The following is a 144,179-nucleotide window of genomic DNA, read 5'->3' as shown; positions in this document are numbered from 1 at the left end:
GGCAAGGAGGCTCATAAAACCATGTGGGACCTTCCTACTAATTTCACTTAATGAAGCCAAAGGTAGTGGCCCATCTCCTTGCAATAACCAACTAAAGGATGAGAATATATATGTTTACATGTTGTCTGTTATGTGTGTTGTCTGTGAATACATATATGAGAATATGTATGTTTACATGTTGTCCGTTATGTGTGTTGTCTGTTCCTTCTGTCTCTGGCAGACTGCCTTTCTTAAGTGTGCATGGTTTAAAATGCAAGCTTGCTTCAAAATTTAAATCTAAGGAAACCATGCTGGACCTTAGCAGTCCTAAATAAGACAAAAAAATGAGAATGAAGTGTGCAAATATTTGTTATTTGAGAGGGGCTCCAAAAGAGAGTTTTCCTCCCAAGTGGTAAAACCTAATGTTTCTGCTGCAAAAGCCTAGTTGAGCCAACTGCTCTCAAGCTAAAATGCAGTGTATGTATTTCATTAAGCATATGCCTATGAAAGTATGGTGTTCCTTCTAATAAAATTATGTCAGTCCAGTTTTAACTTTGATTTGCTTATTGTGAGAGTTATTGTAAGGCTCCTGATATCAGTAGTCTCTATAAGACGTCCTGGCCTCTTTTCTTAGAAAATGCCCCCCCCTTGTTTCATTCTGTCTCTTTCAGGGTTTTTCCCCCCTTCTCCTTCTTATTCTGTGCCAGGTAAATTTACTCCCGAGTAAGCTTCCTTTAAAGGAAACTGCAAGGGGGGGGCATAGATTAGGCTTACTATTCCCCTGCAAGTTCAGGAAAATTGTCACTTTTGTCTTCCTTTTAAATCAAATCTATGGCTGTTTTAATTATTTGTGAGTGGTTATATCAATTGAATTAACTTTGCTTTATAAAAGATCCTCTCCCTATCTTAGGAAAAATGTTAACTTCAATCTTCCTTTAAAGATAATTTCTATAGGTATGTGTGTGTTTCTGGTAGTACAAATCTTGCTATGAACCCTGTATTTTAGGGTTGGACTAGATGACCCCAGGTCCCTTTCAACTTTCCCAATTTGTGGCTGATGAGTTGAAATTCAGCCCAGGTTGGCTCTTTGTTTTTTAAAAGGTGTGATGAGAGGTGAAAGCCATGATGTTTGAAGCAGAACTGGTGATATCAAGCATTTAAGTGATTACAGTGTTTATCATTTTGTCTATTATTTACAAAAATCAGACTTAAAAGTCTACTCAAAGTTTAAGCACATACAAATGGATAATCAAGTAGAATTAGCCTTGACCAATCCATTTGTCTGCAAATGGTAAGGCCGAAATGACTGAGAATGTTTAAAAAAAAAATTCCTATGAATTCTAACTCTCTGGCCATTTTTACTCATAAATAAGAGAGCGGTTGATTGTTCCGCGAATGGCCAGAGGGATATTAGCCCTTTCCTGTACATAAAGGAAGCAGTCTCGTTTGCTTGGGCCGAAATCGCTAGCTTTGGTAAATACTTAAATTGCTGAGTTTCTCTTTTTTGTTTAAAATCAAACCCTGTTTTCAAAATCTACTCCATACCCTTCCCTTCCCTTATTCAAATGTTAATTTAGCCAAAGGATGCAACATTTTCAATAGTACAAAAGGTTTGCTGAGACATGAACTCTGCACATGCACAGAGGCTAGATCAGCTAAAGAAGAGAGAGAGAGAGGACGGGGGGGGGGGGACTGTAAGGAGGGAGAGGAGGTTTCTTCCAAATGTAAAAGAAAAGTCAGAACCATTGAGGGAAATCACCCTTAATCTGTCTTTGCCCCAGGGGCTACTTAAGACAAAAGGCTACAAAAAAAAAAAAACAACTAGCCCATCAAAAGTCAAGAGCTTTCCAAAAGCATTCCCCCCTCAATGGGAATTTTAGGAACAGCATTTCCTGACAGGCTTCTCACATGAAATAATTTTCCCTTTTAACAGGATATGTGAACCCCGATAACAAAGTGTTTGTCCCTTTTCCTCCCACAGCAACTTTCTTTCTGTTCTGTGAAACAAGTCTGAATCCCTGCTATATTAGTGACTTTCATCTCTTTGTGGCTTTGACACTCTTTTAAGTTACAAATAATCTGTTTCATTTATTTAATCCGTTTCTCCATGATGTCTATGAAGTTAATCGAAGCACAACCAAACATTGTTTGTGGAATGGTACTTGTTTACCTTCGGCCTGAGCATTTCTTATTAATTCTGTCATTTTGGCTAGTGCAAGGTACCCACACAACTTTAAATTGCCATTCATTTTCTTGGTATTAACTCATTTCCCAGTATTCCGCTATTAACATTACAGCTGATGTTGTCACGTCATTTGGGATGTTAGAATGCCAAAACAGATTACTTCAGGTTACTTCAAGTTTCGTATTAATTGTGTGTCTTAGCATTTATTTATTTTTGGTTCCTCATAGGTCATTTTGTGTGTGTGTGTTCTACTTTGGGGACATGTTCATCACATGTTGAAAGTCAGTTTCATGAAGTTCTTTTATCAGATAGCACATGGTGAATTTAAAGTTTTCCCCCCATGGTTTTCCCTTTCCCCCCCCCAGTCTAGTAGTAATCTGTGTGGTTTTGATAATATATTTAATAATAATTCTTTTCTAAATCTGATGTCTTTGTGTCAAGTTTGTTTTCATCTGACTGGTAATCTAATTTTTTACTTTCTTTTGTATTTTTTTAACCTTTGTATTTTTTCAGTTCTCTTTCTATACATGTGGAGTAATTTTTATTTTATAATATGAAAAGAACAACAACAACAAAAACTAAGTGAAGGAAAGCAAACAAACTTAGCAGATAATAACAGTAATTATATGGAAATGTGATAATAAATAATACTAAATAGTAAATTTTATTTCTATCCTGCCCTCCCCAGCCGAAGCTGGGCTCAGGGCGGCTAACAACAATCAAAATAGTCCAATAATGATAATGAATAAAATGTTTAATCCACTAAGATTGTTATTATTTGCAGCTTCCCATGGAAACTGGAGGACATCCCTTTTACCTTTTGCCCTTTCCTTGTCTAACTGTGTTTTTAAGTCACCCCAAAACCCTGCCCCCTTACAGGATATCACTTCTACAGATGTGCAATGATGAAAAGCAGCAACAACCCCTCAACTCAGTACTTCGCCATCGCAAGACCAGCAACAACAGACAACAGAGACTGCTTGGGGAGTGGGCCTGACAAAGGGGGGTGGAGTTGACTTACAAGGACATCTTTTCACTTGAACCTCAAGCCTCTGTGCTCCAGGATTCAAAAGATACATGCGTAAAAGATCACAATTGTGTCAAGATATGCAACTGATACTTAATTAGTTTGTTTGTATTACGTGTTATTACGTAGGAATGTTGAAATGTGTCTGACAGTGTGTTATTTGTGGGGGGGCTATTTTGTGTGTAATTGTTTTTATGTTTAATGTCTTATTCCTTACACCCCAGTGAAGGATTCTCATACATTTTATGCTTTTAATAGGTCAGGCTATTATGTAGTCCAATGTTTAGAATTAGATAAATTTATAACCACATTTCGTTGTTCCACCTGGCACTCTGCCAACTTCCCAACTTCCCTACCCATTTTTAAAATGTGCTAAAACTCGCTTTACCAAAGAGAAGCTGATAAGATACATGAAGGTGCATATGCTTTCGTTTAGCAGGAATGATTCCTTATAGACTTAAATTGACTTATTTGGACAACTGCCCTTGTTAAGAATGGTTTTCTTTTAACAGATTGGTTTGAAGAGTTGAGAACCATGGGGCAAGATAAATTCAAATTGGACTCAGTTTGAATTGGGCACGTGTATCCAGGCTGCAATTAGCCTTTTGGTCCTTTAAGTGCAAGTGAGCAACCCCATGCGTGCAAAACCACAGCCTATAATAAAATCCCATAGCTAAAGGCCAAGGCGAAGACATCTCCCTCAGAGATGCCCAAACCTGTGCCAGCTATGGTGAATGCCAGGCGACATGGTTAAATGAAAGCCCTGAGGGGATTCAACAGACAGGATGTGTTGCTGTAGCACTATGTCAGTGTGAGACCACAGAAGAGCTAGCTTGACACCTGAGAAATACACAAAAATGGCGAAGGACAAAACACCAACTGCATTTTTCAGTCAATTAGACCTTCCTGCTAGGTGTAAAGCATAAAACACTACTGAGAATGCCACAAGTAATTTAGCAACAAAATACAAGAGGTGTTCTTTATATAATACCCTATATGCAGCTACCTGCACTGATATACTTGCAAATGACCGTAAGAGGCATGGCTTGCAAGTCCCTTTCAGGTTTGCATAAAGCCACACATCCCATTCACCGAGATTTAGGGTGCGGAGAAAAGATTTGCAAGTTCTTACAGAACTTTAATGCAAATCTATCTCCGAATGGGGGACTGATACGGAACGGGGGGGGGCAATGTCTTCTTCACTACAATATATTTGCTCAATTTCTCTAGGACTCCATCACCCCTCCCCTGTCCTCCATAATCTCTCAAGTAATACTGTCAAAATCCTGTCACAATGTATCCACTCTGTTTCTGCTTTTGCTCTCTAGTACAGAGTGGCTTAGAAATCACTGAAATCTTCAAAAATTGATATAAAATCAGCCGTGGTTCTGATCTGCTCGTTCTCGGTGCCATTCAACTCAGTTCCCCTTGGACTCCATGATGCTGTCCCTACTTCCATAATCCCCAAAGCGGCAAGTCACGTACGCAGGAACTTCTTAATCCTGTCAGATAGTTTTGCAAATCCTTCCTTCGGGCAATACTAGGTGACAGACGATGTATATTCCTGGCCCATTGTCTTGCCACCACCAGTACTCAATAAATGTGTATCTATGTATATTTCCCGCTCCGCATATCCCCCCTCCCTCATCCGAAAATGCTAATTAATGTAATCCCACCTTTTCATAATGTATTCATGACGTGTAAAGTATATTCATGATGTAACTTGTGAAACCCAACCTTCCCATAATGTATTCATGACGTTTCATGCACTGTATTCTGGGACATGGAGGGAAAACTCAAAAGTTCATGTCACCCCTTTCTCACTGTTCAATCTCGCCTTGAACCTGTTGCGCAATAAACTTGGATCTTCTGCAGTTTGCTCCTGCGTCCGGCTGAGCTCATTTTCTTCCACAGGGACCCACGGACTTAGTCCGATGAGCTGGGTGGCAGAGTAACCCCGCACCCAGATTTTTTCCGTAACAGGCTCGGTGGCATATTTTCTGGATTTTTACCTTTTGAAATATGGCAACCTTAGATTTAAGCCATCTGTTAAGCAGAGAATATTGGGGAATGCATTACTGAAGTACACTGTGTAGACCAGGAACCGTATGTGGCAACCTCAGGCTTTAAGAAGAAACCTCCCTCCTTCAGAAAGAAGCTCTTTCCCCAACCTTTTCTGGTTCATCTTCCTGTTAGGGGGAGGGCCATAGCTCACGCATAGAGCATCTCCCTTGGGTGCAAAATATCCCAGTTAGGCCTGCGAATATATCCCCCATCTGGAATCCTGGGACTCGGCTAGACTGGAAAAGAAAAAGTGATTTATATGTCTTGTCTATGTGAGTGGCTCTGTGGTCTAAAGCACAGAGCCTAGGGCTTGCCAATCAGAAGGTTGGCGGTTTGAATCCCCGCAGCGGGGTGAGGGCCCGTTGCCCTGTCCCAGCTCCTGCCAACCTAGCAGTTCGAAAGCACGTCAAAGTGCAAGTAGATAAATAGGTACCGCTCTGGCGGGAAGGTAAACAGTGTTTCCATGTGCTGCTCTGGTTCACAAGAAGCGGCTGAGTCATGCTGGCCACATGACCCGGAAGCTGTACGCCGTCTCCCTCGGCCAATAAAGCGAGATGAGCACCGCAACCGCAGAGTCGTCCGCGACTGGACCTAACAGTCAGGGGTCCCTTTACCTTTATATGCGATATAACACTGTGCCGCCAGATGGTGCTGCAGAGTCCTGTTTTTCCCCCTACTGGATTTCTCTGTTTAAATTTACACCAAGTTTAAGTGAAACGCTTCTTTGATGTGTCTAGATCCAGCCCTGGAGGGGTGCTGAAAATCAGTGCCAATAATCCTGAGCAGATACAGTATTGGTCTTTATAAGGTCCGTATGCTTAAAGCTATGGTTTTCCCAGTAGTGATGTATGGAAGCGAGAGCTGGACCATAAAGAAGGCTGATCGCCGAAGAATTGGTGCTTTTGAATTATGGTGCTGGAGGAGACTCTTGAGAGTCCCATGGACTGCAAGAAGATCAAACCTCTCCATTCTGAAGGAAATCAGCCCTGAGTGCTCACTGGAAGGACAGATCCTGAAGCTGAGGCTCCAATACTTTGGCCACCTCATGAGAAGAGAAGAGAAGAGAAAGATGGAGAGCACAAGGAGAAGGGGACGATGGAGGACGAGATGGTGGGACAGTGTTCTCAAAGCTATGAACATGAGTTTGACCAAACTGTGGGAGGCAGTGGAAGACAGGAATGCCTGGCATGCTCTGGTCCAGGGGGTCACGAAGAGTCGGACACGACTAAACGACTAAACAATAACAACAAAGGCAGTTTATGAAAGTTCACTATGCTTCTTTGCTTCCTCCCCCCCCCCCCGCAAGTAAACAAAATCCCATAATATTCCTTCCCCCACCCCTTTGGCTCACTAGAAGAGCTACTCTCAAGAGGTTTCTCCTGTGATGGGGCTGAAGAAGCCTTGCAGGAGCAAGACGTGAATGTTTCTCTGATCTGCCTGGCTGAGCATCTCACGTCTTTTCTGCTGAGTCATTTCTTAAAGCAGCTCAAGATGGGATTTCCTACATTCCTCAATAACATCAGAGCGGAAAAAGACTGGGAGAGAGACCGCCCTGCCTCAAGGCCTCCAGAAAAATAACTGGTACTTGGGATCTTTGCAGAGCCCTCTCCAAATTTTCAGCTGCCCAGAGTGGCTGGGGAAACCCAGCCAGTTGGGCGGGGTATAAATATATTATTATTATTATTATTATTATTATTATTATTATTATTATTATTAGCAAAAAAAAAAAATCCCCAGTTGAACAGCCTTGTGCAAAATTCCTTAAGCACTTCACAGTGAACAGCTACACTGTCAGAGCTGAGCCCTACGCCAGATGAAGGCCAGGGGAGAGACGTAGCTCTGTGGCAGAACATCTGCTTGGCTTGCAGATGGTCTCAGACTCAATAGCAAACATCTCTTGCCTAAAACCCTGGAGATCTCAAGGCGGTTCACAGCAACAAAATTCAAGATAAAGGGCAATGGGGTCATGGTATTGTGCAATCTGGCAAACAGTGTTAGTGGAAAAAACGGTTGCAAAACTGAAAAGTAGCAAGAGGCCAAAAGAAACACAACCATTTTAATGCAGTTTGGTGTGATTTTATTGATCATAACGGTAAAAAGGTAAAGGACCCCTGGACGGTTAAGTCCAGTCAAAGGTGACTATGGAGTTGCGGCGCTCATCTCGCTTTCAGGCTGAGGGAGCCGGTGTTTGTCCACAGACGGCTTTCCAGGTCATGTGGCCAGCAGGACTAAACCGCTTCTGGCACAACAGAACCCCGTGACAGAAGCCAGAGCACACAGAAACGCTGTTTACCTTCCCGCCACAGCGGTACCTATTTGTCTACTTGCACTGGTGTGCTTTCGAACTGCTAGGCTGGCAGGAGCTGGGACTGAGCAACGGGAGCTCACCCCGTCACGGGGATTCAAACCACCGACCTTCTGATTGGCAAGCCAAAGAGGCTCAGTGGCTTAGACCATAGCACCCCCATAGTCACCTTTGACTGGACTTTAAAATTCAGGGGTCCTTTACCTTATTGGTTATACAAATAATGTGGCATACGGTGGAACAGGACCTATAATTCACAGGACAGTTTGGCATGCGTGAAGTATAGGTTTTCATTTTTCATTTTCTCCCTTGCTCCCTATAGATTAAAATTGTTATTGATACAAAAGACCTTTTACTAATGGTTAGCAATCTGAGCATACACCTTCTTATCATTTCATATCCCCAATAGCTATGATATATAAACTTTAACACGACTTTGTTAATATCTTCAGAAACACTTATCTGAGCGTAAAGTGTTGATTTATTTTAACTCTCATTTTGTGTAATTTTTGCATGCTGTATGTCTGAATGTCATGAATGAAAGTATATTTTAAAAGAATGGCCGAAATATTGGGAAATTCTGGAACAAGAGGGAGATAGATTGAAACTGCAGAGTTTTGAGAAACTAAAAAACAAAGTGTGAGATTGGCTTCATTATTATCGGATAATGGAGGCATACAATTTGGACAAGAAAATTGGCTTCCAGGTGGAAAAATCAAAATTAGAAATAGAAATGTTAGAACCCAAAACTAAGATTTTGTCAAAGATGTATAACTTGCTGTTGAAATGGAATACTCAGGATGAAACGGTGAAATCTGCTATGATTAAATGGGCACAAGATGTTGGACATAACATAATGATGGCTGACTGGGAACAGTTATGGACCACAGGTATGAAGTTTACGGCATGTAATGCCTTAAGAGAGAATATTATGAAAATGATATACAGGTGGTACATGACACCAGTCAAGCTTGCAAAAATTTATCATTTGCCCGATAATAAATGTTGGAAATGCAAAGAAACTGAAGGTACATTCTTTCACCTTTGGTGGACATGCCCAAGGATTAAGGCTTTCTGGGAGATGATCTATAACGAAATGAAAAAGGTATATAAATATACCTTCCTGAAGAAACCAGAGGCCTTTCTCCTGGGCATGGTCGGCCAATTGGTGCCAAAGAAGGACAGAACTTTCTTTATGTATGCCACAACAGCAGCAAGAATACTTATTGCAAAGTATTGGAAGACACAAGATTTACCCACTCTGGAAGAATGGCAGATGAAGGTGATAGACTATATGGAACTGGCGGAAATGACTGGCAGAATCCGAGACCAGGGAGAAGAGTCGGTGGAAGAAGATTGGAAGAAATTTAAAGACTACTTACAGAAATACTGCAAAATTAATGAATGTTAGAATGATGTCAGAATGAAGTTAAGTGGTTTTAGCAGTAATGTTATAAAGGTGTATGTAAAAATGGATTGTTAACAGGTGAAAATCCAAAGTTATAATATATTAAGTTAAAGGATTAAGACAAAAACAAAGAGGGAAAGGAATTGCTCAATTAACTAACAGAACTGGAATACAAAAAAGGGAGGTGTGAGGAGGTCAGGGAAGTAAGGAAATGAAATGTAAGGCATGGAAAGATTGATGTGTTTTTAAAGTGCTTTTTATCTTTTTTCTGTATTTTTTTCCTTTTTATTTCTTTTTCTTTTCCCCCTCTTTTTATTTATGTAATCTTTTCTTTGAAACTTTAATAAATATTATTTTTTAAAAAAGAAAGAAAGTATATTTTAAAAAATAATAATAAAGGGGGGGAAATGCAAGGCAAAAGCAGAGGTTAAGCCCAGCTGGAGCAGGGGATGGGAAATATCTCTGCGCAAGTCCCCAAAGAGCTGCTGCCATGTAGTCCTTTGCTAGAGAGATGCTAAGAGGCAGTATCTTGTGTTTAAAGAGGAAAGTGTAGTGGGCAAGGAACCTGCTGCACCCCATCATGGCCAGCAGGTGGCAACAGGGCTCTGGGATGGATCCTGCGCTCTCCAGACAGCCATCTCTTGAGTTGCATGCATGACACCAGCTTCTTACATAAGTGTAATGCCCGTCTCCCCACCCACTCGCCATCACTTTTTCACAAGTCGGATCGGTTACATTATGTAACAGATAAATTCAAGTGTTTCACGTTGCAGATAGCAAGGGGGGGTAGGTCAGACTGGCTTAGGTAACCGAGAGAAATGAATTAAGGGAGGGGGACAGAGAAAGGGGTTGCTGGATACCTTGCCTCTGAGGTTGCCAACTTTCCCCCCTGGCAGGGCTCCTGCACTTTTAACAGCTGCCCTTCAGGTGCAAAACGCCTGTCTACAACTTCATTAACATCCATCTACAACTTTACTAGCATCAGTGAACAACACCGAACTTGTTAATATTTCCATGAACTTACCTAAAAAGATAAAGAAAACAAAAGACTGAGTTAAGCACTTGAAAAAATCTATTGAAATCAGACATTATAAGTTCATCTTAGGTTGGGTAGTTCGTAAGTCTCTGTGGCTTTGCGTAAAGTTTTGTATTTTTCTCAGAAGATTGATAAAGAATGTATAATCATTTTTGTAATTATTGTGTGTATATTAGTCGCCAATGTGTTGCATGAGTCGTACTACTATGTGGAGCAGCTGCTGTTAAGCAGCACTGGAGCCCTTCTGGGAAGAAAAAGTTGGCAACCCTCCTCAAGCCTTCAGCCTCCAACATTTCTTTATTTACTTGCTTGCTCGTTTAGTTTGCCCTGGGATCTTTCGCAGGGAGAAGCTCTTTGCTCCTATCCTGCGCTCAGGACAGGCGAAGAGGCTGGGCAATCCAGTCTTGGCATCCAATGAACTGTGGGGCACATTCAAGGGGGCACATTCCGAAGAACAGGAAGAGCAATGAAATATACTCGGAGTGGAGTGTGGAGTTCATGCTCTTTATTCAGCTCAGAGTAGTGAGGAGGAATGGAAGTTCCCCCGAAATGTCTGCTTTATATACATCCTTTATACAATGGGCCCCACGTGATTGGCTAATTCTGGGGTTCTCCTGTAGGCCAATCAGGTTGCGGATTCACTTCCATCCGGAGTTGGATTGGGTGGCTCCTGCGGACCAATCAGATGGCTGCATTCTAGAGCCTATTGTTCTAGGACCAATCAGATTGCTGCATTCTGAATCCTATTGTTCTAGGACCAATCAGACTGCTGCATTTTGGATCCTATTCAACTCAGTACATAACAAGCAAACTATCTCTCGAGGACTGTGGATGTTTGACAGGGCCGGCGCAAGCAGAGGGCAGAGGGAGGCGACTGCCTCAGGCGGCCGTTGCAGCAGAGCATCTTTGAAGGGCAGAAGCAGACAGCGCTGTTGCTTATTTTGGCAATGCTACATTGACAGCTTTGGGTGCGTCCTATCTGATCTTCTCCGGGCGAGGAACCCAAATTAGCAAGCTTCATGGCCAAGGTGGGATTTGAACCCTGGCCTCCCAGGTCCCCATGCAACACTCTAACCACTACACCACTCTGCCTCTGTGATCTCCACTGAGCTTTCCCCCTCCCTAGATGGAGGCACCTTTCCTCATTCCGTCGCTTGGCTTCGCAGTCAGGAGTTGGCAGCCCCTGTGCCATCTATCGGCGAAAGCCTGGGTGAGTGCTCAAACGCAGCTTGCCTTCGCGTCGCTCCTCGCTCCTCTGCCAGCTCCCAGCAGAACAGCGGAAGAAAGCACGTAACCTGCAGCACGTCGACGCCCTTATTATATAATGGCCTTGAATTTCAACCAAGAACCAACCAAGCTACTGTTGGAGTCTTGCCATTCGCAAGCAGATCAGCTGGGGTTTTAAAAGAGTGTTAACAAGACTGATGGGAGGCAGGGCTGCCGGTGCCTGCTAGTCGTCGCGTTCGAAAATAGAGCCTCCATTTCCAAAACCAGTGTACCTCGTGGGGACCAGATACCGGGGAGCCAAACAACAAGAGGTTGAGAAACACTCATATTTCTTTCTCAATAAGATCTGTACTGTTTTAACTTCAAGATTATTATTATTAATCATAATAATACTCCGCCCATCTGGCTGCGTTTCCACTCTGGGCGACTCCCAACAGAATATTAAAAACACAAGAAAATATCAAACATTAAAAACTTCCCTAAACAGGGCTGCCTTCAGATAATAATAATAATAATAATAATAATAATAATAATAATAATAATAATAATTTATTGTTTATACCCCGCACACCTGGCTGTGTTTCCCCAGCCACTCTGGGTGGCTTCCAACAAAATATTAAAATAGTCCTTCAAATATTAAAAGCTTCTCTGAACAGATGTCTTTTAAAAATCAGATAGCTGTTTATTTCCTTTACATCTGATGGGAGGGCATTCCACAGGGCAGGTGCCACCACCGAGAAGGCCCTCTGCCTGGTTCCCTGTAACCTCACTTCTCACAGGGAGGGAACCGCCAGAAGGCCCTTGGAGCTGGACCTCAGTGTCCGAGTTGAACGATGGGGGTAGAGACACTCCTTCAGGTATACTGGGCCAAGGCCATTTAGGGCTTTAAACGTCAGCACCAACACTTTGCATTATGCTCAGAAATGTCCTGGGGGCCAATGAAGGTCCTTCAGGACGGGTGTTATGTGGTCCCGGCGGCCACTCCCAGTCACCAGTCTAGCTGCCGCATTCTGGGTTAGTTGTAGTTTCTGGGTCACCTTCAAAGGTAGACCCACCTAGAGCGCATTGCAGTAGTCCAAACGGGAGATAACCAGAGCATGCACCACTCTGGCCAGACAGTCTGCAGAACATGTACAAACAGTGGTACATAGCCAACCCAGTTACAGAATTCCTGCATAAATCATGATTCTATAAAAATATGTGAATTGCTTTGTTTTGAGTGCCCTTGCAGTGCTTGACCTCTCCATGTCCCATCATACGAAGACGGTGGGGTGAGAGAGTGATCCCCTTTATTTACATGATCTACACATAAACAAACCTATCCATTCTGACGGAAATCAGCCCTGAGTGCTCACTGGAAAGACAGATCCTGAAGCTGAGACTCCAATACTTTGGCCACCTCATGAGAAGAGAAGACTCCCTGGAAAAGACCCTGATGTTGAGAAAGATGGAGGGCAAAAGGCGAAGGGGACGACAGAGGACAAGATAGTTGGATAGTGTTCTCGAAGCTACCAGCATGAGTTTGACCAAACTGCGGGAGGCAGTGGAAGACAGGAGAGCCTGGCGTGCTCTAGTCCATGGGGTCACGAAGAGTTGGACACGACTAAACGACTAAACAACAACACACATAAACCACAAATTTATATTTTCCCAGTCCTTAATGACCTGGGCTCCCACACAACTCTCTAACCAACCAACCTGGAAATGGGAGCGGTTATTTCTCCCAGCGGTGAACCCGCCTGGTGCTATCAAGCCTTTGTTACTTCACTTTGCTTCCCCGCAATGTGACGCCAGATCCACGTGGATTATGTAATGCATTCATCCTCTCGAAAGGGAATTGGGAAATGTCAGAGGTGATTCCGCGAGGAGATACGGAGCTCTTTGGTGGTGGAAATTCTTCTCTGCAGAGCTGAAAAAAACGCCACGCCTGTTGCAAGGCAGAACAGTTTGGGCCCAGGATGGAATGTGCTGATGGACAGCATGTCTGAACTTGTGCTGAGTCAGACAAAGAGGCTTGCACACGCATTCGGTTTTGGTTTCTGCTGTTGCATAAAACTGACACTTGTTTTCCGGGTTTATTTGCAACCGGTTATATGGAAATGTTGGATACTTTCCTTTTTGAATGGGGAACCCGTGGGCAGCGGAGTTCCACTGACACATTGGTGCACCAATCCACTCACCAACCATAGAATAAAACCATAGCTTACTCCCGATTGAAGTGCAGAGTGCTTGAGGACCGGGACATTCGCAGGAAACCAAAATGCTTGTTTACAAAGCTATTGTACTACCAACCTTACTGTATGCTTGTGAAACATTTACCACTTATAAACACCATCTATGAGAGTCAGTGTGGTGTAGTGGTTAAGAGTGGTGGACTCGTAATCTGGTGAACAGGGTTCGATTCTCCGCTCCTCCACATGCAGCTGCTGGGTGACCTTGGGCTAGTCACACTTCTCTGAAGTCTCTCAGCCTCACTTACCTCACAGAGTGTTTGTTGTGGGGGAGGAAGGGAAAGGAGAATGTTAGCCACTTTGAGACTCCTTCGGGTAGTGATAAAGCGGGATATCAAATCCAAACTCTTCTTCTTCTTCTTCAACTCCTCGAAAGATTCCATCAACGGTGTCTCCGAAAAATATTACACATCATTTGGGAAGACAAGCGATCTAATATCAGTGTACTGGAAGAGGCAAAGATCACCAGTGTTGAAGCAATGATTCTTCAACATCAACTTCCCTGGACTGGTCATGTTGCGCAGATGCCTGATTATCGTCTTCCAAAGCAAGTACTCTGTTCTGAACTGGAAAGTGTAATGCTGGTGGTCAACAAAAGAGGTTTAAAGACTGTCTCAATGCACATTTTTTAAAATGTAGTATAAGCACCTACAATTGGGAAACGTTTGCGAGTGCTCCAGTTGGGGAACAGCCTTTACCAAAAGTGTCATGGACTTTGAAGACACTTGAACTCAGGACGCAAGGGAGAGGAAGGCACGCTTGGCGAACCCTCACCGTGATTAACTCCCACCCGGGAACCAATGTCCCCACTGTGGAAGGACGTGTGGATCCAGAACTGACCTCCACAGTCACTTACAGACTCACTGTTAAGACCGTGTTCATGGAAGACAATCTTATTTGGCTACGAGTGATCGGCAAAGAAGAAGAAGAAGAGAATCATAGAGTTCAAAGGGGTCCCTAGGGTCATCTAGCCCAACCCCCGCAATGCAGGAATCTCAGCTAAAGCATCCAGGACAGATGACCATCCAATCTCTGCTTTGCCATCCCAGCTATGTTCCTGCCTCTTTGACGTTCTGGCCTTCCTGATCATTTTTCCTGGCTTCTTAAAAGTACGTTCTCCCATCTTTGTGTGTAGTTTCAGAACTAATCCAGGGGCGGCATTGTATTGAATAAAAAGTTTCTGTTTCCATCAGCAGGATTTTAATCTAACTTGTAATGTAACAAACGCTACGGACCATATGGACAGATAACAAAATACAGACTATGAAATAATATGCCGTTGAAAATATTGACGATAGGACCCATGGAGTGGGAGGGAAGTCTCAAGATTCAGAGAAATCTCTGTATTCGGTATTGTTATAAATTTGTATTTGTAAAATCAAATAAAAACTATTTTTAAAAAAGATATCCCTACCAAGCAAAAACAAGTTTCTATTTAAACATCAAGCAATAAATGTTTATTATTGATTTATGTTTAAATAAAAACTTTTTTTTCCTGGTTGGGTGGTTTGGGGAAAATTAGGCCCCTCCTACACATACAGAGTAGGCCAGCATTCATTCTGACTTGCCTGTAGGATGCTTACACACTTTCCTGTTAATCTTTCTTTCATTCAGGACTTTTCAATGCACTCCCTCGTCACTTTACTTGGGAAAACTCTGCTTCTTGGAAAACGGGTTGGTTTTGCCAGGGTGACAGAGCTTTGCACTTCGACTTAATTGTGCAAACCTAAATTTCCTGGTGTGCTCTCGCACATGCAAAATACTGACAGTCTGCATGGGTGCCACAAATCTCTTTGGTTTTGCCTCAGCAGATGCTAAGCACTAATTGGCTCTGTGTGCATCACTTCAGATTTTTCTTTTTGTGGCAGTTTAACCCACATTCATAACACTGCTGTAATTTTGAAATATAGAAGAATATGACTGTAATGAAAGCTCTTTAAATACACTGATATGTGGCTTGGGGGGGCGTTGGGGGGCAATCTACTACTGAATATATCGAACGGAAGGGACACAGATGGCGCTGTGGGTTGAACCACAGAGCCTAGGACTTGCCGATCAGAAGGTCGGCAGTTCGAATCCCCGTGATGGGGTGAGCTCCCGTTGCTCGGTCCCTGCTCCTGCCAACCTAGCAGATTGAAAGCACGTCAAAGTGCAAGTGGATAAATAGGCGGGAAGGTAAGCGGCGTTTCCGTGCTCTGCTCTGGTTCGCCAGAAGCGGCTTAGTCATGCTGGCCACATGACCCGGAAGCTGTACGCCGGCTCCCTCGGCCAGTAAAGCGAGATGAGCACCGCAACCCCAGAGTCGGTCACAACTGGACCTAATGGTCAGGGGTCCCATTACCTTTATCTTTACTAGTGAATATATCCAACGGAGGGCTGTAAAGTCTGCTGAGAATCCAAAACAAATGCTGATCAATGAACAGGCTCTCCAGCAGGGTTTACAGGGTCCAAGTCAGGTGTTAAACCCCACACAAACACACCATTATCCTTATGAAAGAAACCTCCACACACTCACCCCTGATGCACTTATATCTCTGCAGTGATGGCTGTGGTTCTTAACTGTCCTATGCAGCTGTTATGAGTTAACTTAATAATCAGTAAATATCAAAGTGGTGGGCACACACCTACACGTGTGTGTGTGTGTGTGTGTGTGTGTGTGTGTGTGTGTGTGTGATGTATACACATCACATACAGTATAAACATTAAGCTGCAAGGAAGGTTCTGGGCTCATCCTCTGTTTGCTTACGCGGAGAATTCTTATTCAAATGACTTGCCCAGAGTTATTCCAGTTGACCCTCCGGGGCGTTTTTCCACGGCAGCACTGGCAACCAAATCGGAAGCCGTCCAGCCTGCAGCTGAGAAACAGGCATGAGTTGAGCCGAAAGGAATTCCACAGTGAGACAAAGACCATATGCCCCTGGAAAGTAGGGGGGAGGTGCAACATCTTGTCTGCAATGGCTCCCAGCTTAAAGCATTCCGTCCTCCTTAGGAGCAATCATCTCCAGATGTTGCTCCTTCTGATTGCTGCTCATAAATGATCTAGTGCCAGTGAGACCCAACAGGGATTGCTTGTTCTTTCCCAGAACCCAGCCTGATGAAGGATGGATTCCAGGCTGCTGTTTCCTGAGTGTTTGCCACCAGGCAAAGTTAAAGAGAATGCCCTGGATGTATTCTCAAAGAAGACCCCCTTTTCCCATCAGAGGTGCATATGGGCTCATCTGTACTACCTGTGACTATTAAGTTTCCTGTGCATCTATTAATTTTCTACTGTCTTCCATGCAGTGCATTGTGGGTGGCATTGTGGTCTAAACCACTGAGCTTGCCGATCAGAAGGTCGTGGTTTGAATCCCCGCGACGAAGTGACCTCCCGTTCCTCGGTCCCAGCTCCTGCCAACCTAGCATTTTGGAAGCACACCAGTGCAAGTAGATAAATAGGTGGCAGGAAAGTAAAATGCATTTCTGTGCGCTTTGGTTTCCATCATGGTGTCCTGTTGCTCCAGAAACGGTTTAGTCCTGCAGACCACATGACCCGGAAAGCTGTAGACAAACGCCAACTCCTTAGGCCTGAAAGCGAGATGAGAACTGCAGCCCCATAGTCTCCTTTGACTCGACTTAACCATCCAAGGGTCCCTTACCTTTTCCCCTATAGTTAAACTATGGAACTCATGTCCACATGAGGCAGTGATGGCCACCAACTTGACATTCTCAAATCTTCTCCTTTTTGTAATATCCCTGGCATGACAAAATCCAGACTGGAGGAGGGGGAAGTGTGAGAGCTGAGTGGAGGTTGGGGACCAAAGATGGACAATCTACCCAGACGGAACATGACGTGTCTCCCACCAGCAGTACTGCCCCCCCCCAACACACCATATATCCCAACAACACTCTTTTAGGCTCCATAAATTGCCACAGTCATGGGTCAAAAGTACTCTGCATAGCTTAAATGTCAAGTCCTATGCTTGAAACAATCTGCGAGAGCAACGGTATCTCTCTTTTGCATCATTTATTGTTGTGATAGAAAAACGAGGTTTATTTGTTTCATGACCTGCCAGTTACATCATAGGGTTTCAGGTTCCTCCTGCAAAAATGGATTAGAGATTTGGGGGGTGGGGATCCTTTTCAATGCTATGACCTTTTGCTCCCACTCCAGCCGTGATAATATTGAAGCCTGTTCTTATCTGAAGAGGCAGGATGACAAAATAATGAGGCAAGAAACTTTTCATCCACAATTTGCACACCTTATGGGCCACCTTTAAAGAAGGGCTGGTTGCCAAATCTAAATTTATTTAGCTGCTTACCCTCTAGAAAGAAATAGCATCTATCAGAATTACCATATTGTACAGACCTTCACTGTATTTCTAGTATTTTGGGATAGAGTCTGCCTTAATTGGTTGGCTCCATAAAAAGGGAAAGAGACCCCTGACAGTTAAGTCCAGTTGTGAACGACTCTGGGGTTGCGATGCTCATCTCGCTTTACTGGCCGAAGGAGCCAGCATTTGTCTGCAGACAGTTTTTTGGGGTCTGTGGCCAGCAGGACTAAGCCGCTTCTGGCAAACCAAAGCAGCGCACAGAAATGCCATTTACCTTCCCACCGGAGCGGTACCTATTTATCTACTTGCACTTTGACGTGCTTTTGAACTGCTAGGTGGGCAGGAGCAGGGACAGGGCAATGGGAGCTCACCCCGTCATGGGGATTCAAACTGCTGACCTTCTGATTGGCAAGCCCTAGGCTCAGTGGTTTAGACCACAGCGCCACCTGCGTCCCTTGGCTCCATAATGCAGTCTAATATTTTGTATCCCCCAGAGACCTGTTAAGATAAGATTTCTTCACTCAAGCCTGTTCAGGTGCAAATATACCATAAGCGTTCCCAAAGGTTTTTGCCATGTGGCCAAAACTTACAGGTGTGGGGGAGGTGAGGAATTGGTCTCTGAGGCCCATCTGATTCTTGCAGCCGATCTGGGGGAAGGGCCACAGTTCAGTGTGAGAGCATCTGTTTTGCATGCAGAAAATCTCAGATTCAATTCCTGACAGCAATTTCAAGCAGGAATGAGAGACAGCCCTGTCTGAATTCCTGGAGGACTACTGTTTGTCAGTGAAGACAGTGTTGGCAATGGAGCACACCTCCAAACCAGCGGAGAATCACAGCACCTGTTGTGGCTGCAGAGACCAGTAACTCGTAACTGCTGCTTCCCATGTTGTTTCTGCACCAAAGTGACCTCTCCATTTACTTTACTTTCATGGCCCCGTGATCACTGCAGATGGTGACAGCAGTCACGAAATTAAAAGACGCCTGCTCCTTGGGAGAAAGGCGATGGCAAACCTAGACAGCATCTTAAAAAGCAGAGACATCACCTTGCCAACAAAGGTCCGTATAGTTAAAGCCATGGTTTTCCCAGTAGTGATGTATGGAAGTGAGAGCTGGACCATCAAGAAGGCTGATCGCCGAAGAATGGATGCTTTTGAATTCTGGTGCTGGAGGAGACTCTTGAGAGTCCCATGGACTGCAAGAAGATCAGACCTCTCCATTCTGAAGGAAATCAGCCCTGAGTCCTCACTGGAAGGACAGATTGTGAAGCTGAGGCTCCAATACTTTGGCCACCTCATGCGATGAGAAGACTCCCTGGAAAAGACCCTGATGTTGGGAAAGATGGAGGACACAAGGAGAAGGGGACGACAGAGGACGAGATGGTTGGACAGTGTTCTCGAAGCTACGAACATGAGTCTGACCAAACTGCGGGAGACAGTGGAAGACAGGAGTGCCTGGCGTGCTCTGGTCCATGGGGTCACGAAGAGTCGGACACGACTAAACAACAACAAGACCTCTCTGTGGCGCCAGCCTGGGCAGCGTGAATGGAGGTCCTGGGCTGCCCAGACAACAAGACCCCCCTCTTAGTCTGGCTGAGGTGGTCCAAAGGAAAGTAGAGCAATATGTTTGGCACCAGCTTGGCTGCAGGAGTTGCCAGAAGGAGGGGTAAAGATGTCCTAACTGGTTGAAGAGAATACCATGCAACAATTGCAATTAATAATAATAATAAATTGTTTATACCCTGCCCTCCCCATTCAGAGTCGGGGTCAGGGCAGCTAACACCGGTAAAATTATAATAAAACAGACTTTTTTCCTCCAGGCCACACTTTCTGAATAGAAAATTGCTCACACCACATCAATTTTTTAAAAATGGATAACAAATACATTGGAAAAGGAAAAGAAACAACTTGATTTATAACATGGAAGACAGTATAGAACAGCGCAGCTACATAAGAACACAAGTCACCCCCAAAATATTTTTTAAAACGGCAACTAGGATTGTCCACAGTTTCACTTGATGCTCTTCATCTCATTTCTAAAAGATATTCAGCAAATCAACGTATTATTTTTATACTATACGATAGTGACATGTTTAGATTTTTCTTTGGCTGTCCTTGAATCAATCGGCCACACTTGCCTTCCTCTCCTGGCGCACCACAAACTTTGAGAACCACTGGGTTGGGTTGTTGAATATTAGGATCTGGTTTCAAATCCTCACTCAGCCAGGCAGCTCGCTGGGTGACCTTGGGCCCCCTCACTCACTCTCAGCCTTACCTACAGCGTTGTTGTGTGGATTAAATGAGAGGGAGGACCAAGCATGCCACCTTGAGCTAGAAAGGTGTGCTACAAATGCAATCAGTGAAATGAAACAAACATTTCAGCCTTGATTGTTATCATTCCTTATTCATATTGGCCACACCTCTCTCCACAATGCAATGAATGAATGCATGAATGAATGAGAGATGCTTCTTTGGCCTTTTGATGAATGGCAGGGATACAGCCAACCTCTCTTGAGGGAAAGGGAGACATCACGGAGGAAGGTCAAGTACACCTGGGGCAGTTGCAGAATGAATCACCGCAAGTACGGTGCAGCCACGTCACTGCGTTTTGACTGCAGTCACCGGGAAAATCCATGTGTCACCCTTTGCGCCAATTAGTCACCGAGATCTGGAGTCCATTCCCAGGATATCAAATATGGCAATTAGCCTCCAGTTCAGGAATTTTGCAACATTCTTCTGTGTGTATTTTTTTTAAAAAAACTTTGGCTAGGAGGGGAAAGGAAATCTTTTTAAAGGACACGATGTTCTGAGTCGGACAGAAGGTTGTTGTGTTTCTTTTCTGTTTTATTTGCCGGGGCTTGGGCTTCCCGGAGGCATCCACCTACTGGCCCTTTGTTTATTTGCAAGCACTAATAGGGAAAGTCTTGCTCTTGGCTAGGACACTCTTTTAAAAAATAATAATAATGACAACTTGGAGGGGGGAAGAGAACAAAAGGAAATAATTCAAATACATAATAATCGAAAGCAAGTTTCTAACCACATCGATGCAGAAGCAATTTCTAATGAGTGCACTCTAAGGTAAGCAGGGTTAAGGCTTGTGGCTTAACTTACGGAACTCCCTGCCACAAGATGTGGCGAGCACTGCCAGCTTAGAGCAGGACTAGATGTTCCTATCATTCATTTCACATAAAGACAGTGCAGTGGTTAGCGTATTGGACACTGGCTCCCAGTACGTTTCCGAGCACAATTCAAAGTGTTGGTGCTGACCTTGAAAGCCCCAAACGGCCTTGGCCCAGTATACCTGAAGAAGCGTCTCCACCCCCATCATTCAGCCCGGACACTGAGGTCCAGCTCCAAGGGCCTTCTGGCGGTTCCCTCATTGCGAGAAGCGAAGTTACAGGGAACCAGGCAGAGGGCCTTCTCGGTGGTGGCGCCCGCCCCGTGGAATGCCCTCCCACCAGATGTCAAAGAGAAGAACAACTACCAGACTTTTAGAAGACATCTTAAGGCAGCCCTGTTCAGGGAAGTTTTTATTTTAGTGTATTTTTGGTTTCTATGGAAGCCGCCCAGAGTGGCTGGGGAAACCCAGCCAGATGGGCGGAGTACAAATAATAAATTATTATTATTATTATTATTATTATTATTATTATTATTATTATTATTACTTATGTCCAACATCTCTTGCCCAATCTATCATCACAGATTTAACTTGTTCATCCTTTGTATGCCACTCCAACAATAAAGGATGGTTCCAGATCTCAAGGTGAGCCTAGTTTATCAGCCACATGCCTCATCAGCTCGCTTCCTCATTATTCCTCTCTCCTCCCCATGACTAATACAGGGAACACCATTCATGCCGATAAATCATCTGCTCCCTGCAAGATTTTCCAGAATTAACTAGACTCCCTTCCTTCACAGATTCCATTGGTGCAATGTCTCTGAAGAAATTTAGGCATGCCAACCGCAACGCAGGGTTGCCAAACTGCCCGATCGGCCGGGTTTCGGCTAGAATCTGACTACGCTGCATTCTTTCTTATGGCCCTATGCTTACATTCATTCTTCTTCTTAATCATCGGCACATTCGTTTGGTTCCCTCTTCCTTGGAATGAAGTGTGTCGGTTGTTCGGCATGCAAATAGGTCTGAGAAGAGGCTAGGGATTGGGTGTGTGGCTGCTGGCATCACAGTGACCCAAATGTTTCACAGACCACTGCGCTTCTCCTCTGCAGTCCCCTGAAAGGGGAACACATGAAACTGCTGGATAACGGATCAGGCCAATGCTCCATGTAACTCAGTTTGGTAGTGGCTTTTCTGGGTCTCCTGTGGAGGTCTCACTCATCAACTGCTGCTTGAACCCTTAACTGGAGATTCTGGGGTGAGCTCCAAGCATCCCAAATGTCAATGTCACCCATTGCCTACCCTTCCCTCTCAGATTTCACTCAACAACAACTCTGCAAGGTAGGTTAGGCCAAGAGACAGTGACTGTCCCAGGGAACTTTGTTTCTGAGTGGGGACTTGAACCCAGCGTCCCCAGGTCCTAGTCCATAATAATAATAATAATAATAATAATAATAATAATAATAATAATTTATTATTTATACCCAGCGGATCTGGCTGGGTTTCCCCAGCCACTCTGGGTGGCTTCCAACAGAACATCAAAATACAATAACCTATTAAACATTAAAAGCTTCCCTAAACAGGGCTAGAGTTCCACAGGGCAGGCGCCACTACCGGGAAGGCCCTCTGCCTGGTTCCCTGTAGCTTTGCTTCTCGCAGTGAGGGAACTGCCAGAAGGCCCTCACCGCTGGACCTCAGCGTCCGGGCAGAATGATGGGGGTGGAGACGCTCCTTCAGGTATACTGGGCCGAGGCCGTTTAGGGCTTTAAAGGTCAATACCAGCACTTTGAATTGTGCTCGGAAACGTACTGGGAGCCAATGTAGGTCTTTCAAGACCGGTGTTATGTGGTCTTGGCGGCCAAATATAATGTTTGAAGACTGGGAAAGGTTGTGGAGGAAAGGGGTCAAATTCACTGCATGTTGTTGTTTAGTCGTTTAGTCGTGTCCGACTCTTCGTGAACCCAGACTCATGCTGGTAGCTTCGAGAACACTGTTCAACCATCTCATCCTCTGTCGTCCCCTTCTCCTTGTGCCCTCCATCTTTCCCAACATCAGAGTCTTTTCCAGGGAGTCTTCTCTTCCCATGAGGTGGCCAAAGTCTTGGAGCCTCAGCTTCAGGATCTGTCCTTCCAGTGAGCACTCAGGGCTGATTTCCTTCAGAATGGATAGGTTGGATCTTCAGGCCGTCCATGGGACTCTCAAGAGTCTCCTCCAGCACCATAATTCAAAAGCATCAATTCTTCGGTGATCAGCCTTCTTTATGGTCCAGCTCTCACTTCCATACATCACTACTGGGAAAACCATGGCTTTAACTATACGGACCTTTGTTGGCAAGTTGATGTCTCTGCTTTTCTGCATGTACGGTGTTAAAGGAAAATGTTATGAAAATGATATATAGATGGTACTTAACCCCTGTAAAATTAGCAAAGATTTACCATAAGAGTGATAATCTATGTTGAAAATGCAAAGAAGAAGAAGGTACCTTTTATCATATGTGGTGGACCTGTCCCAAAGTGAAAGACTTCTGGGAAAAGATTTATAATGAATTGAAAAAAAATGTTGAAATATACATTTATCAAGAAACCAGAAGCTTTTCTACTTGGAATAACAGGTTTGGAATTGCCCAAGAAAGATATCAGATTGTTTTTGTATGCCAGAACTGCAGCTAGAATTTTGTTGGCCAAAAATTGGAAATTACAAGAAGTACCAACAGCGGAGGAATGGCAGATGAAGATGATGGACTGACTGGAAGAGTCCGTGACCAGAAGGGGGAGGAGTACCAAAAGGAATGGAAGAAATTGAAAGACTATTTAGCTAAATATGTTAAGATAACTTACACACATTTCCCCTTCATTTTTGGAGGGGGAAAAGTGCGTCCTATAGGGCGAAAAATACGGTAATTGGAATTACTTGCTAGTATCAGATTGGCCTAGGATTTAAATATGGGATGTTATAGAATAATATGTTTAAAGTTAAAATGAAAGGAAAGAAAGAGGTTAATTGGCTAAGTAAATTTTATGTGGAAATAGTTTTGGAAAACTGCTACAATGATACATATGGAAACTCAGCCAGGGGGATTCAAGGAAGTCATCTAACAATGTAAACAAAAGTGGAACTATTACAGTTAAGATCTATATAAAAAATTCCTTCCAGTAGCACCTTAAAGACCAACTAAGTTAGTTCTTGGTATGAGCTTTCGTGTGCATGCACACTTCTTCAGATACACTGAAACAAAAGTTGCCAGATCCTTCTATATAGTGAGAAGGTGGGGAGGGGTATTACTCAGAAGGGTGGTGGGAATGGGAGATTGGCAGGTAGCTGAGATGAGCCTGTTGATGACTCTTAATGACTGCAATAGGTCTTACCTTCTCACTATATAGAAGGATCTGGCAACTACCCTTCTGAGTAATACCCCTCCCCACCTTCTCACTATATAGAAGGATCTGGCAACTTCTGTTTCAGTGTATCTGAAGAAGTGTAACCATAGTCCAAGGCTCATTTCCTCGTCACTTGACAACCATTCTCTCGCTCTCATTCATGAAATCAGGAAGGGGTAAACATTTGTGCCTCCCTCAGATGAGCCAATGTTGTCCAGGTCAACCTGAGCAAAGACCCAGGGCATCACCATTGCGAAAATTCCACAAGCACCATCAGGGTGGGTCCTGTTTCTGTTCAATTGCCTGGATTAGTGCCTTTGGGCAACAATCCAGCCAAATGGCGCATGAGAATATAATTAATTGTCAAAAGTCTAAGCATGCTTGGTTTGCTCTTTGGGGGGGTGGGATTATAGTCCAGACCTCCTGAGAAGCATAGCAAAGATTAACCACCGCTGTACAGTGGCGTAGCATGGGTTACCTGTGTCCGGGGCATTCACGTCATCCAGGAGATTACAGCCACCGAGATAAGAAAAGGAGAGTCATTCCGTTTTCTGGAGAGGTTACTTCCTGGTTCGCATGGAGAAGTCATTTTCAATGCAGCCCAGCTACGGAAGCACTGGGTGTTGAAATTTTGTACCCCTAACAATTTTGCGCCAGGGGCACCTGCCCCTGTGCCCACTGCCCCAACGCTACGCCACTGTGGAAGCAGCTCACCTGACACTTTGAGCAACTATGCCACAGACACGATAGGCAAAGTATCTCCCCAAAATACCCCAAAGAAGGGCATGATGCACCACAACAGAGAACAGTTTGATGTTTTATAAAATGTCACCCTTCTAATTGTTGGGAGTCTTGGAAGGCCGTTAAAAACCTGTAGTGGGTGGATCTAGCCCATGGGTCTAGGTTCTAGAGCAGGAGGAGGGAGCAGCCAGACCACAGGCCAATCTTTTCCCACTAGGCCATTTCCCCCAAACTGCACTCGCCCACCCATCTGCTGACATCACTGGAGCTACTTCTAGTAGGTTGTTGCAAAGGGTTTAAGAGTGTGGGGGCTGTTTTAAAGTATTTTGCAAGCTTTCCCCCTCCCCCTTTAAGTCCTTGATTTTGGAAGCTTAAAGGGGAAATACAGGCAGTCTTTGGGGGAGAGTGTGAAATCCTCTAAAATCAGAATTCAACTTAAAATTTACCTTTCCAGTAATTATTATTATAAATTATTCAATTTATATACCACCCTTTATCAAAAGATCCCAGGGCAGTGTACAACAATAAAAGCACATTACAGAACAACAGTGGTAAAAACATAATAAAAAGCAGACTGACAGACAGCCTAATAATAAAATAGTCAGCATAATAACAAATATCATTCAAATATCATTCCAAAAACAGTTGACTGGCCAGCCCCAGTCCAAAGTGGTTTGTGTTTTTCAATAGAATCTGCTATACATATATATTTGTTCATTCTTCCAAGATGTGCTCGAGGCTTTTCACCTTCGTGGTATTCTAATGCCTCCTAAGAAAATTTAATTATTTGTGCAAGGCAATGACTACAAAACCCATGATGCAGTGAGTGAACAACACGGGAGCAAAGGAGCGATTTGCAAACAACTGATTAAAGCAAAATGATTAATGGCAACTGAACCAGATTGGGTTCAAAAGTCCTAACAGATTTCCCCAGAGAAGTCTGCTGCTTAGCATCAAGATTTTCTATTTCAAAAAAGTAGAATTTATCTTGTGGTTTCGGCCCAGCCACCAGATCTGTCATTTCAATATGGAGGCCAAATGGCCGAAATATTGGGAAATTTTGGAACAAGATGGAGACAGAATAAAATTGCAGAGCTTTGAAAAATTGAAAAACAAAGTGCGAGATTGGCTCCATTATTACCAAATAATGGAGGCATACAATTTGGACAAAAAAGTTGGTTTCCAGGTGGAAAAATCAAAATTGAAAACAGAATTGTTAGATCCAAAAATCAAGAATTTGTCAAGAATGTATAACTTGCTGTTGAAATGGAACACTCAGGATGAAATGGTAAAATCAGCTATGATTAAATGGGCACAAGATGTTGGACATAATATAATGATGGTTGACTGGGAACAGTTATGGACCACAGGCATGAAATTCATGGCATGTAATGCCCTAAGAGAAAATTTAATGAAAATGATTTATAGGTGGTACATGACACCAGTCAAGCTTGCAAAAATTTACCATTTGCCCGATAATAAATGTTGGAAATGTAATGAGACTGAAGGTACATTCTTTCACCTTTGGTGGACATGCCCAAGGATTAAGACATTCTGGGAGATGATTTATAACGAAATGAAAAGGTATTCAAATATACCTTCCTGAAGAAACCAGAGGCCTTTCTCCTGGGCATGGTCGGCCAATTGGTGCCAAAGAAGGATAGAACTTTCTTTACGTATGCAACAAAAGCAGCAAGAATACTCATCGCGAAGTATTGGAAGACGCAAGATTTACCCACCCGGGAAGAATGGCAGATGAAGTTGATGGACTATATGGAACTGGCGGAAATGACTGGCAGAATCCGAGACCAGGGAGAAGAGTCAGTGGAAGAAGACTGGAAAAAGTTTAAAGACTATTTACAGAAATACTGTAAAATTAATGAATGTTAGAACAATGTTGGAATGAAGTTATATGGCTTTAGCTGAAATGTTATAAGGAATTAAGTATAAATAGATTAATAGAGTGTTAAAGGAAAAAATAAGGTTAGAATGTGTTAAAATAATTATAGGATAGAAAACAGAGGAAGATGGAAAGGAATTGCTGAAACAATTAATAGAAGTGGAATACAAAAAGGGAGGTGTGAGGAGGTCGTGGAAATAAGTGAATGGAAGATAAGATATTGAAATTATTTGATGTGTTTCAAACTGTTTTTGTTTTGTTTTGTTAGTTTAATGTGTTAGTGTTATGTGTTAGTGTTAGTGTTATGTAGTGTCTTTGCATTGTATTGTATTGTCCATATTTTTTCTTTTTTTATTGTTTAAATTGTTGGAAAAGCAATAAATATTATTTAAAAAAAAACAGATCTGTCATTTCAGTCGATCTTCTTATTTTCTTAATCGTCCTTGTTAGGTTAACATGTTTGCACACTAGTCACATTTGGGTTAAGAATGGATTATGTGAGGTCTTTCAGTTCCTTTTTTAAAAAAGAAGAATCACGACCTACAGGATATGTTTACACAAGCTAGGATGGCTTATTTGTTTTGCCTGATTTATGTGCTTTAGGGAATCCGGGCCTATTAGCCAAATACATGAGGAGCTTTGTTAATACTCCAGTGCTTATTACATCACTCACGGTCACCTCTTTCAAAAGTACCCATTCATCCAGGGCAAAGGACTTCCCCTTCGAACAAAAACAAACTGCGGACATGACCCACAGGCTCACTCTTTAGGTCAGAGTGGAAGGAAGTAGTCACACATCCTTCTTCTTTTCTCTCGGCCATTGAGATATTAATAGCCTTCCATAGTTTTTCAATGTTGCCACAAAGGGAGCATTGAGCATAGTAACATATTCAGGTCATAGAGCGCAGGTCTCTCTCAAGAAGCACGAGCCTTGGCCGGCAGCTTGGGAATTAGCAAAAGATGCTGGCTTGATTCAGGCTCGAAATTTGGGAAAGCAGAGATTATAGGGGGATTCCTTGGTCCTGAATGGGGTAACTGTGCCCCTGAAGGACCAGGTGCGCAGCCTGGGAGTCATTTTGGGCTCACAGCTGTCCATGGAGGCACAGGTTAATTCTGTGTCCAGGGCAGCTGTCTACCAGCTCCATCTAAGACCCTCCCTGCCCGCGGACTGTCTGGCCAAAGTGCTGCATGCTCTAGTTATCTCCCGCTTGGACTACTGCAACGCGCTCTATGTGGGGCTACCTTTGAAGGTGACCCGGAAACTGCAATTAATCCAGAACGCGGCAGCTAGACTGGTGACTGGGAGTGGCCGCCGAGACCACATAACACCGGTTCTGAGAGATCTGCATTGGCTCCCAGTACGTTTCCGAGCACAATCCAAAGTGTTGGTGCTGACCTTTAAAGCCCTAAACGTCCTCAGCCCAGTATATCTGAAGGAATGTCTCCATCCCCATCGTTCAGCCCGGACACTGAGGTCCAGCGCCGAGGGTCTTCTGGCGGTTCCCTCACTGCGAGAAGCCAAGTTACAGGGAACCAGGCAGAGGGCCTTCTCGGTAGTGGCGCCCTCCCTGTGGAACACTCTCCCTTCAGATGTGAAGGAAATAAGCAGCTATCCTATATTTAAAAGACATCTGAAAGCAGCCCTGTTCATGGAAGTTTTTAATATTTAATGCTGTATTGTTTTTAACACTTGATTGGGAGCCACCCAGAGTGGCTTGGGAAACTCAGCCAGATGGGCAGGGTATAAATAAATTATTATTATTATTATTATTATTATTATTATTATTATTATTATTATTATTATGTCATCGGCTGTAAATTCCGCAGTCAGAATTACAGAACCATCCAACTCACACATATTTTTGGACAGGTTGTGCAGTTTGCATGCTTTGTTCTGACGGGTGTGGGCAACAGATTGATCATGCAGATATTTACGGGCCTGCCTACCAGATACATTAAATCTGTAGAAGCATTGAAGCATTAGCACATTATTGTTTTAAGTAACATATTCAGGAAAAGGCCACACAATGTCAAGGATACATGGAGCAGGGAGACAACTTTTCTCCGTGTGCTGCAGTGCCCCATGTGCCTTGGTGGTTAGAGTATCAGACTAGGACCTGGGAGGCCAGGGTTCAAATCCCCACTCGGCCACGAAGCTCACTGGGTGACCTTGGGCCACTCACTTGCTCTCAGCCTAACCTACCTCATGTTTTGGAAGTGACACTACTGACAGGAAAAGTACATCTGGAGTTTGCTACATGTACAATCAGGGTCTTTTTGATTGGTCATGCAAGAAGCAAACAACAGTTAGCTTAAGTACTTGTGAAGCTGAACTGAATGCACTGTCTTATTCACTTAAAGATTGTGAATGGTTGTTACAATTGTGCAAAGACATGAAAATTCCTGTCAAATGTCCAATCCAGGTTTATCAGGACAACAAAGCATGTTTAGCTTTGCTGAATTCTGAAGGTTGTAAGCAAAGCACGAAGCATTTGCAATTGAAACGGCAACATGCTAGGGAATGTGTTCAGAAGGGACTTGTAACGGTGTCCTATATGCCAGGTAATGAAATTCCTGCTGATGTATTGTCCAAGATTGTATCAAGGGATCAACACTGTACCTATGTGCAGAAGTTGGTTTTGTACTGATATTGTACGAACACGCTGCCCATTGATGTTCACAGAAAGGGGGAGGATGTTGGCTTCTATTTCCCTCACTGAGCAGTAACTGCAGTCACAAGACATTGTTTTGCATTCCACAGTCAGAGTTACTGTTGGATTCCCACGGGAATGGGAGACTGGATGTGATGTACACTGGTTTCCTGTGTTTCACTGTTCTCTTGGTTTCTTTGTTAGAGAGACAGTTGCTTCTCTGCTCTCACAGAGGCAAGATGCATGTTTGTATTCTCTCAGCATAGAGAGGTAATAAAAATTAAGAATGTAGCACATACTGCTTATCCTTCTGCTGTGTGACGACGCTCTGCTTGGGCTCAAGATAAGACGAGCCTGTATCAGCTTCAGATGGGCCGAAGCTGGTCAAAATCTCACACCTCACAGGGTTGTTGTGGGGATTAAATGAGGAGTAAGGGAGAGTCATGCATGCCACCTTGAGCTCTTTGGAGAAAAAGTTGGGGTGTAAATTCAATCAATCAATCAATCATAAACATTTTCTAAGCCACTGCCAAAATTGCAATTTGCTGGAGCGGGGTAAACAACATATTTTTCCTCACAGTAAACAGCTGCTTCTGGGAGTGGGGGGATGTCAACAGGACTGTGGCATGGACAGCAAGGGTTAAATAAACCTCCCTATGTGCCACAGTCCAAATCAGTCCCCCTCCTAATGCTGTTTCTTTTTTAACAATTAATTGTTTGACCACAAATTTAATTTGATGTATAGTTTTGTCATAGTTTCCTGTTTTGGTTCTAATGAAAAGCCCATTAGGACACGATAAGGTAAGTTGGTTATTGCAACACCACGGAGAGATCCAAGTTAGCATCTTTCAGCACCACGGAGAGATGCAAGATAGCATCCTTCAGCACCACGGAGAGCTCCAGGTTGCGCCCACCTCTCCTGCACTCCTTTGCTAGACAGCTGCAGATGCTTATGAGGGCCAACATTTTGGCTTGAAGATAGCTGCTGCTCCTTTCCTCCCTGACCTCCCTGCATTGTTGAACTGCTGAGGTAGTGTCAGAGGCTCCCGATTTCTCAGGTTTAGGGTCCTGGACTCTGGTACTACAAGCTGAGACCTGAGAGATGGGAGTTCTGGTCCCCATCCAGTCCTGAAGCTCCCCAGGTGAACTTGAGCCAGTCCTTGTCTCTCGGCATAACCTACCTCGCAGTGTTGTGAGAATAAAACGGGCAGAGAGAGAATTGCATATGCCAACCTGAGTTCCATGAAGGAAAGTGGGATATGCAAGGAATAAATGAAGGAATAAATAAAATACTATAGTGCATCACGTCCCCCGACTCAAACTAGTTCATGAAGAAAATCCCCAAACTCGGTTCCATGGGTGAGTCTGGGTCATATCTATGTGGTAGCTTATCTTAAAGTTTTAAGTGTCTATATGCTTATCACATTTATAAATTTTAAATCTATTGTTGTACATTGTTGTAACTGTTTGTTTTCTTTCTGGGATTGTATCCCCAAGTGTGTTTTATAAGCTGGTCTCCGACCGTAATAAGTTATCTATCATCTATCTATCATCTATCTATCTATCTATCTATCTATCTATCTATCTATCTATCTACTATAGTGCATGGCAGTTCTCCTGTTGTATTGCTATGTATACAAGCACACTCTCTTTTTGAAGGACTGTCCAGTCCAAGTAGGCTTTGAAGATAAAATAACCCCAAGAAGGGACACGTCATAATCTATATGCACTATCACATACATTCAGCTGAATGGATACTCCCTGGTCAAAGGCAGTCTACCTCTGAATACCAGGTGCTGGTGATAGACAACAGGGGAGGGTGTAGCTTTCACACCCTGCTCATGGGCTGATCGCCCTTGGAAATTTTGAGTTAGATCCCAACTTAAAGTTAAAGGTAAAGGGACCCCTGACCATTAGGTCCAGTTGTGGCTGACTCTGGGGTTGCGGCACTCATCTCACTTTACTGGCCAAGGGAGCCAGCGTACAGCTTCCGGGTCATGTGGTGAACGAGAGCAGCGCACGGAAATGCCGTTTACCTTCCCGCCAGAGTGGTACCTATTTATCTACTTGCACTTTAACATGTTTTCAAACTGCTAGGTTGGCAGGAGCTGGGACCGAGCAACGGGAGCTCACCCCATCACGGGGATTTGAACCGCCGACCTTCTGATCAGCAAGTCCTAGGCTCTGTGGTTTAACCCACAGCTCCACCCACGTCCCTAGATCCCAACTTAGTCATGCTTAAAGTAGATGTATTGAAATGCCAGTGCATCCACATTTACTTTGGCACAGGTCCCACTGAATTCAATAGGACTTGCTTCCAAGTAACGATGCATAGAATCACTGTTGAATTTATCTTCACACTTTCAGAGTTTTCAGTTGTATACAATTATTTTTCATATATTCAATAAACGTTTTCCAATCTTCTTTAAACGTATGCTCTTCTTGTTCTCTTATTCTGTATGTTAAGTCCACACGTTGTGCATATTCTGTCAACTTAAGTTGCCATTCTTCTTTGGTTGGGACCTCCATTCAACAGTGTGAATAAGTTTTGATGGATGCAATAATGGAAAACTGATTGGTAAAGTTTTTGTAAAATATTTAGGGACAGTGCTTTCTTCTGGGGGTATGCAGAGGTACACATACTCCTAAACATTTTTGTGAATCTAAGTTTGGCCTCATTGAGGGCCAGTATTTCAATTAGTAGGAAAATGAGAGTGCCCCTAAACAATTTTTTCCCAGGAAAAAAAAGCACTGTGCAGGGATATAAGATATGTAAAATGAAGCATTGAAAGAGAAGAAGGGAAGTCATTGATATTGTAAGTATGTAAAATGTTTATTTGAAATTGTAAAACAGAAAATTTAATTAAAAATTTATTTATTTATTTATTTATTTATTTATTTATTTATTTATTTATTTATTTATTTTAAAAAAAACAATGCATAGGATCACTACCAGTGCCGGATTTATGTATAAGCTAAGCAAGCTATAGCTTTGGGCCCCACTCTCTTGGGGCTCCCAGAAAAATTTAAAGGAAAAAAAACCTGGATGTACATTTCCAAAATATAAGATACAAAACAAATAAAATAAAACCTACAAACAGCAACAGTGTTTTGGTTTGTGTAGGCTCCTATGATGTCAGTAATGGGCCTCGCCTGCTAGCCTGCACCCTAAAATATCACTGGTTTGCTCATTTCTATATATAGGGTGCCTACGTTCTGCATGGACTGGTTGCATGGCAACACGTAGCATGCAGCTGCAGACTGCAGTGCAGCACAGTTGAATGTAGGTCAAGCTGTTGTACCTGTTATCTAATATTAAAGAGTGCTTGTAGACTGATAACATATTTTGTTATGTGCAAATGGCTTTAGATACCTATTAGGTCCATAAATTACCATATAGCAGGGGTAGACAACCTAAGGCCTGTGGGCCGGATGCGGCCCAATTGCCTTCTCAAACTGGCCAGCAAACAGTCCAGGAATCAGCCTGTTTACATGAGTAGAATGTGTGCTTTTATTTAAAATGCATCTCTGGGTTATTTGTGGGGCATATGAATTTGTTCATTTCCCCCCCAAAAAAATAATATAGTCCGGCCCACCACATGGTGTGAGGGACGGTGGACCGGCCCACGGCTGAAAAAGGTTGCTGACCCCTGCCATATACCATATATTCAACACAAAAACCAGCAACAGTTTGTTGTTGATAAAGGACAGCTGGACATATAAGGGGCCCCATTACCTTCAGTAGCTTCAAAGGTAAAAGTAAAGGGACCCCTGACCATTAGGTCCAGTCATGGCCGACTCTGGGGTTGCGGTGCTCATCTCGCTTTATTGGCCGAGGGAGCCGGCGTGCAGCTTCCGGGTCATGTGGCCAGCATGACTCAGCCACTTCTGGCGAACCAGAGCAGCGCACAGAAACACCGTTTACCTTCCCGCCGGAGTGGTACCTATTTATTTACTTGCACTTCATGCTTTCGAACTGCTAGGTTGGCAGGAGCAGAGACTGAACAACGGGAGCTCACCCCGTCACGGGGATTCGAACCACCGACCTTCTGATCGGCGAGCCTTAGGCTCTGTGGTTTAACCCACAGCACCACCCTTAGTAGCTTAGGGTCTCATCAAACCTAAATCCAGCCCTGATAACTACGCTAGTGTGGCCACTTGCCGAAATTCTCATGGTTAAATCCAGGATATGCTGTTTCCACGCACCCAGCCACTTTTGAGTTTCAGCCCATAAGCCCCCCACAAAGCGCTCTGTCGGCAATGCAGTCCCACTTCCCATGAGGCAAACCCACAGCCCATCGCTGATGCTGCTTCTGCATCAACCAGATTAGCTCTACTGACGCCAAGCACAGGGAGGTTGGTTTAAGTGGATTGCGGATTACGGTGGGAGTCAGACTCTTCCTGCACTTCTTCAGCCTAGCAGGATATGAAGATGAACCACCAGTGATCCTGGCAAGTCAGAAAATGGGTGGGAAGACTGTTGAAATGATCCGTTCTGCTGAAAGGCAGGATTAAGAGGGTGACAGGTTAAACACAGGCGCAGCAGAAGCTAATTAAAGCAATCTGACTCACTGCCAAGCACCAGAAATTACAGATCAGCTTGGGTTTGGGTGAGCTGGACTTCTCCACTCAAGCAGGGACCTGCAAATCCATCTACTGAAACCAGAGAGAACTATTCCTGGCACCGGAGGGGTCAGCCAAAGTTCTGCATATTTTGTCATCCCATACAAGGGCAAACGACTTTCAGGGGGTCTCCGGTTTCATGCTCAATCATTCACAAACACGGTCGCCTGGAAGAGCCTCTGGTCACCAGAGACGACTATGTTTGTGGAGCTTAGATCATCCCGGGAAAGAGTGACAAGTGTTGTTGTTCAAGGTCTTCATAAACGACTTGGATGTAGGAATTGAGGAGATGCTCATCAAATTTGCACATGACGCCTAACTGGGAGGGGTAGAAGACAGAATCAGAATTGAAACATGATTGTTAAAAGGATTGTTAAATTAGGAATTGTAGGTATTGATATTCCAAAGGAGCAGAAAAGACTTTTTATGTATGTGATGACAGCAGCACAGATGCTACTAGCCCAGAGATGGAAAAAAGACAAAGTCCCTACCAGAGAAGAATGGCAAACTAAGATTCTGGACTATGCCAAAATGGCAAAACTGACTAGAAAGCTCAGGAACCAAGAAGACCAAAACTTTTAATAAGGAATGGGAAAAATTTACCCGTAAGCAGATGAAAACATTAGCACGGTTATAACAGCACTTGTAATGTAGCAAATATTATGGACAAAACGGAGTGAGATAAATTGTGGATTACTGAATCATATGCAGTTGAAAAGGTGAACAATAGGACCCACGGAGGTGGAAAGTCTAGAGATTCAGAGTAATCTCTAAATATGGATATGTATTTGGTATTGTTATAATTTTATACTTGTAAAATCAAATAAAAATTATTTCAAAAAAAGAAAAGAAAAGCAGCCTCTAAAACAGATCTGGCACAGATTTGGCTGTCCTGTTCGAAAAGAGAATGGGAGAATAAACAGGCACTGCTTTTCTGATATGCCCTCCTTAGGAAAACAAATCTATTAAAAATACAGATAATAACAACAATAGAATTCCTTATGCAGATAGGAAAGGTAGCTTTTGTACAGCCATGATGCCCATCACGTTTTGTTTTGTTTTGTTTTCCAGAGTTTGAGCACCGTCTGTGTCTGTGCAAGATTAGCTCAGTCTTCTTCTTCTCCCCCCGAATTGGATATATGGAGAGCAAGAATGCAAGAGGAGGTGATGCCTAGATAACAGGCTGGCTTGTTAGGACATCCATTGCAGACTGATTGCTGTCAGCCTCAGTGGAATCAATGCCATTAGTCACTTCGTTTTCCCAGAGCAAACTGATCTATTGACATTCTGCCACCAAAAATAGTTCAGCAAAAATGCCGGCCCTGCAAAACACCCCTCCGGCATGCTGATCACATCCACATGGAGACAGAATCATAGAGCAGTGAGATCTTGGAAGAACCTTAAACAGGAGGACTGGTAGACAGAAAATAGAGACAAATGGCTGTTCACTAGGGCTGGGTGATAACTGGATTTCAGTATCGTGATATATCACCAGCTAAATGCCACAATGTCTCAATATATCATGATATCTGAAATAAGGAAGGAACTACACAGAGCCAAACAGAACAGTGACCTGGGAACTGTTACTACTTAAGGTTCTAAAAACTGATAACTGATGATATTATCAATCATCTCATGGTCACTTTTGTAGGGATGATTATGGAGTGGGGAGTGGGGTCTGGAGGGAGCACCCCCCTCCCAGACAAGCCACAGCTGTCTGAACATCGTTCCCTCTGTGTAACCTTTTGCGATCTCAGTAGTCTGCGGTGCCCTGTCTGTAACCTTTGTCTCTGAGACTTTTTGTCTCCTTCGTCATACACTGTGCAAGGGGAAAATGACGCTGTGGAACAGGTGCCAAAATAACTTTGTACCACCCCACGATCTCGGGACCAGAAGATGTGTAAAGGTCACAGCCCAAAATGTATCCGCCTGGTTTGCATATTTGTCTCAATAAAAGGAGGCTCCACAGGACTGACCGGCAGCTCGCTTCAGCCCACCTGTGCGCAGCTCACCTGCTTTATCAACTCCTGCCTCACTTCACACTTTCAGTAGCTGTCCCAGATTATTTGTCATTTATTATTTTGGACCCCTAAGTAGTAGCAGCTGCCAGGACGTTGTCCTGTTCGCCTCTGTATAGTTCCATCCTTATTTCAGACATCGTGGTGAGTTGCAATGTTTAGCTGCTGATAACACTGCAACGTTTAGCTGGTGAGCTATCACGATATTTAGCTGGTGAGTTATTGTGATGTTGAAAACCAGATATCGCCTAGCCCTTACATACATTGTGATTCACGATATATTGCCAGCTCAAATATTATGAACCAATTATCACAACGTGAACTTCAAACTGGTTTTGGATGATACATTCGTACCTCAGAAGTTGAACGGAATCCATTCCGGAAGTCCGTTCGACTTCCAAAACATTTGGAAACCAAAGTGCAGCTTCTGATTGGCCGCAGGAAGCTCCTGCAGCCAACCAGAAGCAGAGAAAGCCCCCTCGCCATCCAAAAATAGTTCGCAAACTGGAACATTCACTTCTGGGTTTGCAGCATTCGAGAGCCAAAACGTTCAAGAACTAAGCTGTTCGAAAACCAAGGCACAACTGTATATTGATATACCACCCAGTCCTACTGCTAGCTATAGACTCAAGAGCTCCAGCTGTTGGCTAAGCTGCTGTGATGTCATGGAAAGTTTGCCAACGTCCTTACTGCCTAGCGATGGAGCGCAGACAAAGGGCACAGCGTCAGCAACAGGAACGAAAGGTCAGTATGTCTTGGATGCAGCTCACGTTTGGTTTTGACACAGAAAGTCCACAAAAAGGCCATGCTTTTTTCAGGAAAGGAGGACAGCGGGAGAAAGATGAGGGCTGAGAAGCTATTGGGAAGTGCTGGGCAGTAAAAGACTTAAAACTAAGGGCCCAGAGATTGGAAAAATTGTGGTTTGTTTCCCCACCTGCCCCACTCCTGGGAAGCTTCATAAAGGAGCAGACCCTCCAACTGTCCCAATTTTCCAGGGACAGTCCTGGAATCACAGAAGCCATCCCAGTTACTGATTTGATCCTGACTGTCCCGCTTTTCCTTTTTCCTCCCCTCCACATATTGGAGAACCATTAAAAGTGTGTGGATGCAAAAACGGAGTCCTGTTTCTATGGAAAATAAAATTCCTGCACCAAATGAAGCAAACTGTGAAGCTGGCATACAAAGCCCTTCCTATAATTTTGAAGGAAAAGGTCACCAATCCACTTTAAATTCTTTAATCGCAATGCTTCCGCGACCAGCCCCTTCTTAGGAAAATGCAGGGAGTGTTGATTCCTTTGCTGTAGACAAAGCCTTATGTATGTCTACTCAGAAGTAAGTTCCACTGTATTCAAGGTAACTGGGTAAAGACTGTGCAGCCTTACACTGCAATCCTAAGCGTTTTTACTCAGAGCTAAGTCCCACTGTTCAATAGGATTTACTGTCTGGTATGTTCATGATCTTAAAAAGCAGAGACATCACCTTGCCAACAAAGGTCCGTATAGTTAAAGCCATGGTTAAAGCCATGGAGCTGAGGCTCCAATACTTTGGCCACCTCATGAGAAGAGAAGACTCCCTGGAAAAGACCCTGATGTTGGGAAAGATGGAGGGCACAGGAGAAGGGGACGACAGAGGGCGAGATGGTTGGACAGTGTTCTTGAAGCTACCATGTCTGACCAAACTGCGGGAGGCAGGGGAAGACAGGAGTGCCTGGTGTCCTCTGGTCCATGGGTTCATGAAGAGTTGGACACGACTAAACGACTAAACAAGAAGAAGAGAAGAAGAGTTTGGATTTGATATCCCGGCTTTCACTCCCCTTCGGGAGCCTCAAAGCGCTAACATTCTCCTTTCCCTTCCTCCCCCACAACAAACACTCTGTGAGGTGAGTGAGGCTGAGAGACTTCAGAGAAGTGTGACTAGCCCAAGGTCACCCAGCAGCTGCAGGAGGAGGAGCGGAGACCCGAACCCGGTTCCCCAGATTAGGAGACTACCGCTCTTAACCACTACACCACACTGGCCCCCTACACCACAACAACATGTTCATGATCATTCTCACAGTTTCCATCATCATCATCAAAAACAACAACAACAACATCTCCTGCCTTTTTCCCTGGCAGGGACTCAGGGCAACTTACAGCTGCAATTTTATTTCATTCCATTTATCTGTCGAAGGTGTTGCCCTTCCCTCACATATTTTTTCTTTGCGACAACCCTGCGAGGTAGATGGGGCGGAGAGGTTGCAATTGGCTCAAAGTGACCGACGTCGATGTTTACATGACATCTATGCGTGTGGCGAGAGATCAAACGTGGGAGCAGCTTCCTGATGTGGAATAGGACGTCGCTATTTTCATCGGAGAAATCCTGGAGGCTATGCAATAGTTTGGCTTCTGTGCTCGCTACGAAGCAACAAAGGAACAGCATGCTCCTACAGAACACATTGTCCTCGGTGGGCTGCGTCAGCAATCTGGCCCATTCTGTCACCGCAAATATATGTGGAAAGGCCGATAGCAACACCACAGGCAAGAGACGTCCTCCTGCCTGTAGCTCGGGGGCCCCCCACACTGCTGACTCCGTCCCCTGAAATATCACATGTGGAGAGAGGCCAGAGCAAGAGCAGCCGACGATCTTTTGGGCTATAGCATAAGAACTAAAGCCCCCACTCCATGCACTTCGATTAAGGGTGCAGAGTAGGGAATATCAGCTGGTGCAGCCCTCCTGAAGGACGGGACGTGTTGGTCCTCTGTCCAGATGTTGGGCCATGGAAAGTCCATTGGAATGTGTTCTGCGAGACCCAACATCAAACTGACTGTCGGGTCTCACAGACCACTGCAGAAGGTGCTTTGTTGTTAGGGACCGTGCTGAGGAGGGCTGCACTGAGGAGGAATGGTGGGAGCCACAGTATAGATTTGGAACAGTGGTTTGCAGAGGGACATAGTTCAGAAATGCAGAAGCTGGGAAATACTGGATTGGGAATAGCTAGGAGAAGAAACACTGGAAGAGAGAGGGTTAGCAGATTCACAGTCTCTTGGCAGCATTCTCCAAGGCCACGGAGAGCTCAGAAAGTGGCAGGAGAGAAAGCACAGAGGGTACAACAGGCATAGGCAAACTCTGGCCCTCCAGATGTTTGGGACTACAATTCCCATCATCCCTAGCTAACAGGGCCAGTGGTCAGAGATGATGGGAATTGTAGTCCCAAACATCTGGAGGGCCAGAGTTTGCTTATGCCTGAGGTACAAGCTCAGATTACAAGAAGTAGTAGGGACGTAGATTAATAGGGGGGGAAGGGGGTGGAATCCTTAGTTGGGAGCACCGCCATTACTAGAAAATGTGTTCTTTGTTCTCTCGCTGTGATTATTAAAGTTTCTAACTGGTAAGAAGACTCCTTTTCCTTTGTTCTGCTTATCTACTGCCACAGGGGAGGAAGCCAATTCCCTGAAGTCCGACATTTGTGGGTTCGATGCATTTGACAACTTGGTTTTGTTTCAAACCACATGGGCAAAAATGAACCGTGCTACATTGGACGTGGGGGACCTGTGGCCCTCCTAATGTTTCTGAAGTGCAACTCCTAGCACCCATGGCCATTGTTCATGCTGTCTGATGCTCCCGGGAGGTGTTGCAGGCATCTGTCTGTCTCCAGGGGCTAAGTCAAGCCACTGCATTAGCAGCATCAAAGAGCCTGGGGAGTGGTGATGGGACAACGATGAGTGGGAAGAGAAAGAAGAAGAAGAACAGGAGGTGTCAGAAGCTGAAGAGGTAACAGGACTCCAGAATCAGAGGCAGAAGCTGAAGCAGAAGAAGAGGAATGCCCAGAGGCAGAGATGAGTCTGGTTGATGAGGAGTCACAAGTGTCTCCTCCTCCTGCTGCGACAAGCTCCCCTCCCCACTGGTCTCCCAGAACCAGAAGAGGCATGAAGAGGGTGGAGAAGTTAGCTTCACACAGTCTCAGATTGCTTGGGGGAAAACCCTGGAGAGGAGGGGACTTAGGCAGCTGTGGACCTTCAGTCTCAGCAACTGCTTTATGGGGTCAAAACCTGCTGTAGATGAGCTGCTATGCTCAGTAGGCACGACCAGGGCTTTTTTTCAGCCAGAATGCACCAGAACGCAGTTCCGACACCTCGTCCCACACCACGCCTCTGACTCACAAGAAAACTCTCCCTAGAGTGCAAAGAGGACATCTTGGAGAGGGTATTCTCATGAACCAGAAGCACTGTGGGGATTTAATGAGGCTTTTCAGCCTCCCGGGCTAACAACTGATGTGCGGGAAGAAGACTTTCCTGTGCCTCAGTTCTGCAAGCTGCCCTTGTTATGTACTGAAGTTCTCACCCTGGGCCAGCAGGGGGATACTGTAGATAGTTATGCAAATAAGGGATCGAAAGTGACGTTCAGTGATTGGATAGTTTTAGAAAATTGTTACAGTTAATAATAATAATAATAATAATAATAATAATAATAATAATAATTTATTATTTGTACCCCGCCCATCTGGCTGGGTTTCCCCAGCCACTCTGGGCGGCTTCCACAGAAACCAAAAAACACTAAAATATCATACATTAAAAGCTTCCCTGAATAGGGCCGCCTTAAGATGTCTTCTGAATGTCAGGTAGTTGTCCATCACCTTGACATCCAATGGGAGGGCATTCCACAGGGCGGGCGCCACCACCGAAAAGGCCCTCTGCCTGGTTCCCTGTAGCTTCGCTTCTCGTAATGAGGGAACCGCCAGAAGGCCCTCGGCGCTGGACCTCAGTGTCCGGGCAGAACGATGGGGGTGGAGACGCTCCTTCAGGTATACTGGGCCGAAGCCATTTAGGGCTTTAAAGGTCAACACCAGCACTTTGAATTGTGCTCGGAAACGTACTGGGAGCCAATGTAGGTCTTTCAAGACCGGTGTTATGTGGTCTCGGCGGCCGCCCCCAGTCACCAGTCTAGCTGCCGCATTCTGGATTAGCTGTAGTTTCCGAGTCACCTTCAAAGGTAGCCCCACGTAGAGCGCATTGCAGTAGTCCAAGCGGGAGATAACTAGAGCATGCACCACTCTGGCCAGACAGTCCGCGGGCAAGTAGGGTCTCAGCCTGCGTACCAGGTGGAGTTGGTAGACAGCTGCCCTGGATACAGAATTGACCTGCGCCTCCATGGACAGCTGTGAGTCCAAAATGACTCCCAGGCTACGCACCTGGTCCTTCAGGGGCACAGTTACCCTATTCAGGACCAGGGAGTCCTCCACACCAGCCCGCCTCCTGTCCCCCAAAAACAGTACTTCTGTCTTGTCAGGATTCAACTTCAATCCATTAGCCGCCATCCATCCTCCAACCGCCTCCAGGCACTCACACAGGACCTTCACCGCCTTCACTGGTTCTGATTTGAAAGAAAGGTAGAGCTGGGTATCATCTGCATATTGATGGACACCCAGTCCAAACCCCCTGATGATCTCTCCCAGCGGCTTCATATAGATGTTAAAAAGCATGGGGGAAAGGACGGAACCCTGAGGCACCCCACAAGTGAGGGCCCAAGGGTCTGAACACTCATCCCCCACCACCACTTTCTGAACACGGCCCAGGAGGAAGGAGCGAAACCACTGTATAACAGTGCCCCCAGCTCCCAACCCCTCTAGACAGTCCAGAAGGATGTTATGGTCGATTGTATCAAAGGCCGCTGAGAGATCCAGCAGAACTAGGAAACAACTCTCACCTTTGTCCCTAGCTCGCCGGAGATCATCAACCAGTGCGACCAAGGCAGTTTCAGTCCCATGATGAGGCCTGAACCCTGATTGGAAGGGATCCAAATGGTCCGCATCCTCCAGGCGTGCCTGGAGTTGTTCAGCAACCACACGCTCAATCACCTTGCCCAAGAATGGCAGATTTGAGACTGGGTGATAGTTGGCCATACTGGCCGGGTCTAAAGATGGTTTTTTAAGAAGCGGTTTAATGACCGCCTCTTTCAGCGGATCTGGGAATGTTCCCTCACAGAGGGAAGCATTCACCACCCCGCAGAGCCCATCGCCCAGCCCTTCCCGGCTTGCTTTTATTAGCCAGGATGGGCAAGGATCAAGGAGACAGGTGGTTGGTTTCACGCGTCCAAGCAGCCTGTCCACATCCTCGGGGGTAACGGGTTGAAATTGATTCCATGCAACTTGACCAGACCAGTTACATTGTACTGGAGCTCTATATAAGCAGGCTGACTGAACCCTTCAGTTCAGTTCTGTTCTGGCCTGTGAATAAACAAGAGCTGTTTGAAGAATCGCTGTGTCGTCTGATATGATCACCCACAACTTAACAGTCCTGCCTCTCCGGCTTGCAGGAGGGACAGGGCAGAGTTCCTGCACCTTTTTTCTAGAAAAAAAAGCACTGGGCCTGACACTCCAGCAAGTCTGTGCAGATCACATTTTTGCTCACAAAGCGTTAACGCCAACTTGCACAAGGTGATTTACTGCCAGCTCTCTCCTGACAGCAGAGAGGGGTGTGTGATTAAATTAAAATTTCTTGCTCTGCCCACTTTTGCTCCTGATTCTGCCCACTACCTGGGACGTGGCCCCTGGAAGTTGGCCTAGGAGAGAATGTGGCCCCTAGGCTAAAAAAAGAGGTTCCTACCTCCCCACTCTAAACCAGCCACGTTGGGAAGCATCCAGAGTCGAGCTACTGCTGGAATTGACCACAGACGACTGTTCATGAAAATAGCCTTTGGGAAAACCCCTCTCCTTTCTGGGCAGGGGATTCCCACAGGACTAATAAGGTTCTCATTAGGACCAGGCTGCCTGGCTGTTTGGCCCTGTCTCATATCGCTCACACGTCCCTCTGGCCAGAAAAGCCCTGTTTCCAAAATACAGCAATAAGAGGGAAAGCTGCTTGCGTCGTTCACAGAGACCAGTTAAGCTGAACCCTTAAGAACGGCGCTCTCCGAAATCCTGCTGATTCCCTGGGCTTAGGCCAAGTGCCGTCAGCTTACCTGTGTCAAAATCTCAGGGAGAATTTGCGAGCTCTCCCAGTCGCTTATTACACAACAATGCACGGGGTTTTATTTTCCTGGCACGGAGGGCTTTCCCGTCATCCCAGATTAAAATGATGGTGGCTGAAAGGCTGAGAATTACACAGCAAGCCCAGGTGCTGATTTTGCACACCTCTAAGAAGGGCTTGCAAAACTTTTGGCAGCAGAATGCTACCCTGGATCTGTGACAGCGGTGGGAACTGCTGCTCGTATCCCTGTCAAATGATATCTGAGAACAGGGACGGGCCATATTTTTTCTGCGTTCCTTGCAGTGGCAGCTAGGGCCGTAACTCAGAGGTACAGCAATTGCTTTGCGTGAAGAAAGTCCCAGGCTAGAGCTGGGGATGTGTTTGTTTATAAACTCACTTGCTGGTGCCCCTCGTAGAATCATAGAATTGCAGAGTTGGAAGGGACCACCAAAGGTCATCTATTCCAGCCCCCTGCAATGCAGGAATCTCAACTGAAGCATCCTTGACAGTTGGTCCTCCGACCTCTGCTTAAAAACCTCCAAAGAAGGAGAACCTACTGCTTCCTAAGGGAATCTGTTCCACTGCCAAACAGCTCTCAATATTCCTAACAGGAATACTATACAGTGGTACCTCTGGTTAAGTACTTAATTCGTTCCGGAGGTCTGTTCTTAACCTGAAACTGTTCTTAACCTGAAGCACCACTTTAGCTAATGGGGCCTCCCGCTGCCACCGCGCAATTTCTGTTCTCATCCTGAAGCAAAGTTCTTAACCCGAGGTACTATTTCTGGGTTAGCGGGGTCTGTAACCTGAAGTGAATGTAACCTGAAGCGTATGTAACCCGAGGTACCATTGTAGTACAGTCGTACCTTGGTTTTCAAACAGCCTAGTTCTTGAACGTTTTGGCTCCCGAACGATTGAAACCAGAAAGTGACTGTTCCGGTTTTCGAACGTCCTTTTGGAAGCCGAACGTCCAGCAGGGTTTTTACGGTTTCCGATCAGAAGCCGCACTTTGGTTTTTGAACGCTTTGGAAGTCGAACGGACTTCTGGAACGGATTCCGTTCGACTTCCAAGGTATGGCTGTAGTGGGTTTCCTGGATTGGCAGAGGGCCAATATCCACTCAGTTATATAAATCCAGCTTTGCACATGTATTTTATGTATTTGTGTATTGTACATAGCTTGTCTCACTCCTTATTCCACCAAGAGCCACCTGCTCACATGTCCTAAAGCAGATGTGGTCTCCCTGTGGCCCTAGAATGAGTTTCATGCAGAACTGGGAGCAAACAAGAGAGAAGGAAGGGGGAGTGTAAAGAATGCTGGAAAATATAGAGCAATGGAAGATGAGGGGAAGCCCTCTGCAATCACTTCCTCATCCAGCAGCTTGCCCCGCCCATTCTTGGCTCTTGCCCCACCCACTGCTGGCTGTGGCCCCACCCACTGCAGGTCATCCCTTAAGACATGTAACCCTCAACAAAAAATAAGCTTCCCCACCTCTTCACTAAAGGGAGATTGGAATTATAGGGGCAGAACTACCTAAATTGTATAGAAATTTATTTATGTACGCTGCTAGAGCAGCAAGAATGCTACTTGCCCCAAAGTGGAAAGAAGCAGAAGTCCCAGTAAAGGAAGAATGGATACAAAAACTTATGGAATCTGCAGAAATGGCAAAACTTACTGGAAGAATAAGAAATCAAAATACTGTAACAAACTTTTTATAGAATAATGGAAATGGTTTATTGAATATTTACAGATGAATTATAAACAGATAGAAACATCGGCAGGATTATTGTAATAATCTGCAGTTCTATAAGAGTATATATTTAAAGAAGATGAATAAATGAGCAAATTAGGTCAATTTGGATATGCAGAAGATATTAAAAAACAAATTTAAGGAACCGCAGAAAGAGGGGGATGCAAGTCAAATTTTGAAATGTTAAATTGATTGTAAAACTAATGAAATGTATAAACTTGAAAAGTATAAATAAAAACTTTTTTTTTTTTAAAGGAAACATTTCCACCAATTGTGGAACTGGGCTTACCTTTTGCGTGTTTCCAGAGATGTTCTTCATTTAGTTCTTCATTCCCCAAAGCTCTACCCAATGAATCACTGCCATTGACCTCCAGAACCCTGGATCCAGCCCCCGGGTGTTGCAGAAAATGACTAGAAAGGTTTGTTTTGAAGAGCAGACATGGGCTTCCGCCATTATGCAATGGTTTGCATAAATCACGGGAGTTGGCAGGCATGGAGTTCAAGCCTGTGATGCAACGCTATTCGCTCACACAAGCCAGGCTACCTTGAACTACCTCTGGAAGCCAACGCACGTCATGATGCGTAAAGCCAGGAGTCCAGAGAGCAAATATCTTGAAGTGACATTTGCTGCAGAACTTTCGGCTTGGATCTGCGAGCATGAAAGCAGCAGCAAAATTCCTCACCAAGTTTTTTGGGGGGAAATTCAGAGGAAGTCCCCTCCACAGGAGGCCATCTCCTGGCAGACCACAACCCCCCTTGCCTTCCAAAACATCACTCTGTGCCATGGTCTGGCTGGACACAAAGGAATGGTGGGAGGCAGCAGCTGGGGAACCCCCAAGGGAACCCCCAGGGGAAGAAGGCTCAGAGCCCAGAGATTGGTGGTGGGACAACAATGTGTGGTCAGAGGGAGAAGAGGGAGAAGAATTGGAGGAGGAGGGGGCATCAGAAGCTGAGGAGGGAACAGGGTTTGGTGAGCAGGAAGAGGCTGTGGCAGAGAGCAGTTCAGAATTAGAGGCTGGAGAGGCAGTTGGTCAAGAGGCAGAGATGAGTCAGGCTTCTGAAGAAGCCAGGGAGTCTCCCCCTCCTGCTGCAATCCGCTCCCCTCCCCACTGGTCTCCCAGGACCAAAAGAGGCATGAACAGGGCAGAGCAAAGGCAAGGCACATTGGCAAAGTCTCAGGTTGCTTGGGAATAGGGTTGCCACCTGTATAATACAGGATTGTCCCGTATTTCGATTTAAAATGCTTCGTCATATAGAGTTTTGTCCTGTATTTCAGGTCTTCTCTCTCTCTCTCTGCCAAGTTAGGGATTCCCTATGCATGTGTTTGAAAGGGCACATGAAAAGCCATGTATTTTAGCTCTGAGTAGCCAAGCACAGACAGATTTACAAATTGGTGTGTGTGACAAATTCCAGAGGGGCCATTCTGTTAGGCTGCAATAGATTGCAATGCATTGCTTTGAATGCCCCCCCCCCAACCACCCCGCCCCACATTTTGCCAGAACAAAGGTGGCAACCCTCCTTGGGAAGGACCCTGGGGATGAGGAGACTTATGTAGCCAACCGTAGAAAGCTGGGGACCTTCAGTCCCCACCAATGCAAGATCTACCAGGACAAGTTCCTGCACCTCCTGGGTCGATCGTGTTTCATAGAGTCATAGAATCATAGAGTTGGAAGAGACCACAAGGGCCATCGAGTCCAACCCCCTGCCAAGCAGGAAACACCATCAGAGCACTCCTGACATATGGTTGTCAAGCCTCTGCTTAAAGACCTCCAAAAAAGGAGACTCCACCACACTCCTTGGCAGCAAATTCCACTGTCAAACAGCTCTTACTGTCAGGAAGTTCTTCCTAATGTTTAGGTGGAATCTTCTTTCTTGTAGTTTGGATCCATTGCTCCGTGTCCGCTTCTCTGGAGCAGCAGAAAACAACCTTTCTCCCTCCTCTATGTGACATCCTTTTATATATTTGAACATGGCTATCATATCACCCCTTCACCTCCTCTTCTCCAGGCTAAACATGCCCAGCTCCCTTAGCCGTTCCTCATAAGGCATCGTTTCCAGGCCTTTGACCATTTTGGTTGCCCTCCTCTGGACACGTTCCAGTTTGTCAGTGTCCTTCTTGTACTGTGGTGCCCAGAACTGGACACAGTACTCCAGGTGAGGTCTGACCAGAGCAGAATACAGTGGCACTATTACTTCCCTTGATCTAGATGCTATACTCCTAGTCTCATCGCAAAGTTTTGGAAGACACAAGATCTACCCACTCTGGAAGAATGGCAGATGAAAGTGATGGACCATATGACATTGGCTGAGAAGACCGGCAGAATCCGCAACCAGGGGAAGGAGACGGCAGAAGAAGAATGGAAGAAATTTAAAATCTATCTTAAGGACTATTATAGACTTGATGAATGTTAGAATGTCAAGGTTTTGAGAAAGAAAGGGTTACAGCGATATAAGATTAGACTGAAGGAAAGATTAAGAAGACATATGTTTGACAGATTTAATTGGAAGTTGCTGGAAAACTTTGGACATTGGGATGCAGAAAAGGGAGGTATGGGGGAGTCCGAGAAACGAGGTTTATGAAAAAAAAGTTATGAAATTATACGTGTTTGTATGTCTTTTTCATAGAATCATAGAATCATAGAATCATAGAGTTGGAAGAGACCACAAGGGCCATCGAGTCCAACCCCCTGCCAAGCAGGAAACACCATCAGAGCACTCCTGACATATGGTTGTCAAGCCTCTGCTTAAAGACCTCCAAAAAAGGAGACTCCACCACACTCCTTGGCAGCAAATTCCACTGTCAAACAGCTCTTACTGTCAGGAAGTTCTTCCTAATGTTTAGGTGGAATCTTCTTTCTTGTAGTTTGGATCCATTGCTCCGTGTCCGCTTCTCTGGAGCAGCAGAAAACAACCTTTCTCCCTCCTCTATGTGACATCCTTTTATATATTTGAACATGGCTATCATATCACCCCTTCACCTCCTCTTCTCCAGGCTAAACATGCCCAGCTCCCTTAGCCGTTCCTCATAAGGCATCGTTTCCAGGCCTTTGACCATTTTGGTTGCCCTCCTCTGGACACGTTCCAGTTTGTCAGTGTCCTTCTTGAATTGTGGTGCCCAGAACTGGACACAGTACTCCAGGTGTGGTCTGACCAGAGCAGAATACAGTGGCACTATTACTTCCCTTGATCTAGATGCTATACTCCTATTGATGCAGCCCAGAATTGCATTGGCTTTTTTAGCTGCCGCGTCACACTGTTGGCTCATGTCAAGTTTGTGGTCAACCAAGACTCCTAGATCCTTTTCACATGTACTGCTCTCAAGCCAGGTGTCACCCATCTTGTATTTGTGCCTCTCATTTTTTTTGCCCAAGTGCAATACTTTACATTTCTCCCTGTTAAAATTCATCTTGTTTATTTTTGCCCAGTTCTCTAATCTGTCAAGGTCGTTTTGAAGTGTGATCCTGTCCTCTGGGGTGTTAGCCACCCCTCCCAGTTTGGTGTCATCTGCAAATTTGATCAGGATGCCCTTGAGTCCATCATCCAAGTCGTTGATAAAGATGTTGAATAAGACCGGGCCCAAGACAGAACCCTGTGGCACCCCACTAGTCACTCTTCTCCAGGATGAAGAGGAACCATTGATGAGCACCCTTTGGGTTCGGTCAGTCAGCCAGTTACAAATCCACTGAGTGGTAGCATAGTCAAGACCGCATTTTACCAGCTTCTTTACAAGAATATCATGGGGCACCTTGTCAAATGCCTTGCTGAAATCAAGGTAGGCTACATCCACTGCGTTCCCTTCATCTACCAGGCTTGTAATTCTGTCAAAAAACGAGATCAGGTTAGTCTGACATGACTTATTTTTCAGAAATCCATGCTGACTATTGGTGATCACAGCATTCCTTTCTAGGTGCTCACAGACTGTTTGCTTAATGATCTGCTCCAGAATCTTCCCTGCTATTGATGTCAGACTGACTGGGCGGTAATTATTTGGGTCCTCTCTTTTCCCCTTTTTGAAAATAGGGACAACATTTGCCCTCCTCCAGTCTGCCGGGACTTCGCCTGTTCTCCAGGAATTCTCAAAGATGACTGCCAGTGGTTCTGAGATCACATCTGCCAGTTCTTTCAATACTCTTGGATGCAGTTCATCTGGCCCTGGAGACTTGAATACATCTAAACTAGCCAAATATTCTTGTACTATCTCCTTAGTTATTCTGGGCTGTGTTTCCTTTGCTGAATCATTTGCTCCAAATTCTTCAGGTCGGGCATTGTTTTCTTTATCGGAGAAGACTGAGGCAAAGAAGGCATTGAGTAGTTCAGCCCTTTCTGTGTCCCCTGTTTGCATTTCACCATCTTCTCCTCTGAGTGACCCCACAGTTTCTTTGTTCTTCCTTTTGCTACGAACATACCCATAAAAGCCTTTTTTGTTGCTTTTAACCTCTCTAGCAAGCCTGAGTTCATTCTGTGCTTTAGCTTTTCTGACTTTGTGTCTACATGTGCTGGCTATTTGTTTGAATTCCTCTTTGGTGGTTTCCCCCCTTTTCCATTTTTTGTACACATCCTTTTTTAATCTTAATTCAGTTAAAAGTTCTTTAGATAGCCACCCTGGCTTCTTTAGGCACCTTCCATGTTTCCGTCTCATTGGTATTGCCTGACGTTGTGCTTTTAGTATCTCCCTCTTAACAAACTCCCAGCCATCATGAACTCCCTTTCCTTTTAGTATTGTTGTCCATGGGATCTCACCCAGCACTTCCCTAAGTTTTATGAAGTCGGCTTTCTTAAAGTCAAGAAATTGAGTCCTAGTATGCTTGGCTGCTCCTTTCCGCTGTATAGTAAACTTCAGAAGAGCATGATCACTCGCGCCTAATGATCCTTCCACTTCTACCCCACTAACCAGGTCATCAACATTGGTTAGGACCAGATCTAAAATGGCTGTTCCTCTTGTTGCTTCTCCCACTTTCTGGACAATGAAGTTGTCTGCAAGGCCAGTGAGGAATCTGTTTGACCTTATGCTCTTGGCTGAGTTTGACGTCCAACAAATATCCGGGTAATTGAAGTCCCCCATTACTACTATCTCCCTTCCTTTTGCATGCTTGGCCATCTGTTCCAGGAAGGCATCATCTATGTCCTCCGTTTGGCTTGGGGATCTATAGTAAACTCCCACAATGAGGTCTCTGTTATTCTTCTCTCCCTTAATTTTGACCCAAATGCTCTCACTTTGGCTTTGAGGATCTAAATCTTGGATCTCTTCACAGGTATACACATCCCTGACATATAACGCCACTCCTCCTCCTTTCTTGTCTGGTCTGTTTCTCTGAAATAGATTGTATCCCCCCATTATTACATTCCAATCGTGGGACTTATCCCACCAGGTTTCAGTGATGCCTATTATGTCATATTTAGTTTGCTGTACCAAGAGCTCAAGCTCATCTTGTTTATTTCCCATGCTTTGCGCATTAGTGTACAGACATTGAAGTCCATTAATCATTCCCCCGTGTCTCTTATTTAAGGATTTTTTCCTCCCACCACTAGGTCCGTGTGCTGTTTTCTCCATTTGGTCTATGACATTTGGATGATCATCTTCATTAATTGATAGGCTCCTACCTTCAGGAGCACTGTCTCCCTCCCCCACATTAGTCAGTTTAAAGCCCTCCTGATGAGGTTTCTGAGATTTTTGGCAAAAACATTTCTCCCAACCGTTGTGAGGTGCAGCCCATCACTTGCCAGAAGTCCATCTTCAAGAAACTGCAGTCCGTGATCTAAGAATCCAAACCGTTCCTGTTTACACCATTTGCGAAGCCAGCTGTTCACTTCCACTATTTTCCCCTCTCTCCCTGGGCCACGTCGTTCAACTGGGAGGACAGATGAGATGACAATTTGTGCATTTAGTTGCTTCAATTTCCTGCCGAGAGCCTCGTAGTCTCTTTTGATCTTCTGGAGGCTATTGCTTGCAGTGTCATTGGTTCCCACATGAACCAAGAGGAAGGGGTATTTGTCAGTGGGTTTTATGATTCCTTGCAGTCGTTCAGTTACATCTTGGATCTTAGCCCCGGGGAGACAGCACACTTCCCGAGACATCTTGTCAGGCCCACAGATCACTGCTTCTGTTCCCCTCAGTAGGGAATCCCCTATCACCACTACACGCCTCCTCTTGGGTTTGGTCGGGGTTCTTCCGTGAGCTGTCCGTTCCAAGGTCGCCTGCACATTCCCTGAGGACTGACTTTGCTGCTCGTCTTCATATACCTGATCGACTGTAATGAGGGAGAGATCCTCAAATGGAGTCTGCTCTTCGTCTTCCATGCTAGGGGAGAGGACCTCAAAGCGATTGTGTATTTCTAAGCAATCAGAGTGAACCCTGGGCCTCCTACTTCTTTGAGTCACGTTTCTGCATATATCTGGCTCCTGTGATGGTGAACTAGACTCCTTCTCAGGGGAGTCCCCTGTCTCCTCCTTGGTGGAGACGGTGTGCTCTGTTGCTTCCAAGAAGAGCTCCAGCTCTCTAATTCTTTGGAGCGTAGCTACACGTTCCTCCAGTTGCTGGACTTTGTCTTTTAAGAGAGCAATCAACATGCAATTGCTGCAGGTAAAGCTGCCTGCAACCTTTGGCAAGATGGCAAACATTGCGCAGGAATCGCAGGCGACTGCAGCTGTTCCCTCCCCTTCCATCTTGAGATCGTGTCGTTGGGGTTGGCTACAGAGGTCCTCCATCATAAAAAGCTTGAAGACAGGACAAATAACTTCCCCCACACAAAAAAACACCTAGATCTCCCCCCACAAACGTTTGAGACTAGCTCCCCTAAATCTAAAAGATGGATCTAACTGCACGCGCCGCTAGGCGCGCGCCGCTGCCCTGCAAACTCTGATAAGCTCCTCCCACAGCTAATCCCCTGCCTCAACAGAAACCCTGCCCCCTCTGACCTTTACACAGGGAAAACAGCTAATGAGCCACAAAGAAACACACACACACAAGAAAACCCTTTTTGCTCCTTCTTCAACTGATGCCCTGCAAACTCTGATAAGCTCCTCCCACAGCTAATCCCCTGCCTCAACAGAAACCCTGCCCCCTCTGACCTTTACACAGGGAAAACAGCTAATGAGCCACAAAGAAACACACACACACAAGAAAACCCTTTTTGCTCCTTCTTCAACTGATGCCCTGCAAACTCTGATAAGCTCCTCCCACAGCTAATCCCCTGCCTCAACAGAAACCCTGCCCCCTCTGACCTTTACACAGGGAAAACAGCTAATGAGCCACAAAGAAACACACACACACACACAAGAAAACCCTTTTTGCTCCTTCTTCAACTGATGCCCTGCAAACTTTTTATATGTTCGTATTGTTTAAAAAACTTTTGTAAAACCAATATATATATATATATATTTTCGTAGATTTTCACGGGTACAGGAATGCAGGTTTTGGTGTCTTCGGGTGTCTTCCCGTGTAAGAGTCGGGGTGTCTGGGCGACGTTTCGACGAGGTCTCACTCGTCATCTTCAGGCTGGTGCTTTCGGCTTCTTGTTACTGGAACCAGTAACAAGTTCCAGTAACAAGAAGCCGAAAGCACCAGCCTGAAGATGACGAGTGAGACCTCGTCGAAACGTCGCCCAGACACCCCGACTCTTACACGGGAAGACACCCGAAGACACCAAAACCTGCATATATATATATATATATATATATATATATATATACACTCCTATTGATGCAGCCCAGAAGTTTCCTTGAAGAAAGAGTTAGTTTCACTGATACCGGTTGATTTATTGCTGACCTGTTTCTGACTCCCGCTCCTGACGCTCTGCTGCGTCATCATCCTGAGGAGGAGCGAAATGCAGTCCATACCCTCCAACATTTCTCCAATGAAAATAGGGACGTTCCATTCCACAATTTACTATTTATACCCCATGCATCTTATTGGGTTGTCCCAGCAGTCTGGGCAGCTTCCAACATATATAAAAATATAATAAAACATTAAACATTTTTTAAAAACACCTCTTCCCCAGACAGGATTGCCTTCAGACGGCTCGGGGGTTGGATAACTCCATACCCTCCGACATTTCTCTGATGAAAATAGGGACATCCTTAGGAAACACAGGACATTCTGGGATCAAATCAGAAACTGGGATGGCTTCTCTAAATCAGGGACTGTCCCTGGAAATTAGGGACACTTGGAGGGTCTGGCTCACCCCAATAAAACTGAGCCCAGGGCAACTGCCCCACTGCCACATGCAACACCACTGTGTGGCACCAGGAAAAGATGGTGAATCGGACTTTGATTTATTTCATTTTCACTTTCTTGCTGAGGACATTTAAACTGCATGAAGCAATTCCATAGACCTCGCTGCCTCTAGCTGTTTCCACCATTTCTGTCTTGTAAAGGATGCTCTTCCCACCATGATGGGTGCCCCCTGGCACCCTCACCCCCCTAGACATGCAATAGAAGTAAAGTATTCTGTTCCAAAGGGACGCGGGTGGTGCTGTGGGTTAAACCACTGAGCCTAGGGCTTACCGATCAGAAGGTCGGCGGTTTGAATCCCTGTGATGGGGTGAGTTCCCGTTGCTCGGTCCTTGCTCCTGCCCACCTAACAGTTCAAAAGCATGTCAAAGTGCAAGTAGATAAATAGGTACCACTCCAGTGGGAAGGTAAACTGTGTTTCCGTGCGCTGCTCTGGTTCGCCAGAAGCGGCTTAGTCATGCTGGCCACATAACCTGGAAGCTGTACGCCGGCTCCCTCGGCCAATAAAGTGGGATGAGCCCCGCAACCCCAGAGTCGTCCGCGACTGGACCAAATGGTCAGGGGTCCCTTTACCTTTTTATGCTGTTCTAAGCTTGGAGACCAACTGGATTTTAAAATGCTTTTTTTCCTATTCCAGCTCTTTGACAAAGTCCATTCTGGGCCATCTGGCCAGTGTTAGGAAGACACGCCAGTTTCAGAGGCCCACTGTTCACCATGCCCCCCAAAAGAGAGGAAGACACTGGACTTAGCAGCCCAGTTTTGCTCTCGCTGATCTCCTCGCTGAAAGTGCTCAAAAGCAGATCCCGTATTTTGCATGTGGAAAGACCCTGGATTCAAACCAGTTTAAAAGGGAAGGATCTCAGATAACAGGGTTTGGATGGAAAGATGCTTGCCCAAAGCTGCAGAAATTATTATTATTATTATTATTATTAACCTCAACATGTGGGTGCTAGACCCTCCAAGTATCCCTATTTTACAAGGACAGTCCCAGATTTACAGAAGCCGTTCTGGTTTCTGATTTGATCCCAGAAGGTCCCCTTTTCCTTAGGACGTCCCTATTTTCATCGGAGGAATGTTGGAGGGTATGGAGTTATGCCACCTCAGAGCCAAGGAGATAAATAACTCTACAACCGTTAGAAGACATCTGAAGGCAGCCCTGTAGAGGGAAGTTTTTTTTAGAATATTTAATGTTTTATGATGTTTTTATATATGTTGGAATCTGCCTAGAGTGGCTGCAGCAACCCAGTCAGGTGGGCTGGGTATGAATAATAAGATTATTATTAAGGAGTAGAGAGTCCCTAGTTTCATCAGAGAAACGTTGGAGGGTGCGGGGGTCCCCCACCCAATTTGAAACTCTTCCTGACTTATATTTGCAAATGTGCTAGTAGTTTTATTGATGACACTGTGAGACTAATAATTTGCTGTTTGCATTGTTTTATGCTATTCTTAATCACTGCATTTATTATGTTCTTGATGATCATTTATTACAATTATATTATATTGGCTGTGATTAAGAATAGCACAACATAAAAAAAGAATTTGTTTCTAAATGGGAGGTTTTCAAAGAATATCTGAAAAATAAATATAGTAGTTTAAATTCTGTTGCAGCATTCGAGGAACTTCAGTGATAGTTGCTAGGTAGATAGAAGAAATTAGATTTATTGAGAATAAGTTTAATTATGAAAAAAATGTGTATTGGCAATACGTAATATGAATTTGAAATATGGAATAGACGGGAAGTTGGGTCTTTAGTGTTAAGACCAATAGATGTTTTATTGTTTGCCAAGAAAATTATGTGTCTATGGTTATTTTTGTAATTTGTGTGTAATTTGGTATTTGTGTTTTTCTGTGTGTGTTTTTTTCTTGTTGTATGTATAAATAAATAAAATTATCTAAAAAAAACAAAACACAAAAAAGAGACTAATAATTTGCTGTTTGCATTGTTTTATGCTATTCTTATTTATTTATATTTATTATATTTATATTTATTATGTTCTTGATGATCATTTATTACAATTATATTATATTGGCTGTGATTAAGAATAGCACAACATAAAAAAAGAATAGCACAACATTATCATATCATATCATATCATATCATATCATATCATATCATATCATATCATATCATATCATATCATATCATATCATATCATCAGTTCCCACTGTCTCCCTGTGCGAAGCCAGCTAAAAAAAAAAGGCAGCAGAATCGCGCCTGCGCACTACGGAGCGGGAAGCCACGCCACGGGGCGCTTTTTCCTTGCCCTTCGACGGGCAAAGCCTGTGGGCGGGGCCTGAGAAACGGGGCGGGGCGGGGGGTGAAGGGAGACGCTCGCGGGGCGGAGTGTTCCAGCATCCGGGTCCCTTTCCCGCTGTTGTGTGCCTGCGTTCCATCCCGCTTGGCATTGAGCGGCGCCTGTCCCTGTGAAGCGGCTGCCAACGTTCGGAGCAGAGCAGACTCTTCCGCCGGCGCGCAGGCAGCAGCATCTCCTCTGGGTGAGTAGCTAGTCCTGCGTGTGCATCGACCAAAAAAAAAATCTCACCCCTCTTCTCCGTTCAGGCTGGGGTGGGGTGTGTGGGTCGGGGTCGTTTCCAGCCTGCCATGCAAAAATGAGGTGTCTGGGTATTTTCCCTTAAGGTCTCCAGCCTTCCGTGCAAAAAAATGGGGTTTTGCAGCTTTCAGTATCTCGTGCAATAAAAAAATAAAATTTTGGGGGGTGCTCTGAGGTGTTTCTCTTTGCCCCTGCCTGCCTGCCTGGCTGCGCAGAGGAAGGGCAGTCCTGTCTGTGACTTACAACAAAGAGAGGAGAGATGCGCGTTGGGAGAGGGGTTGCTGTCTGCGCTGTCTTTCCCCTTCCCAGTGGCAGCATCTAGGGGGGATTTGGGGTGTGGGGAGAGACTGGGAAGGGAGGAGGTGGGGGCCACCCGCCTGTCCTTTCTGTCTTCCCTCTTTGCCCACAGTTCCCCAAGGAAAAGAGCGTCCCCCTGGGATGCCTTTGGCTCCAGCTACTGGTTGGGAGAGAGGCGGGTGGTCTGTCCTTGTGGGTCTCTGTGGGGCGTCCGAGTGGGGCGGCCTTTCTCCAGAGATGCTAGGTGGTCCTCTCTGCGCGCTCCCTGCTCTCTGTCTTCTTATGGGGCTGAGATGGGCCGGAGGGCGCTCTGAAGACGGCCTTCCCTGGGGGCAATGAGGAGGGGGTAGCTGGGTCTTGGGCTACGGTTGGGGGTCCCGTCTATAGGGCTGTGAGAAGATGCGACGGGGCAGTCTGTAGGGTAGTGCATATGTCTCTTGCCAGGGGGCGCTGTAGAGCCGTGGGGAAGGAATCTTGTCTCATCTGTGGGGCTGTGAGATGTAGGGAAGACATTGGGGGGGTACCTGGAACTTGGGGGGTGGGATAGGGGGCCCTGACCTCATATGCTCCCTGAAACTGTGCCTTTTTCATTCTCTGTATGGGGCTAAGCTAGACTTGGAGTCTGTATGGGGCTTCTGTGGGGCTGAGGAGGCATGTCTCCCCCCAGAGCAGCTGTGGGGCTTGCCATCCCCTTGGAGCCAAGAAGGTGTTTTCTATGGGGCCGTCCAGAAACGGGACAGCTGTTCTGCACAGCACACCTGTATTGCCATCCCTTCTGCGGAAGCATGTGATGCTGGCGTTCTCCGGATGATGTCTGGGTTGTTCCTGGGAACTGGGAGGTGGCCGTGTCGTGGGTTCCTTTCCTGTCAGGTTGTGGGGTGTGTCGTTCCCTAAGGGGTTATTTGACACGTGCACCGCAGTTTGAGGCTGCTGTGGGGTGTTGTTCTGTGGAGCCGAGAAAGCGTGGGCAGGTGTGTTTGGAAATAATGTGGTATCCCTTAGGGGAGATGCCAACACGTCTTGGCAGCGTCGCCGCGGTGGATATATATATGTGTGTGTGTGTGTGTGTGTGTCCCGAAAGGGTTGGATCCGTTCTACCCACCTTGGCTTTGGGGGAAAGGCCAGGTCCCCAAGGCACTGCCCCAGTTTCTAATTCCGTTGTTGCTGTTTTGTTTTGGCTGGCCTCGCCAGGTTGCAATGCCCAGTCTCTCTGCTAGTCTGTATTGAACTGGGTTATGCCAAACAGCATGGGCACCACTGAGTGGCTGCATGGATTTTCCCCTCTGGGTCCTGGATGACTCTTCCTCTGTGCTGAGCGCAGGCCCAGATATCTGTGGATGTGCGTGCCACTTTAAGCCGGTCCAGCTCCTCTTTTAAATGCGAACCATCCAGCCTCCTGTCTTTCAAAAGTTGACAGGAGGGCAAGTTCCCTGGCTTGTTTAAAGGCAGATCAGACAAGATTATAAGAGTGTCTTTTATATGTCTGGATAGGAAGTTGCAGCAGTTCTCAGCGACTCCCCCTCCTTTGCAAAATAGCCTTTGATTATAGAGTGAGCCAGCAGAGCACAGGAAATTCCTAACGCTGAGTAAAAGAGAGTCTGAAAGCACAGAGCTTAGGTTGTGGGGAGTAGCGGGGGGGGGGGGGGGACGAACACCAGAACGCAGAGATTGCCAAAGTGGTGCTCTCCGGATGTTTGCATGGTTAAAGGGGAATCGGAGCCCGCCCGCCCCATCAACATCTGCAGGGCTCAGCCAAGGTTAGAGACCAACCGCTGCCATAGGCAAAGCGTAAGAGTGTGGAAATTTACCCCGGGGTGTTTGCAGAGCAGCTGGTTTTGATAGCTTGAGGAGCCAATGTAGTCCTCTGGCCCCCTGATGCTGGCCTCTGCCACTCCCTTTTGCAAATATCACAGGAGATGCCAAAGATTTCCTGCGTGTGTGTGTGTGTGTGTATTTCTAAAGAAACTTTGGCAATGCAATTCGATTGCATATTGCTTCTCTCCGGCCTTCCCTTTTTCATCTGTAGTTCCTGATCGCGCCTGCAACGTGCTTAGCAACACGGAAAGCTGGCTCAGTGGCTCTGCTTGCTTGCAGGACTCCTTCGAAATGCAGAGTGCGCTTCCTACTGTCTTACGATCCTTGTTTTGGGGTGTCTGCGATTCCCACAGATTCTTCCTTTTTGCTAAGTTGCCTGTGTACCTCTGCACTTCTTCTGCAAGTTCTGTTCCGCTCTCTCGAAGTCCAGTAGGTGTACATTGCTGGAAATTTCCAGCTTTTTAAGAAATAACGTCATTCTAACAACAACAAAACAGGCTTGTGGTTTTCTCTGGGGGAGTTGTGCAAAAACGCTCAGTGTTGCCGTCTGAGACCTCTCTTCCTTTCCTCTTTGATGATAGCTGTCTTCTCTGCATGTAGCCTCATGGTGTTAATTTGAGACTAGATGTTTTGGTGAAATTAAACATTAATACATAGTACGTGGAGTAGATGTGTAGCTGTTTTAACAGAGCGGCGAGTTAATTTTCAAACACCAGCCACACTCTGTGGTGGTTTTTTGTTTTTATAAGGGTCGGAGTGAATCGTTGGATGTTTTTATGGTAGACTTCTGTGGAACTGAGGGGTTTTGGAGAGCTGGTGTGGAATAGAGGTTAAGAGGCTGAACTGATACTTCTCTCTTCTCTGCCATGAACTCACTTGGTGGTCTTAAGAGAACCGTGCTCTCTCTGCCTCAGTCCCCCCATCTGGAAAATGGGAGACAATATTTTTGTACACTGCTCTGTGACTCAGAGGTGGAAGGTGGCTTACAAATAGTCATATAAATAAATAATGCTAGCTTACCTGACAGGGATGATGTAGCATCACAACTAGATGATGTATGTGAAATCCATTGAACACCTTGAAAACACTCTACAGGTGTTAGACATTATCGCCAACATGGTTGTTCTGATCTAAAGGAAACTTGGATTATTGAAAAAGGTAGAGAAGCAAACAGTTCTGTGTGCTTGGATCTACAAATGGGTTTAAACCAATATGGGTGGCGCTGTGGTCTAAACTACTGAGCCTCTTGGGCTTGCTGATCAGAAGGTCGGCGGTTTGAATCCCCGCAATGGGGTGAGCTCCCGTTGCTCGGTCCCCACTCCTGCCAACCTAGCAGTTCGAAAGCACACCCCCAAAAGTGCAAGTAGATAAATAGGTACCACTCCAGCAGGAAGGTAAACGGCGTTTCCGTGCACTGCTCTGGTTTCGCCAGAAGTGGCTTAGTCATGCTGGCCACATGACCTGGAAAAACTGTCTGCAGACAAACGCCAGCTCCCTCGGCCTGTAAAGCAAGATGAGCACCGCAACCCCAGAGTCATCTGCGACTGGACTTTACCGTCAGGGGTCCCTTACCTTTACCTTTTTATTTGCTTAATATTTGCATTGGGAACCAGAAGACCACATCAGTGCAGCAAAATACTGGAATGTCTCAAGACAAATGGGAGGAACAGCTTGCATTTTAAGTTCTGCCAGATTAGAGAGCCTGGATAGGTTGGTTAGAGCGTGCTGCTGATAATGCCAAGGTTGCAGGTTCAATCCCCGTATGGGACAGCTGCTTATTCCTGCATCGCAAGCGGGTTGGACTAGATGACCCTCAGGGTCCCTTCCAATTCTACGATTCACTCTGACCCTTAGCATAGAAGAACCGGGGTGGAAGATCTGACAGTTCCAAATGGGGCTCATGCTCCTGCGACACGGCAGAATCAGGAGTGAGACCTTTTCTGTGTAATTGGAACATTAATTGCTCCGTTGGGTCGTCTTTTCCACCTGGGCGCTTTGTAAGAACATCCAAATGACTTTCTTTGTGCCAATGTGCCGTCCACATGGCAGGTGGCAAATGCAGCAGTGATTGTGTACAAAACCCCTGTCTGGAGTTGTGCATGGCTTTTCACTGCAGGTACCACTTTGGTTATTTGCCTAAGATCCGGCAGCCCAGCCACTGCTCAAGCAATGCTTGATATTCATATCTGGCCTTGCAAAGGGATATTCTTCCAGGTCACATTTGTGCAGCTCTGTCCCTACGGCAGTAGTTGCACGTCCAATGTCTCTCCAGCTTGCATTTATTTCCCTGCCAGACAGAACAGCTGACATGCTCTGTCCTGGTCCTCTTCTCTTGGCGCGCTGCAATCTGCATGACGATGGCTAATAAATTAGGAATGTTTGGTTGCAGGGAATCCTCCCTCGGAGTTGAAGGCTAGGAAAGCCGAGCTTGCCTTCCCTTTCAGCCGTCTGATTACTGGACACGAGTTTAATTTCAGCTGCTATATTCTACACAAACAGAAGATCACATGGCAGAAGTGTTCCTGGACTGTACAACTTCAAGCTGCGGGAGTGTGGGAGCATTCTGCTGCATTAAAATACATATATACTCCCTGCACATAGAAAACTAAGTGTCAGGGAGAAGCGTTCTAGCCTAGCCTTCTGCCTGGCATGCTGTGAATGAGAGCAGGGGAGCCATTCAGACATAAATACATCCCCCCCCCGACCTACAGCCTGTAGTGTAAAGATGGGTTAGATTCCAGATCGTTGGAGGTCCAGAGCTGATTAGAAATGGATCTAGCTTGGGTGCTTTTAGAGGGTATATGGAAATGACTCTGTTCTGCTGCATGAATTGGGCCATGAATTGCAAGGAGCTACAACTATTCACCCCCAACCAGCATTCGAAATTCGCCAGGAGTCAGGCGCATTTTGCCTCTGACTATCGCCCATTTGTGACCAAGTGAAGATGCCTGGTCCACCATCTGGAGGCACGCGCCTGGGGATCCTTGAATCTACACACCCAGTAGAATTCTGTCCGTGATACTTTATCTGCACAATCAGAATGAATTTCAGGGACCAAAAAATCATATTGAAAAACACGACTTCTGAGCCGCCTGGCCCAAGAATGGCAAGTGGACATTCCGTTTTGGCGACTGTAACCCAGGTTTAAGGAGCCATTGGGCACCTAGCTTATATATCTGAGTTTCTAACACTATACCCTCAATACACACGCTTTGCATTAGTATATTTTGTACTAGCGTCTAGAAGAAATAGGTAGCCTCCATTCTGTCCCCTAAGGAGTGGTGGGGAGGGGAACCTGTGGTCCTCCAGATGTTGCTGTATTGTAGCTCCCATCAGCGTGGTTGGTGATAAGGGATAATGGGAGCTGTAGTGCAACAACATCTGGAATGCTGCAGGTCCTAAAGGATGCAGCACAGCACCTTGGCCCTTTGGACCTTCAGGGAGCCATGGGAGATTTCAGTTCCCATGCACCCCAGTTTTGCAGAATGCAATGTATATCCTATGAGAGCCAGTGTGGTGTAGTGGTTAAGAGCGGTGGACTCGTAATCTGGTGAACCGGGTTTGCTTCCCTGCTCCTCCACATGCAGCTGCTGGGTGACCTTGGGCCAGTCACGCTTCTGTGAAGTCTCTCAGCCCCACTCACCTCACAGAGTGTTTGTTGTGGGGGAGGAAGGGAAAGGAGAATGTTAGCCGCTTTGAGACTCCTGAAGGGGAGTGAAAGGCGGGATATCAAATCCAAACTCTTCTTCTTCTCTTCTTCTTCTTAATGCTATGCTGCTGAGGCCATACAGGCTGCAAGTAGAGTCTTCCGGAAGTAACGCAAAGAGACGTGGAGCAGGATACAGTGGAACCTGTGTGAGCGTCTGGAGGCGGTTGGAGGATGGATGGCGGCTAATGGATTGAAGTTGAATCCTGACAAGACAGAAGTACTGTTTTGGGGGGACAGGGGGCGGGCTGGTGTGGAGGACTCCCTGGTCCTGAATAGGGTAACTGTGCCCCTGAAGGACCAGGTGCGCAGCCTGGGAGTCATTTTGGACTCACAGCTGTCCATGGAGGCGCAGGTCAATTCTGTATCCAGGGCAGCTGTCTACCAACTCCACCTGGTACGCAGGCTGAGACCCTATCTGCCTGCGGACTGTCTCGCCAGAGTGGTACATGCTTTAGTTATCTCCCGCTTGGACTACTGCAATGCGCTCTACATGGGGCTACCTTTGAAGGTGACTCGGAAACTACAACTAATCCAGAATGCGGCAGCTAGACTGGTGACTGGGGGTGACCGCCGAGACCACATAACACCGGTCTTGAAAAACCTACATTGGCTCCCAGTATGTTTTCGAGCACAATTCAAAGTGCTGGTGTTGACCTTTAAAGCCCTAAACGCCCTCGGCCCAGTATACCTGAAGGAGCGTCTCCACCCCCATCGTTCTGCCCGGACGCTGAGGTCCAACGCCGATGGCCTTCTGGCGGTTCCCTCATTGCGAGAAGCAAAGCTACAGGGAACCAGGCAGAGGGCCTTCTCGGTAGTGGCGCCCGCCCTGTGGAACGCCCTCCCATTAGATGTCAAAGTGATAAATAACTACCTGACATTTAAAAGACATCTTAAGGCAGCCCTGTTCAGGGAAGTTTTTAGTCTGTGATATTTTACTGTATTTTTGGAAGCCGCCCAGAGTGGCTGGGGAAACCCAGCCAGATGGGCGGGGTACAAATAATAAATTATTATTATTATTATAACCTCGACTTACGTACGGCTCTACTTACGTACGATTCCAGTTATGACCTTCAGTAGGTGCTTCAGGGCAGCGCTGGGGCCTCTGCTGCCAGGGAGAGGGCCCCCATCCCACCCCCAAAGCTGTGGAAGAGATAATGCTTGCAAGAGGCACAGCAGGGCACACTGCAGCCCCAAACCCGCCGAGGAACTAACCTGAGGAAGTCCAGAGAAGAACCTGGCCTGGCAAGGAAAATAGTGACCCTGGCTGAAGTGAATCAGCTCTTTACTGACCCTTGCCCCTCCCCCCAGCTTGTAGCCAGGATAGCCCACCCACCCTCAGTGCATGTAAGAAGAAGAAAAGGTTAATTTTTTTCACCTACAATACTGTCTTATTTATTTTATAGTACAGTACATTGATTATAGGGACACGGGTGGCGCTGTGGTCTAAACCACAGAGCCTAGGGATTGCCGATCAGAAGGTCGGCGGTTTGAATCCCCGCGGTGAACTTCCGTTGCTCAGTCCCTGCTCCTGCCAACCTACCAGTTCGAAAGCACTTCAAAGTACAAGTAGATAAATAGGTACCGCTCCGGCGGGAAGGTAAACGGCGTTTCCGTGCGCTGCTCTGGTTCGCCAGAACCGGCTTAGTCATGCTGGCCACATGACCCGGGAACTGTACGCCGGCTCCCTCGGCCAGTAAAGCGAGATGAGCGCCGCAACCCCACAGTCGTCCACGGCTGGTCAGGGGTCCCTTTACCTTTATATTGATTATTGCCTTCATTTTATGGGTCTATGGTCTTTTTAGACAGTAAAATCCATGTTAAATTGCTGTTTTAGGAGGTGTTTTTCATCATCAATTCACTTTTCCATTACTTTCTATGGAAAAGTGCACCTCTACCTATGTATGTTTCTAGTTATGACCGGACCTCCGGAACAGATTATGGTTGTAAGTGGAGGTTCCACTGTAGATTGCTTTGTTTTTACAAACAAATAAAGAAACAAACAAACATGTATAATTTCGTATCCTTTTTTCATAAACCTCACTTCTCCGACTCCCCCAAACCTCCCCTTTCTACATCCCAATTTCCAAAATTATTTCAGCAAATCCTAAACTTATTTTTATCAAATTTGTCCCGTATTTATTCTTTTCTTTTACTTAATCTTTTGCCGCTGTAATCTCCTTTTTTTCTAAAACCTCAACATTTTAGCATTCATCAATTTTATAATATTTCTTAAGATAAATTTTAAATTTTTTCCAATCTTCATCCGCCGTCTCTTTCCCCTGATCACGGATTCTGCCTCCACTGTAGATTGCTTTGATGCTTCATTAGGGTTTCCTGGAACATGGACGCTGGCATCTTCCCCCTGTTCCACTTGGGAATTAATTCCAGTTCGAGCTGAGAGGATTCCACTCAACCCTATGATGGAGCATGCCATTGCTGCTTTAGGCTTGATGTGAAGACCATCACGACTTGCTCTTTTTCTTCGACATGACTGAAGGAAACAGACGCTTCCCTGCCGTTGTTCCAGTGGATTCCTTGACAACTTGCATCACTGGTTCGAACGTGTATTAAAAATTAACTAAGGCTGTGAGCATCCTTGCTCAACTGAAAACAAAGTTATAAAACGTGCTCTGAGACCTTGTTTTGGAATGCCAGAGGTGTTTGATGTCTCGTTTCCTTTGTGTATACAAGAATTTGCTACCCCTTTGCTGTGAGTGAGATATATATTGCGTGTTCGGACACCAGCTCAGCTCTGTGCAAACCCCAACACACCTGGGTTATGGAAATCTTAGGCTGTGCACCTTAGCCCACAAACATGGTAATTTTCATTGGCCTCTATGTGGCTTGCTTCCAAGGAGATGTGCTGGGGAAGAACTGTAACTGAGTGCTAGGAAACATGCAAAAATTCCAATGTTCAATCTCACATAAAACCCCAGAGCTGCTGGCTGTTAGTGAAGACAAAACTAACTTGGATGGCTCCAGTGGTCTGATTCTGCGTAAGGCATCAATCCTCTGCTGGAGTAGGCACAAACTCCACTGGTCATCTCTCCCAGCGCTGCTTTAACAGTCTCAAAAGTGCCAAAGAAATTTCTTCTTTCTAGTATTGCAGTGGAATTGGCGCGCACGCCAGCATGCAAGTAACCATGCTTTTGTTTTTTAGCAGATATGGCCTTTAACGGATATGGTGCCACGGAGATTTCTACAGAGGTACCTTGGTTTACGAACTTAATCCGTTCCGGAAGTCCGTTGTTAAACCAAAGCGTTCTTAAACCAAGGCCTGCTTTCCCATAGCAGCGGGGGACTCAATTTCCAAATGGAACACACTCAAAAGGATAAGCTGGTCTCCGGCCGTAATAAATTATCTATCTATCACTCAACAGGAAGCGAAACATGTTCTGCTTCCAAGGCAAAGTTCACAAACCAAAACACCTACTTCCGGGTTTGTAGCGTTCTTCATCCAAGTTGTTCATAAACTAAGCTGCTCTTAAACCAAAGTACCACTGTACTTAAAGAAAGCACGGTTTTCCAATTGGAAGCAATTGCACTTGCTGTTTGTCATTGCATCTTGAGAACTGGTCCTTTCGCCCGGCATTAGGCACATACAAAGGTGCTTTCCATCAAGTCAGTGACTCTGCAGGATTTCAGGAAGTGGTCTCTCTCCCACCTGGAGATGATGGGGATCGAACCTGAAACCTTCTGCTTACAAGGCAGAAGCTGAACTTCCACTGAGCTACGCTCCTTCCCAGGCAGTCCTGGACTAGACAGATCTCTCATTTGATTCCCTATATGGCAGCTTCCACCATGTGCATTATTAATTTTTTTTTTGGCAAAATGTACCTGCCGCTCAACCGACAAAATATCGCCAAGCCGTTTGCATAAAATGCTGTGAAATAGATATTTAAAACAGCGGCGAAGGTGGACTTTAAAAACAAATAAAATTGTAAAAATAAAATTTCCAAACGAAGATAAAATGGTTAGATTTTTTTAAATGTCCATAAATAATGTTTAGATTGCTTAAACAACAACAACAACAAGTTTTTGGCAGGCATCGAACAGAACAGAGAAGGCAGCTGCCTAATATTAACATATTGATACTAATAAGGTAATATAATTGTAAACATGATGGGAGAGGGAAGAGAGAGCTCTGAGGAGCAGATGGTTCCCTGGTTTTTACTTCCTTTTGCCAAACCTGTTCTGGCAGGAGAGTTGACACGTGGCCATTGTGTGTTGATTTATCTGCAGTGCTTTCTTAAAATGCTCCTCCACGTGGCTTCTGTAACTCTTTGAAGTACTGTTCCATTGATGCATCACTTCCATCTATTGCCTTGCATCTCAGATTGCTTGCAGGACTTTGGAATCAATTCTGGAACTGGCGCTTAGACAGCTTCTTTTGCCGCATACTATGCGCTCGCTCACGCAGTCACAACCCTTACAAAGAGACGTCATAATACATGTCTGATTTCACACCGGCAGAGGTCATGCTTTGGTTTAGTGGCGGGGTGAGCTTGACTAAGGTTTGCCTCGCATTTGACACCTTGTTCTGTCCACATTCTTTGTGTGTTTTGAATTATGTTGGTGGCTCGGGCGCAAATCAGCGGATCGGATTAACATTTGCTGTGCGCTGGTGTAACACCCGGCCCTGTGATCTTTCCCTGCTTTTCAGCAGCGAGGTCACAGATGGGGCAGTGCCCCATATAATCCGACATCCTGTTCTTGCAAGCAGGACCTTAGCCCTCTCCAGTCCTACAATCTCTCAGTGTCTGATAGCTAGATAGGTTTCTTGTAGAGTGGTACTTTGGTTCTCAAACTTAATCCGTTCCGGAAGTCCGTTCCAAAACCAAAGCGTTCCAAAACCAAGGCGTGCCTTCCCATAGCAAGTAATGCAAAATGGATTAATCCGTTCCAGACTTCTAAAAACAACCCTTAAAACAGCAATTTAACACTAATTTTACTCTCTAACGAGACCATTGATCCATAAAATGAAAGCTATAAAGAGTGTACTGCAGTCACACAATAAATCAGTCAGTAGCTGAACTGGGTTCTTCCACACAGTCGCAAAAACAAAAAAAGAGCTGCAAAAACGAAAAAGCAAAATAAATAGCAAAAACAGACAGACCTCAGCGTAACACTCAAAACGGAAGTGTGGCACTCAAAACGGAAGCGTAACACTCAAAACAGAGCACGTTCGGCTTCTGAAAAAAGTTCACAAACCGGAACACTTACGGTGTTTGGGTTCCAAGTTGTTTGAGTACCAAGGCGTTTGAGAACCAAGGTCTCACTGTATTGTTAGACGTAGGTGACTGGCGACTGCTAGCCGTCGCAAAGATCCCACCTTCCTGTGCGCAGACTGGAGGGAAAGTTTGTGAGCACTGGCAACAAACTGTTGTCTCGCAGCTTGAGGGTGGTGCCTTTCAGATCGTTCAGACTGCGGCTCCCGCCATCCTTGACCACTGGCCATGCTGACTGGGGCCGATGGGAGTTTGGAGACCAACAATGTTTAAGGGTGTTATGGGAATCTTTGTTGTTTTTTCTGTAGCTGAGTAACATGGCTGCCCATGTGGAAATTAGGGTCCACGATGGAAGGAGGTGGATGTTTCCTGTTGCATTTGTGCAAATGGTGTCGCCTTAGTAGGTAAGCACTGTACGTTTACCTGCTTTTCACTGCTCAGCTTGTTGTTGACTTCCGTCTGTCTCGGGAGACAATGGAGGAGTGCGCCTTTCGGGGTGAATATATATATACCGTATTTTTTGCTCTATAAGACGCACCAGACCACAAGACGTACCTAGTTTTTGGAGGGGGAAAACAAGAAAAAAAATATTCTGAATCTCAGAAGGCAGAACAGCAAGAGGGATCGCTGCGCAGTGAAAGCAGCAATCCCTCTTGCTGTTGTGGCTTCTGTGATAGCTACGCAGCCTGCATTCGCTCCATAAGACGCACACACATTTCCCCTTACTTTTTAGGAGGGAAAAAGTGAGCCTTATAGAGCAAAAAATACGGTATATCAATTTATTTATTTCCCCCCAAAAAAACACACACAAAAAAAACCAGGAAGAAAAATCATAACCAAATTAAACCATAAATTTTGGTTGACTTCCAACCACTCCCCCTCTTGGTTCCACTATAATATACCGTATTTTTCATTCTATAAGACACACTTTTCCCCTCCTAAAAAGTAAAGGGAAATGTGTGTGCATCTTATGGAGCAAATGCATGCTGTGCAGCTATCGCTGAAGCCAGAACAGCAAGAGGGATCACTGCGCAGCAAGAGGGATTGCTGTTCTGGCTTCTGGGATTCAGAATATTTTTTTTCTTGTTTTCCTCCTCCAAAAACTAGGTGCGTCTTATGGTCGGGTACGTCTTATTGAGCGAAAAAAACAGTACTTGTTTATGCACATCCATAAAAGCTTATATAGTTAACAATCCAATTTTAAAACCTTCTTCATCTCGGCTGGTCTTGGCCTGGAATCCAATCTCACATATTGGAACAAAGTCTTTTGTTAAAACAATCCATCAAGTCCTGTATATCTCAATATCATAATTTCAGGGGGTTTTTAACAACAATCATTTCCCACAAATTCTTCAAATCTTAATATGTTTTTTACCTTTGGGGGTGAAGTCAAGTAGTTGGAACTTGCAGCGCCTGCTGTGGCTGCGGAGACCGAGAGACATGTTTTGTTGCAGCTGGGGCAGAAGAAGGCGTCCGGTTGTGCTGCTGCAGATGCGCCGTGACATTTCTTCTCTCTATGCTCCTCCGAGTGCTCGTTCCTCCTCTGGTCACTGCTGTGCGTGGATGACCTGACGATCTGCCTCCAGGCCCTGCGGTCGTCTGCAAGGGGTTGACGTTGCCAGACTTCATGTCACCATTGCAGGAATCTTTGTAACGCAGAGTTGGTGCCTGAAACCAGCTCCCCATAAAACATATCTTTGGGAATCCTGACATCTTCCATTCTGTGTGCATGACCAAGCCAGCGCAGATGTCGCTGAGATGGGAATGCGGACGTGCTGGGAATGCGAGTTTGGGAGAGCATGACTCAGTTTGAGACTCTGTCCTGCCATGTGCAAGTGGGAAATAAACAGGTACAGTCAAATCTTGGTTCCCAAATGCTTCCGTTTTGGAACGTTTCGAATGCCAAAAACCCGGAAGCAAGTGTTCCTGTTTTCGAACGTTTTTCGGAAGCCGAACATCCAACGCGGCTTCCGTTTGTGGACAGGAAGTTCCTGCAGCCAATCAGAAGCCGTGCCTCGGTTGTTGAACATTTCGGACGCCGAACGGTCTTCCGGAACGGATTACGTTTGACAACCGCGGTTTGACCGCATCCTGAAAACACCATTTCTCTCCAGTATTCTTTCCTCAGTGGGAAATGGACTCAGCTTACGTACAAAGCTATCCTTGCAACTTCCTCGTGATCGGAGGAGTGTGAAATGCAGGGATCAAAAACTGCCTCATTGCCGGTCCTTTCGAATGGAAGTCCTTTTGCTGGAGGAGTTTTCCAGGTGTGCTTCCAGCTGCTCCTTGTCCTCAGCATCTGCAGATCCCACGCGAAAGGTACATGTTGGAAGGGAAGTGGCGCATTGATTCATGCAGTCCATTGATCCGCTTTCCACTGTCGGCGAAGTATTGACAGCAGTAAATGGAAATTGTATCCCGTTGGGGATATATTAAATGCAGGCACATCATAAAATTCACACAAATGAACCAGCTCGACTTTATCTCTCTTCTTTGTTGACAAAAAGATTCTGCGGCAGGTGCTGTTATTATAAAAGCTATTCTGTTGTATATAAAAGTTAACCCTTTCCCTTCAGCGGCGCAGAGGAAGGAGAGCGCGGTTTATGGAAAATCTGCTACTTGGCAGATCGTGCTCAAAAATCTTGAAAGAGAAGTTGGAAGGCAATGATGGCCTAAACCTCAGGGGAGAGGGTTTTTTAAAAAAATGTTGTTTTATTGAGTTTTGAACAATCTAAACGGTACAATAAAAAGTAACGATGGCAGCAAAGCAATCGCAGCTCTCTTTCAATTTGTTCCATTAACTGAGACATTCTCTGAGAAGACAGAAACAAGGAGCGGAAACAAAGATGGACTCAGATTAGTTCATCCAATCTCCCTACATGTGAGGCTGGGGCTTTGCAAGGTACAGATGAGGCACTGATAAATAGAAACCATGCAGTTAAAAACATATCTGGTTTAGCCTGGCCGTTGGCTAATCTGAAAGGTTTCTTTTTCTAATTACATAATGCCTTAAGGCCGTGGTTCTCAGACTTTTCAGTCTTGGCCTTTAGCCATGGCCAGACTTTCAGAATCAAAATGTGCTTGCACCACATCAAAGTTTTTATGGATAAGAAATACGTCGGAAAACAAAAAGAAGCAACTCCTAACCGTGCTTGATTTCTGCCATGGAACACAACTGCTTTATGATATGTTCATGGGACAGCCCTGAAGGCAGTCCTGTTTAGGGAAGTTTTTAATGACTGATGTCTTAATGTATTTTTAATCTTTTCTTGGAAGCCGCCCAGAGTGGCTGGGGAAACCCAGCTAGATGGGCGGGCTATAAATAATAAATAATTATTATTATTATTACTTATTATGGGACACTCAGAAAGTACAAAACAACACAGCTAAAAAAAGAACATGAATCATTCCCAAAATATAATTATAAACAAGCCTCTTACATACATACCTTAGGTATGTATAGAAAACACAGTGAGAGGTGTGAGCTTGCTTTTGCCAGGTAACCTCTGTATTGGGTCTAAATAGATCAATATAGGGCAAATTAGACTTCGGCTAGGTCTAATTTGAGACCTGCTCATTTCTGATCTTTCATGTTTGTCAGAGTTGAAAATCCCTTTTCTCAATTTCCTTGGTATTCTTTGATGGTCTTGCTCTCATTTTGAAAAGGTATCTACCCATATTCTGCAAATAAAAAAAAAATATTATTTTGATGCTACACTGAAATCTTTAAATGTCTCTTTGATTGTCCTTGAATCTTCCTGCCACACTTGCCATCCTCTCCTGACCCACCAGTGTGGAGGGCCATACTCTTGGAGAACCACTGGTTTGCAGCAAAGGGATCCCGTGGCCATACAAATGTTTTTGGGACTGCAGCTACCATCATCCCTGCCCATTGGCTGAGTTGTCTGGCTAGGGCTGATGGGAGTTGGTAATCCAACAACTAGAGCAGGGCCAAATTTGGGTATCCAAGCTATTTTTGGGACTACGACTCCCATCATCCCTAGCTAGCAGGACCAGTGGTCAGGGATGATGGGAATTGTAGTCCAAAACAGCTGAAGACCCAAGTTTCGGAAACACTGACCTAGAGAGTCACAGGTTCCCCATCCCTGTCTTATAAAGAGTAGACTCAAACTCTGGCCTCTTGTGTCTCAGCTACGCATGAGAGTCCTGGGTTCAAATCCCAGCATCTCTAGGCAGGGCAGGGAGAGATCCTGCTCTGAGCTACACGGACCATTGTTCTTGCTTTGTATAAGGCGGCTTCCTAGGCTCCAAGTGCTGCTGTGTTGGCTTGAGCTTCTGTGATGTCATGGAATGTTCACCAATATCCCAGATGAAAGGGAACAGTGTCAGCCACAGAAATCTTAAAAGCAGAAGCAAATGAAATGGGCAAGACCTGGAAGTGGAAGATGGGCTGGTGGCTGTAAAGTGAGGACAGTGGCAGAGATGCTGGTGGTCAGGGAATCAAGTAGGAAGAGGATCAAGTAGATTCTAAGGGACCCCAGGTGTGTGTTTGTGTGTGTGAGATTTCGCTGAAACAGCGCCTAGGAACAAGGAGGCATCTCTGCAATGTGTAGAGCAACAAAGATGCTTTGAATGGGATCTTTTGGACTGGAGAGCCCCGGGTTTAAAGAAGCAGAGCGAATTACATTTCACATATTAATATAATATCTGTGAAAGCTGATGCCACAATAGAGTGGTTAGTGTTTAAGATGCAACAAGGCTCCCTTGTTTATATTAATAACAATTCTTCGAAGTGCCTTTGGCTGTAGGTCGCTGGTTATATAACACGTGCATCAGCCTTGGCAGTTCACCTTGGGACAAGGAATCCAACAGAATGGATCTCTGCGCCTGGCCAGAATCAGCTGAAATAAATCCAAGGAAAACCCCCTAAGCTTCCTCAAACAGCGTTCAAGAGTCAGGCTTGCATCAATGCTCTCCAGGGACTGAGATAGGTGTCGTGTCGCCAGGGTGGATGTGGGGTTTTGGCAGACGTCTTCACTCAAAAGAGTTGGAAAACTGAGTGAGTGAGTGAGTGAAAGCTTGATGGATCCAATCTGGGAACTCACCCCTCTAACCAGCTACGGTCCCTTTGGTTGCAAAGGCGAGGAGGGTGGCTGTCTTGGTTTTCAATACCGTGAGCAAATCCACCTCTAATTATCCCTGCAAGTAGAGATTAAATATCAACGGAGCAGGTGCGATTGCTGCTTGGAACACGCAGCTGGGATCTGGGATAGATGACCCATCTGTTTTTTTGCCAGGTAAGTCGTGGAAGCAGATGGCCCAACTGCCGTGAAATTGCCCAGCCTCTCTCTGCTAACAACAGAAACATCTCGGAGGGATGTCGTTGGTGGCTTGGCGCACACCTTGGGCACAATGCCGCACGTTCAGCCCTTGAGAGCTTGGGTAAAGAGCCCACTTTCTGAAACTTTGGGATGCCCTTACCTGAGTAGATGGGACTGGTTTGATGGGCCAAAGTCGAAGCCATTTCCCAGAATGCCTAACCCTCTTCTAAAGCCATCTAGGTTGGTGAGTGGGACGCGGGTGGCGCTTTGGGATAAACCACAAAGCCCAGGACTTGCCGATCAGAAGGTCGGATGTTCGAATCCCCACGACTGAGTGAGCTCCCGTTGCTCAGTTCCTGCTCCTGCTAACCTAGCAGTTCGAAAGCACGTCAAAGTGCAAATAGATAAATAGGTAACGCTCCAGCGGGAAGGTAAAGGGTGTTTCCGTGCGTTGCTCTGGTTTGCCAGAAGTGGCTGACTCATGCTGGCCACATGACCCGGAAGCTGTACACCGGCTCCCTCGGCCAATAAAGCGAGATGAGCGCCACAACCCCAAAGTCAGCCACGACTGGGCCTAATGGTCAGGGGTCCCTTTACCTTTTTTAGGTTGATGAGCATTGTTGTTTAGTCGTTTAGTCGTGTCTGACTCTTCGTGACCCCCTGGACCAGAGCACGCCAGGCACTCCTGTCTTCCACTGTCTCCCGCAGTTTGGTCAAACTCATGCTCGTACCTTCGAGAACACTGTCCAACCATCTCGTCCTCTGTCGCCCCCTTCTCCTTGTGCCCTCCATCTTTCCCAACATCAGGGTCTTTTCCAGGGAGTCTTCTCTTCTCATGAGGTGGCCAAAGTCTTGGAGCCTCAGCTTCAGGATCTGTCCTTCCAGTGAGCACTCAGGGCTGATTTCCTTCAGAATGGAGAGGTTTGATCTTCTTGCAGTCCATGGGACTCTCCAGAGTCTCCTCCAGCACCATCATTCAAAAGCATCCATTCTTCGGCGATCAGCCTTCTTTATGGTCCAGCTCTCACTTCCATACATCACTACTGGGAAAACCATAGCTTTGTTGGCAAGGTGATGTCTCTGCTTTTTAAGATGCTGTCTAGGTTTGTCATTGCTTTCCTCCCAAGAAGCAGGCGTCTTTTAACTTCGTGACTGCTGTAACGAAATTGGTGAGCATAGTTTGGCTGTATGAATAAGTCATTTCTTTTCTATGTGCCAGATCTTCAAACATTCAGCTTCATGGGATCTCCACCAGTCCTAGTGTTATGAGAGGGGGAGTGAAGTTTTTGGAGAGCCTCTGCACACTTTTTGGAGGAAGTGCTTTCTCTTTCGCCTCTCCTGAATCTTCCGACATTTTGCTTCATTGGACATTCCAGTTTTATGGAAGAAGGGGAAGACACTGTTCTCTAGCTGCCTTCACATAACTAGTACACTGAATACTCTTTTCTGCTCTTATGTACATAATAAGTTATGCGGGTGATAAAGACTGCATTATCTGTTGGCAAAGCTTTTAGAAACCGCCACGCATTTCATTGAGGCCTAGTGTGTCAACAAACCCTTTTCCGGTTCCAAGATTTCGCAGCTTGCTCTCCGACGTAGGTAAATTCCATTTTGTCTTGCCTCCCATTCTTTCTACTCTAAGCCATGATGATGATAATAATAATAAAAACCATTCATTGTTCTATTTATGGCTGAGCTGTGCCTGTGCTTATTGGCCAGCCTCCAAAGGAGTTTCTTCCAGGTGTGCCCAGTCTTGGCTCTCAATTCCCCCCTTTCTGGAGCGATAGACGCCCAACCCTTATCACAAACCGCTTATGGGACTCCCTCCAATTTCAAATGCCACTTGCCATCTGGCACAGGCACCTCCTTTTCAAAGAACTGCGAGCCCGGCCTCCCTTGGATGTGGTTGCATGGTTCAGCAGATTCAGTTCATGATACAGTCGTACCGTGGATCCCCAACGCCCTGGAACTCAGACGTTTTGGCTCCCGAACGCCACAAGCCTGGAAGTGATTGTTCCTGTTTGCGAACGTTCTTTTGGAACCCAAACGCCCAACGGCCTTCCACAGCTTCTGATTGGCTGCAGGAGCTTCCTGCAGCCAATCAGAAGCCGCGATTTGGTTTTCGAACGTTTTGGAAGTCGAATGACATCTGAAGGCAGCCCTGTTTAGGGAAGCTTTTAATGTTTAATAGATTATTGTATTTTAATATTCTTTTGGAAGCTGCCCAGAGTGGCTGGGGAAACCAATTACTATTATTATTACAACAACAACAACAACAACAACAATAATAATAATAATAATAATAATAATAATAATAATAATAATAATAATAATATCTTTATTGTCATTGCCCCCTTCGGGGACAACGAAATTACTTCCGTTCGACTTCCAAGGTACAACTGTATAGAGAAGTTTCCTTAGCTTCAGCCTTGTGGGCAACCTGGTGGCTTCCTGATGTTTGGGCCTGCAACTCTCACTAGCCATAGCAGGCACAGTTTTGTTGGCTTGGGCTAGTGAGAAAATTGCAGTCCCAAAATACGTGGAGGGCAACAGGTTGCACGAGGCTGGTCTACTATTATGGACTGGCTGGATGCAGACCAATGGTGGTGGTGGGATGGCGATGAGTGGTCAGAGGGAGAAGAGGGAGCAGACTGGGAAGAGAAGGTGTCAGAAGAGGCAACAGGGTTTAGTGAGCAGGAAGAGGCTGTGCCAGACAGCAGTCCAGAGACAGAAGCAGAGGCTAGAGAGGAGGCAGGGAGTCAAAGAGACAGAGATGAGTCAGGCTGCTGAAGATGAATCCAGGGACTCTCCCCCTCCTGCTGCAACCAACTTCCCTCCCCCTGGTGTCCCAGGACACGGAGAGGAATGAAGAGGGCAGAGCAAAGAGAGACAAGGCATCAGCTTCTGAGGAAGAGAAGGGCAGGTGAGAGGAGGCTTTAGCCTAGTTGCCACTGAGGTGGCCAGCCTGTGCTTGGGCTGTACCTCTCAGGCTGCAGTTAGAAGCTTGCATGTTGGACTTCTCTGCCATATAAGCAAAAACATTGCATGCAGACAAGTAGCACATCATGGAGAAAGAGCCCTGACAGGCTCTCTTTCTGTGTGCATGGAATGTGTATGAAGAAGCAACCAACTGTGTGAGCCTATACTGCACTTTTGAATAGTACTATTTAGACGGAGGTTAATAAACCTGGGGGAGAAGAAAATATGGGGAAGGGAACTGGCGGAGGTGAGGAAATCTTGCATCGATTCGGAAACAGGCAGCGTAATCTTTGGCTGCTTGCCTCTAGTCATGTGTCTTAATGCTTAAATGTGGAGTTGGAAACTGGGTCAGTCATGTCTAATGGTCATTACGGCCTCTAAAATATCCTGCCCAGCAGCTTCCTTTGTTAAAAATAGGATGGACTGTGGCTTAGTGGAATGTACATGCGGAATGTGCATTCCACGTTCTGCAGGTGGCATGTCCCAGGTTCAGCTCCTGACATCTCCTGCTACCTGATCCTTCTGGCAGGTGATGCCAAACACCTGTGTCCCAAGGCTGTGGGGATCGGCTGACAGTCAGAGTAGGCCAGTATCCTCTAGGTCAGTGGTTCCCAACTACGTACTGCAGACCACCCACTTTTCAAAAGCCAAGCCATGGGCCCCCTACTTTGGAAAATGTTGATATCTATGGTAGAGGGACCCCCTATGTCCACCAATTGGGACCACTGCTCTAGATGTTGTTGACTCTAGCTCCCATCACCCCCAGCTGCTGGTCATTCTGCCTGAGGCTGATGGAAATTATAGTTCATTAGCATCTTGGGGGAGGGTGCCATTTCTGCTCCTCCTGGTTGCATTGGGCTAGAATGATGGGACAATGGCTTGGCTTGTCAGCTTCCTGTGGTCCTAAGGCATTTGAGTGTTACCTAAACAGCCTCTAAAGGAACGTCTCCATCTCCATCGTTCAGCCCAGACACTGAGGTCCTCCTCTGAGGGTCTTCTGGCGGTTGCCTCATTGTGCAAAGTGAAGTTACAGGGAACCAGGCAGAGGGCCTTCTTGGTGGTGGCACCCGCCCTGTGGAATGCCCTCCCATCAGATGTCAAGGAAATAAGCAACTATCTTACTTTCAAAAGACATCTGAAGGCAGCCTTGTTTAGTGAAGTTTTTAATGTTTAATGCTGTATTGTGTTTTTGTATATGCTGGAAGCTGCCCAGAGTGGCTGGGGCAACCCAGTCAGATAAACAAAGTATTATTATTATTATTATTATTATTATTATTATTATTATTGCCCCCAGACACACAGTTTTGTAGAAGAGTTGTGCTTGGGCCCTGCTTAAGAGTTTCCCCCAGGCAGGCCCGTCCAGAGCTTGTCTGAGGCCAGAGATGGGAGTCTTGTTGCAATAAAATTGTAAACTCAAACAGAGAAGCAGCCGTTCCGGTTACATAAGAGGGCAAGGGAGCTCGGATAAACCAGTTTATTTTGCAACATCTCCACCGCAATATCCTTTACATAGCTGTTTATACATGAGAAGCTCAAAAGTTAGCAATCAACTATACCTGGCAACTTGCTCCGACCGACTCGCAGTCCTTGAGACATGCCACCTCAGCAGCAGCCCCTAATCTGGTTTAATTTCATTTATTATCTATCATCATCATCATCTTTTATTATTATTAATTAGCTTTTCATTCACACAAATCGCAGAGCAGCTCACAAACGACAAACACATAATAGAGCATCACAAATGTAATTTGAATCACGTAGAATAATAAACAAGTCATCAGTAGCTCAGTTGGTTAGAGCGTGGGGCTGATAATGCCAAGGTCGCAGGTTTGATCCCCGTATGGGGCAGTTGCATGTTCCTGCATTGCAAGGGGTCGGCCCCGATGATCCTCAGGGTTCCTTCCAACTCTACGATTCTGATTTTTTTTTTGGGGGGGGGGAACACTGTTCACAAAACTACTAAAATCACAAGCTGAAGAGTACATGTTTCAGCAGAAGTTCGTATTGCTAGATTCACAAAAGTACTGCATCATTCATAATCTGCAAAGCAATATTAGCAACTTTAGGAAGCCAGCAACCAAAAATAAACCAAGCGTTGCCGAAATCGTACACTCAGCCTTCCCACCCCCATGACTCATAATCTTACACACCAGTTCATTAAAAGACACATGCGCCTAAAGGTTCGTGGCGGCAGTTCCATTCTGAAGGTTCCTCAGGCTGGAGTGCGGGTGGGAAAAGCCTTTGCGTGATCTGACTCTACATGCTAGTATGCAGTAACGCAGCTGCAGATTTTACCATCAGAGCCTTGCAGTGCATACGGACAGACAGGGCGTTTGGCCCATTAAGACCCCGGTCAGCTGGGAGGCAGGGGGCAATCTTGGCACAACATCGTAAGTCCAGCAGGCCCCTCGCGGGGATCCCCATCCGGCTTAGATCTCTGAGGCCCGGGGCAAGTGTACCTGACTGCGGACATTATTTCTCCCATAAAAATGACAAAACAAGAACAGCAAGGATTGGGTGGCAAACCCAGTCCTCGCTGACCCATTTGCTACCTATCCTAGGCAGGTTACGGAGATGAGGAGAAAGCAATTGCCTATATTTTCATTGCTTGTAAGCGACCTTTGTTCGGATGGTGGTATTTGCTTTATTTATATGTGATCATTCCGGTTTGCAAACGTTCTTTTGGAACCCGAACGTCCAACGGGGCTTCCGTGGCTTCTGATTGGCTGCAGGAGCTTCCTGCGGCCAATCAGAAGCCGCAATTTGGTTTTTGAACGTTTTGGAAGTCAATCAGACTTCCAGAATGGATTCCGTTCGACTTCCAAGGTACAACTGTACTGCAATTTCATTTTTAAAAATCAAATCAGTTTACAACAGCTATAATAGCACAAACACACACACACACACACACACACATATTTAATATTGCAGATCACCAGCTAACTGAAATTTTTATTGATTGCCTAAGCCTGAAAGGTTTTCAGCAAATGCACACAGGTTAATAATAGAGTGTCCTGCTGTATATTATGCTGCTGAATCCCAGTTTCTGGAAACTGCAGGAGGGGAGAGTGCTGGTTGGCACTGCAGGACGCTGGAGCAGGTGGACCGCTTGTCTGATCCTGCGAGTCTCTTCCTATATTTTAGAAGGCGCCTGCTGAAATCTCTGTTGGAGGATCATTGCACTGGGCAAGAGTGCCTCATGTAAATGAGCCTCACCAGCTTAGGGAGCATGGACAACCAGCAACGATCCTGCAGAAGGTCTTGGGGATTAAGCTGGGATAGAAATGGTAAAGGTAAACGACCCCTGACAGTAAAGTCCAGTCGCAGATTACTCGGGGGTTGCAGTGCTCATCTCGCGTTACAGGCCAAGGGAGCCAGTGTTTGTCCGCAGACAGTTTTTCCAGGTCATGTGGCCAGCATGACTAAGCCGCTTCTGGTGAACCAGAGCAGCGCACGGAAACGCCATTTACCTTCCCGCCGGAGTGGTACCTATTTATCTACTTGCCTTTTGATGTGCTTTCGAACTGCCAGGTTGGCAGTAGCAGGGACCAAGCAACGGGAGCTCACCCCGTCGTGGGGATTCGAACTGCTGACCTTCTGATCGCCAAGTCCTAGGCTCTGTGGTTTAACCCACAGCGCCACCCACATCCCGATAGAAGGGTTAGATGGTCCCTAAGGCAGCTGGACCTAAGGGCCTCCAGCCTGGCTCTCTACCCAACTTGGTACAGTGGTACCTCTAGTTACTAACTTAATTTGTTCTGGAGGTCCATTCTTAACCTGAAACTCTTCTTACAGGCGTGTTTTCGCTAGTGGGGCCTCTTGCTGCCTCTGCACCACCGGCACACGATTTCCGTTCTCATCCTGGGGCAAAGTTCTCAACTAGAAGTAACTCTTCCAGGTTAGCGGAGTTTGTAACCTGAAGCATTTGTGACCTGAGGCGTTTGTAACTCAAGGTACCACTGTATATCTTTCCTGATTGATCAGAGACTGATGCAAGTCTCACTGCATCCTGTGTCCACTTAGACAGCGATGACCCTGGTTTGGAGCACATGTCCTTGTCAGTCAACGGCCCCTTCTTGCTTCGTCAGGGCTCTTGCACTCTGTATTAATTTCCAGCCTCGTCGCAGCTGCCCATCCTTTCGCGGCCAGTGGGATTCGGGGTTAGTGGAGCTCTCTCTCTCTCTTTCGCCGCTTCTGTTGTTTTGCGCTTTATCTTTGAGCCGTCATTCTGTTTTTATTTTGTTTTCGAAACGCTGTTTCAATGTCCTCCTCCATTCAGATGTCCAGCTTTCTGTAAGTCGGATCTTTAACCAAAGGCAGGGAGGGCCAACGGAAGAGATTGAAGGAATTGTGCTTGGGGATCAAAAAGGTTCCTAATTCTGGTAGAATCGGGGCTTGGTTGGGTGTCTGGATTTTAAGTGGTCAACTTTAAAAGCGCAGGCTCTGCCAGGTTTATTATAACTGCAAAACACATTTGGTTTTTCGTGCCAAAAAAGGGGGTGCGTTTTTGTGGGTCAGGTTTAACTTGGTGGTGCTACTGACTTTTTCACAGAGTGGTGAATGCTTGAAATGTTGTTCTCTTTATAACTGCATTTCCACTTGTACCTATTTATTTAGAAAGTGCAGTGCCTGTCTTATATAGATATGTAGATACAATATATGTTTCATGTTTCAATGCTAGCCTTTTCCTGCTACTTGTATTTAATTTGGCTGGCTCAGTATTGCGTATCTTGAGATCGGGGTCGCCTGTCATAACTGGCGTGAGCCGAAATATTTAAAAATTTGGACTAGGTGTGGTAAAAAAAAAAGCAGGTTTAAAATGAAATCTGGATTTATTTAGCTAAGTCATACTAAGAACTGAGCTCTTGAAATCAGTGGAATTGTCTGACTTAAAGGATCTACTCAGAGTATGAGTTATTTGGATACAGCCAAATATGCAAACACATTAAAAGTCTACACTTACAACTTCTCAAGGTATATCAAACAGATTGAATTTAAACTCTTAGATTTTTTTAAAAGGAAGAGAAAACTAGTCTGCTAACCCTCTTAATGGAGTGCTTTCCATTTTATAGGTAATTCTGAATTCTAGGTTGATTTCCCCCCATTTATCTCCAGGAGGGTTCTGTTGCCAAATCTGCAACAAGAGATGTGTTGGCTTGGCTCGCTCTGCACATCATGACACCCTAGGTTGCGTAACAGAAAGCTGGTGTATCTGTTTTCATCTGGCACTATCCTCTTGCAAGTGGAGGGTATCGGGGTTATAAAAATTGCAGGGTTTTCATGTTTGCTGGATCAGGCAATGATTTTTTGGCGAACGCTTGCAAAAGACCGCCGTCCGCCCCCATTGATGATGGAATTTTGGCCAGGGTATCCCTGACTATCGATGGGAGAGCTTAATTCTCATTTTCATAAGAACCTCCCTCATTCACACTTCCATAAATAATATGCAAATCAAAGTGAAGCAATCTTCCAAAATATCACGCTTCTCTGAATTTTGCAAAAAAAATATCATAATTTATTCAGCTGCAAAACGTGTGTATAAGGAGGAAGCCTACATATACATTTATGTTAGTAAATGTATGTTATAAGTTATGTTAAACTTATGTTATAAGTTAGTAAAAAAAATAACAACATGGAATTCATTATGCCAGGAGAGATTGCTTGGGGAAAATGTGTGTCGTAGGCAAAATTGCATACAAAAGCATATAAATTTGAGGGAAAGCACACTAAACTTGTGACTTTTTAAAGAGTAAAATAAAGACCTTAAAGAAATGGCAGGAATGTGGTGACTGAGTATGATTGCAAAGGGGAAGAAACTGAAACAGATTTATCCACCCCTATCCCAGACCTATAAACTATGGCCTTGGCTCGCGAGTCTTCAGGTTTTGTGCTAACGTACGAATAAATGTACGTTTATTCTGGAGCCTCTGTTCTTGCGTCGGTGTGCAACCTGGCCAGCTGCGACTATTGCGCCCTTGCCACCTGGTTTGCGTGGGTGCTTTTCGCCTTGTGAAAGGCTGCTTCACCACATCCACCTACAGTTGGAAGTGCGACAGGGTGCAAGTCTGTAAGTGTTTGGGAAGTGAAACTGATTGTTCTAGCTGGGATTCTTGCGTATAAACGTTTTGACTTGTCGACTGCACGTGCTCAGGTCGGTTATGTAATTCGGTACGATGCAACAAGTAAGTGGATGTTGTTGTGTTGCAATGGCGTCTTTGTTTATGTTTGATTTGGTCACACATCTCATTATTATTACTGTGTTTCTTTCCATGGGGTGGGTGGCGGGTTTGGCAGAACTACTGTGTGCAAATGGAATTTAATTGATGCTTGTCTTGGGGGGGAAAGTCAACAGTGAATACTTTTTCTGCAACAGCATTAACCTGTGTGCATTTTGGACACGCACACTTCTTGGCCAAGGGATTCCCCTTTCTGCTTCACCCTTCTTATTTCTTGCTCTCCCGGCTTCAGCAAAAGGAACCCGAAGCCTCCGGAGCGCAGCGGGCCCTCTGGTGCGCACCGACCCCTCTCGCTCCCCAGGCTTCAGCGAAAGCAACGCGAAGCCTCCAGAGCACGGAGGGAGCGCTCCCTCTGCGCTTCGGAGGCTTTGCGTTGCTATCGCTGAAGAGAAGGAGCTTGCATTCGCTCCATAAGACGCACGCACATTTCTCCTTAATTTTTGGAGGGGGAAAGTGCGGCTTATAGAGCGAAAAATACGGTAATTTCAAACACTGGAAGTGTGGGTTGGTAAGGGACATACAACAATTGCTAACTTTATTGTAGCACTTTGGGGGGGGGGGATGCATGGATTTTTTTCCCTCCCAGTCATCCAGAGCCACACTAAACTCTCCTGATTTTTGAAGCCAGAACTGTTTTTGGCTGAGGTCCTTCTGAGCTGGAACTGAATGAATACTTCCATATTGAATCTTTGTGGCTGGCCTAGAAGCTCCTATCGAGACTTGCAAACTTGGGGGTGAATTCAAGTGAAGGTTGGTGTAGTGGTTAAGAGTGGTAGTCTCGTAATCTGGGGAACCAGGTTCGCGTCTCCGCTCCTCCACATGCAGCTGCTGGGTGACCTTGGGCCAGTCACACTTCTCTGAAGTCTCTCAGCCCCACGCACCTCACAGAGTGTTTGTTGTGGGGGAGGAAGAGAAAGGAGAATGTTAGCCACTTTGAGACTCCTTTGGGTAGTGATAAAGCGGGATATCAAATCCAAACTCCTCCCTCCTCCCTCCTCTAAAGTGATCCAAGTGCAGTGCTAGCTAAATTGCACAACAGAACTTGGTGCTTTGGTGATGGCAGCTCCTCAGAGCCGCAGTGTTGCACCTGCAAAGCACAGTTGCAATTTGTTTGTTTTGGTACTCCTGCTCCACTCGTGTGTAACGGTACCGAGAGAGAAATCTGGATGCACGCAGACAACTTTCAAGGCTCTTTTTGGAATTAACTGCTGAGAGAGAGATAACTTGGAAGTGAAAAAGCACTTGCTATGAGCTGTTTTCCGTGAACGGCCTAAGTCTTTTATCTGTCCTCTTGTGGTTTATGTCTTGATGGCTTATAAAGCAGCTGGTTCCAAAACGTCTGATAGCTGAAGCACAATCCTCTACACCGCTGGATGAAAACATCACTCCTTGCAGCCCAAAGTTGTTTTATTTTTAAAGTGTGTAACGCTCGGCCCATCCCCTTGGAGCATCCTCTGTCTTAGGAAAGGAGTATGCAGCTGCTCATTACTAGTCTCTGATGAATGGCAGCGGCTGTCCACAGCCTCAGGCAGAGAACTCTTTCCAACATCAGCCACCAGGTCTCTTTTAACTGGGGGTGTCGGGGAACGAACCTGGAGCTCTCAGCATGCCACGTCCATGCTGTTCCACAGAACTGTGGCGTCTCCAAATTTCTGCATGAATCACTGATGTGGATATCCCTGCTGCTTAGAACAAGGCAAACCCAGGGCAGAGATGCAACAGCCAGTCTCCTCTGTGTGCAGTGTGTGTGTCCTTGGTATCTGTAAAAAGCATTAAGGCGAGTTGTAGATCAAGCTAGGGAGTGGGAGACTGGAGCTGTGGGAGAAATTCCCCATGCAGTTTGCAGAGTTTGTAGAACCCTAGCCTGATCACCTCATCTGTCTCCTGAGAAATCTCTATGTGGGACAAGAAGCTACAGTTAGAACTGGATATGGAACAACTGATTGGTTCCAAATTGGGAAAGGAGTACGGCAAGGCTGTATATTGTCTCCCTGATTATTTAACTTATATGCAGAATTCATCATGCGAAAGGCTGGGCTGGATGAATCCCAAGCCGGAATTAAGATTGCCGGAAGAAATATCAACAACCTCAGATATGCAGATGACACAACCTTGATGGCAGAAAGTGAAGAGGAATTAAAGAACCTTTTAATGAGGGTGAAAGAGGAGAGCGCAAAATATGGTCTGAAGCTCAACATCAAAAAAACGAAGATCATGGGCACTGGGCCCATCACCCCCTGGCAAATAGAAGGGGAAGAAATGGAGGCAGTGAGAGATTTTACCTTCTTGGGCTCCATGATCAGTGCAGATGGTGACAGCAGTCAGGAAATTAAAAGACGCCTGCACCTTGGGAGAAAGGCGATGGCAAACCTAGACAACATCTTAAAAAGCAGAGACATCACCTTGCCAACAAAGGTCCGTATAGTAAAAGCCATGGTTTTCCCAGTAGTGATGTATGGAAGTGAGAGCTGGACCATAAAGAAGGCTGATCGCCGAAGAATTGATGCTTTTGAATTATGGTGCTGGAGGAGACTCTTGAGAGTCCCATGGACTGCAAGAAGATCAAACGTCTCCATTCTGAAGGAAATCAGCCCTGAGCGCTCACTGGAAGGACAGATCGTGAAGCTGAGGCTCCAAAACTTTGGCCACCTCATGAGAAGAGAAGACTCCCTGGAAAAGACCCTGATGTTGGGAAAGATGGAGGGCACAAGGAGAAGGGGACGACAGAGAATGAGATGGTTGGATGGTGTTCTTGAAGCTACCAGCATGAGTTTGATCAAACTGCGGGAAGCAGTGGAGGACAGAAGTGCCTGGCGTGCTCTGGTCCATGGGGTCACGAAGAGTCGGACACGACTAAACGACTAAACAACAAGGCTGTTGTTTAGGCGTTTAGTCGTGTCTGACTCTCCGTGACCCCCTGGACCAGAGCACGCCAGACACTCCTGTCTTTCACAGCTTGGTCAAACTCATGTTAGTAGCTTTGATAACACTGTCCAACCATCTCGTCCTCTGTCGTCCCCTTCTCCTTGTGCCCTCCATCTTTCCCAACATCAGGGTCTTTTCCAGGGAGTCTTCTCTTCTCATGAGGTGGCCAAAGTCTTGGAGCCTCAGCTTCAGGATCTGTCCTTCCAGTGAGCACTCAGGGCTGATCTCCTTCAGAATGGCTAGGTTTGATCTTCTTGCAGTCCATGGGACTCTCAAGAGTCTCCTCCAGCACCATAATTCAAAAGCATCAATTCTTCGGCGATCAGCCTTCTAACCGCATCATTAAAAGTCCCTTCTCAGAATGACGGATGCTTGGGGAAGACAGCCCAGCAGAGCTTCCCGGGGTGTTCGCATTGCTGCCACCTTTGAATTGTTTCTGAATTGATTGGATCTGATGGCACGACGGCTACCTGGGACCTCCATTGTCAGAAAGAATGCCAGCCGCTGGAGAACACCTGTGGCAGGGATCTATTGCCTTCATGCCTCTCTCGGGGGCTTCCCAACAGCATCTCTTTGCTCTTTGCAGGATCAGGCCTTGGGTCTGATGCAGCAGGGCCTTTCTTAAGCCTTCTGAGCTTGCAGATCTGTGACTGAAGCAAAATCCCGTTTTCGTTGGGGCTGAAAACCCTGAATCATTTAATTGTGACTCTCTCCTGCCTCTTCTCCCATACCTATCGAGACAGCATGCATGGAAGATATTGGGTGGGCTCCCACACAGGCGCTGAGCAAGACCCCAGACCTGGGTGCCTTTGGGCCGTAGACTTGCAACCGGATCGTCATGGAATGCCGAGTCCCTGCTGTGTTGCCAGGCGCCCAGAACGTTCTCCTGGCATGTTTTCTCCTAAGCACTCGCCTCTGTGACGCTGGTGAGGTTCTCAAGCTACCCCATACTATGGCAGGAATTCACCTTGGGCGCATGCTTGCACATCTCCTCTTCTTCCCCTGCCTTCCTCATTTATTTAAGCCAGGCAGCTGCGTGGGGATCCCAGAAGCTGTACTGCGGTGTGTGTGTGTGTTGTGTGCCAGTAATTTCAAAGCAGTGCAATAGATCATTCACTGCCCTAACTGCTGCTATATGTCTTGGGTCACGTCTGATTTCCTCAAAATAACTAGTCGCAGCGTCTGTGCATTGCCTGAGGTTTACACACACATTTCACAACGATCTTTTGTCCACAACATCTCCTGTTCCGTATACAGTGGTACCTTGGTTGTCGAACGGCACGGCTCCCAAACAAATTGGCTCCTGAACGGCGCAAACCTGGAAGTAGGTGTTCTGGTTTGCGAACATTTTTTGGAAGCCGAACATCCAACGCAGCTTACACGGCTTCCAATTGAGTGCAAGAAGCTCCTGCAGCCAATTGGAAGCCGCGCCTTGGTTTTCAAACGGTTCCGGGCGTCGAGCAGACTCCCGGAATGGATTAAGTTCAAGAACCAAGGTACCACTGGATAAACATCCAGATAGAGATTATTGCAGCCTCCCACAGACTACTGCAGCCCTCCCAGGTGCAAAGTTAAGAGAGAAGCCTGTTTGAAATCCCTGCGAGTCAGTACATACAATGCAACAAGTTAGTATTAAGACCACTTCGTATGTTCCTGTTGTCTTCTTTGTTGGAAGATGCCCAGAGTGGCTGGGGAGACTCAGCCAGATTGGTGGGGTACAAATAAATTATTATTATTGTTGTTGTTGTCTCTAGCCACCAGCAGGGACTGATGGACTTTGGAGTCCAACGTCCCATAGAAGGAGCCCTGCAGGGTGACGAAAGGATAATTCTTTAGCTGTGGATTGTTACGCAGTAGGATCCTTTTGGCGCCGTTGATCATGGGAACGTTTGTGTGTGGCAAGCTAGCAGGGTGTGTGTGTTGTTTTGCTTTTTGGCTGCAAAGTCCTCTTTTTAAAAAAAAAATGCTGGCAGAAGAATGAAGGCCTCTAATTCCTTATAATGAGATCAAGGGCTTAATGGCTTAAAATGCTTAGAAAATTGTGGAGATTATCTTAGTCCCCTCGCCCCCTCCCTAGTCAAATATGACAGCGCAGGGGTGTCCATGCAGACAAAAATCCTGTCTTGCAAATTCTGCTCACCGGCAGTGAGGCGGTTCCCCCACCCTCAACCAGTGAGCAGAAAATAGAAAATTGTAATGGTACCCTCCACCCACTCAGTTTTATGCTGCAGAAGGATGCAAAGTCCTCTGGTGCTGCGAATAACAACAACAACAACAGCAACAATTCTAATAATAATAATTTATTTTTTGTACCCCGCCCATCTGGCTGGGTTTCCCCAGCCACTCTGGGCGGCTTCCAGCAAAGATTAAAAATACATTAAAATGTCACACATTAAAAACTTCCCTGAACAGGGCTGCCTTCAGATGTCTTCTAAATGTCAGTTAGTTGTTCATCTCTTTGACATCTGATGGGAGGGCGTTCCACAGGGCGGGCGCCACTACCGAGAAGGCCCTCTGCCTGGTTCCCTGTAGCTTTGCTTCTCGCAATGAGGGAACTGCCAGAAGGCCCTCGGCACTGGACCTCAGTGTCTGGGCAGAACGATGGAGGTGGAGACGCTCTTTCAGGTATACAGGACTGAGGCCGTTTAGGGTTTTAGAGGTCAGCATCAACACTTGGAATTGTGTTTGGAAATGTACTGGGAGCCAATGTAGGTCTTTCAGGACCAGTGTTATGTGGTCCCGGCGGCTGCTCCCAATCACCAGTCTGGCTGCCGCATTCTGGATTAGTTGTAGTTTCCAGTTCACCTTCAAAGGTAGGCCCACATAGAGCGCATTGCAGTAGTCCAAGCGGGACATAACCAGAGTATGCACCACTCTGGCGAGACAGTCTGCGGGCAGGTATGGTCTCATCCTGCATGCCAGGTGGAGCTGGTAGACAGCTGCCCTGGACACAGAATTGACCTGCTCCTCCATGGACAGCTGTGAGTCCAGAATGACTCCCAGGCTGCACGCCTGGTCCTTCAGGGGCACCGTTACCCCATTCAGGATCAGGGAATCCTCCACAGCTACCCGCCTCCTGTCCCCCAAGAACAGTACTTCTGTCTTGTCAGGATTCAACCTCAATCCATTAGCTGCCACCCATCCTCCAACCCTGCCCAGGGCTTTGCTTTGGAAAGGGTTTGGAAGCCAAGCCATTCTTCCTGGATGCATCATGGACTGCAAACTGCAAACTCTTCTCTGTTGCAACTGCACAGGAAGCAAACATATGTTGTCACTGAATTGCATAAACACAGCGGAGGCTCTTTAAGGGAGGCACAGAGAGTTGCAAGCCTTTAACGGGGGGGGGGGAGGTGGCTTTTGTTCGCTTGTAATGTTTATATGTCACTTTTCTGACAGTACCGGTCTCCAAGGTAGTTAACAATCAATCAATCAAATCTTTATTACAGTCATAGACCAGCATAAGTAGAGTGTAGTGCAATCATTTTAAATCTGTAAAACGTTTTGGAAAGCTAAAATTATTAAAACAGAAGGTATATATAAAAGACTAAAAGAATCTAAATGAAGGGTTAGGAGCATTAAACGGAGAATGTGGAAGAGCATAAAAGATTAGTATATAAAAGGCTATGGCTATCAATTCACAGAGCTCTCTGATATGAGTGTTCATTAAATCTCTTTTGTGGCACAGGTCATCAAAGGTAGTTAATGAAATATCAAAGCATAATCCAGATAGCAGGCTAAAGTTTATTGTATTCTGTTATAGGCCATCAAAACAGCTATGCGAGAGCACTTGGAAGAACCCTAAGAAGCAATAGTTAACAGCAGTTAAAGGGGGGGAATTATTATTATTATTGTACCACACTTTATCAAAAGGTCCCAGGGCGGTGTACAACATTAAGAACACATTTAACGGAGCAAAAAAATAAAAACATAAAACATAATAATAAAATTAATCACGATAACAGCCCCCCCCCCCAGCTTTAATGTACACATCAAATTAAATTACTCTTCCTTTTAAAAGAAAAAGGACAGAAGTTGCTTGACATCATTCATATACTGGAAAAGGATTTCTCAATCAAGATTTTGTGTTCCTCTTTGAGAAGCATTGCTTGTATGCATGTCTCAAAAGGCAGAAGCTGGACTGTGTTGCACACAGAATGGAGATCTCCTGCGGTTTACTACAAAGGGCATCCTGAGCAGGGAGAGAGTAAAAGGGAAAGTTCATGTGTGTGTTCAGTGACCGCACACGAGGATACTAACCATTGCAAAACTCTTTTTCAGTAGGTCTTGCCTGAAGCTCCCCACCTCCCCAGAGCTGGCTATGCCTCCTCCTCTTCTGGCTCTTTCCCAAGCAATCTGAGACTGTGTCTGCTTGTTAATACTACTACTACTACTACTACTAATTTATTTATTTATACCCCGCCCATCTGGCTGGGTTTCCCCAGCCACTCTGGGCAGCTCCCAACTGAATATTAAAAACACAATACAGCATTCAACATTAAAAACTTCCCTAAACAAGGCTGACTTCAGATGTCTTTTGAAAGTAAGATAGTTGCTTATTTCCTTGACATCTGACAGGGCAGGCACCACCACCGAGAAGGCCCTCTGCCTGGTTCCCTGTAACCTCGCTTCTCACAGGGAAGGAACCGCCAGAAGGCCCTCGGCGCTGGACCTCAGTGTCTGGGCTGACCGATGGGGGTGGAGACGCTCCTTCAGGTATACTGGGCCAAGGCTGTTTAGGGCTTTAAAGGTCAACACCAACACTTGGAATTGTGCTCAGAAACGTACTGGGAGACAGTGTAGGCCTTTCAGGACCGGTGTTATATGGTCTTGGCGGCCACTCCCAGTCACCAGTCTAGCTGCCACATTCTGGATTAGTTGTAGTTTCTGGGTCACCTTCAAAGGTAGCCCCATGTAGAGCGCATTGCAGTAGTCCAAGCGGGAGATAACCAGAGCATGCACCACTTTGGCCAGACAGTCTGCGGGCAGGTAGGGTCTCATCCAGCGTATGAAATGGAGCTGGTAGGCAGCTGCCCTGGACACAGAATGGACCTGTGCCTCCATGGACAGCTGAGTCCAAAATGACTCCCAGGCTTTGCACCTGGTCTTTCAGGGGCACAGTTGCCCCATTCAGGACCAGGGCGTCCTCCACACCCGCCCTCCCCCTGTCCCACAAGAACAGTCCTTCTGTTTTGTCAGGATTCACCCTCAATCTGTTAGCTGCCATCCATCCTCCAACCGCTTCCAGACACTCACACAGGACCTTCACTGCCCTCACTGGTTCTGATTTAAAAGAGAGGTAGAGCTTTTGCTGCTGCCACTTCATGCCTCTCCAGGTTCTTGGAAACTAGGGGAAGAGGAGACCTTGTTGTGCTAGGATGGGGAGACAGCTGTGCCTCTTCACCACATTTGGCCTCCCCCATGCCCCTCTCCTGCTTCGACTTCTGCCTCTGCTTTTGGAGTTATTAGAAAAAACATTATCTCCATGGATTTGGTTGTGTGAAAGGCCTAAGGAGCAGAGCGGCTGCTTCCCAGTGGTCTTACTCTATGAAAATCAGTTGCCGAGACTGAAATTCCAGACACCTGCTCACAGCCGTTCCCGTCCTCTCCAGGGCTTTCCCCATGCAATCGGAGACCGCGCCTGCATACGGACAACCTCTCCTCCGCCCTTTTCATGCCGCTTCTGGTTCTGGGAGAGAAGTGGGGAAGGGAGCTAGTTGCAGCAGGACGGGGAACACCACTCTTCTGCGTCCAACTCATCCATTACATCCCATCGCCCCCTAGCCAGCATGACAAGCAGTCACAGATGAAGGAAGTTGTAGTCCCACAAGATCTGGAGGGTGTCATATTGAACCATCCCTGGCGTAACCAGTGCGGAACTAGTTGGGCCATTGGTCTGCTGTGGAATAAGACAACTTCCTGTGTTTACCACTGATCTCTGGCGGCAGTCTCTCCTGGCACCCTTGTTTTGCACTGTAATTCCCACCAGTTGTAGCCAGAAACATCTCCAGGATGGCAAAAGCTGCTCTAGGGCGTGAACGTGTAAAAGCGAAGATTATTGTGGAGATTGTGTGTACTCTCCTAAACTTCCCCATCAAAATGCAGAATCTTGCTGGCTAGCGAAGGGGGGGGAGGCGGGAATCAAACCTGACTGTCTTGTTTGATATTTATTCTGAGTGTCGTAATTTTGGCTCTGACTCGGCAGCTAGGTGTTTCTCATTGGCAGAGGAAGGAAAACCATTCCTGCTGCCCAGGATTTTCTAGACATGTGGCGTGTGGGGTTTTCGAAATGATACGTAACAATGAAGGAGTCACGTTTTCAAACACGCAGTGTTGCCTTTTGTAGACAGGCTTGTGCAAAGTCATCTGTAACCCTGCCAACAATAGCTACCGTGACAGTATTTTTAGCAAGCTTGTTCCACGAGTTCGGTTTACAATGTCAAATATGTCAGTCTTACTGAAGCTGAGATGCCTCTCTGATTCAAGGCAACTCTTTTGTTATTTATATATCTATAATAAAAGTGAGGGTGCGGGTGGCGCTGTGTTCTAAACCACAGAGCCTAGGGCTTGCCGATCAGAAGGTCGGCGGTTCGAATCCCCGCGACGGAGTGAGCTCCCGTTGCTTGGTCCCTGCTCCTGCCAACCTAGCAGTTCGAAAGCACATCAAAGTGCAAGTGGAAAAATAGGTACTGCTCCGGCGGGAAGGTAAACGGCGTTTCCGTGCGCTGCTCTGGTTTTGCCAGTAGCGGCTTAGTCATGCTGGCCACATGACCCTGGGAAAACTGTCTGCGGACAAACGTCTGCTTCCTCGGCCAGTAAAGCGAGATGAGCACCGCAACCCCAGAGTTGTTCGCGACTGGACTTAATTGTCAGGGGTCCTTTATCTTTAACTTATAATAAAAGTAGCTAAGCTTGTTCATAAAAGAAAAAGGAAACTCCCAAATCCTGAAAGACCTACGTTGGCTCCCAGTATGTTTCCGAGCACAATTCAAAGTGTTGGTGCTGACCTTTAAAGCCCTAAGTGGCCTTGGCCCAGGATACCCGAAAGAGCATCTCCAACCCCCTTGTTCAGCCCAGACACTGAGGTCCAGCGCCGAGGGCCTTCTGGTGGTTCCCTCCCTGCAAGAAGCAAAGCTACAGGGAACCAGACAGAGGGCCTTCTTGGTAGTGGCGCCTGCCCTGTGGAACGCCCTCCCATCAGATGTCAAAGAGATAAACAACTACCTGACATTTAGAAGACATCTGAAGGCAGCCTTGTTTAGGGAAGTTTATAATGTGTGACATTTTAATGTATTTTTAATCTCTGTTGGAAGGTGCCCAGAGTGGCTGGGGAAACCCAGACAGATGGGCGGGGTACAAATAATAAATTATTATAATATTATTATTATCATTATGGTTGGGCAACACCTGTCCAAGCAAAAAGTCACAGAATAGAATCGCAGAATCATAGAATTGTTTAGTTGGAAAGGGACTCCTAGAGTCATCTATTCCAACCCCCTGCAATTCAAGAATCTCAACTACAACAGTGTTCCTCTCTAAACTTTGACCGTTACAGTAAAGAACTGTTCCACAGTAGATGGACCTTCATTGGAGCTTATATGAGAAAATAAAATATTAAGCACAACATTAAAAAGAAAAAAGAAAAGTGCAAAAATTAGACTGGACATTGCAGGCATGAAGTCTCCATGTAGACTCTTCTCCAAGTTGGAGACTGCAGACAGAATTAGGTCTCTGGCCGATGCTGCAAGTATCAGGTTGCACCTAGAATTCTTGGATCAAGAAGCAATGGCTGATCCCCGTTTCTGAAAATATAAAGGTTGGCTGTGTCCCAGAACCTTGCATGTAACTCGAGACCTTCAGCGCCAGAGAGTAATAATTCAGGCGGCGCTCTCTCCCTCTTAGAACTCGGTGTTTATTCATGTTTTGATGCTTCGTTTTCCGAAATACACACAGCAGCGCGAAGGCCAGGGGTGGGATTGTCACCTGAGAGCGATCGCTAATTGACTCCGAGGGCTGCCCCCCATTTCTGTCCTCATTGAGTGTCATCAGCTTGGAAAGGGGGGATGCCAAGACTTGCGGCAAGGCGTTTTTTTCAGTGGCGTTGATTTCTGTCCGTCATCATCTCATTATTCCGTCAAATCAAAGTACAAGTCTGTCAAACTATTATTACAACTAAAGAGAAGGCGCAAGAGATCATGCAAATGACACACTGCAGAAGATTAATGATAGCTCCTGAAGTGAATGAAGACCTGGTTTCAAACACCTCAAAGGACATCGATTAGCCATCCCTGGTCAAGTTCTGCTCTCAGGAAAGATTCTGCACCTTGTGTCGATTCTTCGTCATCCGTGCTGTGCTGCGTTTGCCACTGTGTATTATTGTCATCTGTGTAATTCTCTTTGGCTTTGTTTAGTCACGGCAAAATGCTCTGGAAGGTGCTGGCATCTTGCCCCCGACCTCTGAAAGTCACCAGCCGCTTCTTAAATTGCACCGGACGTTCCCCACGCATTCTTCACGCGTTATCTGCGCTACCGTAAGAGTTAGGGACTTCCTATTTGAAACAAAGCAGGGTTGCCAGGAAGCCGTCTTTTTGTGCGTCACAAAGCCTTCGGTGTTCTTTCTGCAGTTCCTCGGAATCGCAACACACCTCTGGGGACACATCTGGGCTTCCTTCGCTGTAATGGGCACAGCGCTTAGTGGTTGGGGCAGATTTCCTCTTTCGCTTTCCTCTTCTTTTTTTGCATTCTACATTAGAGGGAACAGCTGCTCAGATACAGTCTCAGAAAAGGGAGGGCTGATTCCACAAGCCCTTAAACGTAAGGACACCGCTGGATCAGGCCTGTGGCTCTCTCTCCCTGTGGTTCCCAGAAAGTGATATTCAGAAGCTTTTCTGCCTCTGACCGCAATGGCAGAGCGTAGCCACTTGGCCAGGAGCCATTGGTAGCCATCCCCGTCTCCATTAAATTGTCCAATCCTCTTTTAAAGCCATCCCAGTTGTTGACCGTCGCTGCCTCCTGCAGCAGGGAGTTCCTTTGTATTTACGGGACCTCCTCTCCTGGTCTGCCCCGCAGAGGACCTTAAGGTCCATGAATAATCATAGTTTAGAGGTCCTGGGCCCTAAGGAAATCAGATTATCCTCCACCAGGGCCAGGGCCTTCTCAGTGATGGCTCCAACGTGGTGGAATGCTCTGTCCCATGAGACCAGGGCCTTGCAGGATTTAACCTCCTTCCACAGGGCCTGTAAGACAGAGCTATTCCGCTATTCCTTCTCTGTTTTTTTGTGCTCTTTAAAATACGGGTGAATATTTTAAAGGGGGGGGATGGGAAGGTAAGCCAGCTGTTTTTAATGTGTGTTTGTTGTAGAAGCAAATCTAAACATCTTCCTATGTGCATTTCTAAGCTGGAAAGGCTTCCAGTTTGTTTCATGTGTAAGTTAATATTTTTCTCCTTAGGTCAACATTCGTAGTGTCTAAAATGAGAATCATAGAATCATAGAATCATAGAGTTGGAAGAGACCACAAGGGCCATCGAGTCCAACCCCCTGCCAAGCAGGAAACACCCTCAGAGCACTCCTGACATATGGTTGTCAAGCCTCTGCTTAAAGACCTCCAAAGTAGGAGACTCCACCACGCTCCTTGGCAGCAAATTCCACTGTCGAACAGCTCTTACTGTCAGGAAGTTCTTCCTAATGTTTAGGTGGAATCTTCTTTCTTGTAGTTTGGATCCATTGCTCCGTGTCCGCTTCTCCGGAGCAGCAGAAAACAACCTTTCTCCCTCCTCTATGTGACATCCTTTTATATATTTGAACATGGCTATCATATCACCCCTTAACCTCCTCTTAAGGAGGTGGGACAAGGAGGTGGGACAAGGAGGAAAAACATTGATGTGAAACATAATGTGAAACATAATCTAGTTACTTGAAAAGAGGAGTTAATGTTTGGACTGTGGGTCAGTTTTGCTTGCTTGAGGGACCATCTCTCTCTCTTATTTTAGTTCCCTCAACAGTATCCACCTTTCCTGTGTCATCAGTGGCATAACCCAGAGGTTTTCCAGATGTTGCCACGCTATAATTCCCATCACCCCTGATGGATGTCGGAGTCCAGGATTTTGTGGAAGGTCACTACATCCCCATCCCTGGCACAGCCATTTCGTCCTTTCCCCCAACTAAAAGCATGCATTTGTGTACATTCAATCCTTACGGCATTTATTTCCCCCTCTCCTTGTTGTCTCACCCAGGGCTTTCCCAAACTTGGGTCTCCAGCTGTTTTTGGACTACAACTCCCATCATCCCTAGCTAGCAAGACCTGGGATGGTCAAGGGATTATGGGAGTTGTAGTCCAAAAACAGACCCAAGTTTGAGACACCCTGGTCTAGCATGTTGGCCTGCTTAACACATACAGTCAAACCTCGGTTGTCGGATGTAATGCGTTCCTGTTCGGCTTCCAAAATGTTCGACAACCAAGGCGTGGCTTCCGATTGGCTGCAGGAGCTTCCTGTGCTCAAGCGGAAGCCACGTCGGACATTCAGCTTCTGAAAACAGGAGCATTTACTTCTGGGTTTTCGGCATTCAGGAGCCAAAACGTTCCAAAACAAGAGGTGTTCAGGAGCCGAGGTTTGACTGTAACACTAATCCATGGTTTGTTCAACAGACCATCACGTAAACCACCAATTGATCACCAATTGATGATCAAATAAACCATGGCTCACCTTCTCCAAAGTTTTGTTTTGCTTTGTAGCTGCTTGTGCCTTTGTAGTCAATAGAGCATCCAAGCTTGGGTTAGCCAAGCAAACCGTAGTTAAGAAAGGAAGCTGTGTGCGCACATGACGCCAAGCCATAGTTAAAACTAGCCAAGGTTCCTAGTTCAGCCACTGGGGAGGGTTTTCGCATAACACCAAGCCATTGTTTAATAAACCAGGCCGTTTTTAGACTGCAGAGTCTTTCGAGGACAGAGACCTGTCCCTCTCTCTCGGATGAGGTTACTTCATACCGTTCCCCCATACACTGCTGACCCTGTAGAAAGAACAATAAGTCTTCTTGGTTTCATTCGCCTTCCTGTATGTTATATAATCTCCTGTCAGTTCCAAGGATGAGCAGAAGTGATTCTAGCAGTTTAAAATCAATACTCCCATCCCTTTGTACGAAGAGACCCAAATTAATTTGTTCGGTTCCTCCCACACCGAAGAGGGTGTACCAAGGAAATTGCAAGTTACGTAAGCCCCCAGCTTGCAGGAGTGGTGACCTTCTGCTGATCACGCAGAGCAAGCGGGAAGTTTTCCTTGCCCGTTATTCAGTATTCCTGTCAATCCTGACTTCTTCTGAATGGCACAAGCGGTGCCGTTCCCGGCAGGCCTGCGATAAATGAAAGCAAAACACTGGATATGACTGTTTGATCTCTTCCTTTCCCACCAATCACCAGAAAACAAAGAAAGGGAAAAGTGAAACCTTCAAGGGACAGAGTGGGAGAGGAATGGAGTCTGAGTTTGTTGATTCCGCTCCACATTGCAAAGCTAGAATGCATTATTAAATACCTTTTCCTGGGCAGATGGAACGTTTACCCTTGCTAATGGCAGACCATGCCTTCAAATCCTGCTCTCTGACCAATTCTGAATTATGGTTCAGGTTCTGGGTGGTTCGTGGGCTAACTGTGGCCCTCCAGGCATTCCTGTCTGGCCCCCAGGGCTCTGCAGGCCACACCCGTCGCCAGCCCTGCCTCTCACTCTTGAGTTTCTTTTTCCTGTCTGGAACGTGCCTTCAAACTCTTACTAATACCTCTTCCGGAGAGTACAAGACTCTTATCCTAAGGGTCGTGGATTCGAGACCCAAATTGGGTGAAAGATTCCTGCATTGCAGGGGGGTTGGACTAGATGACCCTTGTGGTCTCTTCCAACTTTACAATTCTGTGATTCCTTGTGTGGAGAGGGGTGTTTATAGGAACTAGCCTACTGCTGTTGTTGGCATCCATCCATCTCAAGAGACAGTGGAGTGAGCTTCCAGGGGTGAAATCAAACTACGGTCATACCTCGGGTTACAGACGCTTCAGGTTGCGTTTTTTTGGGCTACGGACCCGCCGAAACCCGGAACTACCAGAACGGGTTACTTCTGGGTTTCGGCACTTGCACATGAGCAGATGCATTAAATCGCGTTTTGCGCATTCGCAGAAACGCAGAAGCGCTACCCGTGCATGTGCGGACGTGCTGCTGTGGGTTTCGAAGCCCCGTTCGCATCCTGAAGCAAACGCAACCCACATCTGCGCGGGTCGCGATTCGCCATTTCCACACATGCGCGTGACATCATTTTGACCGTCTGCACATGCGCGAGCGGTGAAGCCCGGAAGTAACGCGCTCCGTTACTTCTGGGTTGCTGTGGAGCGCAACCCAAAAGCGCTCATCTTGAAGCATATTCAACCCGAGGTATGGCTATACTGCATTAACAGCACTGAAGTGACTTCCCCGGGGTGTAAGCCTGGGCAGGGTACATGGAAGTCCTGGGCTGCCCAGAAGACAAGGCCTCCCTCTCAGCCTCACTGATGGGGTCCAAAGGAAAGCAGAGCAATGCGTTTGACACCAGGAGTTGCTGGAAGGAGACGTACAAGGCGCCATCCAACCGCCTTAGGGACTCCAGATTTGTGTAGAGTTTACTCCTCAGCATTTTCTTCTTCTGGAGATGTCCTGCAAGGCAGTGAAAGTTTAGGGTGAGAGTTTTCCTTCACCTAGATGGGCTACTTCCCCAGGTTGATAGTTCCCCATCTGCCCCTCACTTCCCTCTGTGGGACACGCAGAACTGCCTTCTTGACCATTGGACCCATTCTTGGTCTCATCTGGTCAATCTGCCAGGACCCTGTCTTTGCGTGCAGGTAAATTCCCTCGCTCCCTGAGGGTTTGAGACCCATCGGCTACCCTCACCTGGTTTAGCCGGCCAGTTGAAGCCGTTCCCTAGATGTGGCTGCTGTCGCATGCTGGCAGCTTCCAGGAGCCACAGGTGAGACCTGAGTGCAGGGTAGGCATCAAAGTTAGACAAACCAGCCTAGAAGGCGCATGATGTGCCCGTCACCAGAGTTGCTACCCCTCCTCTAACACCCTTGATTCCCCACTGTACAGTAGCCTACTGTACAAAGGTAAAATTAACACCTCCACCCACTTTTCCTCTGGCCCCATCCACTCTTGACATGCGGCCCCCAGAGAATTACCCAGAAAGGGAATGTGGCCCATGGACATTGCAGGGGGTTGGACTAGATGCCTCTTGGGGTCCCTTCCAGTTCTATGATTCTAACTCAGTGGCGTAGTGTGGGTTGTCAGCACCCGGGGCAAGGCAAGTAATTTGCGCCCCCTAACCCCCAGATGTTGCGCCCAGTGCGGCCGGCCCCCCCTGAACCCCCCACGCTACGCCACTGTTCTAACTGAAAAGGGCTCTCCATTCCCGGTTTAGGTATTCAGGCACAGCCCTCAACCGTTACGGAAAACAAACCACGGTTAAGTGTTACACCTCTTTGATTTTCAAGATCAATATTAGTTTATTGTGTAAATAATGGCCATTGCAATCGGACTTGGGTCACAGGCTGTTTAAACAGACAAACATATTCAAATTAACTCTTATTTTCTTCCTGGAAAGTGCATCTCTATGTTTTTTCACTGCCACGGTGAAGCTGACCTCTTGCCATGCGGTCAATTGTCCTTGAATGGTCAATTTTATTTTCATCACCGGCTCTTCAGCTTGCGTTGCCTGAGCAAATAAATCAAGTAGGAATTTATTCGTAGATAAAGCATGTATAGAGCTGTTCAAGGGAGAGGTTTTCCATCACTAGTACCCAAACTTTTTTCCTCCATGGACCACTTGAAAATTGCTAAGGGTCTCTCTCAGTGGGCCACTTAAAGGGACTTTTTTGTAATGCACTGCTGTGCTAGGTACTGTGGGATTTTTAATTGTATTTCTGTTTCTTTTATTATATATTGCATTACCATTCAACTTCCACAGAATTCAGATTGTAATACGATAAAATACAGTTTTAAGAACAAAGAGGAGCAGTAAAAATACCCCTAACAATGTGAATATTTGTTGCAATGGATGTGCCGTTTTCAACCATGAAGCATGTGGAAACAGTGTGGGTATTCCTGGCCCAGATGTTTTAGCATTTCTATCCCATGGAAGTGAAGCAGTGTGCTGCAGTGGTTAGAGTATCAGACTAGGACCAGGGGTAGTTTGTAGTCTCTGTTTCAGAAGGGTCTTTTGGTAATGTCTGAAATATTGAAACTTTTGAACCATTAAGGCTCGTTGCACAGAGATAAGCAACACAACCCTAACTTGGTCTGCTCAGAAGTTAACTCTTACTGAATTCAGTGGGGCTTACTCCCATAGAAGTGGGTCTGGGATTGCACCTCTCAGCATGGAAATAGCTTTCCAAAATGTCTAATACTAATGTGCCAAAAAAAGCCAGTGAAGCCTGGCTCTGTTCCATTTCTTACTCAGTATTTTTTATTTAGTTATGATTAATTAAGAGCTGTTTGTAACTTTCCAACAAAATCCATGACACAAATATCCTGCAAAACACAAACATTTCCTTTATTTTGGTGACTCCTATACGCTTTTTATAAAAAGGCTTTTCCAGATCTAGACCTACACTCCAAAAGCTGCCTTTTACAACTGCGTTTGGATTATTATTATTATTATTATTATTATTATTATTATTATTATTATTTATACCCCGCCCATCTGGCTGTGTTTCCCCAGCCACTCTGGGCAGCTCAACAGAATATTAAAAACACGATAAAACATCAAACATTAAAAACTTCCCTAAACAGGGCTGCCTTCAGATGTCTTCTAAATGTCAGATAGTTATTTATTTCTTTGACATCTAATGGGAGGACATTCCACAGGGCAGGCGCCACTACCGAGAAGGCCCTCTGCCTGGTTCCCTGTAACTTCGCTTCTCTGCCGCTGAGACCATATAACACCAGTCCTACATTGGCTCCCAATACGTTTCCGAGCACAATTAAAAGTGTTGGTGCTGACCTTTAAAGCCCTAAATGGCCTCGGTCCAGTATACCTGAAGGTGCGTCTCCACCCCCATCATTCAGCCCGGACACTAAGGTCCAGCGGCAAGGGTCTTCTGGCGGTTCCCTCCCTGCGAGAAGCGATATATTATTGTTGTTGTTGTTGTTATAGTGACATCATAGTGCTTTAAATGCACCGCGTGACTGTGGCCTTAAATTGATCAGCTGTTGGGTTTGCTGCGCATGCATTTTTGGGGGTGTTGGAGGTGGATGAAAGCAAACGCAGAGCGTGATGCAAACCCAGCTTCCAACAGGGCCAAAGTTGCCCTGGAGATAGCCTTTTGGTGAACTTGTCATTCGGAGGTTTGGGGTGGAGATTGTCGTGCCCTGCCTGCGCAGGACATTGGTCGATGCGTCCCCTCCCTCCCCCCTCCTCTCTCCCCCTCTCTATTTGCATTTCGTCAGTGTGGCCGGACGGTGTTGCAACTTTTACAGCGCCGTTTCCAAATCGGCCAGCTGGTAAATGGGTAACTTTTCTGTCCTGGTTGCATAGTCTCTCCTCCTGATCATAAGTGGTCAAGGCAGGAAGGGGGGCGGGGGGACAACAAAGAAGGACTACACACAGGCCAAGTGTGTTTGAATGTAGTTGGCTAAGCAAGCTAAGCAGTTGGCTCCTTGCCTCTCTCGCCCTGACCTGGCCACTGTGATCCACGTGACGGTCACCTCCAGACTTGATTATTGTAACTCGCTCTACGTGGGGCTGTCCTTGAGACTGACCCAGAAACTCCAGCAGGTGCAGAATGCTGCGGCAAGACTCCTTAAGGGGTCCTCGCCGCCGGATCACATTCACCCGGTGCTATACCAGCTACACTGGCTCCCGGAGGAGTACAGGATCAGGTTCAAGGTGCTGGTTTTAACCTTTAAAGCCCTATACAGTGGTACCTCAGGTTACAGACGCCTCAGGTTACAGACGCTTCTGGTTACAGACTCTGCTAACCCAGAAATAGTACCTCGGGTGAAGAACTTTGCTTCAGCATGAGAACAGAAATCGTGCGGCGGCAGCAGGAGGCCCCATTAGCTAAAGTGGTGTCTCAGGTTAAGAACAGTTTCAGGTTAAGAACGGACCTCTGGAACGAATTAAGTTCTTAACCCGAGGTACCACTGTACAGCCTAGGACCCTTGTACCTACGGGACCACCTCTCCTGGTATGTCCCATGGACGACCTTACGGTCTTTAAACAAAAACATCTTGGAGGTCCCGGGCCACAGGGAGGTTAGGCTGGCCTCAACCAGAGCCAGGGCTTTTTCGGCAGTGGCCCCGATCTGGTGGAACGCTCTGTCACAAGAGACTAGGGTCCTGCGGGGCTTGACATCTTTCCGCAGGGCCTGCAAGACAGAGCTGTTCCACCAGGCCTTTGGCCAAGTCACAGTCTGACCTTTGCTAATTCTTCACAGAACTCTAGCCCAATGGTTGCCATTAATTTGATTCTGAATTGATTTTAGAATGAATTGATTTTAGAATGCTGTGTTGCTTTTATTGTTGTTAGCCGCTCTGAGCCCAGCTTCGGCTGGGGAGGGCAGGATATAAATAAATTATTATTATTATTATTATTATTATTATTATTATTATTATTATTAACTCAGCTGTATAAGCTAGGTGCCAAACAGCTCTTTAAGCCAGGCTTACAGTCACCAAAACGGAATGCCTAGTTGCCATTTGGGGACCAGGCAGATCTCAAGTTGTATTTTTCATTCTGCGTGGCTTTTGGCTTCCGGAAATTCGTTTAACTGGACATTGAGTGAAGAAGCTCTCCCTTTGTCCGTCTTCCGCCATTTCCCTCAGTTCTTGCCAGCACTGCATTTTGCGAAACCACGCTGAGAATCTCTCGCCTTGCTTCCCCCTGGGGGAGAGAATAGGATCTGGGTCTTGGCATCGACCAGTGGGAACATAACGTAGCATTTTGGGATGATTGAGGATTAGATATTATTAGCTCTGTTCTGGGCATCCGTTTCGCCCTGGCAGAAATCCCATACATGAACCCCATGTTGAAACCTCATGTTGTTGCCGTGTTGCCTTTTTAACCAGGGAGTCTCCCAACCCCCCCATTGAAAACCTAAAAACTATATCCTAGGACGTGAGCCGACTTAAAGCCTCTCCGCTGCCTTTCCTCCCATACGCCCCTTTTGCTCAAGTTAAAAAATAGTTACCGTATTTTTCGTCCTATAGGATGCACTTTTTCCCCTCCAGAAATGAAGGGGAAATGTGTGTGCGTCCTATGGGGCGAATGCAGGCTTTCGCTGAAGCCTGGAGAGCGAGAGGGGTCGGTGCGCACCCACCCCTCTCGCTCTCCAGGCTTCTGGAAGCTATCCGCAAGTCTTGCAAGCCCGGCAGGAGGTCCCGCGGGCTCGCAAGGCTTGCGGGCAGCAGCCTGCAGCCCAAAAGCTGGGGACAGTGGTGAGGCGCAGCGCCGCCACCCCGCTATTCCCCGACCTGATCTGGAGGCTGGCGGGGGGGGGAGAAGCAAACTTGCTTCTCCCTCCTGCCAGCCCCAAAGCTCGGGGGATAGGGGGGTGGCGGAGCGCCGCCACCCCGCTATTTCCCGACCTGATCTGGAGGCTGGCGGGGGGGGAGCAAGCTTGCTTCTCCCCCCTGCCAGCCCCACAAGCTCGGGGGATAGCGGGGTGGCGGAGCGCCGCCACCCCGTTATTCCCTGACCTGATCTGGAGGCTGGCGGGGGGGGAGAAGCAAGCCTGCTTCTCCCCCCACCAGCCCCACAAGCTCGCGGGATAGCGGGGAGGCGGAGCGCCGCCATCCCGCTATTCCCCGACCTGATCTGGAGGCTGGGGGGGGGGACAGCGGGGCAAGCTGTCCCTGAAGGCAGAAGAGGGAGACGGAGCGCTCCGTCTCCCTCTTCTAGCTTGGGGATGGCTGCGCAAACCTGGGGGGGGAAATAAAAAAAATTCCCTTGATTTCCCCCCAAAAAACCTAGGTGCGTCCTGTGGGCCGGTGCGTCCTATAGGGCGAAAAATACGGTACTTAGAAATTGCTACCAGCTGGAGCTAAGCCTCTCTGAACTTTCCCCTTCTTCTTTAAATAACATTTGTGGTGTATTCTTGGCCAGTGTTTTGACATTTCTTGGAACCAACAAATCTCTCTCTCTCTCTCCCTCCCTCTCTCTCTCTGTCGCGCACCAACACACAACACATGCACAATTATTTCCTTTTCACAGAATTGTAGAGTTGGAAGGGACAGCGAGGGTCATCTATCCAACCCCCCTGCAATGCAAGAATCTTTTGACCTAGGTGAGACTCGAACCCATGACCCTCACATTACAAGTCTCAAGCCGGTTCAAATGAGGTACATTTCATCTCTGATTTCCCTTAGACTTTCCTTATTTTGTTTCTTATCTTTTCCTTCTCCCGTAATTCTTTTGGGTTTTGAGGCACTCTCTCTGTCCAGTGCTAAAAATCTGAGGAAATCCTACATGGGAAACGGTATTTCCCTGTGCGCGACAGCTGTTCCTTTCCAGTTTTCTGCAAAAGCAAAGGGTGGTATTCAGCTAACTTGTATTCAGAGAAGACCCATTGAAATCAATGGACCGAACTTGTTCATTCATTTCAATGGGCCTATTCTGAATTCTAAAAACTTGGTCAATTACCTCCCAAACTGTTTAGGCAGCTAGGGGGAGGGCACTTTGCTGAAGATGGGTCACTGCACCGATTCTGCGTTGTCATTTTGTTTTCCAAAGGGATAGCCATGTTAATCTGTGACAGCGAAACAAACCAGAGTCCTGTAGCACTTTTAAAGATTAATTTGTTACGCCTTCAGCTTTTCTGGAGTAGATTCTTGCCTCCTCGAAGGAACGTCCCTCCTTAGAATCATAGAATCCTAGAGTTGGAAGAGACCCCAAGGGCCATCGAGTCCAACCCCCTGCCAAGCAGGAAACACCATCAGAGCACTCCTGACATATGGTTGTCAAGCCTCTGCTTAAAGACCTCCAAAGTAGGAGACTCCACCACACTCCTTGGCAGCAAATTCCACTGTCAAACAGCTCTTACTGTCAGGAAGTTCTTCCTAATGTTTAGGTGGAATCTTCTTTCTTGTAGTTTGGATCCATTGCTCCGTGTCCGCTTCTCCGGAGCAGCAGAAAACAACCTTTCTCCCTCCCTACCTTCATTTGCAGGTTTCTATATTCATCGAGGAATGTTATTTTTAATGTTTTAGCCAAAGGTAGGGTCTGTCTTTACTCTCCCCCAGGGCTGAGAGTGGGAAATGTGGTTGGAATTTGGCTGGGGATTTTTTTGTGGCAAAGTGGTTTTCTTTCCCTTGTGTCTGTGACTTGCTTTCCTTCAGATGGACAGGCTTGCTTTTGCATGCATTTAATTTGCTTGTGCTTTTTCTTCTGGAGGAGAAGAGGAGCTTGGATTTGATATCCCGTTTTATCACTACCCGAAGGAGTCTCAAAGCAGCTAACAATCTCCTTTCCCTTCCTCCCTCACAACAAACACACTGTGAGGTGAGTGAGGCAGAGAGACTTCAGAGAAGTGTGACTGGCCCAAGGTCACCCAGCAGCTGCATGTGAAGGATCAGGGAATCGAACCCGGTTCACCAGATTACGAGTCTACCGCTCTTAACCACGACACCACACTGGCTCTCTGGTGGTCCAGAGCCAGACCAACGCTGGGCTCCCAACTCCCATCATCCAGTGTGGCCAATGGTTGGGGATGATGGGAGTTGTAGTCCAACTAGATATTGATGAGCGTCAAGTTGTCCACCCCTAATGCAGATCTAACATGGGATACTAAATGGCAGAGAAACAGGCATGCGGACCCTAACAGGTGTTTTCAAGCGTTTTGATCAAACCGCTAGGTTCTGAGGTTGATGTTGCCTCCTTTCCCAGGAAGGTGCCAGTTCCTCTGGTTTGGGCTAAGCAGATGCATGTGAATTTTGAAATACAGAAGGTGTTTTGCCCAAGCCTGCAGAGAATTTGGCCCCACCATCAGCCTGACCTCAGGACATCTCCACCCTTCCACGCATCAGCATTGTTGACCACACGCTTGAGGTGGTCAATGATTTTCTCTTCCTCTCCATGGATGCTGAGCTGGACAAGCAGATTGGCAAGGCAGCGACAGCTCGCATCTCCAAAAGGGCATGGGAGAATGCGATGCTAACGTCCAATTCCAAGATGAAGGTCTACCAGGTTTACATGTTGAGCACGCAGCTTTATGGAAGTGAGTTGTGGGGAGATTAGAACCGCCAGGAGCAGCACATGGCAGGACAGAGTCCCCAGCAAAGATGTGCTCTCCCAAGCCCAGCATGTTCACACTTCTGTCTCAGCGACATCTGCGCTGGCTTGGTCATGTTCTCAGAATGGAAGATGGCAAGATCCCCAAAGATGGGCTCTTATGGGCAGCTGGCTTCAGGCACCAGGCCTGTTGGCAGACGAACTCTGCATTTCAAAGACCTCTGCAAACATGACAACATGGCTGGCAACATCAGCCATGTGAGAATCCCTTGTGCGGTGCCTGGAGGGAGAGAGTCAAGTCGGGCAGTGACCGGAGGAGGAATGACCACAGGGAGGAGTGCAGAGAGAATGAACTCCCTGGTGCATCTGCGGCAACACAACCGGTCCCCTTCGTCTGCCCCAGCTGCAACAAAACATGTCTCTCCTGTATTGTTCTCTACAGCCACAGCAGGCACTGCAAGTTCCAACAGTTTGACTTCACCCCCAAAGACGCACTCCTCTGTTGTCTCCCGAGACAGTCGGATGCCAATCAGAAGGTGGCTGACACTCAGTTGACAGGTATCTTTTTAGCGCAATAAGCTAAGTTTCCAGGGTTCGACACTGACCACGATGGAACCTCAAGCCGGGTTTTTGAAAGCAACTGCAGGAAATCAATGTTAGGGCTGTGTATATCCCAAACATTCGCCTCGGGCATCCCCGACTCTGTTGTTGTCTCTCTGTGTTGTGGTTCAAGCAATATGGCTTTCAGTGTTTCTTACTTCTTGCAGTCTTGCACCCTGCTGTAATTTTCCTCTCTGCCACTGTTAAGCTGTTTTGGTATCTTTCTTCCTCTCCTTTTGATCTTCCTCATAGGCCAGCAGTCCTATCTTTCCTGCAGAGGTGTGTCAACTTCCCCTGAAACAGATTGTGATCCGTGGAGGTTTCTAAGGAGAGTTTGGATGGCCACCTGTCATGAATGCTTCAGTTGAGATTTCTTCGTTGCAGGGGGTTGGAATAGATGACCCTTCCAACTCTGGGATTATGTGACTGCTGACTTTCGCCCCACCCACCCCAATAGTCATTTGCTGACATACAAAGCTGAGGGGAGCCAAGGAAAAAGAATGGAGGCAGTTTGCAGGGTGGGGGGACAGATGACAGGACTGGAGGCAAGGAAGGGGAAAAAGAGACATTTTGAGTATGTCAATGGCTGACCACTGTTGGAGGCAGGATACTGGTCTCCTGTGGGTCTTGATCTGATCCAGAAAAGCAGTTATTGGGGTTCGAATCAGCATCTTGAGACCTTACGCAATGTGAGTTCAGTCCTCAAATCAGGGTTTAACTTTGAGCCTCTTTATATACTGTTGACATATTTCCAACACGTTCATTCTGTGAAAAGTGCGAAGGGGAGCTATTGATTTAAACTATTGATGGATTGAAACACTGACCTTCTAACAAACGGATTACATTTATTTTCCTGTTGCTCAATCTTCAATTATCGGTTTCGTTGTTGAGATCTCGGAGGACTTGTTAAGACGATTTGCAACTTCGTAATAAACAGAAGCCACCTTTCCCTGTGTGGTGGTGATAATGACATCAGAGCATGACATCAGAGCATGGGTGGTGGTGATGACATCACGCTGTGTAGGCGGTGCTTATGGCAAAAGTGGGTTGGGCTATTGCACAGCCTCTTGGCATTAGGGCAGCCTTCTCTGGCCTGTTGCTTCCCAAATATTTTGGATCAGCCGCAGCCAGCATAATAGAGGGCAAAATTCCACCCTCCAGTCATTTGTTTTCTTCTTCTAAACTATTAACCGTCAAGAATATAGCCTCTTCCACTTTAAATCTCTCCTTTCTCAACAGCTGCCTTGCAGAGGAAAAACTTGGGAAAGTTTTGACTCTTCAACCAGTAATGTGTGGAAATATGCTTTCTTGTCGGTATCTGGTTGTTGTTGTTTTTTAAAAGCCTCTTAATCTCTTGCCTCTGGCCAAAGGCAAAATTATCTCTGAAATGGTCGCAGAAATATTTGGCTGGTCTTTCTCCCGGGGCATTTTGGCACTCTTTATTTAAACGTTATCTCCTAAAGAGCATATTGAAGAATGTGACTCAGAAGAGAACGATCCCGCAGGTCACAACGGAGTACATTTCCAAGTGTTTCTTTCATTCTCAGCTTTTTAAAGCATATTTTAAGAAGCATTTTTTTAAAGGGAAAAGAAAACATGTTTCAGAAGGTGGGGCAGCGACTCTCTTGGGAAGAACTCCTGACAGCCTGTGTTAGAAGACGATAATCGGGCAGGAGGTTTATTTTTTGAGGGGAGCAGACAGACACTGCCAAGGGTTAATTTGTCCTAGTGAGAATTCTGCCTTGTTTTGTGTTCAGAATCTGGAAATCCCTGCTGTTCATAGAACAGCTGAATGGATTCGGTTATTAAAGACGCTTTACTTTGTTTGCCGTTAATGCCTTGATATTTCCTGGGTATAGGCAGTATTTGTGCCCCACAAACAATGTCTGGGCATGTCGCAAGTATATTTTCATTTAGATTTTGCAAAACCTAAATTTTTCTGACTTCTCCATCATAATTCTTAGTGTTTATGGAGCACTCTAGAGTGCTGTACATAAAATCACTTTTAGGTAATCCTCACGACAGGGCGGCGATGTAGTTTAGTAGTGGTATTACCTTCCCTGTTTCGTTTTATTGTTATTATTTATTGGATTTGTATTCTGCCCTATACCCAGAGGTTTTGTAGGGGGTGGGAGACCTTGCCCAAGGATCGAGCTCTGTGCTGCAACATAAACGCACCTCACACAACTTTGGAGGCAATTATATCGAGCTTCCCAACGACAAAATAAGATATTTACATTCCACCAAGTGTCTGTGTCTTTAAATAGAGCCTTTGCATAATTGCAGGCAGAGTTGTGCTTCTTGATTTCTCTGTCTTCCTTTGCGTGGTGTTTGGCTGACGACAGAAACACGTGGAGCGTCTAGCACCGAGGGCTCGCCGGCACTCCCGCTTGTTCCGTGCCTAGAAAGCATGTGTCCAAGATCTGTGTCTTGAGACCTTTTTTCCAGTTGCCTCTCGGTGCTTTCCCCGAGAAAACCTGTTCTTTAGTGCGGAATTGGAACAAATGTCCCCTTGCGGAAAACCCGGCTGACGTTTGCTCAGATTCAGCGGCAGAGAGTGGCTGTCCCTCCCAGGGAAAGCGGTCAGACAAGCATCTTTGTCTCACGATCTAAAGGAAAGAAACAGGGGTTGTTTGCTGGAACATGAAGGTTGTGGTGGCAAAGTGGGATGTGCTGGTTGTCTGGAACCTGAAACAGAGGACCTTAAGGTCCATGAATAATCATAGTTTAGAGGTCCCGGGCCCTAAGGAAGTCAGATTATCTTCCACCAGGGCCAGGGCCTTCTCAGTGATGGCTCCAACCTGGTGGAATGCTCTGTCCCATGAGACTAGGGCCCTGCAGGATTTAACCTCCTTCCGCTGGGCCTGTAAGACGGAGCTATTCCATCTGGCTTTCAATTTGAACTTAGCCTGATCTTTTGTTCCCCTTCCTTCCCTCCCCCTCCCCTTTTTATGAAGATTACCCGCTCTGGGATCCCACAGCTAATTCTCCCCTGGTCTCCTCGCTGGCCCAAGTAGGACTCATTTAGCCAGCTAGCCGTGGTGATCATCTAATGTTTATTGGATGGATTTCCCCCCTAAATTTTGAATTCTGAATTTATTGTTATTCACGTTTTATACTGTATTTTATGCTGTTTTTTGTCGCATCAATTAAGCATCAATGTTGAGCCTTGTGGAAAGATAACTGCCTAGGTAGGAGAAGTGAAATATGTACATCATATAGGAGCCAACACAACACGAAACACTGTTGCTGCATGTAGGTTTTATTGGTTTTTTATCTTATATTTTGGAAATGTACATCCAGGTTTTTTCCCTTTACATTTTTTGGGGGGCCCCCAAGAGAGTAGGGCCCTAAGCTATAGCTTGTTTGGCTTATACATAAATCCGGCACAGCCCACTTCATAAAAGAGCAGTGATAAGGCTGCAGGGATGTATTATGTGGAAGATTAGGCAACTGAGGTGAGCAAACACCAGGCCGAGCGCACACAAAACACACCTTTGCCCCACCTTGAGCAAAGTATTCTCGCACCCCTGGCCCCAGCCCCGATCCTCCGCAGCTGCTTATTCCTTCGGAAGCATGCCACAAATGTGGGTTGTTTGCAGTGTCAATTTGGCTTTTCGTTTTTAAAACGTAGCTGTTTCAGTCTTCATTATCATCATCATCGTTTTGTTTGCCACCTTTCCATACTTGAAACTATGCTCAAAGCGGCTTAAAACACGACAAACTTTACATAATTACAAACATAGCAGAAGTCATAAATGATAAATAAAGCACATCAAAACGTACACAACCAAATGGAAACAATTTCCACATAAATCATAAGATTTAAGATACAACAACAAAAATAATAATAAATTTTTATTTATACCCCGCACGCCCCGGCCAGAGCTGGGCTCAGGGCAGCTAACACCAGTAAAATTACAATTAAAAAAACCCCCAATTTAAAATACAGGTTAAAATATAATTTAAAATGCAGCCTCGTTTTAATAGTAGCCCATAGATCAAAACCATAAGGGGAGGGAAACATAAGGGTCAGAATGAGTCCAAACCAAAGGCCAAGTAGAACAGCTCCATCTTGCAGGCCCTGCGGAAAGATGTCAAGTCCCACAGGACCCTAGTCTCTTGTGACAGAGCGTTCCACCAAGTCGGGGCCAGTACTGAAAAGGCCCTGGCCCTAGTTGAGACCAATCTAACCACCTTGCGACTTGGAACCTCCAAGGTGTTGTCGTTTGTGGACCTTAAGGTCCTCCATGGGGCATACCAGGAGAGGCAGTCCCGTAGGTACATGGGTCCTAGGCCGCATAGGGCTTTAAAGGTCAAAACCAGCACCTTAAACCTGACCCTGTACTCCACCCGGAGCCAGTGCAGTTGGTAAAGCACTGAATGAATGTGATCCCGCGGCGAGGACCCTGTAAGGAGCCTCGCTGCAGCATTCTGCACCCGCTAGAGTTTCTGGGTCAGCTTCAAGGGCAGCCCTGCGTAGAGCGATTTACAATAGTCAAGCCTGGAGGTGACCGTGGATCACTCTGGCCAGGACAGTGTGAGAAAGGTAAGGGACCAACTGCTTAATACGGCAGAGATGGAAAAATGCCACCTTTGCTGTGGCTGCAACCTGCGCCTCCATGAAAAGGGAGGCGTCGAAGGTTACACCCAAGCTCTTGACAGAAGGCGCTGGCACTAATTGAGCTCCTGCAAGAGATGGGAGTTGGCCCCCCAACCCCATGTCATCGCAACCCAGCCAGAGGACCTCTGTCTTCGAAGGATTTAACTTCAACCGGCTCCCACGCAGCCATCCAGCCACAGCTTCCAAGCATCTGGTCAGTGTGTCCGGGGCCGAGTCAGGGCGGCCGTCCATCAATAGATAAAGCTGGCTGTCAATAGTATCAGTAACAGCAACAAGCTCTCTCAACCCCCCATAAACAATGCTCCAGCCCAAGAATCTGTTCGACAGCCTCAGCTTTTGTAGCTGGAGTCAGTCCGCACTCCACTCTCCCAGGCCAGATGGGAAAGGGCCAGCCAGGCAAGGCGCAGGGCTCACAGCCAAGATGGTCTCATTTAAAACAACACAGATAAAAATTAAAAACAATTTAAAAGAGGAGCCCACCCCAAGCCAGGAGGAGAGAGGCAAGGGCAGGGCCCTTCAGACCCACAGCAGGCAATCTTTCATTCTTCTCGAGCCGTGTCTGCGGTTTTCGTGCCAAGTTTCCCTTCCTTTCAGTTTTTTCCTTGTTCTTCTGCAACTTCCAACAGATGCAAAGTGCAGAAAAGAGAATCCCGTTTTGTCTCCTCCTGGCTGCCTTCAAAGGAGGATTAGCCCAATTCAGGGGGAGATACAGCTGTCAATGGCTACTAGTCATCGCAATGGCTTTGTGCTCCTTCCAAGATCAGAGCCGCCCTGCTACAGTAGGGGACCCCAAGGTTCCAAATTTCAGTGGCACCTTGTGCGACGCCAAAGTTCAGCAACCCCCTCCCTCTCGTGCACCATTCTAAACAGGGTGGATAAAAAATCAATTATTATTTTTTAACAAAATAAAAAATATCCAGGTTTTTTTATTTTAAAAAAATGGATTTTTTTAAATTTAAATCAGTTTTTTAAAATTTAAATCGGATTTTTAAAATAAAATGCTTTTGGAGGAAAAATCTTTCTAAAGATAGTTTCCTTGTTAAGTTACATTATAGTGCAAAGGCTATTCATCAGGAAATAAGGATTTGTTTTAAGTTCTTCGTGTTGCTAAAACTCAGTCTTAAGGTTGTTGTTTTTTAAAAAAAAATGTTTAACCACATCAGTTAACAAACATGGATACATATGCTATAACGTTATTGTTTTAGTTAAATACCATATTTTTCGCCCTATAGGACGCACTTTTTCCCCTCCAAAAATGAAGGGGAAATGTGTGTGCGTCCTATGGGGCGAATGCAGGTTTTCGCTGAAGCCTGGAGAGCGAGAGGGGTCAGTGCGCACCGACCCCTCTCGCTCTCCAAGCATCAGGAAGCTATCCGCAAGCCTTGGGAGCTCTGCAGGAGTTCCCGTCGGGCTCCCAAGGCTTGCGGATAGCACCCTGCATCCTGAAGCCTGGGCGCGCTGCACAGCGCGCCCCGGGCTTCGTGCAGATATCGGACAGCCCCACAAGCTCGGGGAACAGTGGGGAGGCGGAACGCCGCCATCCCGCTATTCCCCGACCTGGTTTGGAGGCTGGCAGTGGGGAGAAGCACGCTTCTCCCCACCGCCGGCCCCACAAGCTCGGGGGACAGTGGGGAGGCGGAGCGCCGCCGTCCCGCTGTTCCCCGACCTGGTTTGGAGGCTGGCAGTGGGGAGAAGTGCGCTTCTCCCCACCGCCAGCCCCACAAGCTCGGGGGACAGCGGGGAGGCGGAGCGACTTCCCGGCACGACCTCCCACTTGCTCCCTAGGCTTGCGGATAGCAGCCTGATTCGGGCAGATATCCGCAAGCCGCTGCCCCACGGAGGCTTGGGAGGCTGTCCCTGAAGGCAGAAGAGGGAGACGGAGCGCTCCATCTCCCTCTTCTAGCTTGGGGATGGCTGCGCAAAGCCTCTGCGGGGCAGCGGAGTGCGCTGCCCCCCAAGGCCTAGAGAGGCTGTCCCTGAAGGTCGCCTTTTGCTGATCCCGAAGCAAAACTACGGTAGGTGCGTTTTTAAAAGCTCAGGCTTCCCCCGCCCCAGCCCCGCAGCTGGGGGGGGGGGAATAAAAAAAATTCCTTGATTTCCCCCCCCCAAAAAAAAAACTAGGTGCGCCCTATGGGCTGGTGTGCCCTATGGGGTGAAAAATACGGTAACTTGTTTATATTGTTATTAAGTAAGTGATTATTTTTTTCCTTCCAATAAAGTACAGCAGAAAAGTTGTCCATATATTAACAGTTAACTTATTAAGCCTCACAATAATTTCATAATCATCTGTCTATGTGTTTCTAATAGCGTAACCAAATCAGTAATTTTTGATAGAGCTGCAAAAACTACTCTGAAAATTTATTATTCCAAAAATGAAACCTTCATCTGGTTGTAAATATTAAGATTATACCAGCAAGAATGACTCTTTCTGTTAAAAAAAAAGAAAAAAGATTTAAATCGTATTGTAAAACCTTTATTGGCATCACATACAACATCCAAAACAAATCAATACAGAATTACCACTTTCCCAGTGGCACAAAACATTTGCTAAAAGAAAGGAGGCAGAGCAGTCTTATTGACTAGTGATTCAAATTGTGATTTAAATTGTGATTTCAATTGATTTGGTTTAAATCAAATCCACCCCGATTCAAAATCATAGATGTGGCATCCCCAACGACATCCCTGAGGCTCTGTGCCCAGATCAACCGAACCAGGTAAAGGTAAAGGGACCCCTGACCATTAGGTCCCGTTGCAGACGACTGGGGTTGCGGCGTTCAGCTCGCTTTATTGGCCGAGGGAGCCGGTGTACAGCTTCCGGGCCATGTGGCCAGCAGGACTAAGCCGCTTCTGGCGAACCAGAGCAGTGCACGGAAATGCAGTTTTCCTTCCTGCCGGAGCGGTACCTATTTATCTACTTGCACTTTGACGTGCTTTCGAACTGCTAGGTTGGCAGGAGCAGGGACCGAGCAATGGGAGCCCACCCCATCATGGGGATTCGAACTGCCGACCTTCTGATCGGCAAGTTACACACCCCTAAACACCCCCCTCTACATCCTGCCTCTGAATACTAACTTCTGGGTCTTGCAAGCAGGGAGAGTGTTTTGGCCCTCGCTTGACCTGCTTGCGGACATCCCATGGGGGCACCTCACTAGACCAGACATTCTGTCGACACACAGCCAAGTGCCAAGGTATGACCCGCCATGGAGGCCTCGCCCGGGTTCCCCACCCTCCTCTTTAACTTGGCACTGCAGTCAACACCTGGCAACTTCTTGTTTGCATCCGTCTGTCTCGTGAGACAACGGAGGAGTGCGCCTTTGCGGGTGAAGTCAAGCTGTTGGAACTTGCAGCGCCTGCTGTGGCTGCAGAGACCGATACAGGAGAGACATGTTTTGTTGCAGCTGGGGCAGAGGAAGGCGTCTGACTGTGTTGCTGCAGATGCACCAGGGAGTTCATTCTCTCTGCACTCCTCCCACTGGTCATTCCTCCTCTGGCCACTGCTGTGGATGCATGACCTAACTGCTTGTCTCTAGGCACTGTGGCCGTCTGCAAGGGATTCCCACATTGCAGGGGTAAAGTCTGCTTGGGAGGCCCCCACTTCCTGCTCAAATTTTTGCATTGCAGTGGGGTTGGACTAGATGACCCTGGGGTCCCCTCCAGTACCATGATTCTAGGACAGGCTTCCTCAACCTCAGCCCTCCAGGTGGTTTTAGCCTTCAACTCCCATGATCCCTAGCTAACAGGACCAGTGGTCAGGGATTATGGGAATTGTAGTCTCAAAACATCTGGAGGGCCGAGGTTGAGGAAGGACATGTTGTCTTACTATGAGTTGAATGCATGCCAAGTAAGGTGCGTATTCCTGTGTCAGTAGACACAGAAACCCCCCCTTCCCCCCTTTTTTCACCGGTCAACTTTATTCCAGGAGGTTGGGAAGCTGCAGAACAGCTCTGGCGAGAGATATTTTGCTAGGGGACTCCTAAAATCTGCCTGTTGGTTCCACCCAAAAAACACATACGTGCGCATTCCCTCGCACGGGGCGTGCAACTAATTATTTGTTAACCAAGCTGCATTTATAATGTTTACCTCATTCATCCTCCTAATGAACTTAAGTGAAGTCAGGACACAGCGACTTGCCCAATTCTGACAAAGTAGCTAGGCTCTGAAATTGGATTTTCTCCAAGTCCAGACCTAATACTCCGGCTCGCTTGTTCCCAAACACCTTCTGCCCTTGCATTCCTGTAGGAGTTCCCTGTTCTGAAACAGATAGATTGATTTAAAGTCTTTATATACTTCTTTTCAGGCGGACCTATCCAGTTTGCAGAATAATAATAATAATAATAATAATAATAATAATAATAATAATAATTTATTATTTATACCCCACCCATCTGACTGGGTTTCCCCAGCCACTCTGGGTGGTTCCCAACAGAACACTAAAAGCAGAATGAAACTTCAAACGTTAAAAACTTCCCTAAACAGGGCTTCCTTCAGATGTCTTCTAAAAGTCAGATAGTTATTTATAAAAATTAGGCAATGAGACAAGACACGGAATTGTTTCTGCCGTTCCTTGCCTTTCAGGGGGTTGGTCTAGATGCCTCCTGGGGTCCCTTCCAGCTCTGTGGTTCAGGGCAATATTCATCTTCAGAAGCCCCTCAGTTGGAAGAGGGAAGGGAGCGGGAGGTTGACCAGGGATGGGATTTCACGTTTACAGGTGAACCCACCAAGTTCACATTTCCCGAAGCAATCTGGAGACCCAAACCGCAGCAGTCCTTCAGAATTTGCACTTGTCCAACCGTTAAGATGCCGTTCTCCCACCGGGTAACATGCGCAAAGACGCAAATGCTGGGAAAAATCTTGCATTGTGGGTTTCCCAAATGGATTTGTTAAATTAGGGGGAAGGGGAATTGCTTGCAAGAATGTGCACATTACGCAAGGTTGCACAAGCGTGTGTGTCCAATAGGACATGGCCATGCTAAAATGCCACTACGTTTTCAGTAAGATAAGAGTATATATATATATATATTTTTTAAGCGATCATCGCAGACTGATGTGGAAATGTGGGGAAATGAACCTAAAAGATTGGAGAAACGAAAAGCAGAGAGAAACTGAAATTGCACAGGTTTGCCCAGGCTTCATGGTGGCAGCTCCCCTGACTATATCTGTAAGTCTTATTAAGTCAGAAAATGGATCCAGGACAAAGTGAGGGGGATCCTCTGTGTGTAGGTGACACTTGTTTTGCACACTTCGCTCTCAGGAAGGCTCTCACTCCCATCAGCAATACCCGGTGTGGCCGGTGGTCAAAAATGATCAGAGTTGTGGAATTGGCCAACGACCCTGTGCGGTAGGTTAGGTCGAGGGGCAGTGATTGCGGGGGGGGGGGGCCTCCAGGTTACCCGGCGAGCTTCATGTCCCGAGTGGGCATTTAAACCCTGGTCTCTCATGTCCGAATAATAATAATAATAATAATAATAATAATAATAATTTATTATTTCTACCCCGCCCATCTGGTTGGGTTTCCCCAGCCACTCTGGGCGGCTTCCAACAAAGATTAAAAATACATTAAAATGTCACACATTAAAAACTTCCCTGAACTTCTAAATGTCAGGTAGTTGTTTATCTCTTTGGGCACCACTACCAAGAAGGCCCTGTGCCTGGTTCCCTGTAGCTTTGCTTCTCGCAGCGAGGGAACCACCAGAAGGCCCTCGACGCTGGACCTCAGTGTCCAGGCAGAACGATGGGGATGGAGACGCTCCTTCAGGTATACTGGGCCGAGGCTGTTTAGGGCTTTAAAGGTCAACACCAACACTTTGAATTGTGCTCGGAAACGTACTGGGAGCCAGTGTGGGTATTTCAAGAATTCTGACGCTCTAACCACAACCTCCTCCCCACTGGCTCTCTAGTACAGGAGGCTGATATAATAATACAGTGGTACCTCGGGTTAACTACTTAATTCGTTCCGGAGGTCCGTTCTTAACCTGAAACTGTTCTTAACCTGAAGCACCACTTTAGCTAATGGGGCCTCCCGCTGCCGCCGCACCGCTGCTACACTATTTCTGTTATCATCCTGAAGCAAATTTCTTAACCCGAGGTAATATTTCTGGGTTAGCGGAGTCTGTAACCTGAAGCATATGTAACTTGAAGTGTGTGTAACCCGAGGTACCACTGTAATAATAATAATAATAATCTGAAATACAAAGTTGGGAGGAGATACTTTGACATGCAGGCTGCAGCGAGGGGGCGTTGAGGGGAGTGTGGGATATTCTGAATACCTGCGTAATAAACGTAAGACAGATAACGAAGCTGGTGGCACACCTTTGGGAGTGACCGTCCGGCGGCTTCGTGGAATTTGAAGGGACCCCGTGGGTCATCTAGTCCAACCCCCCGCAGCGCTGGGAAAGGCTCTCCCCAGAGAAGTATTACTCGCCAGAGTTTGTTTTGTGAGAGAGGTGTGTGCATGAGAGAGAGAGAGTTGTGCTTGCCCATATCTTTGTTTGCCCAATTAATTAATCATCCCTATCAGTTAACCCACACCACAACCTTTTCATTACTGTTTATAAAGTGCAGGGAATTCAGGCGGCAGTGCTAGTGACCTAGATTTTCTCTTGGTAAAACTCGAGTGAAGCAAACATGTTAAAAAACGTCCGCTGAAGCACTGTGACCTTAACCCAAACAATCCCGTAACTCGATTCCGCACCTTTATTCTCATCCAGTAGCAGCAGCAGCAGCACCGTATCTTTGTTGCAGGGGGAATGGGCCAGGAACCCTGGTGGCTGCAGAGTGGTGTGAGGGGCAGGCGAGACCCTTTCCAATAATGGCATCACTGGCGCTGTCCAATAGGTAAAGGTAAAGGGACGCCTGACCATTAGGTCCAGTCGTGGCCGACTCTGGGGTTGCGGTGCTCATCTCGCTTTATTGGCCGAGGGAACTGGCGTACAGTTTCCGGGTCATGTGGCCAGCATGACTAAGCCGCTTCTGGCGAACCAGAGCAGCACACGGAAACACCGTTTACCTTCCTGCTGGAGCGGTACCTATTTATCTACTTGCACTTTGACATGCTTTTGAACTGCTAGGTTGGCAGGAGCAACGGGAGCTCACCCCGTTGCGGGGATTTGAACCGCCGACCTTCTGATCGGCAAGCCCTAGGCTCTGTGGTTTAACCCACAGCACCACCCACATCCACTAATGGCTTTCCACTAATGGCGTCACTGGCACTGTCCAATATCTCCATAGCCCATGCTGAGTTTGTAATCAGGATGGCAGAAATCTCACTTGCCCCACAGCAAATTACCCTGTTTCGAGTCTCCAGAAAAGGTAGCGCTCGCCTAACAGAAGCACTCTCTTACGATAGCATCTGAATCCCAGGCGTTAAGCAGGAGAGGCAGTGTGGTGTAACAGTTAGAGTGTCGGACTATGGCAGTGAGAGACCAGGGTTCGAAACCCATCTCAGCCATGAAGCTCACTGGGCAACCTTGGGCCCGTCGCTGTCTCTCTCTCCCTCCCCCCCCCTCCCCCGGCAATCTACCGCCAAGGGTTGTTGTGTCAATAACATAGGGAGAGCCAGGAGGAAAAGGTGACGTAGATGCAATAAGTAAATAAACAATTCTTTGTTCTATTTATAATAAAAAGCATTTAGATGCTGCCTCCTCGCGAAATACCAGGGCATTGTACAGCAACATTTTTTAAAAACCCTTTATGTTGAGTATTTGTCTCAATGAACCTGTTTTCAGCAGTGTAGAAAAATGCTTCCCGTGTCGACAGCTTTCTCAACACAGCTTGAATAAGCAAATCTTTCCGCGTGAGTTCGTCATGCCGTCAAATGATTGGCTTAGTAGCAGCTAGGCAACGTCCTGTTTGATGCTTGAACCCTCCTTGCACAGGAATACCCCACGCAGCCAATCAGATACTATTAAAAAATAATAATATTCCAAACATGCTTAGGGTCTTATTTCCTCCTTTACCTACCTGAAAACCAAAAGTGACACGTGAAATATCTACCTCTTTTCCTTCCTTTCTCTTTTGCGCAAATTGGCCTACAGATAAAGTCGCCAGCTTTCCCCTGGTAGAGTCCCTTCAACCATGAACTTGCAGGAACCTTAGCAGGTGAAGTCCCGGAATTAGGCATGAACGGCTAGGGGCATGTTTGCGTGCTGAATTTCAGGAAATTCAGGAAAGGCTCGTTCGTACAAATGCAGTGGGTGTGTGAATAAGCTTCGGGAATAAAAATAGAATTCCATTATACAGGCTGTTTTGTTGGCTGCCAGGTGAAACATTTCCTCCTTTTTTGCTGGGGGCATGCGGGTCCGTGCAGTTGAAAGCCTTTTCAGCCCACTCCTTGACTGAAAAGGCTCCCAAAGGTCAGTAACCAATAAGCCTATTCTAGGCTGCATCAAGAGAAGTAATATTCCTGAGGATTCTGCCTTGGTCAGACCTGGGTAGCTCCATTGCTTAGAGCGTGGTGCTGATAACGCCAAGGTTGCAGGTTCGATCCCCGTATGGGACAGCTACATATTCCTGCATTGGACTGGATGACCCTCAGGGTCCCTTCCAATTCTACAGTTCTGTAATTCTATGGCCACACCTGGAGCTCTCGCTCTAACCACTACACCGCACTGCCTCTGCGCACATCACTTGGTGACCAGCCGCTTTTTTTATTCGTTGACAATTACATTTACAGTCAAAGCTCAGGTAACAGACGCTTCAGGTTGCATATTTCTGGGTTATGGACCACTGAAACGCGGAAGTACCAGAACGGATTACTTCCGGGTTTCAGCAGTTGCGCATATGCAGAAACGCCAAATCGCAACCCATGTGCGCAGACGCGGGTTGCGGACATTCACCCCGCACTGATCACTGTATATACCATCACCTTTCTCTTGCAAGGACCTTAAGGCGGGGCACATTGTTCTCGCCTCTCGCTGCTCATCCTCACAACAGCCCTGTGCAGTAGGTTAGGCCAAGAGATGGTCTGAAGGTCAGCTTAATGGCTGAGTGGGGATTCGAACCCTGGTCCCCAGGGTCATAGTCCAACACTCTAACCATTACACCACACTGACATGTGGGCAGAGTGGTCTGTTTGGGAGCCAGTGAATGTGCTGCTGGAGCTCAGATGTTCATTCCTGGCATCAGCTCTCCAGGAGTCGAAACAAGGATCTCCTGCAGGGTGCAGAGATTGGGTTCTTCTGCATTCAGGACAGGTGTCCCACGGCCGAGCCACCCTCCATCTCAAGGAACAGTTCTTAAAGTCACAAAGCTGTCCACGGCACAGATTTTGCGTAAAATCTGCTCACGTTGGTTTGTGTGCATAGATACAAGCTAAGGCAGGGCGGGGCGGGGGTCTCGCAAGCTCTGAGCTTTGCAACATGCCCAGCAGCTCTGCTGTCGCACGAGGATTTGAACCCTGGTCTCCCAGATCCTCATCCGACACTCTTACCCAGGCATAGGCAAACTCGGCCCTCCAGATGTTTTGGGACTACAATTCCCATCATCCCTAACCACTGGTCCTGTTGGCTAGGGTGCATGGGAGTTGTAGGCCTCTCCTGGTATGCTCCGCGGAGGACTTTAAGGTCCACAAATGACAACACTTTGGAGGTCCCAAGCCTCAAGGTGGTTAGATTGGTCTCAACTAGGGCCAGGGCCTTTTCAGCACTGGCCCCGACTTGGTGGAACGCTGTGTCACAAGAGACCAGGGCCCTGCGGGACTTGACATCTTTCCGCAGGGCCTGCAAGACAGAGCTGTTCCGCCTGGCCTTTGGTTTGGACTCAGTCTGACCCTTATGTTTCCCTCCCCTTATGGTTTTGATCTATGGGCTACTTTTAAAATGAGGCTGCATTTTAAATTGCATTTTAATCTGTATTTTAAATTGGGGTTGTTGCTTTTCCCCTATTATGTTTTTACTGTAATTTTACTGGTGTTAGCCGCCCTGAGCCTGGCTCTGGCCAGAGAGGGCGGGGTATAAATAAAATTTATTATTGTTGTTATTATTATTATTATTATTATTATTATTATTATTATTATTAAGTTACGTCTAATTTGAGACAAATCTCTCGTCATCAACACAAGCCTTTCTCCTTACTGATCTTTCACATCTGTCAGAGTTGGAAATCTCTGTTTTGGATCATAACTACGATTGTCCTCAGTACCCCTTGATGTTCTTGTGCTCATATTGAAAAGATACCTCTCCCATCTTTTGCAAGTTTTTTTTTAATAAAAGAGCTTGAAAGGTGCCAAGCAGCTGTGCAGCCTCCGCGCTGGGGTGTCCGGGGGGGGGGGCGAAGAGCGCCGTGTGAAAATTGCAAAAACCCCATTCTTGTGACGCTTGTAATTTTCCTCTCTCTCTGCCACATGCTCAATGGAAATCTCCTCCCCTTGAAAGCCAAACATAATAAAAGCCACGATAGGGAAGCCACGCCTGGGAACCAAAAGGGGAAACGTCTCTCTGCCTATAGGATCACTCTGCGGGACCAAGCCAATCCAGGGATCAGCTCAGAGCCTTGGAGATCTGCCAAGTTGAGCTGCGGAGGCTGGAGCTTCCAGGAGGGAATTTCTGCCGGATGAGAGGGCTGTTTCTCGCCTCTGCCAAAAAGCATTATTCATCTTAAGCCAGGAGCCGCTTAGAAGGAAACTTTCTCCCCGTCCGTTTTTTAACCATTGTGCTTTCGTGTCCGACCCGTCGCTCCGATGCCGCACAGCATGTGAGTCCCAATTGTGCTGGAATTGTCCTAAGCGCCTCTTAGGAGGGCTGCTTGGGTGAACGTCTGGGGAGGGAAAGGCAAAATCGAGAAGATCAAATAAAAAAGAAGGTGGCAGAAGTTTTGCCACTCTGCTTTGTTTGGTCAGTGTTGCCTCCGCGGTTCCTGGCTTGGCCCTGGAGTCGTGAGCCTTTCTCAAGGTTGACAAACTCACTTTGCATTTAGCAACACTTTGGAGGTCCCAAGCCTCAAGGGCTTGCCTGGTGTTTTTACATGAGTGGAATGTGTCCTTTTATTTAAAATGCACCTCTGGGTTATTTGTGGGGCATAGGAATTTGTTCATTTCCCCCCCAAAAAAATATAGTCCAGCCCCCCCACAAGGTCTGAGGGACAGTGGACTGGCCCCCTGCTGAAAAAGTTTGCTGATCCCTGATCTACACAAACCTCCATGTTGTCTCTTTTTTGGGAGTGGGGGGCAGGCTGAGGAAGGGAGGGACTTGGTTAACTCCGCCTTGTGGCAAAGTTATGGCGAAGTTAGCTTGGAAACTGCCTTATTTCTCTCTCTGGGCTCCTCCAGGCTTATTCTCTGTTTATTGAGCATTCGTCCTGATTTGCTTTGCTTACTCAGTTAGACTACATACGGACTTTATTGAGCATTTGTTCCAGTATGACTGCGGGACAGTTATACAGCCAGTGCTTTTTTTCTTTAAGAATGTTTAGGGGTACAGTGGTGCCTCGCAAGACGAAAAGAATCCGTTCTGTGATTTTCTTCGTCTAGCGGTTTTTTCGTCTTGCGAAGCAAGCCCATTGACAGATTAGCGGATTAGCGCTATTAGCGGCTTTTAGCGGCTTATCTGCTGATCGGATCAGCTGATAAGCGGCTTAGAAAAGGGGGGGGAGGAAAAAAACCAGCAGGAACTCGCAAGACATTGTCGTCTTGAGAAGCAAGCCCATAGGAAATTCATTTTGCGAAGCGCCTCCAAAACGGAAAACCCTTTCATCTAGCGAGTTTTCCGTCTTGCGAGGCATTCGTCTTGCGGGGCACCACTGTACTCTCATTTTCCTACTCATATTGAAATACTGCCTGTCAATGAGGCCAAACTTAGATTCACAAAATGTTTAGGGGTATGCGTACCCCTGCGAAACCCCCCCCCAAAAAAAGAAGCACTGTATGCATCTATATACTCCACGTGTTCAAACCTAGCTTATCTCTAGGAACAACAACAGTGGAACACTGTTACTGGTCCTGAATTTTGTTGTTGTTGTTGTTGTTGTATTTGTTTGCCACTCATCTAAACTGGGTGCGCCAGCCTCTGTGGGCGGCTGCCAACAGAATATTAAAAACACAACAAAGCATTAAAAACTTCCTTAAACAGGGCTGCCCTCAGATGTCTTCTAAAAGTCAGATAGTTGTTTATTTCCTTGACAACTGAAGGGAGGGTGTTCCACAGGGTGGGCACCACCACCGAGAAGGTCCTCTGCCTGGTTCCCTGTAACCTTACTCCTCGCAGTGAGGGAACCGCCAGAAGCCCTTGGCGCTGGACCTCAGTGTCCGGGCTGAACAATGGGGGTGGAGACACTCCTTCAGTTATACTGGGCCGAGGCCATTTAGGGCTTTAAAGCTCAGCACCGGCACTTTGAATTGTGCTCAGAAATGTCCTGGGAGCCAATGTAGATCCTTTAAGACCGGTGTTATATGGTCTCAGCAGCCTCTCCCAGTCTGGGATGGGGATGATGGGAACTGTAGTCCAAGAACGAGCTGAAGACCCAAGTTTGGGAAACCTTGGGTTAGACTATAGCTGGTCTTTATTGAGCATTCACTCTGATTTGTTTGCAGAGAGGTTATACAGTGATGAGACAGTTATACCACAATGAGCATTTATGATGATTTGCTTGCTTGGTGTGATACTACAGAGGGCATCTTCTTGCTAATTGCCCATCCCACACTTTTCATTGCGTTTCTCCATCATTTTTTAAAAAACAATGTTGTAATCCGCTTTGGGATTCGTTGAAATCAAAGGTATATTGTTTCCAGGAAACAATTCAGAATTCTCACCGCCTTGTTTTTTGTTTCGTTTTTCTTGCCAGACCATCCATGAGCTCAGATTTCCAGCATTACAGTTTCAGGATGCCAAACATTGGATTTCAGAACCTGCCTCTCAACATATACATTGTGGTCTTTGGCACGGCCATCTTTGTCTTCATTCTGAGCTTACTCTTCTGCTGCTATTTGATCAGGTAAGGACATAGAACAGCAACAGGTGGGCAAAGGCCGCTTTATTTCCAGGCTGCCAGGGGACTGTGTGGCGGGAGGTGCCAAAGGCTAGAGGACACCCACCTTGGTGGCAGAGGCCGGCCATTCGCCATTCGGAAAGGTGGAGGTTGTGTTCAGCTCGGCAGATGCAAGGAAATGTCTCAGATTCCTGTGTGTAAGGCACCCACTCTGTGAGGCTGGCTTCTTGCCAGGGGGTTCCTTTTAGTCTTCCCCAGTCTTCCCCAAATCCTGCTGCCTTTAGAGAGAGCAGGCGATTTTTGTCTCCCAACTCCCTTGCTTAGGAGAACTTTGCTCCGAGGTTTCCACTCGCAGAGTGGAAGCGTTCCTTTGATGTACGCAGCTCACATTGTGCCCTCCTAATGTTGACAGATTCCAGTTCCCATCACTCCTGGACCGTTGGCCAGGATGACTGAGACTGATGGGATCTGGAGACCAGGAACATCTCAGAGGGGACCATGTTGTCTACCTCTGTTCCAAGCAGTCCTGAGGATCCTGGTTCAGAAAAGCAATTTTCTGGTTTTTGAGAAGATTCATTTTTTGTGAATGCGTCTTTTCCTGGTGCACAGGGGAAATAGTTTCCATTTGGCGATTCGCGCATGAACCTGCCATCTCCCTTTCACAGCTGTCGGGATGCGGAAGCGAACTTTTCAAGGAATTTGCTCTTTCTAACACTTCAGGGCATCTATCTCTCTCTCCCTCTCCTGCAAATAACTTGCATACTTGTGGTTAAGAAATTGTCTGTATTTTTTTTCCCCCGCCCACCTCTCCAAAGTGTCTTGCATGCCAGCTGCTCTCCCAGCAGCGTGGTTCAGAGGTTAGTCGATGAAACAGGCTCAACTTGTTAATCTGAACAAAGTGGGAAAAGGCAGCCCTTTCCAAACCAATTGCCACTTGGGAAGTTTGAATATTCAGTGGCGCAGACCAAACAGGTTGGAGTAGCATATTTGCAGGGTGTGTGTTTAGCATTAATAAAGTCTGCGTGCCAGCCACCAAAACAACAGGCTAAGTCCGGCGGGTATTCATTCAACGGACAATATTCTGGCTCTTGGCAGCGGTCAGGAACAAAGGGATTTTATTGCGTGGGATTAGCTCCTATTGTGACACATCTTGCACAAAGATTGGTTTTCTAAACTATCAGCTCAGCAGTGATGGACTGTATGTTTTGCACCCATCAGAGAGAAAGACACTATTTGGCCACCGCTCCAAGCTATAGTTTAGTGTGACGAGACTGAGTCACACTAACGCATGACTTTTTCACACCCCACCATGTCTCCGTCCCTCCTTCGTGGCCACAAGGAGGAGTTTGTACTTCCATTCTTGTTGAAATGTACTGTTGTGATACAAACCGGTAAACTGCGGTTGATCCTAAAAAAAATAAAATTATATATTTGGTTTTTCAAATTAAAATTTTAGAGTCACAAATCCAACATACATCATGAAAACAAGATTCCAAAGAATCTCTTGGACTTCCCTCCTCCCCTTTGTGGGTCCTATTGTTAATCATTTCCTCCTGCGTCTTTTATAATAATCCAAATCTTTTATCTCTCCATTGTATCCAAAATTCACCATTAAACTACAAGTGATACTGCAATCCTGCTGTTTACAATGGTCTTTAGGATAAGCTATAAATTTCCCCCATTCCTTATTAAAATTTTGGTCTTCTTGATTTCTGATTCTTCCGGTCATTTTAGCCATTTTGGTGTAGTCCATCAACTTCATCTACCATTCTTCCCTGGTAGGGACTTTCTCCTCTCCCCATCTCTGTGGTTGATCTTAGCTCATTTCAAACAAAGCATAGTTAACTTGAAACGATGGGCTTTAAAGCTGAGTCATTTAAAGGAACGACAGTTAACATTTGTTGTAGCCGAGGTGTTGGAACAAAGATTAATCTGTGGCTAATTGGAAGTGAAAGCTTCAGAACTCACCGGAACTCGGTTCTGGCACCTCTTGATACAGGATTGAGAGTAGGCGTGAGAAACCCAAAAGAGCATGCAAGTATGTGGGACCTTTAGCCCTCCAGCTAAACTACAACTCCTATCAGCCCCAGCAAGCATGGCCAGCAGCCGGAGGCGATGGGAGCTGTAGTCTAGCAACATCTGGAGAGCCAGAGATTCCCTCCACCTGGTTTAATTGTATTTTCTCAGTATTGCCTGGGTGCAAGTTCCTTTATGTAGCTGTGTTGGCTGATTTAAACAAATCTTAGTTAGTTGGTTGTGTGCGTTTTTAATTTAGTTAGCGATTCTTCCAGGAAGCTTATGGTGGTGCACTTGAGTTCTTCCCACAGCCCTTTTATTCTCACAACAACTTTCCAAGGTTGTTTGCATCTGGCCCAAGGTCACCCACTAGATTTCATGGCCGAGGGAGGAATTGAACAGAGTGCCTCCCTAGTGTGACACTTTTAACAGCGACCCCACACTGGCTCTTGTCACTTAAAAGTACATGTGAGGGGGGAAATGATAGTTCTAAAACAAAAGGCATTCTTCCTTTGGTTTTTAGATTTTGCACCGGTTTGTCGCAGTCGTCATCACCTTAGAAGTGGGTTTTCTTCTGATTTGGAGGGCAGGTTGATTGGGGGAAGAAGCCGCTTAAAATAGACCTAAGTATAGTTTTCTATTACTATTTCTTTTTTAAAAAAGCAATTTAATTAATTGCAGCACCTTTCTAGCTGATGAAAATGTTTTTAGACCGATTAAGCGAACCAAATAATTGATGTAAGCGTTGTCAAGTAGAGACATTCAACATCCAATTTTCCTCGAAGAAGGGCACTGTTATGAAGTCCTAACTGCTCCACTCAGGGGGTCTTGGGCTGATTTTGAATTTGTGCTGCGACCCCAGTGGCAATGCTCTCTTCCAGCTCTGTGACATTTGCATGTTGCAGCTAATGCCTTTTTGGCCAAAGCATAGCCAACAACTGCATTTTAGAACACAAAACTATTGGGTGAGTGTCTTTGTTTTCAGCTCAGATCCAACAAGTCGTTTGTTGTTCCTCTTGCGGTATCTCTTCGTCCCACGATGTACATAGATGCCGTTTCTATTTCCCTGTTAAATCTAGTTATTTATACATAATTATGCGTTGTCGCGGCACTGAGGCTCGGGCGACTCTTGTCTACAAAGATTGCATTCTGTTCATTCGTATAGAAAAAGAGCATCGTATCTGAAAGCGCTGCACAGATCTCCATTCTTCCTTTCGGGCTGCAGATTTGTCCGTCGATTGTCACCGTGGGTTGTGAATGGGCTTTTTGGAGACATTGAGGGGCAAAGCATGGCACAGACTTCGTGAGATAGCTCCACCACATCATGTACCGGGGGGCTCGCTTCCTTTTGTCAATAACCCCCTGCATTAGAAAGCTAGCACGTCAGCAAGAAGGCTGGACCGGTTGTTTCACACAGAGGAAGATTTTGATATGTACAGTGGTACCTCGGGTTACATGCACTTCAGGTTACACATGCTTCAGGCTACAGACTCCACTAACCCAGAAATATTACCTCGGGTTAAGAACTTTGCTTCAGGATGAGAACAGAAATCGTGCTCTGGCGGCGCAGCGGCAGCAGGAGGCCCCATTAGCTAAAGTGGTGCTTCAGGTTAAGAACAGTTTCAGGTTAAGAACAGACCTCCAGAGCGAATTAAGTACTTAACCCGAGGTACCACTGTAGTAGCATGGATTATTCCTCTGTGTCTACTGCAGAGCTGCCATCCTCTGGGGAAACCCAGTCAAATGGGCAGGATGTTGTTGTTGTTGTTGTTGTTGTTGTTGTTGTTGTTGTTGTTATTATTATTATTATCCTATGATGAGCTCGACCTGTGCATGCCCTAAACTATTTTGACTCTAAGCCAGAGCTGTCAATCATGAGTGCCAGCAGGATTTGGGATAAAGGAGGCCGCTTGGGTCCTTTAGCATTCTTGTTTAACTAAGGGATGGAGAACTTGCAGCCTTCCAGATGTTGTTTAAAAAGAAGCCCAGCTCACATCATCCCTGACCATGGACCACACTGGGTTGTGGCTGATGGGATTCGGAGTCTGGCACATCTGGGATGGCTAAGGGTTCCCCCCAACCTTATTTCAACTGGTTCCAAGGAGAATATCCCGAGGGGCAGGATCTGTGCCTGGGAATCTCAGGCCCCTGTGACGAGCGCCACTGGGATCTGGTGGGGTAGAAAGACAGCAGGTTCCTCTTTTGTGTCAAAGCGAGGGCTGAAGCAAAAACGGTTTTTTAAAAAAAGAAAACAGAAGTACCAATTTGAACACCAATCTGCATAGGTCTTTTCCCCCCATTAGTTATTAAAAAAAACACAGCAATCGAAACAACCACCCAGGAGTATTTATAGCAGGAAAAACAAGTTCCTGGTCTTAAAACTTGTTTGCGGTATTCTTAAGAATTCAAGAGCCCATGGAATAAGAAGCAGAGAGGATAATTATATCAGGCAGATGTTTAGTTTAGTTTAGTTTTTCTTTTCTTTTCTTTTCTTTTGACCACCTTTACAAGGTGGTAAAGAGAAGGGGCACTGAGCTAGCATTTCCACCCTGGGGTGTTGTGTGTGTATTAGGTGCACAAAGACATACTGCCTCTTTAAACGCACCCCTGTTGCAAACTGTCAGGTTCCTATGAGCTTCCTTTCCTTCCAGACTGTGCTGCCTGTTTGCTTACAGATCTCTGCCTTTGAACTCGGAAAGGGTTGAGCGTGCTATTAATGGAGGCAAATCTACAAAAACGTTATTCATTTTTCCTTTGCGTTTTTGGACAGCTTTGGCAAAGTGTTCAGTTTCCTGCGTACGAGTGGCAGAGTCCAGTAAGCCTTTCACTACTCAGTTTTCACTTGGGTAGAGCAGGCCTTAAAGAGACTATCTGGTGTGATCTGTTCCCGAGGGTGGCGATTCTGATGTGCTGTTAGAGTCGTAGAATTGTAGAGTCCAACCCTTTGCAGTGCAAGAATTGTTGTTCCATTTTGTTTATCTACTGTACCTTCTTCATGTTCAGTCTTCTTCTTTGTTTTCTAGGCTTCGACACCAAGCCCACAAAGAGCTTTATGCCTACAAACAGGTAAGCTTTTCTTTCTCTTTTTCCCCTGCCGCCGATGTTGCTACCACTCGGTCGCCCTGACAAATTTCAAATCAGGGCATAGTTGAAAAGCTTCCCTGAGCTTTCACTTGCAACTAAAAGGCAAAATTGTTTTCAAGCTGCAGGCAAGTGTGCAAAACGTCTCAGGTGCTCTTAGCCTTTGCAGACAAACCAGCAATAAGATTTGACCCCTGCCCCAGGGAGCTTCCAAATTAGAATTCACCACCAAGGAAAAAAACCCCAATGAAGGCAGGGATAACTGGGAACGACTTTGACACACCCATACCTGATTTATCCTTCCCTGCCCAAACCACAAACTGTAGCCGAGGTTTGTTCTGTAAACTGTAGTTTGACATAAAGCAAGAGCCTGAGTTTGGACGTAACACTTAGGCCAAACCATGGTTTGGCTCCCAGCAGCCAAGGAGCCGCCATCTTGTCTCTGGGAACCTGGGGTTGTATCCAGTGAAGACGTCCGGCTAACTTAATAATTTCCATTTCCGCAGTGGAACTTCCTCTCCCTCTCCTCTCCCCATCCTCCCTTTCCCCAGCCAACACAATTTTCATCTGGAGTGTTTGGGACAACAGAACAGTGCGCCTTCCGGGGAGCAGGGCTGGGCGATATATTGATACATCATCCAGTAACGGTTTCTAGACCACATCGCAATAACCGTTTCTAAAGAATTGGCCTGGCAATGCATCGCAAATCACTGTGTGTGTGTCCTTTCTGACATCGTAATACGTTGGGGTTTAGCTGGCGATACATTACGATGTTGGAAAGCAGATAACGTCCAGCCCTGCCGAGGAGGGACAGAAGGGGAAGTCTTTCTGTGAACGGAACAACTCTGCTAAACAAAAGCTCTGTACTTCAGCTCATTGATGTTCACCCATGGTTGCTGTAGCGGTCTTCCATACTTCCACTCATCCCGTGCCTAGAAAGCATAGGGGCAAGTGGTTTTACATTTGCCTTGCCGCTTTCCCCGGGAAAACCCGCTCTTGAGCGCTGAATCGGAGCAAACATTAGTTCACAGAAAGCCCAATTAATGTTTGCTCCAATTCAGCGTTCAGGAGAAGGTTTTCTGGAAAGAGAGAGAGAGAGAGGTTTTTGTAAAATATGGAGGGATTTGTGATATGTAAAATGAACCATGGAAAGAGAAGAAGGGAAGTCATTGATATCTTAATATTTGAAATAGTAAAACAGAAAATTATACAGTGGTACCTCTGGTTGCGAACGGGATCCGTTCCGGAGGCCTGTCCGCAACATGAAAAGAGCGCAACCCGCAGTGACACGTCTGCGCACACGCAAGTTGCAATTTGGCACTTTTGCGCATGCACGTGACGTCATTTTGCACTTCTGCGCATGCGTGAGCAGCAAAACCCAAAAGTAACCCTTTCCAGTACTTCCGGGTCGCCACGGGACGTAACCTGAAAGAATGTAACATGAAGCAAATGTAACATGAGGTATGACTCTGTGTGTGTGTGTGTGTGTGTGTGTGTGTGTGTGTGTAATCTCGAGGTTTTTGCAGGAGGGAAGCAGTGGCACTAGCTGCAGTCCAGAGAAGCTCCAAGTGCAAACAGGACCTTGGAATTGCTCCCGAGCAAAACATGCATAGGATTGCACTGCACCTTCTCTTTCATGATCCCATGGAAATATATAAACAAAAATTTAAAAACTGTCTAGTAACACCTTAGAGGTTAACTAAGTTTGTTCTTGGTATAAGCTTTCGTGTGCATGCACACTTCACACGAAAGCTTATACCCAGAACAAACTGGGTGCCCCTGGAAAATTTATTATATATATATATATATATTTCGACTGCGTCAGACCAACACGGCTACCTACCTGAATCATGATCCCATGAAAGTAGTGGTTTTTATTCCTAAAAAAAATGTTTAGGGGTATTCTCATTTTGACTCAAGAAAATCACCATTTTATAGTTCAAATCAGGGAAAATAAATACAGCGAATGGACAAAAGTACAAAGATTCACAAAAATGTTTAGGGGTGTGCGTACCCCTGCGTATCATCACACACACACACACACCCCAGAAAAAAGCACTGCATGGAGGCCATTCAATGCATTAAACTCTTCCCCCCTCCCTTTCTGTATCTATAAGTGGATGATATGTTTGTGGGGGCCTTTTTAGCATGCCCAGTGGGGCAGATTTCATTCTGGTGCTGCTTTTGAACCTTTGGGAGCAAAGGTCTGCTGTGTTGTCCGGCTTGCATGCATCTTACAAGAATTCAACCCCTGTTTTGCAATGTTTGTTTTCGTTGTGTGGGTTTTTGTTTTTTTTTGCACAATTACAGGCACCTCCGTTTTCTAACACTCTCTCTCTCTCTCTCTCCTTTTTTCCCCTTGCAGGTTATTCTAAAGGAAAAAGTCAAAGAACTCAACCTACATGAGGTAAGCTGACTTTGTCACCCACAAAGAAAATCAAACTGATGTGGAAACAAGGAGAATTGAATTTAAGGTTGGGGGGGGAAATGAGAAATCGAGATAACTGAAATGGACAGATTTGCCCTTCACTAGCCACCAGGCAGATCTATAGCACAGCCCCAATTTGCCTTAATCTTGATTCCACCCCTCCAAGAAACTCGGGGAACTGTAATTCTGTGAGAGATTGGCTCTCTCCCATCAAAAAAATTTAAACAACCACCCCAATTTACAGCTTCCAGGATATATTGGGGGGGGTTGAAGAGGAGTCACGGCAGTTTAATAGATATAGAACTAACTTTATCATTAATAATATTTGATTAAGAACATTTCAGTTACATCATACTGAACAATATGGAATAATTTAAATCTTTGTTTTGTGTTGGTTGTAAAAGGAAAGGTATAAAGAAAAATTTAAACAAAAAAGTAAAGTATTTCAGTTATAAAAACTAAAGTGAAAAGACAGAAAAGTGCAAATGTAAAGATATATATATATATATATCCCTGCAATCCCTACACAGATCTGGCTGGCACAAGGCACAAAACCACAGCTCGCCCCTATACACGAAGCCAAGCCAGAGCACAACTAAATGCAGCACAGCCATCTTCTCAGAAAAACTCTTCACAAGCTCAAGAGGTCAAGACACGAAAGCTTTAGCAACTAATCTACACTTAATGACCCACCCAGGGGTATTCAGAATATCACTCATGAAATCACCCAAGATATCCCTCAAGTAATTAAGGAACAAAAGAAGAAAAGGCACACTAATCTAGGAACTTCCTCTCTGCCCAGAACGTTGGAGGCTATACACCACACCCCTCAACAGTATTTATAGGAACTCAAACACCAGACTCTGCTCTGTTCCAGTAACAAGAAGCCGAAAGCACCAGCCTGAAGATGACGAGTGAGACCTCGTCGAAACGTCGCACAGACACCCCGACTCTTACACGGGAAGACACCCGAAGACACCAAAACCTGCATATATATATATATATATATATATATATATTTACACTAAATATACAGTCTTACCTCAGCACCCAAATGCCTTGGGAGTCAAACGATTCAGCTCCCAAACAATCAGAAACCAGAAGTGAGTGTTCTGGTTTCGAACTTTTTTTGGAAGCTGAACATCCAGCGCGGCTTCCGCTATTATTTCTGGCGCGCCTGCACAACCGGAAACCATTGGGAAGCCACGCCTTGGTTTCTGAACATTTCGGAAGTCAAACGAAATTCCGGAACGGATTCCGTTCGACTTCCAAGGTACGACTGTAATCAGAACCAACTTAGTGCCAACAAAGACATGAAACCCACCTAATTTTCAGAACTCTGTCACATATTGTCCCTTGTGAATAATGTAGAGCCTTCTCCAAAAATAAGTCAGGGGCTCTCTTTTCCATCCAGAGAAGAGCCTTGTGAAGTCTGGAATCTTGCCTCCTTCCTTTGCCGGTGAAATTAGGCACCACTTGGGTCACCTTCCTTTCGACTTTTTCCTGAGCTCAGCAAGGATGTTTTCAGTCTCTTGTAACTCTTGAAATCTGGCAAGGTGGGAAGAGACATCGAGCCGAGGAGGGGAAGAGAAGTCGAAAGCCTCCTCAGTTACTGTGGCGCCATCGGCGCTGACGGAATGAGTTACGGGGCTCTAAATTTAAATTTTGGAGGGAAGTGGGGAGTGCGCTGGGGCCGCTGGTATGCGTGCTCAGAAGGCCGGACTTTCAGCAGCACAAACCTGACACCGTTATCGCTCTGCTCGGAGGAAATAAAAGCCCAAAAAGAAGAAAAAAAGCAAGTTTGGTTATGCAACTGCCAGTTGCCACACAGCCGGAGAGGTTATTTTTATAGGCTATAAATCCTTACTGCTGGGTGGAGAGTCCCAGCAGGCCTTAGAGGAGGCTGGAAAGTTCTGTACCTTTCTCAAAAGAATTGGCTCTGACTCGGGCACAGTTCCCTCCAGTCCTTTTTGTAGAATTGCAGAGTCCCTAAAGAATTAGGGGTCCCTAAAGGTCCTCTATTCCAACCCCCTCTCCACAGTGCAGGAATCTCAGATACTGGAGACAAAGGTGTTTTTTTCTGAACTGGGATTGTTCTCATTTCTGGTAAATTTCAGCTTGAATAAATCAGGACAGTCCAGGAGCCAGCACAGTTATGGGTGCCTTCAAAACGATTTCATTTATTTTTATTTTACCAAAATTATCTCCCACACAGTCCCCGGCGTCCTTACCTTTTAATCCACTCGAAAACATTCTCGCTTTGTAGCATCAAAACTCTTCTTCCAAAGAACATAAGCAGAGCCTGCAGGATCGGACCAGTGTCTCATCTTGTCCAGCACCCTGTTCTCAAAGTGGGGGGACAGTTGTCTGTGGGAAACCAGAAATCGGGATTTGAACACAAGACCAACTCCCTCCTCCTGCAGTTTCCAGCAACTGGGGCTCAAAAGCCTTGCTGCCTCCAACTGGCAAATATAAATATATTAGCTGCAGCCAGTAGGGCTGTTCCTGTGCACATAACATCATTTTCTTCTTTTGAAATCTATCTGAGTCCATCATCCTAGTATGCCCCGCGGAGGACCTTAAGGTCCACAAATAACAACATTTTGGAGGTCCCAAGTCGCAAGGTGGTTAGACTGGTCTCAACTAGGGTCAGGGCCTTTTCAGTACTGGCCCCGACTTGGTGGAACGCTTTGTCACAAGAGACTAGGGCCCTGCGGGACTTGACATCTGGGCCTGCAAGCCAGAGCTATTCCCCCTGGCCTTTGGTTCGGACTCAGTCTGACCCTTATGTTTCCCTCCCCTTATGGTTTTGATCTGTGGGCTGCTTTTAAAATGAGGCTGCATTTTAAATCGCGTTTTAACCTGTATTTTAAATTGGTTTTGTTTGGGTTTTTTGCCCCTCCCCCTTATGTTTTTACTGTGATTTTATTTGTGTTAGCAGCCCTGAGCCCAGCTCTGGCCGGGGAGGGCGGGGTATAAATAAAATTTGTTGTTGTTGTTATTATCCCTGGATAGCTCAATTGGCTAGAGTGTGCTGCTGATAATGCCAAGGTTAGAATCATCAAATTGTAGAGCTGGAAAGTACTTTGAGAATCATCTAATCCAACCCCCTGCAGTGCAGGAATTTGCAGCATCATTATTATTATTATTATTATTATTATTATTATTATTATTATTATTCCCCACCCATCTGGCTGGGTTGCCATTGCAGGGGCTTGGACTAGATCCTCAGGTCCCTTCCAACTCTGTGGTTCTGAATGCAAAATGCTTCCTTTTCCCCCCCCCCCCCCCGTCTAACTGACCTTTCTTCTTTCTCCCCTTGTTCCTTTGCCCTGCTCCTTTCAGATCTGTGCTGTTTGTTTGGAGGAGTTCAAGCCCAAAGATGAGCTGGGAATCTGCCCATGCAAACACGCCTTCCACAGAAAGTAAGTGCGCAAGAAAAGTCTGGGGAGAAATGTTTGCAAAGGCCTCCCTCTGGCCTCTCTTGGAAACCCCTGGGGCTGCGGCAGGGGATGTAAATTTGGGGGAGCAGCGGAGGGGATTGGCCTCGGCTGTGAGGACGGTGCCTCCTGGTTTCCCTAGAGGTTTGCACCCACCATCTAAGAGCCGGGTCCCGTCATGGTGGCGGCGGCAGAGGAGAAAGCCTTCCCTTTGTTTCCAGGCCATGGGGACATCCGTTAGGCGCATCCCTTGTCATGTACGATAAACAAAGCCAGACCCCGTCCTGCAGAAAGTGCCAGGCTCCTTCCCCTGGCAACGCCAGTCCAAAGGATTGTGGGTGCCAGTACTCAGCCAAGCCGAGAGGCTGGCAGTCTGATGCAGTATAAGGCAGTTTCAAATGCAAGCAGGGTGGGTTTACGATTATTAAATTTATTCTGACTTCTGACAAGACAGAAGTACTGTTTTTGGGGGACAGGAGGCGGGCAGGTGTGGAGGATTCCCTGGTCCTGAAAGGGGTAACTGTGCCCCTGAAGGACCAGGTGCGCAGCCTGGGAGTCATTTGGACTCACAGCTGTCCATGGAGGCACAGGTCAAATCTGTGTCCAGGGCAGCTGTTCACCAGCTCCATCTGGTACGTAGGCTGAGACCCTATCTGCCCACAGACTGTCTCGCCAGAGTGGTGCATGCTCTGGTTATCTCCCGCTTGGACTACTGCAATGCACTCTACGTGGGGCTACCTTTGAAGGTGACCCAGAAACTACAATTAATCCAGAATGCGGCAGCTAGACTGGTGACTGGGGGCGGCCGCCGAGACCATATAACACCGGTCTTGAAAGACCTACATTGGCTCCCAGTACGTTTCCGAGCACAATTCAAAGTGTTGGTGCTGACCTTTAAAGCCCTAAACGGCCTCGGTCCAGTATACCTGAAGGAGCGTCTCAACCCCCATCATTCTGCCCGGACGCTGAGGTCCAGCGCCGATGGCCTTCTGGCAGTTCCCTCATTGCGAGAAGCAAAGCTACAGGGAACCAGGCAGAGGGCCTTCTCGGTAGTGGCACCCGCTCTGTGGAACGCCCTCCCACCACATGTCAAAGAGAAGAACAACTACCTGACATTCAGAAGACATCTTAAGGCAGCCCTGTTCAGGGAATTTTTTAACGTGTGATATTTTACTGTATTTTTGGTTTTTATGGAAGCCGCCCAGAGTGGCTGGGGAGGCCCAGCCAGATAGGCGCGGTATAAATAATAAATTATTATTATTATTAATTATTATTAGGGTTTTTCTTTTTCCCACAGGCAACTCAAAGCAACTTACCAAAAAAGATCTTTGCCCTTGTGGAGTGTTTCCTCAGCCTCCTCTCCTCTCCCCTCTCCTTGGGAGTCCTCTGGGCAGCCACTGCTACCATCCCCGGTCTCTGAGCTGCCCCCAGAGAGAGATGCCTCCTCACGCTGCCCCACAGGGGCCTGGGACTTGTCTGTCCATTCCCAAGAGCAAGGGTTGGCAGACTGGCAGGCTCGACTCCCGTGTCCGCTTGCTTGCCTACTCTGAGGTCACCTCAGCTCCTGGCACCCAGCACCCCCTGGCCAACCCCAGAGGCACGATTCGTCTGGGGGAGATTCTAGCCAGGGCTGCTGCAACAAACAGCCACATAAGCCTTTGGGAGGCAGAAATGGGAGAGGGCATCAGAGGAGGGAGGGAAGGAAAGAGGGATGGAGGCCAGTGTTGCCTGCGGCACCCCTGACCATCATTCAAGGCCCCCCAGGTTGCCGCGGCATACTGGTTAAAAACCACTGCTTTATTTGGGTTACTACATTGGCTCCCAGAACATTTCCGAGCACAATTCAAAGTGTTTGTGCTGACCTTTAAAGCTGTAAAGGGCCCTGGTCCAGTATACCTGAAAGAACATCTCCACCCCCATTGTTCTTCCCAGACACTGAGGTCCAGCGCCGAGGGCCTTCTGGGGGTTCCCTCGCTGCGAGAAGCCAAGTTACAGGGAACCAGGCAGAGGGCCTTCTTGGTAGTGGCACCCGCCCTGTGGAACACCCTCCCACCAGATGTCAAAGAGAAGAACAATTACCAGACTTTTAGAAGACATCTGAAGGCAGCCCTGTTTAGGGAAGCTTTTAATGTTTAACAGACCAATGTATTTTAATAGTCTGTTGGAAGCCACCCAGTGGCTGGAGAAACCCAGCCAGATGGGCGGCGTATAAATAACAAATTCCATTCTATTCTATTCTATTCTATTCTATTCTATTCTATTCTATTCTATTCTATTCTATTCTATTCTATTCTATTCTGCTATATTCCTAGCTTGAAGTCTGCCTATATTGAAGGGGCTGCTTTCTTTCCCCGCCACAGGTGCCTCATCAAATGGTTGGAGGTGCGCAAAGTCTGCCCGCTCTGCAACATGGCCGTCCTGCAGCTGGCACAACTCCACAGCAAGCCGGATGCCCACGGACTCCCCCAAGAGCCCCTCCCTGGGGCAGCCAACATCGTATAGCTCCCCGCGAGCCTCTCTGGGGCGCGGCCTGCCGCCCAGAGACGTCCCACTCTCTGAACCTGCTGCTTACAGCCTCGGGGTCTTCGCCGGGGCTTCTTCCATCTCGCGAGGAGCTCCCAGGACACACTTGAAGGAGGGGGAAGGTGCTTGGACCGCAGAGACACCCTCAGCGCCGAGACCACCGCCGGTGCGACGAGAACGGGCTCGGCCTTTTCCTTTCTTCCTTCCGACCCCCTTTTTCTTTCCGTAAGAGCACTTTACGAAGGACACGCGCAGGTCCGGCGCCTGCGTTTGGACTGAGCGGTGCACATGCCGGAGCGAGGGATGTGAGTGGCGCACCCTTTGCGCCTCAGGATCGTAGAGGCCCCGTGTGGTCCTTTTTCTGCGGGTGGAATGGGAACCGTGCCCCGAGATTCTGCCGCTCAGCGGTTACCTCATACCGAATTGCCTGTGGCTTCCAGAACAGAACAAGGCAAGGGCCGGGCCTGTTTGCAGAACGATCCGCAGCAGCAGTCCGTGTGACTCTCTCGTACGCTGTGGGACGGAGAGCGAGAGCACAGCCCAGCTCTCCAAAGGAAGAGTGGGTGCTTAGAGGCCTAGCGGCGACACACAGATTATTTGGTTACCAGTCAGGCCAATGTCCACCAGGGTCCTGCTAGGGGCTTGAGATCCACACTGGCTTGATTCCTGCCTCAGAAAATGATTCCTTAAGTGCCCCAGGAGGGAGGCGGGGGGGAAGCAAACCACACAGATTCCTGCCACGTTAATGGACAACTCTGAAGCCAAGGAAAAGCCAGGAGAGGCATCTTAGCAGCCTTTTGGATTCGGCAACAGGGGAACGTCCCTTTTTTAAATCCCGCAATGCGGCAAATCCCATTTTTAACCAGGTTTGAGTGCAGAAGGGCATTTGCCAGCGTAGAAGCTAGACCCGATTGGAATTCAAAATAAAAATGGCAACTATTACGAACCCTGGACTCTGCAAGCTTCTTAGCAGCTCTGCGTAGAGCTGAGCGCAGACTTTTGGCGGGGTGGGGATTCATCTGAAAAAGAGGCCTGCTAGATCAGACCAAAGACCCTTCTAGTTCAGCTTCCAGTGTCCCACAGCAGCCCCCCCGCAGAAGCCTCTGGGGAGCCGTAAGGGTGATAAGCCTCTCTCCCATTGCAGTTCGTGAGCAACTGGGGAGCCTCATTGGCCCTCCTGCCTCTCGCCCCAGAGGGTCTCCCATCATGGCCAGTAGCCATTGATGAGTCTCCGTTTTCCAACGGGTGTTTCAATTCCATCCGCCCAAATCTAAACTTTGTCAACTGCTAAGGCACCAAGCGAATATAGTTCGATGTATCCGAACATAGAGAATTCATTGGATTTGTTCAAAAGTAATTGTTTTTGGTTCCACTAGATAACCGGTCAGGGCAGGTTGGAGTCCAATTCATGTTCCGTTATCGATTTGTGAAAATAATGTTTTTTAAGCAAGTTTCTGGCCAGAGGAAGTTCTGACGGTGGAGAGGTCCATTTCCAAGATTACCTGCGCAGATTATTTCGGGGTCAGCTAAGGAGGCAGGATGCTATCCCCAAACCCCCTTTTGGGCAGTGTGTTTTGTTTCTGTGTCCGCACTTGTTCAGAAGACACAGGGAAGGGATTTTGCAGTATTATGTTGTACAGCGCGAGGTTCCCTTTTTGCTAAAAATAAAATAAAATGGCACAGACTGTTCTTCCCAGTCCTTCCATAATAGGGGCAAATTTCCAATAGCCGGTTCTTAGTATGGCATGACTTTCACTAGCCTTTTACTGTTTTCATCCATCCAGGTTCAGCCTGATCTCTTCCTGCCCCAACTGCCGCGGTCTTCTTTTTGTAAATAGCGTGTGACTCGAGAGAGAGTTTATGAACCTTAGAAGTCCTCCTGGAGGAGACATTTGTACACTAAAATAAATAAATAAAATTCTGCAGCAGAATTTTTTTTTTTTTTTAAGAGAAAAGACACAAAGAAAACATGCTGGGTTTTTATTTTGTAAACTATATTTTTGTATATTTAATTGCTATTTTAAAATTCTAATGCATCTTTTTTGCTAATCGCTATTCTTAAATGCGGGGAGGGTGGGGGGAGGGGGACGTTTGCATGTGATTTGACTTGAACTGTAAATAAAGGCAGATTTTGGAAATAACAGCGGAGTGGTGGAATCTGTGGTTGCTTATCTATATATCCATTCGGAAAGTCAAAGCCAGCTTTGGGTAATCTCTTAAGGGATAATCTGAACTATGGTTGCAGAGCCACTAAGGGGGCATTGCACAGTGCATGCTAAGACATTGAGGGGGGAAGTGTTTGCCAATTTACTTTGTGGAAAACAAACTCAGCAATAACAAATGGGATAGAGGAAACCTGAGGAGAACACATGCAAATTGCAGTTTTCACAAACCCCCGTAGCTCTTTTCTGTAAGAACTCTGGTTTCAGTATATTGAAATGAGTTCGCCAAGGAGCCGTGCGTGGAATGTTTATGAACATTCTTAGCTGCCTGGAAGTTTTGAAAAAGAGCTTATTGCAGGAACGGAGTATACTTTTGGTGGGAAGGGATGCAGTAAGGCAACATTACCACAAATGTTTGCCCATTGTCAGGAGTGAGCAGGCAGTAAATCACACCATGAATGTTGGGACTTTTCATTCGCAAGAACACAATCTGCACAGACTTGGATGACTGTGAGGCCTAATGAGCAGAGCACTTCGTCCCCGGTAGGTCTTGCCCCATGGGTGAGTTGCCGAGGCTGAAAATCTCCACCTCCCCACAGCAGCCGTCTACGTCCCCTCCTCTCCAGGGCTTTTCCCAAGCAATCAGAGACTGTGCCTGTGTGCAGCCAACCTCTCATCTGCTCTTTTCATGCCTCTTCTGGTTCTGTGAGACATGGGGAGGGGGAGATGTTCACAGCAGGAGAGGGAGACACCTGTGACTGCACCAGCCAGACTCATCACTGCCTCTGGGCCTTCCTCTCCTTCCACTTCTGCCTCTGATTCTGGACTTCTCTCTGCCACAGACTCTCCCCGCTCACTAAGCCCTATTATCTCTTCAGTTTTCAACACCTCCTCTTCCCAGTCCTCTCCCTCTGACCACTCATTGTCGTCTCACCACCAACCTGGGCTCTGAACTTTCTCCTCTTTGGGGTTCCCTTGCTGGTTCCTCCCCTCACTACTTTGCATCCAACCAGTCCATTGCACATTTGTGTGTGTGTGTGTGTGTGTGTGTGTGAGAGAGAGAGAGAGAGAGAGAGAGAGAAACTATGAAGGCGAAATAGATGGAACATAAAGCTCCATGCACAAAACACACCCGTGAATTTATGTAGGTCTGCGCCTCTATTACTCCTGTGAAGTGTCTCACAAACACCCCTATAAGGTTGAACACATCTGGTCCAGCATCCTGTTCTTGCAAAGGACAACCAGATGTCCCTGGCAGAACCTGAGTGCAACAGCATCCTTCCCACAGTAAATGGGAGAACATTGCAGATAGGAGCCATTAATAGCCGCCTCTTCCATTAATTTATCTCATCCTCTTCACAACCACCCAAATTGGTGGCCATCACTCCCCCTTGCAATAGTAAAGTCCATAGTTTAATGATGCTCAGTGTGTATACAGTTCTTTTGCAGCTCCCAGATCTTCCATCATTCAGCTTCTTGGACGTTCTCAATTTCTACTGGTGCAAGGCAGACAGAATTCCCCTGTGCACACATGTACACTTTTCAGTAATTTTATACCCCTTTATCGTGTCTCCTCTCACTCACCTAAACACAAAAGCCCCTGCAAACTTGCCTAAGAAGTGAGTTGCTCCATCCCATTGATCATGTCATTTGCCTTTTCCCCCCTGAACCTTTTCCAAATCCACGATGCTTCTTTTGAACTGGGTTGAGAACTGCAGAAAGCATCGCCAGGTGGCAAGGGGGAGACAAATGGCAGCTGCTTCTCCCTCATTGCTCGGGCATTTGGGTTGCCCTTTCCTGAGCTGCGTTTGATCTTTTGCTAATGCACCGCTCCCACTATTCAGGGCCTGTCAGCTGAGCATTGATAGAAAGCAGCTCTTGGCTGTGGGTGCCAGCAGCTCAAGCGTGATGCTAGCTGGGTACATCATGAACAAGCTGAAGGGGGGGTCTGCCAGGTACCTGGCCACCTTCCAGAATATCCAACGGGTGCCAAATGTGGTTGGCAGCGAGAGCTGTTCTCTGCAGGTGCACAAACAGAGATTTTAAAAACAAATAAATGTGGTGCATGTGAGGCGCAGATATGGGAAATCTGTCCCCGGAAAGTACAGCGTATCTCTTTTTGTGGTGCTGCATATTTTAAAGAAAAGCTGCTGCGTTTGGACTTGCTGGGGGAAAGTATGCATTAAAATGTGTATATTTTGTAATATTTATTTATTGAATATATATATTCTGCCCTTCCTCCCCCAAGAAGCCCAGAGCACCAGATGGACAATTTTAAAACAAAAAACAAAGGTACATTATTCTGAAACCATTTAAACAGCCTAAAAATAATGCAAAATTTCTGCAATTTGCAGGGTTTTTGTTAATAACAACAATTAAAAATATATATATATTTAAAAACCTAATGAAAACTTGCCAATATTTAGGCGTGACTTTCTCCTAATAGCACAAATTTTTTTTTGCATGTGATTATATATAATCAAATGCATTTCAAGTGCTGTTTTCTCTAATGTATTCATCTTTATGTACAGTATACTTGTCCCGATCATATGTAATTCTTTGTCAGTCGGTTGGTTAGTTGTTTGCGATGCTGCATTCCCAAAATTAAGAGAAGTGCAAATTTCAAAGGATGGCTACATTTCAGTTCTCATATTGTTTCAGAATGTGCAAATTAGGTGGTTTTGCCTTTAAATGCAAACGGAATCAAATTACACCCCATTCCTAATACAGTGGACGCTTGGGTTGTGAACGTGATCCGTGCGGGATGCACGTTTGCAACCCGCAGCTGTGTGTCTGCGCACGTGCAGTTTGTGATTCAGTGCTTCTGCGCATGCGCAAAGCGTGATCAAGCGCTTCTGCGCAAGCACGACTGCTGAAACCTGGAAGTAACGCATTCCGGTACTTCCAGGTTTTGGCAGTCCGTAACCTGAAAAAACGCAACTTGAAGCGTCTGTAACCCGAGGTATGACTGTACCCACCTGTTCCCTGCCCCTCCACCATTAAATCCAGATTGACCATTTCCGAGGGAAATTTAGCAAATTAAAAAACAAACACTGTCCATGACCCATTTGCGATATATCTCAGCAACCTCCTTAAAAGAGTAAGTCCTCTTCTGAAACACCCTAAGATCAGAACCACCTAGAAGGTGATGCCAGCCTCTCTCCTCTCTCTCTCTCTCTCTCTCTCTCTCTCTGCTTGCAGGAAAACTCCTGTGCGTTCCACACACAAAAACAAAAGGCCCCTTGGCAATTTCTTATGTCTTGCAGCAACACTTTGGGGAAGACTAGCAGGCCCAAGGGATACATGCTTTGTTTTCTCTGAATACTGTGCTTCTCTGGCTTTTCCGCACACCAGCCTTTTAAAAGTCGCTTTTCCAATGTGAGTCGCTATTCCAGTATTTACAGCCAGTGTGGCACAGTGGCTGCAGTGTCGGAATGGGACCTGGGAGACGAGGGTTCGAATCCCTGCTCGGCCATGATGCTCACTGGGTGTGACTTTGCACCAGCCTCTCGCTGCTCTTGTGCTCGGGTCCAGCTTGCGCAAGCATCTGGGTGGCCACAGTGAGAATAGGATGCTCAACAAGATGGCATGTGGCCTGACCTGCTCCTAACCCACACCAGTTTTCTAGAGATGGCCTTTGCGGTCCTCGACGGGCAGAGGCAGAGTGAGCAGAAGCAGGTGAGAGAGGCCTGATGTTTTCAGCAGGTGTTCCCAGCCATATCGGTGCTTGCTTGTTTTTTTTTAAAAAAAAAACAGTCATTTATTTTGTCTTATCAGCGAAACTTGTTCCTACATGAAAAGGTTCCCAGCATGAAGGCTGCCTTTGCCTCCTCAAAGAGCTGATCAGTTGCTCCTCTGGGTAGGTGGACGTCTGCAGCTGTCCTCCTGGGTCCTCCAGTTTTCCAAAAGTGAGAAGACTGATGTGCAAACTCAGTGTCAGGAGCGAGCCAGCAGTAAATCACACCACGCAAGTCGGAGTTAACTCTTTATTAGCAAAATCACTATCTGCACAGACTTGGTTGAGTGTCAGGTCTCCTGAGCACAACAGCTCATCCCTGCTAGAATCAGTTGCCAAGACGGAAGGTCTTGCCTTCCCATGGCTGTGCAAGGCCCCTTGTCTCCAGGGTTTACCCCCAAGCAATCTGAGACACTACTTGTGTACAGCCAATCACTCCTCTGCCGATTTTAGGCCTCTGCTGGTGGTTCTGGGAGTCCAGGGGGAGGAGAGCTTGTCAGGAGGAGAAAGACTTCTGGACTTCTTTGCCTCTGGGCATTCCTCCTGATTCAGCTTCTGCCTCCGATTCTGGACTTCTCTCTGCCACAGACTCTCCCAGCTCATTAAGCCCTGTTGCGTCTTCAGCTTCTGACACCTCCTCCGAGTCTTCTCCCTTTGACGATTTCTTGTCCCACCACCACCCCGGGCTCTGAGCTTTCTTCCCTGGGGGTTCCCCAGCTGGTTCCTCCCTCCGATCCTACCAGTCCGTGACACTCAGAAGAAGAAGAAGAAGAAGAAGAAGAAGAAGAAGAAGAAGAAGAAGAAGAGTTTGGATTTGATATCCCGCCTTTCACTCCCTTTAAGGAGTCTCAAAGCGGCTAACATTCTCCTTTCCCTTCCTCCCCACAACAAACACTCTGTGAGGTGAGTGGGGCTGAGAGACTTCAGAGAAGTGTGACTGGCCCAAGGTCACCCAGCAGCTGCATGTGGAGGAGCGGAGACGTGAACCCGGTTCCCCAGATTAGGAGTCTACCGCTCTTAACCACTACACCACACTGGCTCTCCACACTCAGCTACCCCATTCGGTGAGTCTGCCACACACCCAGTGACAAAACTTTGAAACACTTTTTTTCCAGGCACCACTGGCGCTGCCATGGGAGTTAACATACACCACAACATGGACCGGAAGGTTTGACACAAAGAACCTAAGAGCCTAAGAACAATCTACCTTCGCCTCCTGGCCAAGCTCTACAGATTTCTTGCTTGACAGCCCAATGCAAAAATCAACAAGGTGATTCTGAAATGGCTCTTTACGAGCCACACCAACATGCCTCCGCTGTCCGTTTCCCCCATGATCCGTAAGATGAAGCTCCCAGGCCGGGAGAACAAAACTGCTGTCATGGTGGGTACAGTGGTGCCTCGCAAGACGAAATTAATTCGTTCCGCCAGTTTTTTCGTCTAGCGAATTTTTCGTCTTGCGAAGCACGGTGTCGGAAGTTTTGGAAAAGCTTCAAAAATCGCCAAAAACCTCAAAAAAGGCTACCACACCGCATTCTATGAGTTGCTCCTCGAAGTCAAGTCGCAACTGTATTAACGGTGTTAAGAAAAAGGAAACAAACTTGCAAAAAACGCAAGATGTTTTTGTCTTGCGAAGCAAGCCCATAGGGAAATTCATCTTGTGAAGCAGCTCGAAAACCACAAAACCCTTTCGTCTAGCGAGTTTTTCGTCTTGCGAGGCATTCATCTTGCGGGGCACCACTACAGTAACCGATGATGTTCACATCCAGGAAATCCCCAAACTGAAGGCTTGTGTCCTGAGAGTGACCCAAGGAGCCTGTACCCACATCCTGAAAGCTGATGGCCAGATCATGACTTTTGACCAGTTGGCCATGGCTTCCCCCAAGGGCCAAGGAATTGTGCCAGCTTTCTGGACCCTGGAAGGCTCGCAAAGTTTACAGGCATTTTGGCAAGGCCCCTGCAAGCCGTACATCAGATCCAAGGGCGGCCAGTTTGAGCGGGCTTGAGGTCGCTGTGCCAGTCGAAGCTACAAAAAGTAGATTGGGTCTTGAAATATTTGAAGGCTGTGATGCGCTGGATTAAATTTGCTAAAACTTTGAAGCAATCAACCACATTTTGGACCACCGTCTCTCCAGAACAGCAATCTATAGATAACCTTAATAAAATAAATATAAATAAATGAGAAGGTGGTTCCATTGCCAGGCATCACTCCTCAATTCACGTTGAAGGCTGCATTCGTCACTTTCGCATGCTCTTTTCGAAAAGAACCACAGCGAAGGCCTTTTTT

The 144,179-nt window shown here is 46.5% G+C and overlaps 1 protein-coding gene and 1 pseudogene across 8 annotated transcripts; both read left to right on the top strand.

Annotated features, from left to right (window-relative positions):
• Positions 1-55,462: 55,462 nt before the first annotated feature.
• RNF24 (ring finger protein 24) lies at positions 55,463-137,945 on the top strand. Of its 7 annotated transcripts, none has more exons than XM_082236783.1 (6): positions 55,463-55,612; positions 122,366-122,515; positions 127,549-127,591; positions 129,972-130,013; positions 133,380-133,459; positions 135,835-137,945. In XM_082236783.1, exons 2-6 carry the CDS (start codon positions 122,373-122,375, stop codon positions 135,974-135,976), a joined length of 450 nt encoding a protein of 149 aa, XP_082092909.1. In that variant the 5' UTR covers positions 55,463-55,612; positions 122,366-122,372; the 3' UTR covers positions 135,977-137,945. The 7 variants fall into 7 exon arrangements, with proteins under 7 accessions (XP_082092909.1, XP_082092906.1, XP_082092904.1 ...); XM_082236780.1 differs by lacking the exon at positions 55,463-55,612 and adding an exon at positions 67,047-67,121; XM_082236778.1 differs by lacking the exon at positions 55,463-55,612 and adding an exon at positions 79,025-79,138.
• A 5,082-nt stretch (positions 137,946-143,027) lies between these two features.
• LOC309541045 (large ribosomal subunit protein eL18 pseudogene) lies at positions 143,028-143,931 on the top strand (annotated as a pseudogene). The gene is made up of 2 exons: positions 143,028-143,288; positions 143,641-143,931. The product of its transcript is annotated as a large ribosomal subunit protein eL18 pseudogene (transcript).
• The last annotated feature ends 248 nt before the right edge of the window (positions 143,932-144,179 follow it).

The sequence above is a fragment of the Podarcis vaucheri genome (assembly GCF_965113315.1).
Source record: "Podarcis vaucheri genome assembly, chromosome: 9".
In the NCBI taxonomy this organism is placed as follows: Eukaryota; Metazoa; Chordata; class Lepidosauria; order Squamata; family Lacertidae; genus Podarcis; species Podarcis vaucheri.
The sequence above is the reverse complement of the archived record's forward strand: the minus strand, read 5'-3'. Positions and strand labels throughout refer to the sequence as shown.

Excerpts from the sequence above, each read along its gene's own strand:
- RNF24 (XM_082236779.1), top strand. The coding sequence starts at position 102,403 with ATGCAAGAATCTTTTGACCTAGGTGAGACTCGAACCCATGACCCTCAC. Across the intron at positions 102,480-122,365 it reads CTCAAGCCGGTTCAAATGAG|ACCATCCATGAGCTCAGATT; the intron begins GTACATTTCATC and ends TTTTCTTGCCAG. Across the intron at positions 122,516-127,548 it reads TTCTGCTGCTATTTGATCAG|GCTTCGACACCAAGCCCACA; the intron begins GTAAGGACATAG and ends TTTGTTTTCTAG.